At 37.9% G+C, this 144,179-nt stretch overlaps 1 non-coding gene across 1 annotated transcript; it reads left to right on the top strand.

The window, feature by feature from the left end:
* The first annotated feature begins 130,760 nt into the window (after positions 1-130,760).
* Gm25207 lies at positions 130,761-130,867 on the top strand. The gene has a single exon (XR_003953248.1). It is a non-coding gene; the product is annotated as a U6 spliceosomal RNA (small nuclear RNA).
* The last annotated feature ends 13,312 nt before the right edge of the window (positions 130,868-144,179 follow it).

The following is a 144,179-nucleotide window of genomic DNA, read 5'->3' as shown; positions in this document are numbered from 1 at the left end:
TATAATAATGGGTGCTTCACAGGGCTTGTCAAGGTTAAATTTATTGATGTTTATTTTCTAACTTGCAATATACCTTTGATACTTATTATAAATTATTTTGTAATATCTAAAGAAATTTCCACCTATGTTGGTGTCTATATATCTTTCAAAGTTGAAATTCCAATTCATTTGTAGGCTGTCGTTGTTCTGAAACATCTCTTTCCAGGTTTCATTAGGAAAAGAAACTCGAAGCCTAATGTGGCAACTCACACCTCTGATCCTAACCTGAGACACTTACATGGGAGGTTTGGTTTGAGTTTAAGGCAAGCTTTACAGTAAGTTCAAGGGAAGCTTGGGCTCATTAGCCAATTGTTATCTTGTGTGTGTATGTGTGTGTGTATGTGTGCATGTGTGTTTCTATTTTGTTGCAGTTTTGACAAGTAGAAGGTCCACCGTAAGGTGCTAAGTGGACTTTCTTGTTCAGTCATCTTGTGGAAAGCAACAGGGACAAGAATTACTTAATATTTTTCAAGAATACTTTTGCAGAAAAAAATTCAGGTTTCTCAAGGTAATTTATTATTTTGTTTTGGATTTTGCCTTTACACCTCCAAAGATTTTTATTTTTTTAAAAATCCCTAAACATTTAGCTGATAAAAATGTTATCAATTTTTTTTCTTTTTTATACATAGATGTTACAACTTTCTGTCATTTTCTATAAGCAATGATTAATAAAATAGTGGCATAATTTAATTTGGGATAATCTAAGTGTTTAAACCATTGATGGTGTAAATATATAGAAATATAGAGGTAAGACAAACATTTATCCCTATTTCTTAATTATGATTTTTTCAAATCTATAGAATTGTAACACTTTAATTTTTAATTTAATTTAATGCATATGAGTGTTATCTCTACATGTACATCTGTGTACCATGTGTATGCATGTATGCCTGGTGCCAGGATAGGGCACTAGATCTATAGACAGTCTGAGCCACTTGATGTGAGTAATGAGAATAGAACCCAAGTCCTTTGCCAGAGCAGCTGGTGCTCTTAACTACTGAGCCATCTCTCCAGCTCCCAAATCTATCTTTTATAAATAGATCAAATGTCCATTTTGAGTTTCCTGTGAAAGTATATCATGCTTCTCTACACAAAGTAAGGTATATTTCTGCACATGTGCCCAACAGACCTCTTGGGTAAGGGAATCTGTACAGTATATTTGATTTCTAGCATGGAATAATCACTCAAATCACTCAGTCAATGTTTTCTCTAGTTGACATCCTCTGATGCAACAGGTAGAAACTTCTACTAACAGAATGTTTTATTTAGCAATGATCTTCTTTCTTCCCTTTCCTTTCTTCCCCTGCACACCCCCACCACCACCAAGATACCCCACAGTGTAAAAGAGACTTCCTTTGGGACTCTCATACTAAACTTAAGTTGTGTGGCTGGTCTCATCTTTCTCATATTTCTTTATTCAGATTAAAATCCCCTTAGTGAATTCACTTTCAAATGGCACTTGAAATGTGCAGCTCAGAGTGCCTTGCCTTTGGAGTTTAAAATTCATCACCAGAGATGTGGATGTGTATTTGTTGACCATCTGTGGCAAAAGCCTCTGTCTCTCATTATTTCAAAGGCAGGGTATCCTTTGTGTTGTGTGGTTAGCAGGTGAAACACTGAGATTTTGAAGACCTTCATTTGAGGGTTTTCTTTTCTATGTGACCTAGGTGAAGTACCTGCAAGCTGGGGGTACCAACTTTCTCATCTTGTTACGAGTAAAATGCAGCTGATTTCCATAGCTCTCCCATGGCTTCCTTCTATTCTAACAGATAATTTGAATTTCCTGTCATCCCAGACTCCTTACTTTTAACCCTTAGAAGCATCCCTTTTGTTTTGTTTTCTATGTGGCAGGATTCTACAACAATTAAGTCTATGTACCTGTGGGGGAAGCTACTTGGATTTTAATCCTAGCTTTATCAATGTCTAGTTCTGCATCCTTGGGTATTGCCATCATCTGGATATCTGCATAACACACCCCTCCCCAATTCATATTGAGACTTAATTTCTAATCCTGGGTATTAAGAGCTGAGAGTCTAAGTAATTCAATGAGAAGGGGTACTGTCTTCATGGATGGTTGAAAGAAATTATCTAGGTAGTTTAGCCCTTTAGCTTCCTGCCATATGAGGACACAGCCACTAGGTGTCATCTTACAAACATGGAGCAATCCTCACCTGACACCACAACTTCGAGCACTCTGTTAGACTACCCAGCCATCCAAACTGTGAAATCTTTGTTTTAAAATTATCTGAACCAAGAGAAGAAAATCGTGGGTATGGAGTTCAGGGGGAACAGTGAAGTGAATTTTTGAGGGTAAAAAGTGTATTAGGAAAGTCTACCATGGGCAGACAGCAGTATAGCAGGCCTCTGAAGGAAACCCAGGCCCACCAGGCAGTAATGGGGCTTCTTTCTCATAGATCTCTGAAAAAGGGAGCAGGGTTTGTAATAGGAATCTGCAGCTAAGGCCTGGGATCCCCCAGAAGGTGGCAGGTGAGAAAGTAGAGAGTTTGTAGTGAGTCTTAGCTCACTTCACCCAGTGATAAATCAGGCCCCCATGAGTTGGTTACCCAGAGGACCAACAAGAGTGCCATGCAATTATCTGTGAAGCAGGGGAATGGGAGGGAAAACAGCAGGTTTTGTAGCCTGAGCAATAGTCTGGTCTGGGTTTTAAGAAAGATATTTTGTAACAGTAGCAAGATTTAGATGAAGACATGCATTAATTCTCAGTTCCTTAGTTTTCACATCTTGAAACTTGGAAAGCAATACTTGTCGTATAAGGATGACATGAATACTAAAGTTCATGACTCATGAACAGGACTTTATACAGATGCTCAGTAAGGAGCCTCTATCTTGAAAATAACTGCTGTGTTTTGAATATTCCCTCAATAGATCACTTAGAAATTTAACTTGAATTTTAATAATATTAAGAGACAGGATTTGAATTATAAATGAAGAAAATATCTAATAAAAATTGAAAAAAAAAAGAGACAGGATAAATCTACACATGGTGGAGCTTAACCTATAATCCCAAAACCCAAGAGGTGAGGCAGAAGAACCATGAATTTAAGGCAAACTTGGCCTATAGAACCAGTATGAAGCCAACCTGGACATTCAGTGAAATCATCTTCCTTCCTTCCTTCCTTCCTTCCTTCCTTCCTTCCTTCCTTCCTTCCTTCCTTTCTTTCCTTTTCTTTCTCTTTCTCTTTCTTTTTTCTTTCCTCCCTTCCTCCCTCCCTCCCTCCCTCCCTCCCTCCCTCCCTCCCTTCCTTCCTTTCTTTTTTTCTTTCTTTCCTTCTTTCTCTCTTTTTTTTTATTTAGGTATTTTCTTCATTTGCATTTCAAATGCTATCCCAAAAGTCCCCCATACCTCCCCCCCCATACCTCTCCCCCATACACTCCCACTTCTTGGCCCTGGCGTTCCTCTGTACTGAGGCATATAAAATTTGCAAGACCAAGGGGTCTCTCTTCCCAATGATGGCCGACTAGGCCATCTTCTGCTACATATGCAGCTAGAGACATGATCTCTGGGGGGTACTGGTTAGTTCATATTGTTGTTACACGTATAGGGTTGCAGACCTCTTTAGCTTTTTGGGTACTTTCTCTAGCACCTGGGGGAGCCATCTTGGTTCCCAGATCCCTCTTTTTCTCTCCTGATGGCCTCAGTAATCTTCCATGCAAGTGTAGAAGTGGTCCCTCCCAAACAAACAAACAAACAAACAAACAAACAAACAGGATAATGGTGGCAGAGCTTCTGGAACTAATGTTACAGATGGCTGTTGTCTGTCATGTGGGGGCGGGGAAATGAGCCAGCATTCGTGGGAAGAGTGATCAACAGCCGTTACATCATCCATCCACCCCTATAATATTAAACTCAGCCAAATTCTACAGTAATATTTTGTTATAGAACTTGGGCTTCAACACTTGTACCCTAAGTCAAGTCATATTTAGGTTTGATAAAACTCTTTTCCCAATTTGTTCATTGCCTTTTTGTCTTATTGATAGTGTTATTTGCATTACAGAAGCTTTGCAATTTTATGAGGTCCCATTTGTTGATTCTTGATTTTACAGCACAAGCAGTTGCTGTTCTCTTCATGAATTTTTCACCTCTTCCCATAAATTCAAGGCTCTTCCCCACTTTCTCCTCTTTAAGTTCCAGGGTCTCTGGTTTTATGTGGATTCTGTGATCCACTTAGACATGAGCTTTGCACAAGGAGCTAGGAATGGATAAATTCGCATTCTTCTAATTGCCAGTTGGGTCAGCACCATTTGTTGAGAATGCTTTTTTTTCAACTGGATGTTTCTAGCTCCTTTGTCGAAGATCAAATGAACATAAATGTGTGTGTTCATTTCTGGGTCTTCAATTCTATTCCATTGATCAACCTGTCTGTCACTGTACCAGTACCATGCAGTTTTTATCACAATTGCTCTGTAGTACAGCTTGAAGTCAGGGATGGTAAATCCACAAGAGATTCCTTTATTGCTGAGAATAATTTTTGCTATCCTAGTGCTTTTGTCATTCCGATGAATTTGCAAATTGCCCTTTCTGATTCTGTAAAGAATTGAATTGGAATTTTGATGGGATTGCATTGAATCTGTAGATTGCTTTCGGCAAGATAGCCATTTTTGCTATTTGATTCCTGCCAATCCAAGAACATGGGAGATCTTTCCATCTTCTGAGATCTTCTTCAATTTTTTTTCTTCAGAGATTTGAAGTACTTATCCTAAAGTTCTTTCACTTGTTTAGTTAGAGTCACACCAAGGTGTTTCATATTCAACTATTGTGAAGGGGGTTGTTTCCCTGAATTCTTTCTCAATCGCTTTATCCTTTGTGTAGAGAAAGGGCACTGCTTTGTTTGAATTTTATTTTACATCCAGCTACTCAATGAATTTGTTTATCAGGTTTAGGAGTTCTTTGGTGGAATTTTTGGGGTCACTTAAGTATACTATCATATCATTTACAAATAGTGATATTTTTTTTTTTTTTTTTTTTTTTTTTTTTTTTGGGACTGGTGTGGGATTTTATTTTATTTTATTTTATTTTTCCATTTTTTATTAGGTATTTAGCTCATTTACATTTCCAATGCTATACCAAAAGTCCCCCTTACCCACCCACCCCCACTCCCCTACCCACCCACTCCCCCCCTTTGGCCCTGGCGTTCCCCTGTACCGGGGCACACAAAGTCTGCGTGTCCAATGGGCCTCTCTTTCCAGTGATGGCCGACTAGGCCGACTTCATTCTTTCCAATTTGTATTCTTTTGACCTTCTTTTGTTTTCTATTTTCTCTGGCTAGAACTTGAAATACCAGATTGAATAGGTATGGAGAAAGTAGCAGCCTTGTCTAGTCCCTGATTTTAATGGGATTGCTTCAAGTTTCTCTCCATTTAGTTTGATATTGGCTATTGGTTTACTGTATGTTGCTTTTATTATGTTTAGGTATGGGCATTGTGTTTCTGATCTTTCCAAGACTTTTATTGTGAAGGGTTGTTGAATTTTGTCAAATGCTTTCTCACTATCTAGTGAGCTTATAATATGGTTTTTGTCTTTGAGTTTGTTTATATAGTGGATTACATTGATGGATTACTGTATATTGAACCATCCCAGGGATGAAGCATACTTGATTATGATGGATGATCATTTTGATGTCTTCTTGGATTCTTTTTGCCAGAATTTTTTTGAGTAGTTTTGCATCGATATTCATAAGGAAAATTGTTCTGAAGTGCTCTTTCTTTGGTGGGTCTTTGTGTGGGTTAGGTAACAGAGTAATTGTGGCTTCATAGAATGAATTTGGTAGAGTACCTTCTGTTTCTATTTTGTGGAATAGTTTGAGGGGTATTGGAATTAGGTCTTCTTTGAAGGACTGACAGAACTCTGCACTAAACCCATCTCATCCTGAGGTGTTTGTTTGTTTGTTTGTTTTTGTTTTTTGTTTGAGAGACTATTAATGAATGCTTCTATTTCTTTAAGGGATATGAGACTGTTTATATCAGTAATCTGATCCTGATTTAACTTTGGTACCTGGTATCTCTCTAGAAAATTGTCCATTTCATCCAAGTTTTCCAGTTTTCTTGAGTGTAGCCTTTTGTAGTAGGATCTGATGATTTTTTTTGGATTTCCTCAGATTCTGTTGTTATGTCTCCCTTTTCATTCTAATTTGTTAATTCGGATACTTTCCCTGTGCCCTTTTGTTAGTCTGCCTAAGGGTTTCTGTATCTTTTTTATTTTCTCAAAGAACAAGCTCCTGGTTTCATTGACTCTTTGTATAGTACTTTTGATTTCTACTTGGTTGATTTCAGCCCTGATTTTGATTATCTCCTGCTATCTACTCCTCTTGGGTGAATTTCCTTCCTTTTGTTCTCAGTCTTTTAGATGTGCTGTCAAGCTGCTAGTATATGCTCTCAGTTTCTTTTTGAAGGTACTCAGAGCTATGAGTTTTTCTCTTAGGAGTGCTTTCATTGTGTCCCATAAGTTTGGGTATGTTGTGGCTTCATTGTCATTAAACTCTAAAACGTCTTCAATTTCTTTATTTCTTTCTTGACCAATGATAATTGAGTTGAGTGTTGCTCACCTTCTACTTCAATGTTGGCTTTCTTTTTTTATTACATCAGTTTATTTTTATTTTTTTTCAATTTTTATTAGCTATTTTCTTCATTTACATTTCAAATGCTATCCCTAAAGTCCCCCATACCCTCCCCCTGCCGTGCTCCCCTACCCACCCACTCCCACTTCTTGGCCTTGGCGTTCCCCTGTACTGGGGCATATAAAGTTTGCAAGACCAAGGGGCCTCTCTTACCAATGATGGCAGAATAGGCCATCTTCTGCTACATATGCAGCTAGAGACACGAGCTCTGGGGGTACTGGTTAGTTCATATTTTTTGTTTCACCTATAGGGTTGCAGACACTTTCAGCTTCTTGGATACTTTCTCTAGCTCCTCCATTGGGGTCCCTGTGTTCCATCCAAAAGATGACGGTGAGCATCCACTTCTGTATTTTCCAGGCACTGGCATAGCCTCACAGGAGATAGCTATATCAGGGTCCCTTCAGCAAAATCTTGCTGGCATGTGCATAAGTGTCAGTGTGTGGTGGCTTATTATGGGATGGATCCTCAGGTGGAGTAGTCTCTGGATGGTCCATCCTTTCATCTTAGCTCCAAACTTTGACTCTATAACTCCTTCCATGGGTATTTTGTTTACTAGACTAAGGAGAATGAAGTATCCACATGTTGGTCTTCCTTCTTCTTGATTTTCTTGTGTTTTGCAAATTGTATTTTGGGTATTCTTAGTTTCTGGGCTAATATCCACTTATGCTGGCTTTCTATTATTTATGTTTTTATTGAAGATCAGCCTTAGTCCATGGTGATCTGATAGGATGCTTATGATTATTTCAATCTGCTTATATATGTAGAGGCATGTTTTATGACTAATTATATGGTCAGTTTTGGAGAAGGTACCATGAGGTGCTGAAGTGAAGGCACATCCTTTCATTTTAGGATAAAATATTCTACAGATATCTATTAAATCCATTTGTTTCATAACTTTTGTTAGTTTCACTGTGTCTCTTTTTAGTTTCTATTTCCAGGATCTGTCCATTGATGAGACTAGTGTGTTGAAGTCTCCCACTATTATTGTGTGAGATGCAATGTGTGCTTTGAGCTTTACTAAAGTTTCTTTAATGAATATGGCTGCCCTTGCATTTGGAGCATGGATTTTCAGAATTGAGGGTTCATCCTGGTAGAGGTTATCTTCGATGAGTATGATGTATCCCTCCTTGTCTTTTTTAATAACTTTAGTTTGAAAGTAGATTTTATTTGATTTTAGCGTGACTACTTGAGCTTGTTTTTTGGGACCATTTGCTTGGAAAGTTTTTTTTCAGTCTTTTACTCTGAGGAAGTGTCTGTCTTTGTCCCTGAGCTGGGTTTCCTGTATGGAGCAAAATGTTGGATCCTTTTTACATAGCCAGTCTGTCAGTCTAGGTGTTTTATTGGGGAATTGAATCCACTGATATTAAGAGATATTAAGGAAATCTAATTTTTGCTTCCTGATATTTTTCTTGTTAGAGTTGGGATTCTATTCATGTGACTATCTTCTTTTAGGTTTGTTAAAAATGTATTTTCTTGCTTTCTCTAGGGCATAGTTTCCTTCCTTGTGCTGGAGTTTTCTCTTTATTACCCTTTGAAGGGCAGGAATTGTAGAAAGCTATTGTGTAAATTTTATTTTGTCTTGGAATACTTTTGTTTCATTGAGAGTTTTGATGGGTATAGTAGCCTGGGCTGGCATTTGTATTCTCTTAGGGTCTGTATGACATCTCTCCAGGATCTTTTGGGTTTCATAGTCTCTGGTGCGAAGGCTTCTGTAATTCTAATAGGCCTGCCTTTATATGTTACTTGACCTTTTTCCCTTACTGCTTTTAATATTCTATCTTTATTTAGTGCATGTGGTGCTCTGATTATTACGTGAAAGGAACAATTTCTTTTCTGGTCCAGTCTATTTAGAGTTCTGTAGGCTTCTTATATGTTCATGGGCATCTCTTTCTTTAGGTTAGGGAAGTTTTCTTCTATAATTTTGTTGAAGGTATTTACTGGCCCTTTAAGTTGAAAAATCTTCATTCTCATCTACTCCTATTATCCATAGTTTTGGTCTTCTCGTTGTGTCCTGGATTTTCTGGATGTTTTGAGTTAGGATCTTTTTGCATTTTGCATTTTCATTGATTGTTGTGTCCATGTTTTCTTTGAAATCTTCTGCATGTGATATTCTCTCTTCCATCTCTTGTATTCTGTTGCCTATGCTCATATCTATTGTTCCTGATTTCTTTCCTAGGGTTTCTATCTCCAGAGTTATCTCCCTTTGTGATCTCTTTATTGTTTCTACTTCCATTTTTATATCCTGGATGTTTTTCTCTAATTCCTTCACCTGTTTGGTTGTGTTTTCCTGTAATTCTTTAAGGAACTTTTGTGTTTCCTCTAAGGGCTTCTACCTATTTAGTTGTGTTCTCCTATATATCTTTAGGGTATTTTTTAATGTCCTTCTTAAAATCCTCTACTAGTATCATGAGATATTATTTTAAATCTGAATCTTACTTTTTCCATTTGTCACTGTGGTGGGAATACTGGGTTCTTGTGATGCCAAGTAGTCTTGGTTTCTGTTGGTAAGATTCTTGTGTTTGCTTTTTACCATCTGGTAATCTCTGGTGTTAGATGTTCTTGCTCTCTCTGACAGGAGCTTGTTACTCCTGAGAATCTGTAAGCCTGTATCAGCACTCTTGTGATACCAGCTCTTTCCTGTCAAGACCAGTGCACAGGTCCCTTCCGGCCGGGCCAATGCAGCACCTGCACCGTGGTCCCTGGCCCTGGGGAGTCTGCAGACACCTGCAAGGACACACACAGGATCCGCCACGGGATCCTAAGACCTCTGGTGAGTGGAACACAGCGCCTACTACAATCCAATCGTGCAGGTCCTGAGATTCCATTAATTAAGGAAGCAGGAAACCTGGCCTGATACAGGGCTCAAGTCCCTTCCGGCCTGCCCACTGCAGCACAGGGGTTCCTGGCCCAGGGGAGTCTACGGACACCCAAAAGGACCCACCCAGGATCTGCCATGGGATCCAAAGTCCTCTGGTGAGTGGAACACAACTTCTGTCAGGAGACAGGTTCAAACACCAGATATCTGGGCACCATCCCTGCAAGAGGAGAGCTTGCATGCAGAGAGTACTTTGACCACTGAAAGTAAGGATAGAGCTAGTCTCCCAGGTCTGCTGATAGAGGCTAACATAATCACCTGAGGAACAAGCTCTAACCAGAGACAACTATAACAACTAGCTCCAGAGAATACAAGATGGCAAAAGGCAAATGTAAGAATCCTACTAAGAGAAATCAAGACCGCTCACCATCATCAGAACACAGCACTCCCACGCCACCTAGTCCTGGGCACCCCAACACAACCGAAAAGCTAGACCCGGATTTAAAAGCATATCTCATGATGATGGTAGAGGACATCAAGGAGAACATTAATAACTCACTTAAAGAAATACAGGAGAATACTGCTAAAGAGTTACAAGTCCTTAAAGAAAAAGAGGAAAACACAACGAAACAGGTAGAAGTCCTTAAAGAAAAACAGGAAAACACACCCAAACAGGTGATGGAAATGGACAAAACAATACTAGACCTAAAAAGGGAAGTAGACACAATAAAGAAAACCCAAAGCGAGGCAATGCTGGAGATAGAAACCCTAGGAAAGAAATTGGAACCATAGATGCGAGCATCAGCAACAGAATACAAGAGATGGAAGAGAGAATCTCAGGTGCAGAAGATTCCATAGAAAACATCGGCACAACAATCAAAGATAATACAAAACACAAAAAGATCCTAACTCAAAACATCCAGGAAATCCAGGACAAAATGAGAAGACCAAACCTATGGATAATAGGAGTTGATGAGAATAAAGATTTTCAACTTAAAGGGCCAGCAAATATATTCAACAAAATTATAGAAGAAAACTTCCCAAACCTAAAGAATGACATGCCCATGAACATTCAAGAAGCCTACAGAACTCCAATTAGACTGGACCAGAAAAGAAATTCCTCCCGACACATAATAATCAGAACAACAAATGCACTAAATAAAGAGAGAATATTAAAAGCAGTAAGGGAGAAAGGTCAAGTAACATATAAAGGCAGACCTATCAGAATTACACCAGAATTTTCATCAGAGACTATGAAAACCAGAAGAGCCTGGACAGATGTTATACAGACACTAAGAGAACCATAGCTGGAGAAACCAAAGTATTCCAAGACAAAACAAATTCACACATTATCTTTCCAGGAATCCAACCCATCAAAGGATAATAACAGAAAAGAAGCAATATAAGGACGGAAATCACACCCTAGAACAAGCAAGAAAGTAATCCCTCAACAAACTAAAAAGAAGACAGCCACAAGAACAGAATGCCAACTGTAACAACAAAAATAAAAGGAAGCAACAATTAATTTTCCTTAATATCTCTTAATATCAATGGACTCAATTCCCTAATAAAAAGACATAGACTAACAGACTGGGTACACAAACAGAACCCAACATTCTGCTGCTTACAGGAAACCCATCTCAGGAAAAAAGACAGACACTACCTCAGAGTGAAAGGCTGGAAAACAATTTTCCAAGCAAATGGTCTGAAGAAACAAGCTGGAATAGCCATTCTAATATCAGATAAAATCGACTTCCAACCCAAAGTTATCAAAAAAGACAAGGAGGGACACTTCCTACTCATCAAAGTTAAAACCCTCCAAGAGGAACTCTCAATTCTGAATATTTAGCTCCAAATGCACGGACAGCCACATTCATTAAAGACACTTTAGGAAAGTTCAAAGCACACATTGTAACTCACACAATAATAGTGGGAGACTTCAATACTCCACTTTCATCAATGGACAGATCGTGGAAACAGAAACTAAACAGGGACACAGTGAACTAACAGAATTTATGAAACAAATGAATCTGACAGATATCTACAGAACATTTTATCCTAAAACAAAAGTATATACCTTCTTCTCAGCACCTCACGGGACCTTCTCCAAAATTGACCATATAATTGGTCAGAAAACAGGCCTCAACAGATACAAAAATATTGAAATTGTCCCATGTATCCTATCAGACCACCATGGCCTAAGGCTGATCTTCAGTAACAACATAAATAATGGAAATCCAACATTCATGTGGAAACTGAACAACACTCTTCTCAATGATAACTTGGTCAAGGAAGGAAGAAAGAAAGAAATTAAAGACTTTTTAGAGTTTAATGAAAATGAAGCCACAACACACCCAAAACTATGGGACACAAGGAAAGCATTTCTAAGAGGGAAACTCATAGCTCTGAGTGCCTCCAAGAAGAAACAGGAGAGAGCACATACTAGCTGCTTGACAACACATCTAAAAGCTCTAGAAAAAAGGAAGCAAATTCACCCAAGATGAGTAGATGGCAGGAAATAATCAAACTCAGGGGTGATATCAACCAAGTGGAAACAAGAAGAACTATTCAAAGAATTAACCAAAGAAGGAGTTGGTTCTTTCAGAAAATCAACAAGATAGATAAACCCTTAGCTAGAATCACTATAGGGCACAGAAACAACATCCTAATTAACAAAATCAGAAATGAAAAGGGAGACATAACAACAAATTCTGAAGAAATCCAAAACACCATCAGATCCTTCTACAAAGGCTATACTCAACAAAATTGGAAAACCTGGATGAAATGGACAAACTTCTAGACAGATACCAGGTACCAAAGTTAAATCAGGATCAAGTTAACGATCTAAACAGTCCCATATCCCCTAAGGAAATAGAAGCAGTCATTAATAGTCTCCCAGCCCAAAAAAGCCCAGGACTAGATGAGTTTAATGCAGAGTTCTACCAGACCTTCAAAGAAGATCTAATCCCAGTTCTGTACAAACTATTCCACAAAATAGAAGTAGAGGGAACTCTACCCAACTCATTCTATGAAGCCACAATTACTCTGATACCTAAACCACAGAAAGATCCAACAAAGATAGAAAACTTATGAATATCGATGCAAAAATACTCAATAAAATTCTCACTAACCGAATCCAAGAACACATTAAAGCAATCATCCATCCTGACCAAGTAGGTTTTATTCCAGGGATGCAGGGACGGTTTAATATAGAAAATCCATCAATGTAATCCATTATATAAACAAAGTCAAAGACAAAAACCTATGATCACCTCGTTAGATGCGGAAAAAGTATTCAACAAGATCCAACACCCATTCATGATAAAAGTCTTGGAAAGATCAGGAATTCAAGGCCCATACCTAAACATGATAAAAGCTATCTACAGCAAACCAGTAGCCAACATCAAAGTAAATGGTGAGAAGCTTGAAGCAATCCCACTAAAATCAGGGACTAGACAAGGCTGCCCACTTTCTCCCTACCTCTTCAACATAGTACTTGAAGTCCTAGCTAGAGCAATTCGACAACAAAAGGAGATCAAGTGGATACAATTTGGAAAGGATGAAGTCAAAATATTACTTTTTGCACATGATATGATAGTATATATAAGTGACCCTAAAAATTCCACCAGAGAACTCCTAAACCTGATAAACAGCTTCGGTGAAGTAGCTGGATATAAAATTAACTCAAACAAGTCAATTGCCTTTCTCTACACAAAGAATAAACAGGCTGAGAAAGAAATTAAGGAAACAACACCCTTCTCAATAGTCACAAATAATATAAAATACCTTGGCGTGACTCTAGGATAGCAAAAGCTCTTCTCAAGGATAAACGTACCTCTGGTGGAATCACCATGCCTGACCTAAAGCTTTACTACAGAGCAATTGTTATAAAAACTGCATTGTACTGGTATAGTGACAGACAAGTAGACCAATGGAATAGAATTGAAGACCCAGAAATGAACCCACACACCTATGGTCACTTGATCTTCGACAAGGTTGCTAAAACCATCCAGTGGAAGAAAGACAGCATTTTCAACAATTGGTGCTGGCACTACTGGTTGTTATCATGTAGAAGAATGCGAATCGACCCATTCCTCTCTCCTTGTACTAAGGTCAAATCTAAGTGGATCAAGGAACTTCACATAAAACCAGAGACACTGAAACTTATAAAGGAGAAAGTGGGGAAAAGTCTCGAAGACATGGGCACAGGGAAAAAATTCCTGAATAGAACAGCAATGGCTTGTGCTGTAAGATCGTGGATTGACAAATGGGACCTCATGAAACTGCAAAGCTTCTGCAAGGCAAAAGACACTGTCAATAAGACAAAAAGGCCACCAACAGATTGGGAAAGGATCTTTACCTATCTTAGATCAGATAGGGGACTAATATCCAATATATATAAAGAATTCAAGAGGGTTGACTCCAGAAAATCAAATAACCCCCTTAAAAGATGGGGCTCAGAGCTGAACACAGAATTCTCACCGGAGGAATACCGAAAGGCTGAGAAGCACCTGAAAAAATGTTCAACATCCTTAATCATCAGGGAAATGCAAATTAGAACAACCCTGAGATTCCACCTCACACCAGTCAGAATGGCTAAGATCAAAAATTCAGGCAGATGCTGGTGAGGATGTGGAGAAAGAGGAACACTCCTCCATTGTTGGTGGGATTGCAAGCTTGTACAACCACTCTGGAAATCAGTCTGGCGGTTCCTCAGAAAATTGGACATAGTACTACCGGAGGATCATGCAATACCTCTCCTGGGCATATATCCAGAAGATGCCCCAACTGGTAAGAAGGACACATGCTCCACTATGTTCATAGCAGCCTTATTTATAATAGCCAGAAGCTGGAAAGAACCCAGATGCCCCTCAACAGAGGAATGGATACAAAAAAATGTCGTACATTTACACAATGGAGTACTACTCAGCTATTAAAAAGAATGAATTTACGAAATTCTTAGGCAAATGGTTGGACCTAGAGGGCATCATCCTCAGTGAGGTAACCCAATCACAAAAGAACTCAAATGAAATGTACTCACTGATAAGTGGATATTAACCCAGAAACTTAGTATAGCGAGATATAAGGTACAATATGCAAAACATATGAAACTGAAGAAGAACGAAGACCAAAGTGTGGACACTTTGCTCCTTCTTAGAATTGGAAACAATCACCCAAGGAAAGAGTTACAGAGACAAAGTTTGGAGCTGAGACAAAAGGATGGACCATCTAGAGACTGCCATATCCAGGGATCCATCCCATAATTAGCCTCCAGACGATGACACCATTGCATACACTAGCAAGCCTTTGTTGCAAGGACGGTGATATAGCTGTCCCTTGTGAGACTAGGCCGGGGCCTAGCAAACACAGAAGTGGATGCTCACAGTCAGCTATTGCGTGGATCACAGGGCCCCCAATGGAGGAGCTAGAGAAAGTATCCAAGGAGCTAAAGAGATCTGCAACCCTATCGGTTGAACAACATTATGAACTAACCAGTACCCCAGAGCTCTTGACTCTAGCTGCATATGTATCAAAAGATGGCCTAGTCGGCCATCACTGGAAAGAGAGGCCCATTGATCAGGCAAACTTTATATGCCCCAGTACAGGGGAATGCGAGGGCCAAAAAATGGGACTGGGTGGGTAGGGGAGTGGGGGTGGGTGGGGGACTTTTGGGATAGCATTGGAAATGTAATTGAAGAAAATTCGTAATTAAAAAAAAAAAAAAAAACAGTGCACAACAGGTTGCGGAACAACCCCCCTCCTGTCTGCTGATATAGTCTTTAGGACCCTGTCCCAGAAGATCTGTTGCTTCTGTGGACTATCCTTTCCTGAGTGGACCTGTCTTATAGAGACACCAGAGAGAAAATGGTGAGATCACCTGAGTTCTGGGCTCAGAGACAATGTTTAATTTCATAAAAAAAAAAATCAGAATGAAATTTCCACATATACTCTAGTTTCGTTATTCCTCAGCACTAGGGTAATTGTCTAAATAATTTTAAGCAAGAAAGAGACACAGTAATCTTGGAGGTTGTTGCTTTCAACGGCGTGATTTTTACCAAAACCAAACACAGGGCAACACAGTTGAGTCAAATTGCTGTTTCTAGTGTTGACACCTGGACTACTCTAACTTTTACTTGTCATTCCTTTTACTCTACTGTTCCTCATATATTTAGTGAATTTCTGTCTTGTTTCAGGGATGTTTCAGCCAGGAGCCATAGAATGATAATCTTTCTTCTCTGATGACTATTAACATTATCTTGGAAGACAGATAAAAATACATCATCCACCTACAGATATTTATAATATGTTTAGTTATGAGAAATGCTATGGGAAAAAAGCAAATTATTGATAATTAGGGCTGAGGGGGTTAATTTTACATGAAGCAGTTAGGAATACTCACAATAATAATAAGACATTTAAACTGAATCTTAAAGGGAAAGATTCGTGTGACTGTATATTAGCAAGAGCAGGTGAAAATGTGGATGTGGGAGTATACTTTTCCTGGATTAATTGAATCAGTGTGGTTGTAGCTCAGCAAGCAAGCCAAGCATAAGAGGAAATAAGGTTAGACCAGTAAACAGGATTCGGATCAGAAATAAAAAAAGGTCTAGTTGAATGTGTAGCTTTCTGTGAGAAGGCCTGACTCAGACTGCAGTAAAATGGCCTAAGGCTGAAAGACACAAGGTCTTGAAGCAGACCTTGTTAAGTAAACTGTTTAATAAATGAATAGTTTCACAGGAAAGCAGAATGTTGTTTAGATAAATTGACTCAAAGGTATTTCCTGAAGCAAATTCTGAAGCTATTGACCAGTTCTGTTTTGTAGGCCAATGTTTCCCTATTACAAATTACCAAGGCATGTTCACACATCCCATCTTACTTCTTCATTCTAAATGCAGTACCATGCTGATATAGGTGGGCATGTTTCTTCCAATGTACAAAACATGTTGCATCATGTTAAATAAAAATTGTTGTCATAATCCAATGATGCTATTATAACACAATACCCCTGACTGCTTAGTTTGTTAAGAAGAAAAATATCTTCACTCACAAGGCTAAAGACTAGGAAGTTGAACACAAAAGAGCCAGCATCTAATTAATGTCTTTTTGCTGAAACATCACATACCACAGCCAAAGGCCAAGCTAGGGCTCAAGCTTTCATAGAAGGCTTTAGTTGTCTCAAAGCCAAATCATCCTGTTAAAGATCCTGTTCTGTGCATAGTGTGTGTGTGTGTGTGTGTGTGTGTGTGTATGTGTGTGTGTTCATGCACATGTATGCATGTATGCACATATCTATAAACATAAAATAAAAAGAACCAAATCTTTTAAAAAAATAAGATTTACATAAGGTTAAATGTCAACTTTACCAGTTATTAACTCTGGAAACTTGTAAAAGTCAGTTTGCTGTTTTTAGCCTCAGTTTTTCATTTAGAAAAACAAAGATTTTAAAAGACTGTATTAGTATACCCATTATTTGTTGATAGAATCTAGTCGCTATATCATCCAGCTTTCCATATAACAGACACACATACAATTCAATATGTGATTTGTGTTGCCGACTCTGGCTATTTCATGCCCCATACATCATTTATTATTCACATTCAAAAGCTGAGATGTCCTGTTCAATACAAGCTGCTTCCTGCTTCCATTGCTTGCTTACTGATTTCCTTTGTCTGGAACACAAATTGAAATATCCTTGCTTTTGAAGACTTCCACTGAAGCTCCCCCTGACAGAAAACTTCCCTGAAAGCCACTGTAAGAAAAATTGAGACAGAGAAGCCAACAGACTCTTATCTCAACAGGCTGCAACTGCTTTATTGTCACATCAAGGGGCCTCAACCTTTCTTCTGGATGAAGGTTGAGTACACTAAGAAGGTAGCTACTAGAAAGTTACAGCTAGTTTTTGTGGTTTGGCTTGAAGCAGGGTTTTCAATACCTGGGCATATTATTCCTTCAGGTAGAGTGAATGGTCATGCTGAGCTAAGCCATCCTTTATGGCTAGGGGCTATTGCCACATAAAGTCTGAATCAAGTCCTCATGACCTGATGCTATTACCTAAGAACCAACAATAGTAAACAGTGTGGTCACATAGTGCCCTTGAAGTGTATATCCTCCCTATGACTTAATATATCTGATGCAAATGATGTAAGTTCTGTCTCCTACATGACAAAAGCTCATTAAGTGGAGGTTGAAATGAGTAAAGGGAATTCTTATTTATTTTTAGTACTCTGTGAAGTACCTGAATTACAGCTGCTTTACAAAGTGAACCAAAATGGGAGGTATCCTTTATATTTGATTGTTTTTATATACATGCTGCTTGTATAGGTTTGTTGCTGCAAAACAAAAACAAAAAGCAAAAACAAAGAAAAGAAAACAACAACAACAAGAACCCCACATCTCTCATCTTAAAAGGGATGAGATAGTTTATTCTGAAGTCATTTTGAATGGCCATGGCCCAGGAACACATACTCAGGTTATCTCAAATTCCATATTCAATAATAGAAGTAGTTTTCTGAAGTTTTATAGTTTCATATGACAAAGAAAGCCATAGATCAAGGAATATTTAAATACATTGGTGTCTACATCAGAGAGGTGGTTAAGGTCAGATGGGGGAAGCTTTCAGATAGGTCTCAGATGCTATCTGATGACATGCTTGGCTTTTGGTTTACTAGAAGATAGTGGTTAGCTAAGTTAGTAGATTTCAAAGACTTTCATTTTTAGTCAGAGAATGTTAGTTCTGACACAGAGGTGAGCAAGAAATGTCTATTCCAAAGACTAAAGCTAGCCCAAGATAAGGTAATTAGCTTCCGGACCTGCATCATTCCAATGTCCCATTGCAGTTTTAATCAGTGAGTTTGAGAACTCCCTTGGCCTGAGAGGACATTCCCCACCCTGGAGTAGTGTTTCTGTGCTCTCCTACAGCCCAGCACCCACCCCAGTGGCTGAATGCCCTGAGGCAGAGTGGACATGGGACTACAACCCTCCAGAAAGGTATGCTGTGATAGGAGGGGATGCCTCAGCAAACCCATTCTGAGGCATCCCTTGCCCCAAGGTAACAGCAATAGGACAGGTCTAATATGCAAGAGAGTTTATTGGGGGCATGGGAAGGGGAGTAGAGAAAGTAGTAGAGGGGGAGAAAAAGAGTGGACAGAGAAGGAGAGGGAGAGAGTACAGGCTGGCCAGGAATACATGGAGAGGCAGGGAGGGGCCAGGAGAGAGAGGGAGGAAGGGGTCAGAGACTGAAGAGAGTCAGGGAGAGGGGGAGAGGCTAAAAAGTACCATTTATAGCAAACCAGGGGCTTTGCTTGTTTGGGGACCTGACCACAAAAAAATTATCTGCCTTCCCTTCATCAAAGAACCTACCATATTTTAATATGCAGATGTTACTTTTAAACTGTCCCTGAGATAAGTTGTTAAATGGATGGAATCCTGTCCTGTTTACTCCTAAAGCACAACACATAAAAGTCATGCTCAGTAGTTCTTTTGATGAAATTAATTTAAAGTAACTAAAATAGAAATAGAAAAATTGTTCACTTTATAAGTTGGCACATGATTATTTTATGTAAGTACAAAGATTTAGAGATAATAAGAAACACTGGCCTGAACAATTTGGGTCACACCTAGGTTTCCAAGCAGTTGGATATGGTTTGAGAAAACTAGAATAAAGACTTTCAATAGTCTATAAACTATGTCTGAGTGGTCATCACTAGTGGAATATCAATAACACTGCTATATCCCAAACCTAACCCTTGGCACACTAAAACATCACATATATATTATTGTGATTTTTGTGAGTCAGTAGTCCAAGCCTGAATAAATTGGATTCTTCTCAAAAAATGTGCACAAAGCTACTATGCGGAGATTGATTGTAGCAAGCACACAAAGTCATCTATATTTTATTACTTTTGTCCTTATAGGGTTGGCTAAAAGCAAGCCCTTGTCCCAGCTTCACTTCAGAGAAGAAATACCAGGAAGTACATATAATTGAAGGCACTTTGAACTTTGTCCATCATTCTATAAAATGCTTTTTGTGTTAGTCAGCTGTCCATTGCTGTCACAGAATACCTCAAACAATCAACTTAAAAGATAAAAAGTTAATTTTGGGGTCCGCAGACAGCCGGCCACCGTCCGGACCAGAGGACAGGTGTTCGCCTGGCTTGGGAGGCTGCCTCAGTCTCAGCAGCAGCGGTCGCCATCTTGGTTCCGGGACTCAGCAGAACTTAGGAAATTAGTCTGAACAGGTCAGAGGGTGCGCCAGAGAACCGGACAGCTTCTGCGGCAGGCAGAAGCACAGAGCAGCTGAGGCAGCACCCTTGGCGGGCCGCAGACAGCCGGCCACCATCTGGACCAGAGTACAGGTGTCCGCCTGGCTTGGGAGGCAGCCTCAGCCTCAGCAGCAGCGGTCGCCATCTTGGTTCCGGGACTCAGCAGAACTTAGGAAATTAGTCTGAACAGGTTAGAGGGTGCGCCAGAGAATCGGACAGCTTCTGGGACAGGCGGAAGCACAGAGCCGCTGAGGCAGCACCCTTGGCGGGCCGCAGACAGCCGGCCACCGTCTGGACCAGAGGACAGGTGTCCACCAGGCTTGGGAGGCGGCCTCAGCCTCAGCAGCAGCGGTCGCCATCTGGGTTCCGGGACTCCGCGGGACCTAGGAAATTAGTCTGCACAGGTGAGAGTCTGCACCACAGAAGCTGACAGCTTCTGGGAACTGCCAAAGCAACACAGCCTCTGAGAAAGTCCCTGTTTTGGGCCTTCCTCTTCCACCAGGAGGAGGTCCAAAAACAAGATATCTGCGCACCTTCCCTGTAAGAGAGCTTGCCAGCAGAGAGTGCTCTGAGCACTGAAACTCAGAGGAGAGAATCTGTCTCCCAGGTCTGCTGAGAGATGGTAACAGAATCACCAGAAGTACAATCTCTAAACAGAGTCAACTATAACTACTAACTCCAGAGATTACCAGATGGTGAAAGGTAAACGTAGGAATCCTACTAACAGGAACCAAGACCACTCACCATCATCAGAACCCAGCACTCCCACTTCGCCCAGTCCAGGGCACCCCAACACACCCGAAAACCTAGACCTAGATTTAAAAGCATACCTCATGATGATGGTAGAGGACATCAAGAAGGACTTTAATAAATCACTTAAAGAAATACAGGAGAACACTGCTAAAGAGTTACAAGTCCTTAAAGAAAAACAGGAAAACAAAATCAAACAGGTAGAAGTCCTTACAGAAAAAGAGGAAAAAACATACAAACAGGTGATGGAAATGAACAAAACCATACTAGACCTAAAAAGGGAAGTAGACACAATAAAGAAAACTCAAAGAGAGGCAACACTGGAGATAGAAACCCTAGGAAAGAAATCTGGAACCATAGATTTGAGCATCAGCAACAGAATACAAGAGATGGAAGAGAGAATCTCAGGTGCAGAAGATTCCATAGAGAACATAGGCACAACAATCAAAGAAAATGGAAAATGCAAAAAGATCCTAACTCAAAATATCCAGGAAATCCAGGACACAATGAGAAGACCAAACCTATGGATAATAGGTGTGAATGAGAATGAAGATTTTCAACTCAAAGGACCAGCAAACATCTTCAACAAAATTATTGAAGAAAACTTCCCAAATATAAAGAAAGAGATACCTATGAACATACAAGAAGCCTACAGAACTCCAATTAGACTGGACCAGAAAAGAAATTCCTCCCGACACATAATAATCAGAACAACAAATGCACTAAATAAAGATAGAATACTAAAAGCAGTAAGGGAAAAAGGTCAAGTAACATACAAAGGCAAGCCTATCAGAATTACACCAGATTTTTCACCAGAGACTATGAAAGCCAGAAGAGCCTGGACAGATGTTATACAGACACTAAGACAACACAAATTCCAGCCCAGGCTACTATACCCAGCCAAACTCTCAATTACCATAGATGGAGAAACCAAAGTATTCCACGACAAAACCAAATTCACACATTATCTCTCCACGAATCCAGCCCTTCAAAGGTTAATAACAGAAAAAAACCAATACAAGAACGGGAACAATGCCCTAGAAAAAACAAGAAGGTAATCCCTCAACAAACCTAAAAGAAGACAGCCACAAGAACAGAATGCCAACTTTAACAACAAAAATAACAGGAAGCAACAATTACTTTTCCTTAATATCTCTTAACATCAATGGTCTCAACTCCCCAATAAAAAGACATAGACTAACAAACTGGCTACACAAACAAGACCCAACATTTTGCTGTTTACAGGAGACACATCTCAGAGAAAAAGATAGACACTACCTCAGAATAAAAGGCTGGAAAACAATTTTCCAAGCAAATGGTATGAAGAAACAAGCTGGAGTAGCCATCCTAATATCTGATAAGATTGACTTCCAACCCAAAGTCATCAAAAAAGACAAGGAGGGGCACTTCGTTCTCATCAAAGTTAAAATCCTCCAAGAGGAACTCTCAATTCTGAATATCTATGTTCCAAATACAAGGGCAGCCACATTCATTAAAGAAACTTTAGTAAAGCTCAAAGCACACATTGCACCTCACACAATAATAGTGGGAGACTTCAACACACCACTTTCACCAATGGACAGATCATGGAAACAGAAACTAAACAGGGACACACTGAAACTAACAGAAGTGATGAAACAAATGGATCTGACAGATATCTACAGAACATTTTATCCTAAAACAAAAGGATATACCTTCTTCTCAGCACCTCATGGTACCTTCTCCAAAATTGACCACATAATAGGTCACAAAACAGGCCTCAACAGATTCAAAAATATTGAAATTGTCCCATGTATCCTATCAGATCACCATGCACTAAGGCTGATCTTCAATAACAAAAAAAAATAACAGAAAGCCAACACTCACGTGGAAACTGAACAACACTCTTCTCAATGATACCTTGGTCAAGGAAGGAATAAAGAAAGAAATTAAAGACTTTTTAGAGTTTAATGAAAATGAAGCCACAACGTACCCAAACCTTTGGGACACAATGAAAGCATTTCTAAGAGGGAAACTCATAGCTCTGAGTGCCCCCAAAAAGAAACGGGAGAGAGCACATACTAGCAGCTTGACAACACATCTAAAAGCTCTAGAAAAAAAGGAAGCAAATTCACCCAAGAGGAGTAGACGGCAGGAAATAATCAAACTCAGGGGTGAAATCAACCAAGTGGAAACAAGAAGAACTATTCAAAGAATTAACCAAACGAGGAGTTGGTTCTTTGAGAAAATCAACAAGATAGATAAACCCTTAATTCGACTCACTAGAGGGCACAGAGAAAAAATCCTAATTAACAAAATCAGAACTGAAAAGGGAGACATAACAACAGATCCTGAAGAAATCCAAAACACCATCAGATCCTTCTACAAAAGGCTATACTCAACAAAACTGGAAAACCTGGATGAAATGGACAAATTTCTGGACAGATACCAGGTACCAAAGTTGAATCAGGATCAAGTTGACCTTCTAAACAGTCCCATGTCCCCTAAAGAAATAGAAGCAGTTATAAATAGTCTCCCAGCCCAAAAAAGCCCAGGACCAGACGGGTTTAGTGCAGAGTTCTATCAGACCTACAAAGAAGATCTAATTCCAGTTCTGCACAAACTTTTTCACAAGATAGAAGTAGAAGGTACTCTACCCAACTCATTTTATGAAGCCACTATTACTCTGATACCTAAACCACAGAAAGATCCAACAAAGATAGAGAACTTCAGACCAATTTCTCTTATGAATATTGATGCAAAAATCCTCAATAAAATTCTGGCTAACTGAATCCAAGAACACATTAAAGCAATCATCCATCCTGACCTAGTAGGTTTTATTCCAGGGATGCAGGGATGGTTTAATATATGAAAATCCATCAATGTAATCCACTATATAAACAAACTCAAAGACAAAAACCACATGATCATCTCGTTAGATGCAGAAAAAGCATTTGACAAGATCCAACACCCATTCATGATAAAAGTTCTGGAAAGATCAGGAATTCAAGGCCCATACCTAAACATGATAAAAGCAATCGACAGCAAACCAGTAGCCAACATCAAAGTAAATGGAGAGAAGCTGGAAGCAATCCCACTAAAATCAGCGACTAGACAAGGCTGCCCACTTTCTCCCTACCTTTTCAACATAGTACTTGAAGTATTAGCCAGAGCAATTCGACAACAAAAGGAGATCAAGGGGATACAAATTGGAAAGGAGGAAGGCAAAATATCACTTTTTGCAGATGATATGATAGTATATATAAGTGATCCTAAAAATTCGACTAGAGAACTCCTAAACCTGATAAACAGCTTCGGTGAAGTAGCTTGATATAAAATTAACTCAAACAAGTCAATGGCCTTTCTCTACACAAAGAATAAACAGGCTGAGAAAGAAATTAGGGAAACAACACCCTTCTCAATAGTCACAAATAATATAAAATATCTCGGCGTGACTCTAACTAAGGAAGTGAAAGATCTGTATGATAAAAACTTCAAGTCTCTGAAGAAAGAAATTAAAGAAGATCTGAGAAGATGGAAAGATCTCCCATGCTCATGGATTGGCAGGATCAACATTGTAAAAATGGCTATCTTGCCAAAAGCAATCTACAGATTCAATGCAATCCCCATCAAAATTCCAACTGAATTCTTCAACGAATTAGAAGGAGCAATTTGCAAATTCATCTGGAATAACAAAAAACCTAGGATAGCAAAAACTCTTCTCAAGGATAAAAGAACCTCTGGTGGAATCACCATGCCTGACCTAAAGCTTTACTACAGAGCAATTGTGGTAAAAACTGCATGGTACTGGTATAGAGACAGACAAGTAGACCAATGGAATAGAATTGAAGACCCAGAAATGAACCCACACACCTATGGTCACTTGATCTTCGACAAGGGAGCTAAAACCATCCAGTGGAAGAAAAACAGCATTTTCAACAATTGGTGCTGGCACTACTGGTTGTTATCATGTAGAAGAATGGGAATCGATCCATGCTTATCTCCTTGTACTAAGGTCAAATATAAATGGATCAAAGAACTCCACATAAAACCAGAGACACTGAAACTTATAGAGGAGAAAGTGGGGAAAAGCCTTGAAGATATGGGCACAGGGGAAAAATTCCTGAATAGAACAGCAATGGCTTGTGCTGTAAGATCGAGAATTGACAAATGGGACCTAATGAAACTCCAAAGTTTCTGCAAGGCAAAAGACACCGTCAATAAGACAAAGAGACCACCAACTGATTGGGAAAGGATCTTTACCTATCCTAAATCAGATAGGGGACTAATATCCAACATATATAAAGAACTCAAGAAGGTGAACTTCAGTAAATCAAATAACCCCATTAAAAAATGGGGCTCAGAACTGAACAAAGAATTCTCACCTGAGGAATACCGAATGGCAGAGAAGCACCTGAAAAAATGTTCAACATCCTTAATCATCAGGGAAATGCAAATCAAAACAACCCTGAGATTCCACCTCACACCAATTAGAATGGCTAAGATCAAAAATTCAGGTGACAGCAGATGCTGGCGAGGATGTGGAGAAAGAGGAACACTCCTCCATTGTTGGTGGGATTGCAGGCTTGTACAACCACTCTGGAAATCCGTCTGGCGGTTCCTCAGAAAATTGGACATAGTACTACGGGAGGATCCAGCAATACCTCTCCTGGGCATGTATCCAGAAGATGCCCCAACTGGTAAGAAGGACACATGTTCCACTATGTTCATAGCAGCCTTATTTATAATAGCCAGAAGCTGGAAAGAACCCAGATGCCCCTCAACAGAGGAATGGATACAGAAAATGTGGTACATCTACACAATGGAGTACTACTCAGCTATTAAAAAGAATGAATTTATGAAATTCCTAGCCAAATGGATGGACCTGGAGGGCATCATCCTGAGTGAGGTAACACATTCACAAAGGAACTCACACAATATGTACTCACTGATAAGTGGATATTAGCCCAAAACCTAGGATACCCAAGATATAAGATACAATTTCCTAAACACATGATACTCAAGAAAAATGAAGACTGAAGTGTGGACACTATGCCCCTCCTTAGAAGTGGGAACAAAACACCCTTGGAAGGAGTTACAGAGACAAAGTTTGGAGCTGAGATGAAAGGATGGCCCATGTAGAGACTGCCATATCCAGGGATCCACCCCATAATCAGCATCCAAACGCTGACACCATTGCATACACTAGCAAGATTTTATCGAAAGGACCCAGATGTAGCTGTCTCTTGTGAGACTATGCCGGGGCCTAGCAAACACAGAAGTGGATGCTCACAGTCAGCTAATGGATGGATCACAGGGCTCCCAATGGAGGAGCTAGAGAAAGTACCCAAGGAACTAAAGGGATCTGCAACCCTATAGGTGGATCAACATTATGAACTAACCAGTACCCCGGAGCTCTTGACTCTAGCTGCATATGTATCAAACGATGGCCTAGTCGGCCATCACTGTAAAGAGAGGCCCATTGGACACGCAAACTTTATATGCCCCAGAACAGGGGAACGCCAGGGCCAAAAAGGGGGAGTGGGCGGGTAGGGGAGTGGGAGTGGGTGGGTATGGGGGACTTTTGGTATAGCATTGGAAATGTAAATGAGCTAAATACCTAATAAAAAATGGAAAGAAAAAAAAAGTTCATTTTGGCTCATGGGTTTAGAGTCTCTGGTCCATGGTTTCTTGACTATTATTTCTGTACTGTGATAAGGTGCAATACCATGGTGGTAAGAAAACAGTAAATCAAGAGACAAAGGAACCAAAGGAAGATATGCCCTTCAAAGAAATGGCCCTGTGACCTACTCCTTCCAACTAGACCAACTACTAAATGTTTTACCTGCTACCTGATAGAATCCACTGACTTGTGTGTTAGTCCATGAGTAAATCAAATTGTGAGAGCAATGCCCTCATGAACCAGTCACCTCTTAACATCTGAAGATTACTATATTGAAGACTAGGCTTTTGGGGGATGTTTCAGATTCAGATTATAACCCATACCATCCTTTTATTGAGCACCAACATGTATGTATGGATGTGTGACAGTGTGTGGTGTGTGTTTGTGTGTGTGTGTGTGTGGTATGTGAATGGATATATGTATTTAGTGGGGTGTTATACTTTTGAGCTAGGAGGGTTTTATCATTCTTATTCATAATTGAATCTTCAGTGTCTGTAATAGAACTTAGCACAAAGGAGATGTTTAACAGATATTTATCAAGGAATGAGTGAGTGAAGAAATGGACATCCACTTTTGCACAAAACACATATGCTTCTAACTATGTCAGTATTTGCTAGACATATACTACAACATCTTTACATAGAAATAGTATTAAACATCACAATTTTAGTGATAATAAATACTAAACTTTTGAATTAAAGCCTTTATCAAGAGTTATGGGATATTTTTGAACTCAATAAAGACATCTCTTACATTTCTTAAGCCCAATGATTTTTTTTTTCTTGTTTGGTTTTTCAAGACAGGGATTCTCTGGATATCCTGGAACTAACTTTGTAGACCAGGCTGGCCTCAAACTCAGAAATCCACCTGCCTCTGTCTCCTGAGTGCTGGGATTAAAGGTGTGCGCCACCATGCCCAGCATGATGTTTTATGATATAAAATTTATGACTAAATAACCTTTCTAAAACTATGATAAAATAGAATGTAGAATAAGAAGATGAAGATGAAGAAGGAGGAGGAGGAGGCAAAGAAGAAGAAGAAGAAGAAGAAGAAGAAGAAGAAGAAGAAGAAGAAGAAGAAGAAGAAGAAGAAGAAGAACAAGAACAAGAACAAGAACAAGAACAAGAACAAGAACAAGAAGAGCAAGAGCAAGAACAAGAACAAGAACAAGAACAAGAACAAGAACAAGAACAAGAATAGAAAGAAGAATAATTTGAAAACAATTTTAAAACTTCTTTTCCATCAAATTGTTTTTTGTTTCTTGCATGGGAAAACTCATTTTAGCCTCTGAAGAGTTATGTATGCCATGCAGTCACTTCTAATGACTGACATCTGTTAAATAGAAATTATCAAGATTATAGAATTGTGGAATTGTTTTGGTTTTCAGGTTTCTTGGTCCTGAGTATGACTTTAGCAGATGTTTGTCTTGTTTATGGTCAAATTCTAGCATCAAGGATCAAATATTTGCTCTGCTCTCACAAAAAAAAAAAAAAAAAAAAATCTACTTTCCATACAGTGGATTACAAAAAACAGAAACAAAATAGGAAACAACATCAGAATGTTTGGGATGCCAAATAGCCTATGGAGAGCTCTATTTGCCAGGATGTCTGGGAACATCAGAGACAGGATGCCTTCTCACAGCTGCTGGAGCCCCTCTGATGAGAAGTCTTTATGGAAAAAAAATAGGCAATCAGCATTCTGCAAATGATGACATTTTCTATTAAATTATCTTTTCTTTTTATATAACACAGCTGCAACCACTTTATGTGGATTTTCCTAATGGTCCCTCGTCATACAAGCATGCAAAGTAAGGGCAGCTTCTCATCCATTCCCAGTTCCCAGGGTTCCAGACTAATGGCTTTTTGCTCCACTTGAAAGACCCCAGCTCTTCCTGACAGTCACATAAAACTGAAACAAAATGAACCATTAAAATTGGCCACTCAACTTGAAGGGCAGACTGTGTGGCTGTATTTTGTTTTTTGTTTTTTGTTTTTTTCACTAACCTAATACACACATTTGTGACTCTTCAAGAAAGCTGGGATGCAGATTGACCATTGAAGGTTTGGAGTATTGAATTATTGATCAATTAACTTCCCTTGGTTTTGTTTTAGTGAAAAGATGGTAGTTTTGTAGTTTCTGTGTCTTTGCATTTATAAATCAGTTATTTTATAAAAGTGATGTCATTCTGTAAATGGTTTGTTGGCAGACATGTACAGAACCTTGTAATATGCATGCCATAGAAAAATGGCAAGATCTTTTGAAGAAATGTCTCAGATTAATTTAGTTTGAGAACTTTTGGCTGTGGAAATGGTTAAAGTGCTACCTGAGGAGCTGGGGCACATAGCTCAGTAGGAGTGTTAGTCTAGTATACAGGGGCCCTGGGTTCCATTGCTAGCAACAAAAAAATGACAATAAAATAAAACATGATAAAGTTTTGGAATGAAGACTACGTATCAAACTAGGTAGGTTCTCTCTCTTATTTTTCATTTTCTGCCCTCTCCCTTCCTTTCTTTCTTCTTATCTTGTGTTGGAGCCTGAGGTAAGGACTTGTGCACAGAAGACAAATGCCACATAGCTGGACTCACAGCCCAACAACTCTTACATTTAAACTTCAGTGTACCAAAACAATTCTGTAAGTATGTAGAAGCATGTTGAATAAAAGGTGTAATTTAAACCATACATTTATTATTGTAGCTAAAAAATAAACTTGCAATCCATCTATTTTTATTATTTTTATGGTCATGTATTGCTTCTCATTGACTATGTTAGATAACATACTGCATAAAGAGATATAATCATTGTGATGAGGCATTTTTCATATGAAAATGTTAAAAAATAAAGTAACATCATTAATATACTGATAATCTGAGGGTTATGCAGCCCCTCTGTATCTGTGCATCTTTGTTGCTGTCAGATCTGCTGCATCTGCTACAGGCTCTCCAATTACTCTGCTTTTCTGACATGGTACTGATTTGCCACAGACTTTGCTTACATATTTATATAATTTATTGATCAATTAAAATAAAGCTGTATATAAACACGAACTGTACCCATGATTCTTATTATGTAGTGAAATTTCTAGTACATCTAGATCATCTAAAAATATTTCTTGGATGAATAAAAGAATAGAGTCTTGCTGGAAGAAGTTCAGCTATCTAATTTTACTTTAAAAATCTTTGGAGAAATCACCCATGTTTTGTATATACTCTAGTTTTCTATCTTATTTCATTTTTAAAGTTTTGCCATTTCTTTAAATTATTGTTATGATGTGTGTGTGTGTGTGTGTGTGTGTGTGTGTGTTGCTGAGATAGAATCACATAGCCTTACATATGATGGGCAAGTGTTATATCTTTAAGTAACATTGTACTCTTTTGACTTTTTAAATAGGTTTAATGTTGTTAATATTTGAAATATGTTACTATATTTGTGTGCTGGTTACTTTTTTGCCAACTTAACACAAACTACAGTCACCTGAGGAAAAAAAGAGCTACAATTTAGGAATTGTCTTTCTCAGATTTACCTGAGGGCAAGTTTGATGGATTTTTTCTTCATTAATGATTGAAATGGTGGCAGGGGTAGGGGTTATGCACCAATTGTAGGGGTGCTACCCAAGCCTTAAGCAGATGGAACTGAGTTGTATAAGATAGCAAACCAGTAAACAGCTTTGCCCATGGTCTCTGCTTTGGTCCCTGCCTTGGGCCTCTGTCTTGGTCTTCTGTTCATAATGTATTATATCCTGTAACCTAAAATAAACCCTTTTCCCCCAAAGTTGTTTTGGTCAGAGTTTTATTACAACCACAGAGAAACAAGGAAAGGCAATGTCATATATATGTTACACATTTTAAACTGATATGAAAAATATGAAAAAAACTGAAATGCCCTATACTATTCTAAACATCAGAAGAAAAAACATATTATTCTTAGATTTGCTGATATATTAGTTCAGTGGATATGAGACTAGAGTTCTGAATGCTGATGAGGCATTTTATTTATTAATGATTTGATGTCAAGGTCCCCAAATTAAAATACTCATAATGTTTGCATTCTCTTAATTTGTTCTTATTCAGATTTAAAATATTTAATGGGGGTATAAATTAACAAAAGGTATTTTCTCCACTGCACTCATAAGATATACACACTTCCATTTGCCAACTTAGTGAAACTTCACCTTTTATGGCTTGTGGAGGTGCTAATACAGCAAACATGCTGTGAGAAATAGCATCATTTTGCATTTGTTGTAGAAATGAAAGCCATAGTGCAGATGCATCCTGATTCCAGCCTAGGCAGAAGTGGTCTCCACTTAAAGCCACTATATCATAAGCCTGTATCTAACTGACAAAAGTATTTCTTACCATGTTGGGGAATGAATGCCATGGGTAACTGAACACAAAATGTATTAGTGGATTTTAAATCAAATACGATAGCCCCACTTTCTTCACACTTTCCCTATGTGTTTGGAGTTACCTATATTCAAGTAAAATCTGTAAATTTGAAGGGAAAGTTTCCAGAAACAAACAAGACAAACTTCATTTACATCTGGTTTATTAAAATATATTGTTAGAATAATTACTTTATCATGTGTGGTGTCCTTCACCTTTACTCCCAGAATTCAAGAGGCAGAAGCAGGCAAATGCTTCTAAATTCTAGGTCAGCCACAGCTACAAAGTAAGACCTTGTCTCAACAAACAAACTAACAAAATGAAACACAAAAAATTGTTCTATTAATTTTTAGTTATAATAGTTTAATATTAGTTATATTTTTACTAGATTCTTAGTATGCCTAATTTCCAAAGCAAATTTTATTCTTGGTATGTTCATATAGGTATGTTCATTTTAAATATATGGCATATCTAATATTAAGCATTCATCAAGTTTCAAAAATCCACTGGGGTTCTTAGAATGTTTCCTCAGTGCAGAAAGAAGAACTACTTACCAGTTTACAAACAAGTAGAATTTGATTCAGTTTTTGGTGTGAACTAGTCTTCCTTCAAATGGTAAAATACAATGATAATTAAGGGGAGGATAGATCAATTTAATGCCAACTCCAAGGTTAAAATGAAAAACAGATATCTTGTTTTTTTTTCCAAACTGGATCACAAGAGCACACTGGGAGCAAATATGCCTGCTTTATGAGACATAAGGAAGTATAACTGAATGAGAACTCACTGTCCTGTGTCCAAAGAAACCAATATGCAAACACCATCTTTTTACAAAAAGAAATAGTTCATTGGACCATCTATTGGCTAGGGGGTAAAGAGCTCAGGCATGCCTTCTCAATCATAGTAGCAGAATTGATAGGAAGAGAGAAGAAATCAGGTCACATGCTTTTAAAATATTTTATATGATTTGTCTACATGCATGTATGTGTATCACATTGTGTCTGAGGCCCACCTAGGCTTGATGACTGCCATAAAGGGGGTGCTGAAATTGAACCTGGGTGCTGCAAGAATAATACATGTATTTTTATTGATATTTTTATTAGGTATTTATTTTATTTATATTTCCAATGCTATACCAAAAGTCCCCCACACACTCCCTCCCCCACTCCCCCCCCCCCACTCCCACGTCTTGACCCTGGCTTTCCTCTGTACTGAGGCAGATAAAGTTACACGACCAATGGGCCCCTCTTTCCACTGATGGCCAACTAGGACATCTTCTGATACATATGCAGCTGGAAAGCACTAGCTCTGGGGGGTACTGGGTAATTCATATTGTTGTTCCACCTATAGGGTTGCAAATGCCCCCAGCTCCTTAGGTACTTTTTCTAGCTCATCAATTGTGGTCCCTGTGATCCATCCAATAGCTGACTGTGAGCATCCACTTCTGTGTTTGCTAGGCCCCAGCATAGTCTCACAATAGACAGCTATATCTGGGTCCTTTCAGCAAAATCTTGCTAGTGTATACAATGGTGTCAGCATTTGGAAGCTGATTATGGGATGGATTCCCGGATATAGCAGTCTCTAGATGGTCCATCCTTTTGTCTCAGCTCCAAACTGTGTCTCTGTAACTCCTTCCATGGGTGTTTTGTTCCCAATTCTAAGAATGAGCAAAGTGTCCACACTTTGGTCTTCCTTCTTCTTGAGTTTCATGTATTTTGCAAATTGTATCTTATATCTTGGGTATTCTAAGTTTCTGGGCTAATATCCACTTATCAGTGAGTACATATTGTGTGAGTTCTTTTGTGATTGGGTTACCTCACTCAAGATGATGCCCTCCAAGTCCATCCATTTGCATAGGAATTTCATAAATTCATTCTTTTTAATAGCTGAGTCGTATTCCATTGTGTAAATGTACCACATTTTCTGTATCCATTCCTCTGTTGAGGGGCATCTGGGTTCTTTACAGCTTCTGGCTATTATAAATAAGGTTGCTATGAACATAGCTGAGCATGTGTCCTTCTTACTGGTTGGAACATCTTCTGGATATATGCCCAGGAGAGGTATTGCTGGATCCTCCGGTAGTACTATGTCGTATTTTCTGAGGAACTACCAAACTGATTTTCAGATTGGTTGTACAAGCTTGCAATCCCTCCAACAATGGAAGAGTGCTCCTTTTTATTCACATCCTCGCCAGCATCTGCTGTCACCTGAATTTTTGATCTTAGCCATTCTGACTGGTGTGAGTTTGAATCTCATGGTTGTTATCATCTGCATTTCCCTGATGATTAAGGATGTTGAACATTTATTCAAGAGCTTCTCAGCCATTCATATTCCTCAGTTAAGAATTCTTTTTTTAACTGTGAGCCCCATTTTTTAATGGGGTTAATTGATTTTCTGGAGTCCACCTTCTTGAGTTCTTTATATATATTGGATAATAGCCCCCTATCTGATTTAGGATAGGTAAAGATGCTTTCCCAATCTGTTGGTGGTCTTTTTGTCTTATTGATGGTGTCTTTTGCCTTGCAGAAGCTTTGCAATTTTATGAGGTCCCATTTGTCGATTCTTCATCCTACAGTACAAGCCATTGTTATTGTATTCAGGAATTTTTCCCCTGTACCCATATCTTCGAGGCTTTTCCCTACTTTCTCCTCTGTAAGTTTCAGTGTCTCTGGTTTTATGTGGATTTCCTTAATCCAATTAGATTTGACCTTAGTACAAGGAGATAGGAATGGATCAATTCACATTCTTCTACATGATAACTGCCAGTTGTGCCAACACCAATTGTTGAAAATGCTGTCTTTTTTTCACTGGATGGTTTTTGCTCCCTTGTCAAACATCAATTGACCATAGGTGTGTGGGTTCATTTCTGGGTCTTTAATTCTATTCCATCGGTCTACTTGTCTGTCACTATACTAGTACCATGCAGCTTTTATCACAATTGCTCTGTAGTACAGCTTTAGGTTAGGCATGGTGATTCCACTAGAGAATCTTTTATTCTTGAGAAGAGGTTTTGCTATCCTAGGTTTTATGTTATTCCAGATGAATTTGCAGATTGCTCCTTCTAATTCGTTGAAGAATTGAGTTGGAATTTTGATGGGGATTGCATTGAATCTGTAGATTGCTTTTGGCAAGATAGCCATTTTTACAATGTTGATCCTGCCAATCCATGAGCATGGGAGATCTTTCTGTCTTCTGAGATCTTCTTTAATTTCTTTCTTCAGAGACTTATAGTTCTTATCATACAGATATTTCACTTCCGTAGTTAGAGTATTGCCAAAATATTTTATATTATTTGTGACTATTAAGAAAGGTGTTGTTTCCCTAATTTCTTCTCAGCCTGTTTATCCTTTGTGTAGAGAAAGGCCATTGACTTGTTTGAGTTAATTTTATATTCAGCTACTTCATTGAAGCTGTTTATCAGGTTTAGAAGTTCTCTGGTGGAATTTTTAGGGTCACTTATATATACTATCATATCATCTGCAAAAAGTGATATTTTGACTTCCTCTTTTCCAATTTGTATCCCCTTGATCTCCTTTTGTTGTTGAATTGCTCTGACTAGGACTTCAAGTACAATGTTGAATAGGTAGGAAGAAAGTGGGCAGCCTTTTCTAGTCCCTGATTTTAGTGGGATTGCTTCCAGCTTCTCACCATTTACTTTGATGTTGGTACTGGTTTGCTGTAGATTGCTTTTATCATGTTTAGCTATGGGCCTTGAATTCCTGATCTTTCCAAGACTTTTATGACGAATGGGTGTTGGATTTTTTCAAATGCTTTCTCTGCATCTAACGAGATGATCATGTGGTTTTTGTCTTTGAGTTTGTTTATATAATGGATTATGTTGATGGATTTCCATATATTGAACCATCCCTGCATCCCTGGGATGAAACCTACTTGGTCAGGATGGATGATTGTTTTGATGTGTTCTTGGATTCGGTTAGTGAGAACTTCATTGATGATTTTTGCATCAATATTTATAAAGGAAATTGGTCTGAGGTTCTCTATCTTTGTTGAGTCTTTTTGAATTTTAGGTATCAGAGTAATTGTGGCTTCAAAGAATGAACTGGGTAGAGTACCTTCTGTTTCTATTTTGTGGAACAGTTTGTGAAGAACTGATATTAGATCTTCTTTGAAGGTCTCATAGAACTAACTCTGCACTAAACTCATCTGTCCCTAGGCATTTTTTGGTTGGGAGACTATTAATGACTGCTTCTATTTCTTTAGGGGATATAGGACTATTTAGATCATTAACCTGATCTTGATTTAACTTTTGTGCATTGTATCTGTCTAGAAACTTCTCTATTTCATCCAAATTCTCCAGTTTTGTTGAGTATAGCCTTTTGTAGAAGGATCTGACGGTGTTTTGGATTTCTTCTGTATATGTTGTTATGTCTCCCTTTTCATTTCTGATTTTGTTAATTTGGATACTTTCCCTGTGCCCTCTAGTGAGTCTGGCTAAGTGTTTATCTATTTGTTGATTTCCCCCCCCCCCAAAAAAAAGAACAAAAAAACCCAAAAACAAACAAACAAACAAACACAGCTCCTCATTTGGTTGATTCTTTGAATAGTTCTTCTTGTTTCCACTTGGTTGATTTCACCCCTGAGTGTAATTATTTCCTGCTGTCTACTCCTCTTGAGTTAATTTGCTTCCTTTTTTCTAGAGCTTTTAGGTGTGTTTTCAAGCTGCAAGTGTGTGCTCTCTCTACTTTCTTTTTGGAGGCACTCAGAGCTATGAGTTTTCCTCTTATAAATGCTTTCATTGTGTCCGAAATATTTGGGTATGTTGTGGCTTCATGTTCATAAAACTCTATAAAGTCCTTAATTTCTTTCTTTATTCCTTCCTTGACCAAGGTATCATTGAGAAGAGTGTTGTTCAGTTTCCACGTGAATGTTGGATTTCTATTATTTATTTTGTTATTGAAGATCAGCTTTAGTTCATGGTGATCTGATAGGATTCATGGGACAATTTCAATATTTTTGTATCTGATTAGGCTTCTTTTTTGACCAGTTATGTGGTCAGTTGTAGAGAAGGTACCATGAGGTGCTGAGAAGAAGGTATATCCTTTTGTTTTCGGATAAAATGTTCTGTAGATATCTGTTAGATCCATTTGTTTCATAACTTCTGTTAGTTTCACTGTGTCCATGTTTAGTTTTTGTTTCCATGATCTGTCCATTGGTGAAAGTGGTGTGTTGAAGTCTCCCACTATTATTCTGTGAGGTGCTATGTGTGCTTTGAGCTTTAGTAAAGTTTCTTTAATGAATGTGGCTGCTCTTGTATTTGGAGCATAGATATTCAGAATTGAGAGTTCCTCTTCGATGATTTTACCTTTGATGAGTATGAAGTCCCCCTCCTTGTCTTTTTTGATGAGTTTGGGTTGGAAGTCGATTTTATTAGATATTAGAATGGCTACTCCAGCTTGTTTCTTCAGACCATTTGCTTGGAAAATTGTATTCCAGACTTTCATTCTGAGGTTGTGTCTGTCTTTTTCCCTGAGATAGGTTTCCTGTAAGCAACAAAAGGTTGGGTCCCGTTTGTGTAGTCCTTCTGTCAGTCTATGTCTTCTTATTGGGGATTTGAGTCCATGGATATTAAGGAAAAGTAATTGTTGCTTCCTATTATTTTTGTTGTTAGAGTTGACAATCTGTTCTTGTGGCTGTCTTCTTTTAGGTTTGTTGCAGGATTACTTTATTGCTTTTTCTAGAACGTCGTTTCTGTCCTTGTATTGTTTTTTGTTTTGTTTTGTTTTGTTTTGTTTTGTTTTGTTTTTTCTGTTATTATCCTTTGAAGGGCTGGATTCGTGGAAAGATAATGTGTGAATTTGGTTCAGTCATGGAATACTTTGGTTTCTCCATTTACAGTAATTGAAAGTTTGGCTGGGTATAGTAGCATGGGCTGGCATTTGTGTTCTCTTAGTGTCTGTATAACATCTGTCCAGGATCTTCTGGCTTTCATAGTCTCTGGTGAGAAGGTTGCTGTAATTCTAATTGGCCTGCCTTTATATGTTATGTGACCTTTTTCCCTTACTGCTTTTAATATTCTATCTTTATTTAGTGCATTTGTTGTTCTGATTATTATGTTTTGGGAGGAATTTCTTTTCTGGTCCAGTCTATTTGGAGTTCTGTAGGCTTCTTGTATGTACATGGCCATCTCTTTCTTTAGGTTTGGGAAGTTTTCTTCTATAAATTTTTTGAAGATATTTGCTGTCCCTTTGAGTCTAAAATCTTCATTCTCATCTACTCCTATTATCTGTAGATTTGGTCTTCTCATTGTGTCCTGGATTTCCTGGATGTTTTATATTAGGATCTTTTTGCATTTTGTATTTTCTTTGATTGTTGTGCCGGTGTTCTCTATGGAAACTTCTGCACCTGAGATTCTCTCTTTCATCTCTTGTATTCTGTTGCTGATGCTCGCATCTATGGTTCCAGGTTTCTTTCCTAGGGTTTCTATCTCCAGTGTTGCCTCACTTTGGGTTTTCTTAATTGCATCTACTTCCCTTTTTACTTCTAGTATGGTTTTGTTCATTTCCATGATCTGTTTTGTTGTGTTTTCCTGTGTTTCCATAAGGACTTGCAACTCTTTACCAGTGTTCTCCTGTTTTTCTTTAAGTGAGTTATTAAAGACCTTCTTGATGTCTTCTACCATCATCATTAGATATGCCTTTAAATCTGGGTCTAGGTTTTCGGGTGTGTTTGGGTGCCCTGGACTGACTGAGGTGGGAGTACTGGGTTCTGATGATAGTGAGTTGTCTTGGTTTTTGTTAGTAGATTCTTACGTCTGCCTTTCGCCATCTGGTAAACTCTGGATTCAGTTTTTATAGTTGTCTCTTGTTAAAGCTTGTTCCTCTCGTGATTCTGTTATTCTCTACCAGCACACTGGGGAGACTAGCTCTCTCCTGAGTTTCAGTGGTCAGAGCACTCTCTTCAGGCAGGCTCTCCTCTTTTAGGGAAGGTGCACAAATATCTGGCGTTCAGACATTCCTCCTAGCAGAAGATTAAGGCCAGAAACAGGACCTGTCCCAGAAGCTGTTAGCTTCTATAGTCCACACTCTCACCTGTGCAGACTAGTCTTGGTGGAGTCAGGGAACCAAGATGTCTCCTGCAGATGGTCAGGCAAAGTCCTCCTGGGCCGGGTGGACACCTATCCTCTGGCAGGGAAGGTGCCCGGATGTCTGGAGCCCAAAAAGGGGGCTGCCCCAAAAGCTATGTGGCTCCTGCCTGTCCCAGAAGCTGTTAGCTTCTGTAGTCCACACTCTCACCTGTGCACAGTAGTCTCGGTGAAATCCAGGATCAAAGATGTCTCCAGCAGATGCTCAGGCAAAGCCCCCCTATCCTCTGACAGGGAAGGTGCCTGGATGTCTGGAGCCCGAAAAGAATGCTGCCTTAGAAGCTTTTTGGCTCCTGCCTGTGCCAGAAGCTGTTAGCTTCTGTAGTCTACACTCTCACCTCTGTAGAGTAGTCTCAGTGGAGTCCAGGATCCACGACATCTCCCGCAGATGCTCAGGTAAAGCCCTCCCTAGCCGGAAGGACACCTATCCTCTATACATGTTCTTAATATGGGAGTTTTCGCTCTATCCCCATATGCTTGCTTTTGATTGAGAGTTATCTATATTCCTATCAGGAGATTCTTGAGCTTGTGACATCATTGGCAAGAATAACTGGCTTCTTATATTCAGACTCACTCTAAAATTCTGTTTCCAACCCATAAAAACCATTAGTAAAAGAACTGGATATTTCATGAAATACAACTTAACAATATGTTTTTTCAAGAAATTTATCCCTTCCTGTGTGCAGACCTTCTGTTATGTCAGTAGAACAATAGTTATAGCAGAGCATGTGATCATTGTGGTCAAGCCTGATTGAGCCATGGAAAATGAAGCTTGTTAAGACTGTTCAGGGATGGCCCTGGACATACCCAGGCCAGTAGTCTTAGAATTGAGATGTGAATGGAATTCAAATGGGAAAACAAAAATTTCGTTATAATTTGTAAGTCTGATTGTTCAGAACATTCTAGAATCATGTAAAGTTGCTTTGATTTTCCCATGTCCCAGTCACTAGCTATATAAATTAATCTTGGTAGCTACATACTAGCTCATCTCTATTATTTTACTTCAACTGGGAAATAGGAGAGTGAGAGAACATTCCTTGGATACTGTTCTAAGCAGATTACAATGATAATGATTTTAAGGTACCTCTCTTAGGGCCCCTATAGCCCCAACAAATGAATGATATGGCCCTTTAGGGCAAAGGAGGTAGGTTGATGAATTACAAATAGCCTACATAATATTTTTTATAATATTTTGTTCAGATAGAAAATGATGAAATTTGGTCTAATGATCAGAAAAATGTCATTTAACTCATTTTAGCATATGCCTCATTTACTTCCCTAACCCAAATACCCAACTTACTCAACCTTCCAGTAAACTAGAATGCCAATTGTGAGTTTACAGCATTCTGAGTTTTCCTACCTGGCTGTTTTTGTTCTACTGTATTTATCTACCTCGCAAGATTGTCTCTCATAGAGACTTCTGCTGTAAGGTTGGTCTCAAAATTCTGAGTCTCTCTCTCTCTCTCTCTCTCTCTCTCTCTCTCTCTCTCTCCTGCATGTGTATGAGAGAGAGACATTGACATAGAGACACACAAAGTGAGCTTTGAGAACCTTGAATCCATTTTCTATCATTCAATGTGCCAACATAGTATAGAACAATGATCAATTTGAATGAATATATTTTTCAAGTAAAATAACATGACTCTTACCAGTGTCTTGACAGCTTCATGTTCCTCCTACCTACACACCATGAACCTTTAATTGGATAACATTAACCTTTGTCTTCTCCTTTCCAAAAATTGTTCCTTAATTATTTCTGTGCCAAGTATGATCTAATCCAGGCCAGTAATGAACTTTTGGCATCTGTTAGCTTTTGCTATGTTTTTATAGAAGGAAATGAACCATGCTTTCCCAATCTTATTATCTGTAAATCTTTGTACTTACATAAAATACTCATGTGACAACTTATAAAGTGAACATTTTTTCTATTTCTATTTTAGTTACTTTAAATTAATTTCATGAAAAGAACTACTGAGCATGACTTTTATGTGTTGTGGTTTAGAATTAAATAAGACAGGATTCCATCAATTTAACAACCTATCTCAGGGATAGTTTTAAAGTAATATCTGTATATTAAAAGATGGTAGGTTCTTTTATAAAGAGAAGGGAAATATTTTTTTGTGGTCAGGGTCAGGTCCCCAAACAAGCAAAGGCCCCTGGGTTTCAGTAGTGAAGAATGGGAGGTACTACCTTTACTTAATGGAAGAGCAATAAGACTCAAAGCTATAATGACATGCATTTTGTTCAATCAAAAAACTTGAGCATGGAATCTGTCCTGTCAAACTATGTGGATAGATGGATATATGGAGATAAGGTTGAATGATAAACTGAAAAATTGGTATAGAGCCCCTTTATAGTAAATAATTATTTAATTCTGCCAAAATCATTTGTTAATTCTGCACAGAAGCTGGTAGTACTCATCATTATAATGGATGTCTTTGGTTCATCCTATCCAGCTGGTACCTCCAAGTCTTTTTAAAATTTTCTAGTCAGCAAAGAATCCTATGATACCAGAAACCATATAGGGTATGCATATTTGTTCAAGAGCATACCATTTCATCATAGTTATGTGTAAAAGAATGTTTTCTTTTAGAGCAAATAACAGATACTCAGACTTTTGCAAAAAAGTATACAAATGTACCCATTCTTGAGCTTCCCTCGATAAAGAATAGTATAGTGGATCTGGAAATAGATGTTACATTAGCTTTATCAAGAATATATACACAGACTTAGAATACAACTAAGTGCTTAGGCACATTTCTAGCATCTTTAGGGGTCTGGGTTCGATTACCAGCAGTGCACACACAAAGTATATTTAATTAAGGTAAATAAGAGCAAAATAGGATTTTGAAATTAATACGTTGACAAAATTGTTGTTATCATTTTATTAATCTGCATATGTGAATGTGAATACACACAGACACACATATTATATATAGAGATTATAAATTAGGATAAGCACCATTCTAATCAGAATACAGAGAAATTCCAATATCACAAAAGGTGTTCTTAATACTGTCACCTTGACTTTGTATCCATGGCCCCTCTGAGCCTGTAGGTGTGTTATTTCAAGGAAGTCATGCAAATAGAGTTGTGAAAATATGACCTTTGAGACATTCTTCAGTAAGTATGATGTCAATGCAATCCAGTTGGGATTCATACACAGTAAGTTTATCCCTTTGTATTGCTTTGTGTCTTGATGTTTGTATTTACTAAAACCTTTAAACTCTTCACCCATAAAAGGACATTAGTGCTTTTCTCTACACTTTTGTTCCTATAACTTACATTGCTATGTATTTTCGGGGAATTGTATGTTTTCTCTTAGCAAAGTGATTGTTAGATCACCTAAGTGCATTCTTACTTTTGAACAAAATTCTGGGACAGTTTATTAAAGTATACCATGTGTAGTTCATATTTATAATGCATAGGAAGTACATTTTCTTCACATCATGTGCAGCATTTAATATTATCACTGGTTCTATCTTGGCTTTCTAAGGAGTGGGTGGGAATATTTCATTAAAGATTTAATTTGAACTTATCTCTTGGGTTATGGTTTAAGTCATTTTCATGTAATTAATTCTGTTTATTACTTTATAATACATGAAAATCAATCTGATAGTTTTGAGAGTTCTTTATATGTTTTAGAAATGAGAGCTTGTTGGACATACTTTTAAAATATTTTTCTCAGTATAAAGGTTCTTATTTTAGCCTCATATAACAAGGTCTTTTGTAGTGTTAAAGTCATTATCTTGATGAAGTTCAGTTTATATGTTTGAATGGAAAATATTTATAGTGTAATATTTAAGAACTAAGCCTTTTTCTATCATTAGCTCCTGAAGATATTCTCTAATATTAAGAGTACCATAGTTTTATATTATATACTGGACACTTAAATTCATTTGAACTTTTGTAAATAGTGGAGTATGTTGTATATCATATTCAGTCCAGTTTGTTAAGAATAATTTTTTCATTTGCCTAAGAATTTCATGAATTCATTGTTTTTAATTGCTGAGTAGTACTCCGTTGTGTAAATGTACCACATTTTCTGTATCCATTCCTCTGTTGAGGGACATATGGGTTCTTTCCAGCTTCTGGGTATTATGAATAGGCTGCTATGAACATAGTGGAACATGTGTCCTCATTACAAGTTGGAACATCTTCTGGGTATATGCCTAGGAGAGGAATTGCTGGATCTTCCAGTAGTATTATGTCTATAATGAAGGAGCTAGAGAAAGTACCCAAGGAGCTAAAGGGGTCTGCAACCCTACAAGAGGAACAACAATATGAACTAACCAGTACCCCCCAGACCTTTGTCTCTATTTGCATATGTAGCAGAGAATGGCCTAGTTGGCCATCAATGGAAGGAGAGGCCCTCGGTCTTGTGAAGGTGATATCCCCTTGTACAGAGGAATGCCAGGGCCAGGATGCGGAAGTGGGTGGTTTGGGGAACAGGGTGGGGGAAGGTGTGGGGGGCTTTGGGGATAGCATTTTAAATGTTAATGAAGAAACTGATATAAAATAAAAATAAATAAAAAAGAATTTTTTCATTGATAGATAGATTGATTGATAGATAAGAGTACTAACCACTCTTGCAGACTACCTGGTTCAATTGCCAGCACTCACATGAGGGTTCAAGAATCAGGTGTAACTCTATCCCAGGGCATCTAATTCTATCTTCTGACCTCTGTTGGTACAGCACATGGTACACTGATATACACACAGGCAGGCAAATCTCTCATATACATACAGCAATAAAGTAATTTAAAAATATTTGTCCATTAAATTTCCTTTGTAACTTTGTTAAAATCCGCTGAGTGTATTTGTGTTGCTCTATTTTTGCATTCTGCTGTATTGATCTATGTATTGATCACACAATTTCTAATAATACACTGTTATGATTAGTTTAACTACAGAGTTAGTTATGAACTTATATTTTTGTCTTTTAAGCCTTCTTTGAAAGAAATGTTTTAACCATTTGAGCTCATTTACCTTTCCATATAAATTTTAGAATATGCTTATCTACATTAACATGAAGCTTTCTAGAATCTAAATAAATTATGTTAAACAGGTAGATCAGTATGTAGAAATCTAGCATCCTTAATAAGTTGAGTCTTCTCATCCACATTAAATGTGTCCCTCTATTCATTCAGGCCCTTGTTGCATTTTGGACTTGTTTTTTCTTTTCTTTTTAATTAGATATTTTATTTATTTGCATTTCAAATGTTATCCCCTTTCCTAGTTTTCCCTCCAAAAATCCCCTATCACCTCCCCCTTCCCCCAGTTCCCCAACCCACCTACTCCCATTCCTGTTCCTGGCATTCCCCAATATTGGGGCATAGAGCATTCACAGGACCAAGGGCCTCTCTCCTCCCATTGATGACTGACTGGGCCATCATCTGCTACATATAAAGCTAGAGCCACAAGTTCCACCATGTGTTTTCTTTGATTTGTGATATAGTTCCAAGGATCATTGCGGGGTACTGGTTAGTTCATATTCATGCTCCTCCTATGGGGCTTCAGACCCCTTCAGCTCCCTGGGTACTTTCTCTTGCTCCTTCATCCACTTCTGTATTTGCTAGGCACAGGCAGAGCCTCATAGGAGACAGCTATATCAGGATCCTATTAACAGACTCTTTTTGGCATCCACCTAGTGTCTGGGTTTAGTGGTTGCTTTGTAATGGATCCCCAAGTGGAGTAGTCTCTGGATGGTAGTTCCTTAAGGCTCTGCTCTGAACTTTGTAACTCCTTCTAAGGGTATTTTGTTCTCCATTCTAAGAAAGAATGAAGTATCCACAAGTTGGTCTTCCTTCTTCTGGAGTTTCATGTGTTTTGCAAATTGTGAGTTGGGTATTCTAAGCTTCTGGGTTAATAACCACTTATGAGTAAGTGCATATCAGGAGTGTTCTTATGTGATTGGGTTACCTAACTCAGGATGATATCCTCCAGATCCATCCATTTGTCTAAGAATATCATAAATTCATTGTTTTTAATAGCTGAGTAGTACTCCATTATGTAAATTACCACATTTTCTATATCCATTCCTCTGTTGAGGGACATCTGAGCCCTTTCCAGTTTCTGGCTATTATAAATAAGGCTTCTATGAACATAGTGGAGCATGTGTTCTTATTACAAGTTTTAACATCTTCTGGGTATATGCCTAGGAGAAGTATTGCTGGATCTTCTGGTAGTACTATGTCCAATTTTCTGTGGAACCTCCAGACTGATTTCCATAGTGTTTGTAACCATGTGCAATCCTTCCAGCAATGGAGGAGTGGTTCTCTCTCCACATCCATGCCAGCATCTGCAGTCACCTGAATTTTTGATTTTAGCCATTCTGAATGGTGTGAAGTGTAATCTCAACATTGTTTTGATTTGCATTTCCCTGATGATTAAGAATGTTGAACATTTTTTCATGTGCAAAAAGAGCCATTCGCTATTTCTCAGTTGAGAATTCTTTGTTTAGCTCTGTATCCCAATTTTTAAATAAGGTTAATTGATTTTCTGGGGTCCAGCTTCTTGAGTTCTTCATATATATTGGTTATTAGTCCCCTTTTGGATTTAGGATTGGTAAAGATACTTTTCCAATTTGTTGGTAACCTTTTTGTGTTATTGACAGTGTCTTTTGCCTTAAAGAAGCTTTGGGAGTTTATGAGGTCCCATTTGTCAATTCTAGATCTTAGAGCACAAGCCATTGGTGTTCTGTTCAGCATTTTTTTCCCCTGTGCCTTATCTTTGAGGCTTTCCTTCACTTTTTCTATAAATTTTACTGTCTATGGTTTTATGTGGAGTTCCTTGATCCACTTAGACTTGAGCTTAGTACAAGGAGATAAGAATGGATCAATTCATATTCTTGGGTGAATTTGCTTTCTTTTCTTCTTGAGCTTTCAGGTGTGCTGTCAAGCTGCTAGTGTATTCTCTCTCTAGTTTCTTTTTTGGTGGCACACAGAGCTATCAATTTTTCTCTTAGGACTGCTTTCATTGTGTCCCATATGTTTGGGTAAGTTGTGTCTTCATTGCCATTAAACTCTAAAAAGTCTTTAATTTATTTCTTTATTTCTTTCTTGACCAAGATATCATTGAGTTGAGTGTTGTTCACCTTCCATGTCAATGTTGGCTTTCTATTATTTATGTTGAAATTGAAGATCAGCCTTAGTCCATGGTGATGTGATAGGATGCATGGTATAATTTCAATATTTTTGTATCTGTTGAGGCATGTTTTGTGACCAATTATATGGTTAATTTTGGAGAAGGTACCATAAGGTGCTGAGAAGAAGGTATCTCCTTTTGTTTTAGGGTAAAATATTCTAGAAATATCTGTTAAACACATTTGTTTCATAACTTCTGTTAGTTTCACCACGTCTTTGTTTAGTTTCCGTTTCCAGGATCTGTCCATTGATGAGAGTGGCATTTTAAACTATCCCACTAGTATTGTGTCCATTTACAATGTGTGCTTTGAGCTTTACTAAAGTTTCTTTAATAAATGTGGATGTTCTTACATTTGGAGCATAGGTATTCAGAATTGAGTGTTCATATTGGATGATTTTAGACTTGATGAGAATGAAGTGCCCCTTCTTGTCTTTTTTAATAGCTTCGTGTTGGAAGTCAATTTTATTCGATGTTAGAATGACTACTCCAGCTTGTTTCTTAGGACAATTTGCTTGGAAAATTTTTTTCCAGCCTTTTATTCTGAGGTAATATCTCTTTGTCCCTGAGGTGGGTTTCCTGTAAGCAGCAAAATGTTGTGTCTTGTTTATGTAGCCAATATTTTAGTCTATGTCTTTTTATTGGGGAATTGAGTCCATTCATATTAAGAGATATTACGGAAAAGTAATTGTTTCTTCCTGTTATTTATGTTGTTAGAGTTGGGATTTTGTCCTTGTGGCTATCTTCTTTTCGGTTTGTTGAAGAATTATTTATTGCTTCTTCTTAGGGCATAATTTCCATCCTTGTGTTGGAGTTTTCCCTTTATTATCCTTTGAAGGGCTGGATTCATGGAAAGATATTGTGTGCATTTGGTTTTGTCATAGAATACTTTGGTTTCTCCATCTATGGTAATTAAGTGTTTCACCTGGTATATTAGCCTGGGCTAGCACTTGTGTTCTCTTAAGTTCTGTATAACATCTGTCCCGAATCTCTTGGCTTTCATAATCTCTGGTGGGATTTCTCATGTAATTCTAATAGGTCTGTCTTTGAATGTTACTTGACGTTTTTCCCTTAATGCCTTTAATATTCTATCCTTTTTTACTGCATTTGTTGTTCTGATTATTATGTTTCAGGAAGAATTTCTCTTCTGGTCCAGTCTATTTGGAGTTCCCTAGGCTTCTTTTTGTTCATGGCCATCTCTCTCTTTAGGTTAGGGACATATTCTTCTATAATTTTGTTGAAGATATTTACTGGCCCTTTAAATTAAAATTCTTCATTCTCATCTATACCTATTATCCTTAGGTTTGATCTTCTCATTGTGTCCTGGATTTCCTGGATGTTTTGAGTTAGGATCTTTTTGCATTTTGCATTTTCTTTGATTGTTGTTTCCATGTTTTCTATGGAATCTTCTGCACTTGAGATTTTTTCTTCCATCTCTTGTATTCTGTTGCTGATGCTTGCATCTAGATTTCCTGATTTCTTTCATAGTATTTCTATCTCCAGAGTTGTCTCCCATTGTGATTATGTTATTGTTTCTACTTCCATTTTTCTATCCTGGATGGTTTCTTTAAATTATTTCACCTGTTTTGTAGTGTTTTCCTATAACTCTTTCAGAGATTTTTGTGTATCCTCTTTAAGGGCTTCTAGCTGTTTAAATGTGTTCTCCTATATTTCTTTAAGGGAGTTATTTATTTTCTTCTTAAAGTCCTCCATCATCATCATGCAAAGTGACTTTAGATCCATGTCTTGCTTTTCTGGTGTGATGGTGTATCCAGGACTTACTATGGTGGGAGAGTTTGGTTCTGATGATGCCAAGTAAAATTTTTGTTGTTGTTGCTTCTGTTCTTATGCTTGTCTCCTGTCATCTGATTATCTCAAGTGCTTGCTGCCCTCAATATATCCTATTGGAGCCTGTCCTTCCTGTAATCCCAATTGTTTCAGGCCTCCTTAGAGTCCAGCTTTCTCTGTCACCCTGTGATTCCTGAATCCTGTGAACCTGAGATTTTGGGTGTGTCAGAGTTCTTGGCAGTCAAGCTTCCTCTGAGACCCTGATATCCTGGTATGACCAAGCTCCTGGCATCCTGATATACTGGAATCCTAAGATCCTGGGCGTGTTACATCACCTGGAGGTGATTTCTCCTCTGGGAACTGTGGGGCTCTCTGGTGTGTTTGAAACCAATTTATACCAGCACTGATCATGAGGAACCCAAGCTGCTGGCCAGGTAGGGCTCCTGAGTGCTTGCTCCTGCTGTTGCAGTCCTGTCACAATTGGTTTGGAACAGATGCTGTGTTTAACTCACCAGTGATCCTAAGATCCTGGGCGTGCTAGGGCACCTGTGGTGTGAAGAGTCCTCTGGGGACCGTGGGACTGTCTGCTGAATTCATGCCCAAGGTGGCCCAGAGCTGGTTCTGACCAGAAGGGTGCATTTTGGACTTTTTAATATAGTATTCTTATATGAGTTTTTCTTTTTTTAAAAAAATATTCTTTATTTTTTTTTACAGTCCAGATTTTATTCCCCTCCTAGTCCATGCTCTGACTGCTCCTTATCCCACATCTCCCCCCATGTCTCCAAGAAAATGTCTCCACTCACCCCCAACTCACCAGACCTCCCCACTCCCTTGGGACCCCATGTCTCTCAAGAGTTAGGTGTATCTTCTCTGACTGAGTCCATAACTGGCAGTCCTCTTCTATATATGTGTTGGGGGCCTCATATCAGCTTGTGTATGTTGTCTGGTTGGTAGCTCAGTGTATGAGAGATCCCGGGACAGGGTGTCCAGGTTAGTTGAGACTGCTGGTCTTCCTTTGGGGTTGCCTTCCTCTTCATCTTCTTTCAGCTTTTTCCTAATTCAAATACAGGGGTCATCAGCTTATTTCCATTGGTTATGATTTTTTTCTTTTATCCAATTAAAAAGTCCTGTTTTGAGGTATTTTAATTAATTCCATAAGTATTGCACACAATATATTTTTATCATACTTACCCCAACTCCCTCCAGATATACTCTTACGTTCACACCCGCCAACTTTTTGTGTCCTTTTTTCCTTTTTAGAACACATCATTCCAATTTGTGTTACACAAATTCTCTGGGTATGAGGTCTTTTCTGAAGAGTGGTCTGTGCTTTACTTTTGAATTCCATATTTCTGCTGTTAGTGTGTAATCATACATTCAATTCTGTGTAATAGCCTATATCCTATGAGCTTGTGAAACTGATTAATTTCACTTTTTATGTGAATTATTTTATGATTGAGCTTTCTATATAGAATCATTTGAAAATAGGGACAGTTACATTTCCTTAAAGTCTGAAGTCCATCATTTCCTCTTATTTTGCTGGCAGTGCTTATTTCTCAAGATCTTTTGTGCTATATGGAAGAATTGTGACAATAAAAATCTTTGTTTTGTTTCTAATATTAGTGGAAGAATATTGTTTCTCCTGTGAGTATATTATATAATGAGTTACTTTGGGGTGTTGTTATACTTTGAGTTTGTAATATGTCCTATAGTGTCATTTATCTGAAGCTGTTTGAGGGAGCTTGCATAACCTTATTAGGTGAGGTTTAATTGCTGAAAGTAAGCTGCCAGGGACTGGTTTTGAGTTAGAAACTAACCTTAATTACAGTTCAAATTCTCTGGTTACTACCTTCAAACATAGTAAAAGCAGGTACTCTGTGTTCCTGCTGCTATAGCTATAAATTGCTCTTGCCAACATGCCTTTCCTGTCACCATAGACTGTACCTTCTAAACTCTAAGCCAAAACATAACTATTCCCCCTTAACCTGGTTACATAAAAAAAATTATAATGTATATAACTCCTACTCACTCTCCAAAACTGCCACCACAATTCGAAAGATAATAGATTTAGTTTCCACCTCTCAACCTCTTATATTTCATAATTTACTGTTCCCTATGGATTGAAATACTCTAAGGAAGGAACTACAGATCTGAAAATCTCGAAAGCAAGTCTCTATTGCTGAAGATATCATGTACTTCAGAAACAGGACCCAGAGAATACTGAAACTTGAAAACTTTCTTCCTGCTGAGTAATTTCCATGACACCAGAAGGCACCATACAAGCTTCTACAAGGCAAAGGCAAACAACAGTCCTACCCACCTATGATGTCTATGAACCACATTGGTGACCAATATGGAACAATAATCCTGAGAGTGAAGTAGTGACACACATATTCATATATTGGTGGTAACCAATAGCTCCCTAAGACTTAAGACTGACTCAACAAGATGGAAACCATACCTGGTACTGGAAACCTAACTAACTACTCAGTACAAATCAAGTCATAATTATTAGAGGACAATATACAACCACTAATTCAATGAACCAGCAGTTGGATGAATCTCAGAAGAGCCCTTGAACTTTGGACTTTTAACATTGTTGAGACTGCTATAGACTATGAGGACTTTGAAAGTTGTACTGAATGCATTTGCATTATGCTATGTTTAAGTATGTCTCCCCTAGACTCATTTTTTTGAACAAGTCTATGAGGGCCAGGGAGTGGAATGTGATGGTTTGTATATTCTTGAACCAGGGAGTGGCTCCATTTGAAGGTGTGGCCTTGTTGGAATAGGTGTGACCTGGTTAGAGTAGGTGTGTCACTGTGGGTGTGGGCTTAAGACTCTCACCCTAGTTGCCTGAAAGTCAGTCTTCCACTAGCAGCGTTTGGGTGAAGATGTAGAACTCTCAGCTCTGCCTGCACCATGCCTGCCTGGATACTGCCATGCTCCCACCTTGGTGATGATGGACTGAACCTCTGAACCTGTAAGCCAGCCCCAATTAAATGTTGTTTTTATTAAAAAAAATATTTCCTAACAACAGTCTATAAACATTTGTTCTTATGCTCATAGACATGTAGTACATGTGTAGTCCTCACCTCTCACCAAGGGGGAAAATTTGCAACAGGCAGAGATCATTACAGAAAACCACAAACAAATAAAGAACAGAGTTGTGGAGCTCCGCCCCAATGGCTAAAAATACAAAACACTTCCACATCTAAGGTTTAGTGAACATTGCCGAAGATGTAGTGGAAAGATTGTAAGAGCCAAGAGTTTGCTGTAATATTGTGTCTTTTAGCATATCAGAAGCTACAGACATGAAGTCTTATCAACATAACTAAATGTGAGCTGAACTAGGGAGAAACTAATAGAAATGCTAATGAAAAGCTCATGAGTCCTCAACCTTACACAAAGTACTATATAGGCATCTGAGGCAAGTTAGGAATGGAAGAGTTGGCCCTTTCTGGGAAGGAGCACACCAATTGTTTGTGTAGTGCCAAATTGTCAGCCATGGAAACATACATACAGGCAGCATTACAAGGCAGCATTATAAGGATGGAACAGTTTAGATTTAGGAGAATGTATTTATTTATGTATGTATACATATACACACACCTATATATGCAATAATGATTAATGAAAAACATAGGTCATGAATTAGACATAGAGTGGGTAGGGATAAATAGGAGAGTTTGAAAGGAAGAAAGAGAGGAGATATATTACAATTAAATTGTAATCTGAAAAATAAACAAAGTAAAGCAAAAGTAAAGGGATTTGAAATAAACCTAGCAATGAAGTATGATTACTTAGAGATAAAATTATTTTTGGTGTTCTCTGATTTATTTTGTGTCTTTACTGATAGGAATAGTATCACATCTATCACATGAAATTGGTTAAATTCTCCAACAGCTATTGACTCAGTCTGGTCCATTTTTCTTAGCATTATGATTTTAACATAAAGGCAATTACCTCCTTTCCACTTCTTCACACAGACTTTCAGATAGCTAGGAATATATGCTGTGATAAAAATGCTGTTTTCTAAGGTTTTTCATTTTTGTTTTTAAGATTCTGTTTATTTATATATATCAAACACTAATCTGTGAAGCTTTGTTTTCATTTTGAATGAGTCTAACAATACCTTCTCAGATTATAATGAAATGCTGCAAGAATAAATAGAATCATAGACCCTCAAGATGTTGAAATATGGGGTAGAACACTCTGACTATGTGAATTTTCAGATTCAATGTAGTTGAGTATCTTGTTCAAGATTAAATTTGGAAAATTTTCAACCTAATTCTAAATTTCACTAGCAGATTGAAATCACAATTATGAAGGATGTTGAAGATACACAACTTCTATAAGGATGATTGTGCTTCAAAGTTATCAGCTTTGAAATTATTCTTAGTTATAATTCCTCTTAATGTTCGGGATGACATTTTGTACCTAAAGATGTACCCACTTAATGAAAGTTGCTGAAGAAGTAGTCCAAAGTGAAACTATCTATTTGACTACAAAATGATACACCAGAATAAAATGAATGCAATTTGCTATTTTCTAGCAAATTCACCACTGGATATTTTTAATTTTTTTGAAAATGTATATGTAGGATATCATAGATTAGTAAGTAATCTGGATTTCTCTTATTTTGTAGTACAATGGATAGAACCTAGGACTTGAAACATTTTAAACTCAAGTTTTCCCATTAAGCTATATTTCACTAGTGAGTCCTTGCTAAAGTTATTTTATCTTGCCATGTCCAAGATTCTAAATCTTCAGAATGAAAGTAATATTTTTTTTTACTTAAGGACTGTTAAAATGATTATATAGCACTTATAAACCATTTATGAATGGCTGATATAGTGTGTATCCATGCTTAGAAAATGTAAAAGAGATTACCTAAAATCAAATCATGTCATTTTTTTAAACAGATACTATGTTCCAAGTATTATGTGCATTGGGAGTTAAGACTCTCAAGTTCTAGAATCTTTGGGGGTCTCAGTTGATTTTTTTTTTTTTAATGACAACCCTAGGCCAGAGAAATAGCCAACAGTTCTATATTTAAATTCTTAGATCTAGGCAACTTAATAGTTGTGGTTCAATGTGTCTTATTTTGTTTCCTTTGGCAAGTTAAATTTCTTTATGATAGCCCTTTACTGGAACATGCTGGAATACTGAACCATGTGGGACCATAAAATCTAGCATGGTCCCAGGTTGAGCTAAGGTTAAAAGCCCTAGAGACCCTGAGCTTTACCTGTTCCTGAGTAGCAGGTCCTTGTCATTAGCTGCAGCTCCCCACACCCCATAGATTTGTGACTATCAGTCATGTAAGTGCAATACCCAAAACACCTCCACATGAAGAGGATATGACCTGTGGTCAGGTAGGTTCAAGGCAGATCTCCATTTTAATAAGGGACCTAAAGGCCTGGAGGGCTTAATCAAGAAGCTTTTCTTCCCAGGTATTCCTCCATGCAAAAGGTATTTAACCTCAGGCCCACCCTGAGAAGTCGGGTATGGTTTTACTCATCTACTTTCTGCCATGACAATAAATGCCCTAAAACCAGGAACTGCCTCTTTTCATTGAAAGCCATGGAGGTAGTCTTTGCCTACAGAGATTCTGTCTAATTTCCCATATAAGGCTTCTCTATGCTCCCAGATGCCACCAAGCCAAGCTCAAGCCCACCAACATCAAGCCAAGGACTCTTCTTGAGGGACCAGTTTAAGCTTTCCTCTTCCTCATCCCCACCTCCCAACCACAGGCTAGATCCAGTTTTGTGGACTCCCACTCCATTCTCAGTTCTTCTGTGGCTTCCAGTGGCACCTGGATGACCAAGAGCCTGAGAACCAGATGGCCTCAGCCTTATCACAGGCCTGCAGACCCTGGAGCCAGCTCCAGCTGTCCCTCACCTCAGACTGTGCTTCCCCACCACTTGAGCAGTGTCCTGGGGCTTCCTTACAGCTGAACACCTGCCATGAGGTAAACACAGTCAACTCCAGCATCCTGCCTCTGCGTGCCCTGTAGCAGAGTGGACACAAGACCAATAATTCTACAGAGACAAACAGATTTGGAACCATCATTGTTGTGTTTATAAAAATAATTAGAGAAAGAATATGTTTGGTGGATGTGCAGTCAGGTTTTTTGGAAGGGGGTGCCTCTGTGGGCCCATGCTGAGGCATCCCTTCTCCCTGAGGGACCAGCCACATGATGGTATAGTATAGTATAGAGTTGATTCAGGGCATGCAGAAGGGAGTTGAGAGGGTAGTAGAGACAGAGAAAGGCAGAGAGTTGAGGAGTAAAGAGGCTGGCCATGAGCACAAGGAAAGTGGGGTAAAGGAAAGAGAGGTGTAAGGGGCAAGAGGACAGAGCAAGAAGAAGAAAGCAAGAGAGAGAGGAGAGGGCAAGAAGCCCCCTTTATACCTGGCTGTTGCTAGGTAAGTGTGGGGCTGAGCCTAGACAAAATGTCAAGAATGGTAATAATGGGAATGCACAAAATAAAATATGTTCCCTTTTCTAAAAGAGTTTTAAAATTCAGTACACTAGATACATGCAAACCATTGGGATATTGCTTGTGCTTCACTGGAAGTGTTGCCAAACTCTATGGTAGCATATAAATGGAATAGGGGTATGGGAATTGGCATAACACAACAACTATTTGAGTATTTATTTAGTTTTGAGTATCAAATGACTGTGGGGCATTGGGCTATACACAGATATTCTGGTCACCAGTTGAGCTCAGTTGTTGAACCCTGTGACCTGGTGGTGATAATTCACCTACATGGTATTGAAGGAGTTCTCTCATGCCTCCTGGACCCTGGCTCCTGTCGAAGTTACTGCCCCCTCATCCCCCACAGGAGACACATGGTTAGTAGTCACTTAGGCAATGTCCCAAGCTTCTGACCTTCAGGCTAAACTCCTCCCCAGTTCCCTAGCAACAGAAAAGATAGCAGCTTATTTTAAGAAGGGCTGTTGGAGCCTCCTGGCTCTCTCACTCTCCTGCTCTCTTTGTCTTCTACTCTCCCATCTCCTCTCTCCCTCTTTCTCCCTCTTATTATCTAGCCTTTCTTCTATCTCCTTTTCTCCCTTCTCTCCTCTTGGGCATTCTCTCTCTCTCTCTCTCTCTCTCTCTCTCTCTCTCTCTCTCTCTCTCTCCCTCACCTTCTCTCTTTCCCTCTGCCTTTCTACAATAAAGCTCTAAAACCATAGAAAGTCTCTGCTCATCAAGGCCCACTGCGTAGACTCTCGCCTATGTGTGAATCTCTTTCTCTAAGCCCTCTCTCCCATAACCCCGGAGTGACAGGGTGTTGCTCCAGGGGCTGCCTCTTGTGCACCCCCCCCATCTAGTGGGGTCAATGGCTTAGATGCCCACCCGGGGCTGAGTAGAAAGCGTCAGGCAGCTCTCCCGAATCTGCCTGCCCAGAGCATAGGAGGAACTCTGGCCAGGCACTGGCTATTCTCCCTTCCCCCTCCTTCTCCTGCTCCCTTTTATTTCCCACAAATGACCAAGTGAAGAACAAAAGGAAAGTAGAAGAAGGAGTACAGTCAAAACCATTCCAAGTCATTCAGGGAAATTCAGAGAATTTTATGTTGTTGGTAATGATTATAAAAATTAGAGTAGGCCTATATTGGTAGTACACATGATACTGATGAGTGTGGCAGTTATGGACACACAAATATGGATTGCTCTCCAATAACAATTGTGGTGTGAGAACTATGGGCCAGTAGTCTTTTGTTGAGACCTACCACAGCTTACTCTTGAAGCTACACTTTTTTCAAGATGTACTAACCAATGATCATGTAAACACTAATCTGGAACTGGGATGCTTCAGCCTAATATGAGATATAACTAATATGCATCCTTTGCTCTGCACCCGCTATTGGATTTACTGAGACATTTTCAGAGCCATACAATCATATGGGTTCCGTGTCTCTCTCTCTCTCTCTCTCTCTCTCTCTCTCTCTCTCTCTCTCTCTGTGTGTGTGTGTGTGTGTGTGTGTGTGTGTGTGTTTCTCTTCTTTCCCTCTCTTTCCCTCACATTTCCTTCTTTCCACCTTGTATATGTGTTGAACCTGTATCTAGAGAGATACAAACACCTATTCAAAACCATTTATTCTTTCTCTGTATTTTTGCAGGAATACCTTCTATTTATCATTTCATTGTTACATTTACTTTCTAGAGGACCATAACTCATACAACAATAAAACAAAAAGATTCTCTTGGTGAGACTTATGAGTACAAAACTTCCTATGTAGGAAAGAAGGAATCATGAAAGATATAGTATAAAGTATAAATTATGCTCTTTTTCATACATGGAAATTAGCCTAATGATAATTAGCAAAAACATTGGGTACTCAGGTATTGAATATCTGGGAGATGACTAGAGTGGAGAAAATCCACTATGATTTTATATCTATTAGTTTCAAGGCCCTTGAAAAGTGACATCCATGCTCAATAGACAGAGCTGTTTGTTTCATTCTTGAGAATGATAAAGGGTCTCGGCCTCCACAGTATTGGCCAGGTGCCTGATGAATGTGATCGTACTATTCTCTTCTTGCTTTCCTGTCACAGTGGAGTGCTGTGATTGATGTACAAATACAAACAATCACTGCTAGTAGATATCGACTTTCTTTCAAGGCAAAGGTCATAGACATTTATGAAGCGGGTTACATAAAGCAGGAAATAACCCAGCATGCTCTCAGCTAGAGGTCAAACATTGCAGGACTCCATTTTGCCTGCCAGCCTGGAAACTGGATCTGCTATAGCCAGCTTAACCCATGCAATTCATATTCATACTGACTTCGAGTGAACCCTTTGAAATTCTGGGGAAGTCTATTAGATTCCCTAATCAATTCATTTTCCCATTATCTTAAATGATTATTCACATAACTATCTTGTTGTTGACACACTACTAGCTCCTGCCTTCTTTTTCATTCTCAGTGAATCTACTTGTTTCTTAATTGATGAGAAAATAGAAGCATCAAAAGATTTTTTTGTTTATTTTTCAGATTTGTAATTTTAATTACATTCACCCCTTCATTTTCCTCCCTCAAAAATCCTCTATCTACCCCTACATGCTCTCCTTCAAATGCATGGCTTTTTTATCATATATATATATATATATATATATATATATATATATATATATGTATAAATTTTCCATTAGTTTAGGATCATGTTTTGGTCAAATTCACCCCAGGACCATCCTCTAGATCTCAGTTTTATTTCTGAAGGCAATTCATTCCATTATTATGTTTAAAAACCCTAAAGTCATACGATAATTTTGATAGCTTTTTTTTTTTTGGCTTAACATATTCATAAAACTCCCATTGTAGAAATTCAACTTTAAGGTAAAAACTTCCTATAGTCTAAAACATTTTTGAAAGATTCTTGTGTCAACCAAAGACATGGTATATATGATTTTATACTATAATCTTTATATTAATTGATATGCTGAGGGCAGGCATGGAAGGGGACAACATTTGAAACATAAATAATTAAAACATTTTTTAAAGTAGAAAAGAAGTAGAAATCTCAGCTTGGTTTTGTCTGCTTGTTGTTGTTGGAGAGAGAGAGAGAGAGAGAGAGAGAGAGAGAGAGAGAGAGAGAGGAAGAGAAGGGTGAGGAGGAAATGGAGGAAGAGGAAGAAGAAAAAGAAGAAGAAGAAGAAGAAGAAGAAGAAGAAGAAGAAGAAGAAGAAGAAGAAGAAGAAGAGGAGAGGAGGAGGAGGAGGAGAAGGAGGAGTAGGAGGAAAAGGAAGAGGAAGAAGAGGAGGAGGAGGAGGAGGAGGAGGAGGAAGAGGAAGAACAAGAAGAGGAGGAGGAGGAGGAAGAGGAGGAGGAAGAAGAAGAGGAGGAGGAAGAAGAAGAGGAGGAGGAAGAAGAGGAAGAAGAGGAGGAGGAGGAAGAGGACGAACAAGAAGAGGAGGAGGAAGAGGAAGAAGAAGGAGAAGAAGAAGAGGACGGTTTGGTGTGCATTGATGATCTTGGAGGTTCTGGGAGCCGGAATTGGGGGAAACATGATTTAAACATATTGTATGAAATTATTTTCAATAAATGTTTTTTTTTCAAAAAAAAAAACAAAACAAAATTCAAGTGGTCTTATTTTCCTTTCTACGAGGGTATTTCTTCAGCTTGTCATTTTTCAGTATTCTTGTGACATTTTATGATTGGTTAGATCTGCTTCAATCTAGTCTATGGAATTAATTTACCATCATCTGTTCCTTAGACATTATTGTTCCTCTCTGATTTTCTTCATTCCTCAAACTGTCTTAAGGTACATATGTTAGAGTGAAAGATCACTGTTGGGGCCAGGAAGCTCCTGGCATCTCAGTCTCCTTCTTGTCCCTGAGCCATCATCAAACACTGTTTTGCTTCTTCCACTATATTGCTTCTGTTTCATAACTGACTCAACATTTTACAATGAGGGCACTCCTTTCCAGAACTTTTACAATGAAGGCATTCCTTTCTTGACATTTTACAGTGGGGGAATTCCTTTGACATCAATGTGTTACTTACTACCCTTTTGGCCTGTGTACCTGAGCAAATACTGTCTGTGGTTTTCAGCTTTATAAACCCTCCATTTCCCAAGAGTTAAAGAGACTTGAACAGAATTTTTGTCTCGTCTCCTTCCTTTATGTCTTTTGATCCCAAATTATCATTGTAACTCCCTCCATTCGAGAACCCCATTGTTTAAGTCTTGCAAGTCAAGGCAGATCAAAAGTGGAAAAAGAGGTTTTCCAATATTAATAGTACAAGCAATTTATAAATTTGAACACTTTTTATGTCCCAAGCTTGGGCCATTTCAGATGTTTTCTTGTTCTAACTTGACAAAACCTTGTGGGCGTGAATCTCAAAATCTGTTTCACAGAGTAGAAGCATCGGCAACAGTATGAAGCAGCAGCAAGAGCAGCTGCAACAATGACTTATTTGAGGGACTGTTAGGTTAGAAATGCAAAGATCATCTGGCAATAGTCCATGATAGCTAGAGTTTAGTAGTTCTTGCCCTGTGTTGGCACAGGCATTACTGTCAAGAGATTGACTAGGCCATAGAGTTAGTAGACTATAAATTCAGGTTGCAAGTCTATACACGCTGATTCAAGAAACACCAACTTCAGCAGCATTTTTAAACTATCTACTTAATGTCCATTTCTCATTTACTATATCCTACAAAGATAGAATTAGATGGCAATATTTTGCTTTGACACCAAACAATAGAACCAATATGCATCAATTAAGGTCATGTCATGGAAATAGACTTTTAAGTGGAAGAAACTAGTCTACAAAAAATGTCCAAGGAGAGTGTCCTTGGTTCTAATACCATAGGTGAATGTGTGAGAGAAGTTACCCAAAGAAAGTATCCCCAGATGTTGGTGATCTGACCATGTCAGTGTAACTGCATGGAATTACAAATTTCTGGGAGTAGATTTTAGCATACACTCACCAACAGCAAATACTCAGAGCAGTTAGAAAGGATGAGTGTCTCAATCCCAAAGGAGAGAGATTGGGGGAATTCCAGGGTCACAGCTCCTCTCTCAGTGTTATTCTTATCTTTTAACTAACTTGTTTGTACAAGTTCCTCATAGGGACCTAATGTGATTACGGAATTTTGGTAGGTTGGCCACAATCAGACTATTTGCAACACTGTCAGAAGAACAGAAATTTAGCAAAGTAAGCACAGGTGAGAGCTGATGCCACAAAAGTGATTTGGAAGATAATGATAACAAAGGGGGAAATTGAGCAGCCAAAGGTAAAAACAAATACTGAATGAGAGAGAAACAGACATCACGTAGGATCACAGAGTGTCTGAAAGTAAGCGTCTCAATGTCAAATGCTTCTCCGTAGTATCCAACATTGATAATATTATTATTATCACATGGGAAATCATCTGGGGCCATTGGGGTGGAAGTCCCATGCCAGAAAGCTGGTGTCAGTTGAAAAACTCATTGAAAAGAAATGAACAAACAAACAAACCAATGATTGTCTCCCAGTCTAAAGGAGCAGCTACAATTCACAGAGAGTCCTCATGTGAAAATGACCTAATATTTTCACTAGAAAGTTCCTATCCCTTCTTGTGTCCATCTGTGTCCAGAACTAACTCTGTCCCAGAGCTCTTCATACCCAAATACCCCCAGGAGAGAGCTGGTCTCACAGGAGTGCTGAAACACCTGTGAGCACAGATAAGACAGACACTTCTGCTTAAATTCCTGGACCAAAAGGGACCAACTCAGAGCCATCAGGTTACTGAACCAAGGAAGAGCCAAGGAGAGGACACTTCCAGTTTCTGTCTGCACCCCAAAGCTGACTCTGTGCTACAGCTCTCCACGCCCAAATTCCTCCTGGAAAGAACTGGTCACCCAGGAGTGCTGACAAACAGGCTTACAGGAGGAACAATCCACAGTCAGAGACAGCAAGTCCAGCTAACACCAAAGATGACCAAATGGTAAAAGGCAAGGGCAAGAACATAAGCAACAGGAACCAAGGTTACTTGGCATCATCAGAAACTAGTTCTTCCACCACAATGAGCCCTGGATTCCCCAATACACCAGAAAAGCAAGACTGGTTTAAAATTACATATCATGATGAAGATAAAGGACATTAAGAATAATGTAAATAATTCCCTTAAAGAAATACAGGAGAACACAGGTAAACAGCTAGAAACCCTAAAGAAGAAACACAAAAATCCTTTTAAAAATTAAATAAAACACAACTAAACAGGTGAAGGAATTGAACAAAACCATCCAGGATCTAAAAGTGGAAACAGAAACAGTAAAGAAATCACAAAGGAAGACAACCCTGGAGATGTATAACATAGAAAAGAGATAAGGAGTCATAGATACAAATATCACCAACAGAATACAAGAGATAGAAGAGAGAATCTTAGGTGAGGAAGATACCATAGAAAACATTGACACAACCAAATAAAATGCACAATGCAAAAAGCTCCTATCTCAATACATCCAGGAAATCCAGGATGCAATAAGAAGACCAAACCTAAGGATAATAGGTATAGAAGAGATCAAAAATTCCCAAATTAAAGGACCAGTAAATATCTTCAACAAAATTATAGATGAAAACTTCTCCAACCTAAAGAAGGAGATGCCCATGTACATAAAAGAAGCCTACAGAACTCAAAATAAACTGTACTATAAAAGAAATTTCTCCTGTAACATAATAATCAAAACACCAAATGCACAAAACAAAGAAAGAATATTAAAAGCAGTAAGGGAAAAAAGTTAAATAACATATAAAGGCAGACCTATCAGAATAACACCAGGCTTCCCACCAGAGACTATGAAAGCTAGAAGATTCTGAGCAGATGTTATATAGACCATAAGAGAACACAAATGCTAGCCCAGTCTATTATACCCAGAAAAACTCTCAATTACTACAAATGGAGAAACCAAGATATCCCATGAAGACAAAATAAAACAAAACAAAACAAAACAAAACAAAACAAAAAACAAATTTACACAACATTTTTCCACAAATCCAGCCCTACAAAGGATAATAGATGGAAAATTCCAACACATGGAGAGAAACTACACCACAGAAAATGCAAGAAAGTAATCTTTCAACAAACCCAAAAGAAGTTAGACACATATATGTACAAATAACATCAAAAATAAAAATAACTATAAATCTTAAAGTATTTACTTTTATTGAGAGTTCATCTCTTTTGTTCCTACTATTCAAATGCAGGATATAAGACCTTCCCTACTCATATGATAATATTTTTTTCCAGGTAAAATCCTTGCAAACCTTATTCCTGTAGTACCATTCATATTTCCAAAACCATTAATCTCTGCATTCTTAATACCTTGCACAACAGAAGCTACTATAATACTCAGTGTCAAGGATACTGTTTCTTTAAAAATTTTAGTAACTCACAACCTTTACATCACCCACCCATGTAGTGCTGTATAACTGAATATAGAATGTATGTTCTGGCTGAGTAGCTTGGTGTTCTTGTGTAAAAATCTAATGGTGTAAAACCTAATAATGAGTGCAAGGATTTTCCAAGACACGTTTGCCTATTCATGAGACCATTTTTCTCTTACTGAGTTGCTTTGCCTAGCCTTCATGTGATGGTCTTATTATAACTTGTTGGGTTGGATTGTTGGACTGATGTCCCTGGGAGTCCAGCTCTTTTCAGAGGGAGGCAGTGGGGTGTGAATCTGGGGAAGAACAGGGGTGGTCATGACGGAGGAACTGTGGTCTGGATGTAGTATGAAAGAAGAATTTTTAAAAATCACTAATACTACTGCATCAGCAAAAACTGCATGTGGTTGTACACATTACCAATATGTTCATTACTACAATTATATAAAAAAGTAAAAAAAATCTGAACTTAAATACATGAATCAATTCTAGATCTTAAGTTGTTTAATGTAAAGGTAAAGCCATTGTCATCACAGTGAGAACTGGTAAACTTTCTGTCACAATATTGTTGTGTCCAAATATCATCATCATTGATATGTTACTAACATTGTTACATCATATATTTCATAGTTTAGCCAGGAATTTTCACATGTGTCTTTTCATTAAACTGGTAATTCCCTATTTTGCCAGATATGGAGGCCTGCTCCTATTAGAGAGAAAACACATTCTCTTTGAGTTCCTGTCCTTGGATCCTCAAAGATGAAATACCTTCCATTATATTCCAAGGCATAGGCTGCTCCCCAACAAATCTGAGTCCTGTAAGGCCAGTATAATGGTAGTTTCTTCTTTTTACTGTAGCACCCTAGAAGCTCAGTGTCCTGAAAAGACCAGGAACCTTTGGATAGAGGATGGTATAAGCACCTGTAAAGCTTGCATGTGCCAAAAGAAAAGAAACAGATTCTGAGGTCTGCAGGCAGTGGTGTAGGTATCTCAGAGGTCTGCCTCTTAGACAGGAATTAAAGGAACCCAATTCTCACTCATATTCTCAATGATCTGTGTCAGGTAGGCCAGTAGATCAGTAGACTACTATTAATGTGCATCTGTAGTCCAGGCCAGGACTGCCTTTCAAGTTCACCAACACTAAAGATGGAATTATCTAACTGTGGCCATAAATTTCAGAAGTGTCCATATTTTGAATGAGGAATAATGAATAAACTAACCACAAATTAAATTGTCATTTTATTTACTATTTTTTGTTTCAAATAAATGAGTCATTCACTGTTTCCTTAGTTGCTTGCAGGCATAGTGATGATAAATCAGTGAATGATCATGTAATAAGCATTTCAAAATATATGATTTTATATAAGTGAAAAAATAAGAGCAAGTATCAATATAGACTCAACTCTTTTGCCTGAATCCTGATGCCCTCTATCTGAAGGGAACCAGCTCAGTGTCCTACCCACAGCCAACAATTGCAGCTCCTGCTATAACCTCTAACAATAAAAATCAAAAAGTTGGGGACACAATCAGACCCTGATGCAGGGAAACATCTAACTATCTGCTCTCTTGTACATGGATTAGCTCTAGCCTGGAGATACTGAGAATCCTGTATTGTTACCTCATTGGGTTTATAGGTGCCAAAGCCCAGAGCAGAAATGAAGTGGCCATCATTTAGTTTGACAAACTGATATTTGAAGCTCATTGTCTCTCACTTTTCTGGCTAAGCACGTCCTGAGTCTTCTGTTGCCTTGAAGGGGAAGTGGGTAAACATATATCAATTTCCTGTCTAATGGTTAACAAGAGACACTCCCTTTCTGAGAGTTAGCCATGCCTACTCACTGACTAATGGTTAACTATCTTTGTTCCCCAGCTAATGATTAATCAGTGCTACTGTCTGGTTAATAGTTAACAGTACTCTTGTGTGCCTACTTTTTAAATGCTACTATTGTCTGTCTAGTGGACAACTAACAGAAGGGAGGAGTCAAAAATTTAAAGCAGTATTACACATATAAGAAGAGAAACCACTCATTTTCTTATGAAGGATGAATTTCAAATAAAGTACTATATAATGATAAGAAAAAGAAAACTATCAAAAAGGTATAATTAGCCAGTATAAAAAAGATATTATGACAATATTTATTTATGCAGATCAGGGCTTTAAACATGCTAAGCATATACTTTTTTTTTTGCTTTTTTTAATTATTATTTTTATTAGGTATTTTCTTCATTTACATTTCCAATGCTATCCCAAAAGTCCCCCAGCCCCCCTCCCCACTCCCCTACCTACCTACTCCCACTTCTTGGCCCTGGAGTTCCCCTGTACTGAGGCATATAAAGTTTGCAAGACCAATGGGCCCGTGCCCTAGCAAACACAGAAGTGGAGACTCACAGTCAGCTATTGGATGGAACACAGAGCCCCCAATGGAGGAGCTAGAGAAAGTACCCAAGGAGCTAAAGTGATCTGTAACCCTATAGGTGGAACAACAATATGAACTAACCAGTAGCCCCTGGAGCTCATGTCTCTAGCTGCGTATGTATCAGAAGACGGCCTAGTAGGCCATCAGTGGAAAAATAAATTCTTGAGAGAAGCTGAACTAAGAAAGGATTTTCAGAAGGTTTACCAGTTGGTAAAATCTGCCTTTGCTGTCTCTCAAAGAAAAAAAAAATGTGGAATTTTACAGATCTCTTTTTCCTAGCTATAGCACCCGAAAGTCCACAGCTAAACTATTTCAGAGATGCTGGGACAATTTTGCATTTGTGTTCCTATTTGAAATGATTTGATTTTGATATGCAAAAGTGAACAATCAAATGTGAGGGAAGATTATATTGTCACAATGCCTTCACCTCCTGCCTACTCTAATTATGTGGTCTATTAGAGAAGGAGATTAAAACAATGCCATCAAAACCTAGAAAATGTATTTCACAAGTGCAAAACGAAACCCGGCATTTCTCTAGCTCTGGTGGAGTCACCACAAGTTATTAAACAGACTTGTGAAGGAATCTAAAATATTCCTGAATATAGCCAATGGTGACATTTATAGTCTTTACTATAAAGTCAGTTTGTACTCACGGATCAGAAAATTGTCCAAATCACCGTGTAAATGTAGGGTAGGCCCTGTGAATAAAGCCTACATCTCACCAGCGTGGTTATGCTTCTATACAAGGATGATGTTTATGAAAATATGGACAGGTTGCATATCGCTCTCTCATATGGAAGTGTTTATCTATAGGTAGATGCTCCACAAGCAGAAGCACTTTCCAGCTGATAAGTCCAGAATGTTGCTTGTCACAGAGAAAGCACTGAAAAGAATAGATATTTTTGTTTGTTTGTTTGTGCAGGGCGAAAATTGATTGGAAGGAAATTAAGAGAAATCAAAGATTTTAATTTGAAAACGAACAGCTTATTTACATTGAATGTCAGGTGCAAATAAAAAATGAAATTGAAATTTCTAAGGATAGTGACAAAGAGAGAGGGGGGAGGGAGGGAGGGAGAGAGAGAGAGAGAGAGAGAGAGAGAGAGAGAGAGAGAGAGAGAACCATAAACTGAGTCATCATGACAGGGACTATTCTGAAAGTTCTGTGCTCTATTAAGAACCTGCTTTTAATATGCTTCTCTCAAATAGCAAGGACCGTGGACACATAGACACATAGTGGCTATCCATTAAACAACTTGCTCAATATATTGTCATAGCTGAGACCATTCTTTTGTTCTGCTTTTTACCAGTCGAATTCTCCTTACTATATTTAAAAGTTGTCAAAAAACCTACCCTCTTTTTTTTTTTATTATTTTTTTTCCATTTTTTATTAGGTATTTAACTCATTTACATTTCCAATGCTATACCAAAAGTCCCCCATATCCACCCACCCCCACTCCCCTGCCCACCCACTCCCCCTTTTTGGCCCTGGTGTTCCCCTGTACTGGGGCATATAAAGTTTGCAAGTCCAATGGGCCTCTCTTTCCAGTGATGGCCGACTAGGCCATCTTTTGATATATATGCAGCTAGAGTCAAGAGCTCCGGGGTACTGGTTAGTTCATAATGTTGTTCCACCTATAGGGTTGCAGATCCCTTTAGCTCCTTGGCTACTTTCTCTAGCTCCTCCATTGGGAGCCCTATGATCCATCCATTAGCTGACTGTGAGCATCCACTTCTGTGTTTGCTAGGCCCCGGCATAGTCTCACAAGAGACAGCTACATCTGGGTCCTTTCAATAAAATCTTGCTAGTGTATGCAATGGTGTCAGCGTTTGGATGCTGATTATGGGGTGGATCCCTGGATATGGCAGTCTCTACATGCTAAGCATATACTTTACTCTGAGCTACAAACCTGACAATCATGCCTCACTCTTCAGTTTTTCCAGGCCATTTGAAGTAAATTACTCTGATTTACTATCTGATTTTTGTTTTCTTCCTCTTGTTCTTCCTTGTCAGTTAGTACTAGAGATATAAACCCAGGAAAAGAGTATGAAATAGCATCTTGTCTTTTACACTTCAAACTCCTAAATGTGAATTTAGAGAGTGCATTGGCTACCAAAATATTTATATACATTTTTAAAATATTAAAAATTGTTTGTGAGACATGATAATCTAGTAAACCAAACACAAATATTAATTACCATTTTCTAGTCAAAGGCACTAAACTGTCAGTGAAAAGGATTATTATGCTAAAATTGAAGCATAAGGAGGGGAATGAGAGTAGAAATGTACAAACCAGGATTGGTAAGAGAGATCCCCAAGGGTTGTTTGCCACTAAATGCGATGGCCTAAATTCAATTCTCTGAATATACAAGGTATAAAAAAGGAGCAAACTCCCACAAGTTGTTCTGACCTCCACATTCATTCCTTGGCATGTGTGAATGCACATTCAAATAAATGAATGAATAAATAAATAAACACAAAAATAAATATATGCAATTGAAATGCACAAATTGGCAAAAAAAAAAAAATGTGAAAAGGGAAGCTGTCGACATGGACCAGACCAGAGAAAACTGATGCTCAAGCCCATCGTGTGGAAAGCACAGACACACATATTCTGTCAGTTACATTTCTCATTGCTGTGACAAAATGTCTGACAAATGTAATGTAAGGAAGTGAGAGTTTATTTTGCCTCATAGGTTGAGGGGATAGTCCACTTCTGATGGAGAAGGTATGGCAGCAGGAGTATGAGGTAGCTGATCACATTGTGTGTATAGTTAAATAGCAGAATCCACAATAGGTGGATTTTAGCTTAACATCTCCTTTTTATTCACCCATGGAACAATGCTACGCACATTTGGACTGGCTCTTCTCCTTCAATTATACACACACACACACACACACACACACACACACACACACACACACACACAAGTTCACACATGCTCTCTCACAAACAATCTTACCAAAGAAGCCTCAAAAGATTCAGCAATAGAAATGGGATTTGCCTGGGGTGCAAAGTTGGTCTTCAATGAAGAGATATGGTTTATATTTACAATAATAATACATCTTCCCTGTGAGAAATCACTCAACACACTTAGAAACTGATGACACTTTTACAGCATCCTTGAGCTGCCCCTTTAGAGACCTGTTCTTACATATGAGTCAGGAGGGTAGGCCAGAACCAACCCCAAATCAGGGTTGTCTTATTCTGTTATGTAAATGGAGCCTAACTGGTGGTAAATATAAGTCACCAAACATTAGCAGAAACTTGTATCAACCCTCAACTTTAATTATGATTTTACTTCTCACAGTTTCTAACAAGTCTTGCTAGTATAATCGGTATCCCCTGGTTGTATTAGAGCTAACTGTCCTTGAGCTAAATTTGACATTGTATAACTTATTATTCCCTAAGCAAGTTTATTAGCAAATCCTTTATAGCAACAATTTTACTACTTCACATTTCTCCCGCATCAACAATGAGTATATACTCTCATATGAGCAGAACTAAGATTCATATCACATTTATCAGGGATAGTGGGATGACTCAGTAGTTAACAGTACTTGCTTTGTGAGCCTGACAATATTAACTTAACCCCCCATTCCACAGTAAAGGGAGACAACTTACTTCTGAAAAACGTCCTGTTCCTTCCATATATGTTGAATAGCATGTGCTCACTTTCACTCAAAAATACTTATCATTCATATATTTGTAACAACAATAAAAATAAATAAACAAAATCTAAAGCAAAGTCCTTACCTTGGTCTCTGACAAAGCCTAGAAATTTTACCCTTCTATGTGTGTGGATATGGTTTGAATGTATCTCCCAAGGTTCACATTAAAGTTTAGTCTTAATTTTTGAAGTATTAGATGGGTGGAAACATCTGACAGTAATGTCTAGAGGTGTGGCCTTTGAGGGGGGGATGATTGACATGAGATAAATGTGTTGTGGTGAATTCCCTATTAGTAAATTCTAGTTTTCTTATAAGAAGACAGAAAGATATAAGAAATGATGCACACTCCCGCCCTTTCTCTTTACATGTAAAGCCTTGAGTCTTCTCAGGACTCTGCCAACCAAAGGGTGATAACTATGTATTTGTATGGTGTTGTACCTCCAAGACCATAACCCTGAATAAGCCTCTTTTAGTAAATTTGGTCAATAATATGGTGTTTTGGCAACAGTAAAGAAACTAATGTATAATCTGTAGTAAACTTAAACTTGAGAGACCATGATGTAAAACATTTTGCTAACAAAATCTAAACATCAAAACCATCACACCCTCCCACCTTCATTTTCCCTTTAAACCTAAAACAGCTTGCACAGAATAGCCAAGGAAATTTTTGAGAGAATCTTTAAATCCACAGGAAAAAATAATTAGGCTTTTAAGAAACTAAATTAAACATAGCAACTGCACAGTTCGCATTGTTATGTAAAATGTGTAATATTAAAGAAAGCTGACCTTTCTAAAAAGTAACATGGAGAAGTAGCAGATAGAAAGTGTGAGGTTTATACTTGCCCTGTTGCTTGAGTATAGAGGGAAGATAATCCCCCATCCCAAACTAGAATCCATCTCCCAAAAATGAAGGATGGCTTAGCTGAGGTCAATTAAGAAGCAGCTTTCTACAGAAGAGCTCTCTCACCCACAGCCACCCCCAAAAAATCAGGACTCGAATTTTCAAATACCATAAGTATCCTACCCAACTCTTTAACAAGAGAAAAAGTTAACCTGCTGAAGACCACTTTTGACCTTTCTTGTCCTGGTACCAGACAAAAAAATGAACAAACTTTACTAACTGGATTCTACCTGCAGATTGTTGGTTTTGCCCCTAGCTGATGTCCCTAAAGTTTCAAGATCTTCTAACCATGTTTTGCAATTTTTTTTCAAGAATTTACAAGTCTTCCTTGGATATGTGCTAATGAGATTGTGATACACTTATCTTTTTTATTAGATATTAACTTTATTTACATTTCAAATGTCCCCTTTCCTGGTTTCCCACCCAAAAAAAAAAAAAAAAAAAAAAAAAAAAAACCTATCCCCTCCCTCCTTCCTCTGCTCACCAATTAACCCACTTCTGTTGCCTGGCCCTGGCATTCTCCTACACTAGGGCATAGAGCCTTCATAGGACCAAGGGCCTCTTCTCCCATTGATGACCAACTAGGCCATCCTCTGCTACATATGCACCTGTAGCCATGAGTCCCACCATTTGTATTTTTTGGTTGGTGGTTTAGTCTTTGGGAGCTCTGGGAATACTGGTTGGTTCATCTTGTTGTTCCTCCTATGGAGCTGAAAAACCCTTCAGCTCATTGGATCCTTTTTCTAGATCCTCCATTGGAGACCCTGTGCTCAGTCTAGTGGTTGGCTATGAGCATCCACCTCTATATCTGTCAGACAGTGGTAGAGATTCTCAGGAGACAGTTATAACAGGCTTCTGTCAGGAAGCAATTGTTGGCATCCACAATACTGTCTGAGTTTGGTGACTGTATATGGGATGGATCCCCAGGTGGTGCAGTCTATGGATAGTCATACCTTCAGTATCTGTCCCATACTTTGTCTCTGTAACTCCTTCCATGGGTAATTTGTTCCCCTTCTAAGAAAGTCCGAAGTATCCATACTTTGGTCTTCCTTCTTCTTGAGTTTTATGTTGTTTGTAAATTGTATCTTGGGTATTCTGAGCTATTATCTACTTAGAGTGAGTGCATACCATGTGTGTTCTTCTGTGATTGGGTTACCTCATTCAGGATAATAGTTTCTAGTTCCATGCATTTGCCTATGAAATTCACGTATTCATTGTTTTAATAGCTGAGTAGAACTCCTTTGCATAAATGTATCCATTCCTCTGTTGAGGGACATCTTAGTTCTTTCCAGCTTCTGGCTATTATAAATAAGGATGATATGAACATAGTGGAGCACGTGTCCTTATTATATATTGCAGTATCTTCTGGGTACATTCCCAGGAGTGGTATAGGTGAGTCCTCAGGTAGTACTATGTCCAATTTTCTGAGAGACTCAAACTGATTTCCTGAGTAGTTGTTCTCTTTTTTTTGTTGGGTCTAGGTATCAGAGTAATTGTGTCTTCATAGAACAAATTGGGAAGAGTACCTTCTGTTTCTATTTTGTGTAATAGTTTGAGGAGTATTGTATTAGGTCTTCTTCAAAGGTCTAATAGAACTCTGTACTAAACCCATCTGGTCCTTGGCTTTTTTTGGTTGGGAGACTACTAATGACTGTTTTTATTTTGCTAGGGGATATGGCGCTGTTTAGATCATTAATCTGACCCTGATTTAACTTTGGTACCTGGTATCTGTCTAGTAAATTATCCATTTTCCAGTTTTGTTGAGTATAGTTTTTTGTAGTAGGATGTGATGACTTTTTTGGATTTCCTTGGTTTCTGTTGTTATGTCTCCCTTTTCTTTTCTGATTTTCTTTTTTTTTTCCATTTTTTATTAGGTATTTAGCTCATTTACATTTCCAATGCTATACCAAAAGTCCCCCATACCCACCCACCCCCACTCCCCTACCCACCCACTCCCCCTTTTTGGCCCTGGTGTTCCCCTGTACTGGGGCATATAAAGTTGCGTGTCCAATGGGCCTCTCTTTCCAGTGATGGCCGACTAGGCCATCTTTTGATACATATGCAGCTAGAGTCAAGAGCTCTGGGGTACTGGTTAGTTCATAATGTTGTTCCACCTATAGGGTTGCAGATCCCTTTAGCTCCTTGGGTACTTTCTCTAGCTCCTCCATTGGGAGCCCAGTGATCCATCCATTAGCTGACTGTGAGCATCCACTTCTGTGTTTGCTAGGCCCCGGCATAGTCTCACAAGAGACAGCTACATCTGGGTCCTTTCGATAAAATCTTGCTAGTATATGCAATGGTGTCAGCGTTTGGATGCTGATTATGGGTTGGATCCCTGGATATGGCAGTCTCTACATGGTCCATCCTTTCATCTCAGCTCCAAAATTTGTCTTTGTAACTCCTTCCATGAGTGTTTTGTTCCCAATTCTAAGGAGAGGCAAAGTGTCCACACTTCAGTCTTCATTCTTCTTGAGTTTCATGTGTTTGGCAAATTGTATCTTATATCTTGGGTATCCTAGGTTTGGGGCTAATATCCACTTATCAGTGAGTACATATTGTGTGAGTTCCTTTGTGAATGTGATACCTCACTCAGGATGATGCCCTCCAGGTCCATCCATTTGCCTAGGAATTTCATAAATTCATTTTTTTAATAGCTGAGTAGTACTCCATTGTGTAGATGTACCACATTTTCTGTATCCATTCCTCTGTTGAGGGGCATCTGGGTTCTTTCCAGCTTCTGGCTATTATAAATAAGGCTGCTATGAACATAGTGGAGCATGTGTCCTTCTTACCAGTTGGGGCTTCTTCTGGATATATGCCCAGGAGAGGTATTGCTGGATCCTCCGGTAGTACTATGTCCAATTTTCTGAGGAACAGCCAGACTGATTTCCAGAGTGGTTGTACAAGCCTGCAATCCCACCAACAATGGAGGAGTGTTCCTCTTTCTCCACATCCTCGCCAGCATCTGCTGTCACCTGAATTTTTGATCTTAGCCATTCTCACTGGTGTGAGGTGGAATCTCAGGGTTGTTTTGATTTGCATTTCCCTGATGATTAAGGATGTTGAACATTTTTTCAGGTGCTTCTCTGCCATTCGGTATTCCTCAGGTGAGAATTCTTTGTTCAGTTCTGAGCCCCATTTTTTAAGGGGGTTATTTGATTTTCTGAGGTCCACCTTCTTGAGTTCTTTATATATGTTGGATATCAGTCCCCTATCTGATTTAGGATAGGTAAAGATCCTTTCCCAGTCTGTTGGTGGTCTTTTTGTCTTATAGACAGTGTCTTTTGCCTTGCAGAAACTTTGGAGTTTCATTAGGTCCCATTTGTCAATTCTCGATCTTACAGCACAAGCCATTGCTGTTCTGTTCAGGAATTTTTCCCCTGTGCCCATATCTTCAAGGCTTTTCCCCACTTTCTCCTCTATAAGTTTCAGTGTCTCTGGTTTTATGTGAAGTTCCTTGATCCACTTAGATTTGACCTTAGTACAAGGAGATAAGTATGGATCGATTCGCATTCTTCTACATGATAACAACCAGTTGTGCCAGCACCAATTGTTGAAAATGCTGTCTTTCTTCCACTGGATGGTTTTGGCTCCCTTGTCGAAGATCAAGTGACCATAGATGTGTGGGTTCATTTCTGGGTCTTCAATTCTATTCCATTGGTCCACTTGTCTGTCTCTATACCAGTACCATGCAGTTTTTATCACAATTGCTCTGTAGTAAAGCTTTAGGTCAGGCATGGTGATTCCACCAGAGGTTCTTTTATCCTTTAGAAGAGTTTTTGCTATCCTCGGTTTTTTGTTATTCCAGATGAATTTGCAAATTGCTCCTTCTAATTCGTTGAAGAATTGAGTTGGAATTTTAATGGGGATTGCATTGAATCTGTAGATTGCTTTTGGCAAGATAGCCATTTTTACAATGTTGGTCCTGCCAATCCATGAGCATGGGAGATCTTTCCATCTTCTGAGATCTTCTTTAATTTCTTTCTTCAGGGACTTGAAGTTTTTATCATACAGATCTTTCACTTCCTTCGTTAGAGTCACGCCGAGATATTTTATATTATTTGTGACTATTGAGAAGGGTGTTGTTTCCCTAATTTCTTTCTCAGCCTGTTTATTCTTTGTGTAGAGAAAGGCCATTGACTTGTTTGAGTTAATTTTATATCCAGCTACTTCACCGAAGCTGTTTATCAGGTTTAGGAGTTCTCTGTTGGAATTTTTAGGGTCACTTATATATACTATCATATCATCTGCAAAAAGTGATATTTTGACTTCCTCTTTTCCAATTTGTATCCCCTTGATCTCCTTTTGTTGTCGAATTGCTCTGGCTAATACTTCAAGTACTATGTTAAAAAGGTAGGGAGAAAGTGGGCAGCCTTGTCTAGTCCCTGATTTTAGTGGGATTGCTTCCAGCTTCTCACCATTTACTTTGATGTTGGCTACTGGTTTGCTGTATATTGCTTTTATCATGTTTAGACATGGGCCTTGAATTCCTGATCTTTCCAAAACTTTTATCATGAATGGGTGTTGGATCTTGTCAAATGCTTTTTCTGCATCTAACGAGATGATCATGTGGTTTTTGTCTTTGAATTTGTTTATATAATGGATTACATTGATGGATTTTCGTATATTAAACCATCCCTGCATCCCTGGAATAAAACCTACTTGGTCAGGATGGATGATTGCTTTAATGTGTTCTTGGATTCGGTTAGCGAGAATTTTATTGAGGATTTTTGCATCGATATTCATAAGAGAAATTGGTCTGAAGTTCTCTATCTTTGTTGGGTCTTTCTGTGGTTTAGGTATCAGAGTAATAGTGGCTTCATAAAATGAGTTGGGTAGAGTACCTTCTACTTCTATTTTGTGAAATAGTTTGTGCAGAACTGGAATTAGATCTTCTTTGAAGGTCTGATAGAACTCTGCACTAAACCCGTCTGGTCCTGGGCTTTTATTGGTTGGGAGACTATTAATAACTGCTTCTATTTCTTTAGAGGATATGGGACTGTTTAGATGGTCAACTTGATCCTGATTCAACTTTGGTACCTGGTATCTGTCCAGAAATTTGTCCATTTCGTCCAGGTTTTCCAGTTTTGTTGAGTATAGCCTTTTGTAGAAGGATCTGATGGTGTTTTGGATTTCTTCAGGATCTGTTGTTATGTCTCCCTTTTCATTTCTGATTTTGTTAATTAGGATTTTGTCCCTGTGCCCTCTAGTGAGTCTAGCTAAGGGTTTATCTATCTTGTTGATTTTCTCAAAGAACCAACTCCTCGTTTGGTTAATTCTTTGAATAGTTCTTCTTGTTTCCACTTGGTTGATTTCACCCCTGAGTTTGATTATTTCCTGCTGTCTACTCCTCTTGGGTGAATTTGCTTCCTTTTTTTCTAGGGCTTTTAGATGTGTTGTCAAGCTGCTAGTATGTGTTCTCTCCCATTTCTTCTTGGAGGCACTCAGAGCTATGAGTTTCCCTCTTAGAAATGCTTTCATTGTGTCCCATAGGTTTCGGTACATTGTGGCTTCATTTTCATTAAACTCTAAAAAGTCTTTAATTTCTTTCTTTCTTCCTTCCTTGACCAAGGTATCATTGAGAAGAGTGTTGTTCAGTTTCCACATGAATGTTGGCTTTCCATTATTTATGTTGTTACTGAAGATTAGCCTTAGGCCATGGTGGTCTGATAGGATACATGGGACAATTTCAATATTTTTGTATCTGTTGAGGCCTGTTTTGTGACCAATTATATGGTCAATTTTGGAGAAGGTACCATGAGGTGCTGAGAAGAAGGTATATCCTTTTGTTTTAGGATAATATGTTCTGTAGATATCTGTCAGGTCCATTTGTTTCATAACTTCTGTTAGTTTCACTGTGTCCCTGTTTAGTTTCTGTTTCCACGATCTGTCCATTGAAAAAAGTGGTGTGTTGAAGTCTCCCACTATTATTGTGTGAGGTGCAATGTGTGCTTTGAGCTTTACTTAAGTGTCTTTAATGAATGTGGCTGCCCTTGCATTTGGTGAGTAGATATTCAGAATTGAGAGTTCCTCTTGGAGGATTTTACCTTTGATGAGTATGAAGTGTCCCTCCTTGTCTTTTTTGATAAGTTTGGGTTGGAAGTCGATTTTATCCGATATTAAAATGGCTACTCCAGCTTGTTTCTTCAGTCCATTTGCTTGGAAAATTGTTTTCCAGCCTTTCACTCTGAGGTAGTGTCTGTCTTTTTCCCTGAGATGGGTTTCCTGTAAGCAGCAGAATGTTGGGTCCTGTTTGTGTAGCCAGTCTGTTAGTCTATGTCTTTTTATTGGGGAATTGAGTCCATTGATATTAAGAGATATTAAGGAAAAGTAATTGTTGCTTCCTTTTATTTTTGTTGTTAGAGTTGGCATTCTGTTCTTGTGGCTGTCTTCTTTTTGGTTTGTTGAGTGATTACTTTCTTGGTTGTTCTAGGGCGTGATTTCCATCCTTGTATTGCTTCTTTTCTGTTATTATCCTTTGAAGGGCTGGATTCGTGGAAATATATTGTGTGAATTTGGTTTTGTCGTGGAATGCTTTGGTTTCTGCATCTATGGTAATTGAGAGTTTGGCTGGGTATAGTAGCCTGGGCTGGCATTTGTGTTCTCTTAGTGTCTGTATAACATCTGTCCAGGCTCTTCTGGCTTTCATAGTCTCTGGTGAAAAGTCTGGTGTAATTCTGATAGGCCTTCCTTTATATGTTACTTGACCTTTCTCCCTTACTGCTTTTAATATTCTATCTTTATTTAGTGCATTTGTTGTTCTGATTATTATGTGTCGGGAGGAATTTCTTTTCTGGTCCAGTCTATCTGGAGTTCTGTAGGCTTCTTGTATGATCATGGGCATCTCTTTCTTTATGTTTGGGAAGTTTTCTTCTATTATTTTGTTGAAGATATTAGCTGGACCTTTAAGTTGAAAATCTTCATTCTCATCAATTCCTATTATCCGTAGGTTTGGTCTTCTCATTGTGTCCTGGATTACCTGGATGTTTTGAGTTAGGATCCTTTTGCATTCTGTATTTTCTTTGACTGTTGTGTCGATGTTCTCTATGGAATCTTCTGCACCTGAGATTCTCTCTTCCATTTCTTGTATTCTGTTGCTGATGCTCGCATCTATGGTTCCAGATCTCTTTCCTAGGGTTTCTATCTCCAGCGTTGCCTCGCTTTGGTTTTCTTTATTGTGTCTACTTCCCTTTTTAGTTCTAGTATGGTTTTGTTCATTTCCATTACCTTTCTGGATGTGTTTTCCTGTTTTTCTTTAATGATTTCTACCTGTTTGGCTGTGTTTTCCTGCTTTTCTTTAAGGGCCTGTAACTCTTTAGCAGTGCTCTCCTGTAATTCTTAAATGACTTATGAAAGTCCTTCTTGATGTCCTCTATCATCATCATGAGAAATATTTTTAAATCTGTGTCTAGATTTTCCGTTGTATTGGGGTGCCCAGGACTAGGTGGGGTGGGAGTACTGCGTTCTGATGATGGTGAGTGATCTTGATTTCTGTTAGTAGGATTCTTACGTTTGCCTTTCGCCATCTGGTAATCTCTGAGGCTAGCTGTTTTAGTTGTCACTGTTAAGAGCTTGTTCTTCAGGTGACTCTGTTAGCCTCTATAAGCAGACCTGGAGGGTAGCACTCTCCTTAGTTTCAGTGTGCAGAGTATTCTCTGCAGGCAAACTCTCTTCTTGCAGGGAAGGTACCCAGATATCTGGTGTTCGAACCAGACTCCTGGCAGAAGTTGTGTTCCACTCACTAGAGGTCTTAGGATCCCGTGGGGAATCCTGTGTGGGCCCTTGCAGGTGTCAGGCGACTCCGCTGGCAAGATAGCCCAGGGCTTGAGTGGAGCGGAAGGGGCTTGTGCCCTAGATCAGGCCCGGGTAGCCTGCTTCCCTATGTACCGCAGTCTCAGGTTCCGTGCGATTGGATTGGGGCAGGCGCTGTGTTCCACTCACCAGAGGTCTTATGATCCCGTGGGGAGTCCTGTGTGGGCCCTTGCAGGTGTTGGGCAAGACTCTGCTGGCAAGGTAGCCCGGGGCTCGAGTGGAGCGGAAGGGGCTTGTTTTTCTGATTTTCTTAATTAGGATACTGTCTCTGTGTTCTCCAGTTAGTCTGGCTATGGGTTTATCTATTTTGTTGATTTTCTCAAAGAACCAGCTCTTGGTTTGGTTGATTCTTTGTATAGTTTGTTTGTTTGTTTGTTTGTTTTGGTTTTGGTTTTTTGTTTTTGCTTTTGTTTTGTTTTTTGTTTGTTTGTTTTTGTTTTTTTTCCACTTGGTTAATTTTAGCCCTGAGTTTGATTATTTCATGCCATCTAATCCTCTTGGGTGAATTTGCTTCCTTTTGTTCTTGAGCTTTCAGGTGTGCTGTCAAGCTGCTAATATATGCTCTCTGCAGTTTCTTTTTGGAGGCACACAGAGCTAGAATTTTTTCTCTTAACACTGCTTTCCCCCACCCCCACTGGGGAGGCTGTGTAATAGGCTCAAGGCAGGACAAATAGAAAACTTTCCAAGGACTGACCATGGGAAAAGACCACACAGACAACAGGGGCTGGTGGGGGGACTGCTCAGTTGCCGGGGGGAGGGGGAGGCATGTTCCCAGGGCCATCTGAGGGGAGTGGGGGCCTCAGCATGGTGGGCTTAGGAGCAGGGTGCACCCCAGGATTTGAAGGATGAACACCAAAAGCTGAGGGTGAATGCCCTGAACTGGAGCAGGATGGACTCCAGGAGGCAGCTGATTTCTTCCTTGACCAAGTTATCATTGAGTATAGTGTTGTTTAGTTTCCACATGTATGTGAGCTTTCTATTGTTTTGTTTTTATTGTATACTAGCCTAAGACCTTGGTGATGTGATAGGGTTCATGGTATTATTTCAATCTGCTTGTATCTGTTGAGGCCTGTTTTGTGACCAATTATATGGTAAATTTTGGAGAAGGTACTATGAGGTGCTGATAAGAAGGTATATTCTTTTGTTTTAGGATAAAATGTTCTATAGATATCTTCTAAATCCATTTGGTTCATAACTTCTGTTAGTTTCACAGTGCCTTTGTTTTGTTTCTGTTTCCATGATCTGTCCATTGCTGAGAGTGGGGTTTTGAAGTCTCCCAAAATTATTGTGTATGGTGTAATGTGTGCTTTGAGCTTTATTAAAGTTCTTTTTTAATGAATGTGGGTGCCCTCACATCAGGGACATTGATGTTCCGAATAGAGAATTCTTCTTGGTAGATTGTTCCTCTAATGAGTATGAAGTGTACTTCCTTATCTTTTTTGATAACTTTATGTTGGGAGTTGATTTTATTCAATATTAGAATGGCTGCTCCAGCTTGTTTCTTGGGACCATTTGCTTGGAAAATTGTTTTCCAGCCTTTTACTCTGAGGTAGTGTCTGTCTCTGTCACTGAGGTGGGTTTCCTGTATGCTAAAAAATGTTGTGTCCTGTTTAAGTATCCTGTTTATTAGTCTATGTCTTTTTATTGGAGAACTGAGTCCATTGTTATTAAGAGATATCAAGAAAAAAAGATTGTTGTTTTCTGTTGCTTTTGTTGTTAGAGATGGAATTATTATTTTTTGTGGTTATCTTTTTGATTTAACAGATTTTTTTTTTTTTTTTTTTTTTTTTTTTTTTTTTTTTGCTTTTACTAGGGTGTAGTTTCCCTCCATGTGTTGGAGTTTTCCACTTATTATCCTTTGAAGTATTGGATTGGTGGAGATATATTGTGTAAATTTGTTCTTGTAATGGAATATCTTGGTTTTTCCATCTATGGTTATTGAGAGTATTGCTGGTTATAGTAGCCTGGACTGGGATTTTTGTTCTTTTAGGGTTTGTATGACATCTGCCCAGGATCTTCTGGCTTTCACAGTTTCTGGTTAGAAGTCTGGTGTAATTCTAATAAGTCTGCCTTTTTATGTTACTTGACCTTTTTTGTTACTGATTTTAATATTTTTCTTTGTTTTGTACATTTGGTGTTTGGATTATTATGTGACAAGAGAAATTTCTGTTCTGATTCAATCTATTTCTTGTCCTGTAGGTTCTTATATGTTCATGGGCATCTCTTTCTTTAGGTTAAGGAAGTTTTCTTCTATAATTTTGTTAAAGATATTTACTGGCCCTTTATCTTGGGAATCTTCACTCTCTTCTTTACATATTATCCTTAGGATTGGTCTTCACACTGTGTCCTGGATGTCCTGGATGTTTTGAGTTACGATCTTTTTGCATTTTGTATTTTCTTTGATTGTTGTGTCAATGTTTTCTATAGTATGTTCTGTGCCTGAGATTCTCTCTTCCATTTCTTGAATTCTGTTGTTGATGGCTCCCGTTTTCTTTCCTAGGTTTTCTATCTCCAGAGTTTCTGTCTCCCTTTGTGATTTCTTTAATGTTTCTACTTCTATTTTTAGATTCTGGATGGTGTTTTGCACTTCCTTCACCTGTTTGGATGTGTTTTCCTGTAATTTTGTAAGGGATTTTAGTTTTTCCTATCTAAGGGTTTCTACTTGTTTACCTATATTCTCCTGTATTTATTTAATGGAGTTATTTGCATCCTTCTTAACATCCCCTATCAGCATCATGGGATATGATTTTAAATCTATGTCTTGTGCTTCCATTGTGTTGGGGAATTTAAGACTTGCTGTGGTGGGAGAACTGGGTTCTGATGGTGTCAAGCAATCTTGGTTTCTGTTGGTAAGATTCTTGCATTTGCCTTTCACCATGTGGTTATCGCTGGTGTTAGATGTTCTTGCTGTCTCTGGCTGGAGCTTGTTCCTCCTGTGGGTTTGTAAGCCTGTGTCAACACTCCATGGAGATCAGCTCTCTCCTGGCAGAGCTTGTGTACAGAGGGCTCTGGAACAGCCCAAGCTTGCCAGTACAAATGTAGAACCAAAAGAATTCTGTCCCAGCTGCTCCACTGTTCTTGCATCCCACCCTGTGTACTCCTGGCAAGCCTCACTCTACACAGTTATTGAAGAAAAAGTAGGTGTCTCACTTCTGAGCCCAGTCCCCTTTTCTCTTGTCAAAATAACTTTGATGTCATGAGTCTATTTCAAATAAAAGACTAAATCACCAACAAAAGAGTACACATGGAGGGACCCATGGCTCCAGTCACATATGTGGCAGAGGATGGCCACATCAGTGGAAGGAGCTGACCTTGGACCTAAGGGTGAATGATGCCCAGTGTATTGGAATGCCCGGGGTACAAAGATGGGAGTTGGGGTTGTGGGGAAGTACCCTCATAGAGGCAGGGGTAGGGGGTAATGGGATAAGGAGTTTCTGAAGGGGAGATATAGAAGTGGGAAAACATTTGAAATGTAAATAATGAAAATATACAAAAAATTAAAAAATGAAAAATGATCATTCTCCTATATGTGGAAAGGAGTGTCTAAGAGAGCAGAGTCTTCATCTTCCATAGTAGAAAGCCAGTAGGTATTATTGAAAAGAAAACAAACAAGGAGATAACACTTGAAATGTGGTAAGTGTGGATGGAAAGCTGCAATGTAGCTACTTCCGAAGGCTAAAAGATCAGCTGTTTAAAACTCTGGACATGTCAAATTTCATAGAGATGCTTCTGGTAATGTTCTACACACACAAAAAAAATAATTTTAAATTTCCACTCATGGCCTTTTCCATGGGTTAAAAAAATGGATGGCTACATCTATAATTTTTCTTTGTAATAAATGAAATAATCTTTACACACGGCAAGAGTACCATACATTACTTACCTGCATGAGTGTGTTGTGCCAAGTTTATGAAAATGAGGGCAGAAAACTAGTGTTTTAAATTACAGAGTCTTTGGGTGAGTATGGTTAGGAAAATAAACCCACTTATGGGGATGATAGCTAGGCAGTCCATTTTTCATCCATATATCGAGTACAGTCTGACAGCATTGTCAGTATGTGGCACACAACTGTGTTTGATTAACTTCACAGATATAATGGCACAATTTCTCTTTGTCCTTAATAAATGACTCAAGTAAAGCAGGTTGATACAGTAATGCACATGAAGCTGTGAATTTGTGCTTGCCTATTGTGTAGTCAATCATACTGCATACAGTTTGATTCACATTTTACCTCAGTTTTAATGTTCATTCACTGTTGATATTAAGCTGTTAGTATATTCAATATAAAAGAAATACCTTAAAATACTTTATTAATTATTTGAGAATAAAATACATTGCATGTTTATCATATTTGCCCCTTTCTCACATTAGCCCAGATTTTCACCCAGTTCCATACAGACCCAACTTTATGCCTTCTCTTTTGGTTTTGTTTTGTTTTGTTTTGTTTTGTTTTGTTTTGTTTTGTTTTGTTTGTTTGTTTTGTTTTACCCATGACCCTACCCTAGAGTCCAAATTTTGTTGCTCAATACTCTTCAGTATAAGCCTGTTATGGGGTGAAGTTACCAGGGGCCAATTCCTTCCCCACTAGTTACCAAATATCACTAGCTCCTTGGCTAAAGGTGGGGCTTCATGCCCACCTCCCCAATACTTGCTGAGATTTTGTTTGGCTTTAGCCTGTGCATGGCTCATGCACTGTCAAAATCATCATGAGTGCAGTATGGTACTATTGAGGCTGGAATATAGTTTTCATGGGACCATTCACCTCTAGTTCTTACCCTCTCTTGTTTTCCTTTTCACAAAGATTCCTGAATCTTGGGGAGATTGTTGTGATATGGACATGGGATCTAGGGGTCTTAACAGTATATTACTTCCCCTTGCCCCCTTCTCAGCATCTTTTTCTAGATCATCATCATTGCCTATGCCAGGGAAGAGCTGTAGGTTGACTGCCTAGAATTTTTGAGCTTCTGTTTCCATTCATCCCACATATTGCTTTACATTAACATGAAGCTCTGCTATAGAAGTCCAATCCCAAGGAAGCCATCTCCTAATGCTTTTCCTTTGCCAGTTGAGTATATTCAAAAGTCAAAAATCGATTTTCCTGGAAATCTCCCTACTTCATTGTGTAGTCTCCTAATTTTAATGACCTATATTTCACAGTTTGAATATGGTTAACTTAAAGTATCAAAGATTATTTAAATCTTCAAAATGCATATCAAGTCATATCAATATTCAGTATAAAGTATACTTTGAGAGAATCTATGTAAATTATTTAATTGAATTTTACATCTTCAAAATACTACTTCTTTTTCATTAGTAGTAATATATTATGCAGAATAGTGCTTTTTCTCAACAAGTTATTAATATATTTTTTATTTATTAACAATAATGAAGACTGTATAAGTCAGTGAAGGGATTACATTGTAAATAGTTCTCAAATTCTTTCTGACATAAATTTTTCTATGGGTGTCACACATATATAATGCCATATGAATTAAATCTTATCATCCTCATGGGCCTATAGTGTGATGTAGAAAGTCAGTGTGTGAGATACATTTATGCTTAACTATAACAAAAATTTTTGTGGGCCTCAGAAGAGGTAAGTTCAAGATTTAGAAAGTGATATTTGAGTTAGATCTTAAGGGAAGATCTTTCATCTGAACCCATCTCTACACTGATAATAAAGATCTTGATAACAGTGACTGTAACTATAGTTTATTGAGGCATGATTTTTTTTTTTTATTGAATAAAACAAATGATAGTGCCCAGGCAGTAACAACATAATCTGACCAATAGCCTGGGGTCTTACACTCCAGCATTGGCTTCTGGGCTTTCAAGACTGAGACTTAGTGTTGACTTTTACATTCATTCTAGTAATTGTGGTCTTACCTGAAGACTTGAGCCATGGACATGAGGAATGCTTTCCCTCTTATCCACAAAGGCCTCTTTTCCAGTTGTTAATTTAGCCCACCTTTGATACAGATTTACTGTACTAATCTTCTGCTGCTATTGGCTGTCTGTCTTCTGACTTTTCAATTGATAATTCACTGCCACAAGCATCTGCTCCAACTATTTCCTGTGATTTAACCACACAAATGATACTTGATCCTTCCATCTTCTCTTCATATGATTTTTTTTTTAATTCTCAAGCCTTGACTTCTTGTCCTTAACCTACTTTAAAGTATGTTCTTATTAGTTAGAAGCAGTTATTTAAGATCTGATTCTAGTGGACAAGAGATGAATTAGAACTAATGGCACATTAAAGAAAAGGGGCCATTTTAATGGACTACAGATATGTTTTAATGGTTAAGAGTATGTGTTCTTGCAGAGGATCCAGGTTCAGTTTCCAGAATCCATATGGTGGTTTCTGCCTATTCATAGCTTTAATTTCAGGCAATTTGATGCTATCTTCTGGTTCCTATGGGCATCTGGCACACACATGGTATACACACACACACACAGACACACACACATACACACACATACAGATAAAACACTCAGAATCATAACAATAAAATAAGCAAATCTTAATTTTTTAAAAAGCTATAATCAATCCTATGATTTTGTATTCTAACTTAAAAAACATTTTAAAGAAGAAGCATCATCTATGATGAAATCGTAAGCTTATCACGCTTTGTTAACTGCATTGTAGATTTCATATATTTTCTTATCCCATAATGGCATAAATCAATTTCTTATAATCAATTTCTTTACTTCCAGATGTTTCTCAGACTCATAGGAGGCGTGACCAATTACAGAAGCCCATTCCCTCACCAAATAAAGAAAAACTACCAGGCATTCAGATTATTTATTAGAAATAGTATAGAATTTGTGTATTTTCTATAATTAAAAAAATCATCATTATCACTTCTTGGCCTGTTGGCTAAGATCAAGTGTAAAAACTCCTTTCTAGATTGCTTATAATATGTAATATAATATAAATGGCATACAAATAGTAGTCATATTACATTGTTTGTAAAATAATGTAAAGAAAAATAACTACATATTTTTTTTCCATTTTTTATTAGGTATTTAGCTCATTTACATTTCCAATGCTATACCAAAAGTCCCCCATAGCCACCCACCCCCACTCCCCTACCAACCCACTCCCCTTTTTTGGCCCTGGCATTCCCCTGTACTGGGGCATATAAAGTTTGCGTGTCCAATGGGCCTCTCTTTCCAGTGATGGCCGCCTAGGCCATCTTTTGATACATATGCAGCTAGAGTCAAGAGCTCCGGGGTACTGGTTAGTTCAAAATGTTGTTCCACCTATAGGGTTGCAGATCCCTTTAGCTTCTTGGGTACTTTCTCTAGCTCCTTCATTGGGGACCATGTGATCCATCCAATAGCCGACTGTGAGCATCCACTTCTATGTTTGCTAGGCCCAGGCATATTCTGACAAGAGACAGCTATATCAGGGTCCTTTCAGCATAATCTTGCTAGTGTATGCAATGGTGTCAGCATTTAGAAGCTGATTATGGGATGGATCCCCGGATATGGCAGTCTCTACATGGTCCATCTTTTTATCTCAGCTCCAAACTTTGTCTCTGTACCTCCTTCCAAGGGTGTTTTGTTCCCACTTCTAAGGAGGGGCATAGTGTCCACACTTCAGTCTTCATTTTTCTTGAGTTTCATGTGTTTAGGAAATTGTATCTTATATCTTGGATATCCTAGGTTTTGGGCTAATATCCACTTATCAGTGAGTACATATTGTGTGAGTTCCTTTGTGAATGTGTTACCTCACTCAGGATGATGCCCTCCAGGTCCATCCATTTGCCTAGGAATTTCATAAATTCATTCTTTTTAATAGCTGAGTAGTACTCCATTGTGTAGATGTACCACATTTTCTGTATCCATTCCTCTGTTGAGGGGCATCTGGGTTGCTTCCAGCTTCTGGTTATTATAAATAAGGCTGCTATGAACATAGTGGAGCATGTGTCCTTCTTACCAGTTGGGGCATCTTCTGGATATATGCCCAGGAGAGGTATTGCTGGATCCTCCGGTAGTACTATATCCAGTTTTCTGAGGAACCGCCAGACTGATTTCCAGAGTGGTTGTACAAGCCTGCAATCCCACCAACAATGGAGGAGTGTTCCTCTTTCTCCACATCCACGCCAGCATCTGCTGTCACCTGAATTTTTGATCTTAGCCATTCTGACTGGTGTGAGGTGGAATCTCAGGGTTGTTTTGATTTGCATTTCCCTGATGATTAAGGATGTTGAACATTTTTTCAGGTGCTTCTCTGCCATTCGGTATTCCTCAGGTGAGAATTCTTTGTTCAGTTCTGAGCCCCATTTTTTAATGGGGTTATTCGATTTTCTGAAGTCCACCTTCTTGAGTTCTTTATATATGTTGGATATTAGTCCCCTATCTGATTTAGGATAGGTAAAGATCCTTTCCCAATCTGTTGTTGGTCTTTTTGTCTTATTGACGGTGTCTTTTGCCTTGCAGAAACTTTGGAGTTTCATTAGGTCCCATTTGTCAATTCTCGATCTTACAGCACAAGCCATTGCTGTTCTGTTCAGGAATTTTTCCCCTGTGCCCATATCTTCAAGGCTTTTCCCCACTTTCTCCTCTATAAGTTTCAGTGTCTCTGGTTTTATGTGAAGTTCCTTGATCCACTTAGATTTGACCTTAGTACAAGGAGATAAGTATGGATCAATTCGCATTCTTCTACACGAAAACCACCAGTTGTGCCAGCACCAATTGTTGAAAATGCTGTCTTTCTTCCACTGGATGGTTTTAGCTCCCTTGTCGAAGATCAAGTGACCATAGGTGTGTGGGTTCATTTCTGGGTCTTCAATTCTATTCCATTGGTCTACTTGTCTGTCTCTATACCAGTGCCATGCAGTTTTTATCACAATTGCTCTGTAGTAAAGCTTTAGGTCAGGCATGGTGATTCCACCAGAGGTTCTTTTATCCTTGAGAAGAGTTTTTGCTATCCTAGGTTTTTTGTTATTCCAGATGAATTTGCAAATTGCTCCTTCTAATTCGTTGAAGAATTGTGTTGGAATTTTGATGGGGATTGCATTGAATCTGTAGATTGCTTTTGGCAAGATAGCCATTTTTACAATGTTGATCCTGCCAATCCATGAGCATGGGAGATCTTTCCATCTTCTGAGATCTTCTTTAATTTCTTTCTTCAGAGACTTGAAGTTTTTATCATACAGATCTTTCACTTTCTTAGTTAGAGTCACGCCGAGATATTTTATATTATTTGTGACTATTGAAAAGGGTGTTGTTTCCCTAAATTCTTTCTCAGCCTGTTTATTCTTTGTGTAGAGAAAGGCCATTGACTTGTTTGAGTTAATTTTATATCCAGCTACTTCACTGAAGCTGTTTATCAGGTTTAGAAGTTCTCTGGTGGAATTTTTAGGGTCACTTATATATACTATCATATCATCTGCAAAAAGTGATATTTTGAGTTCCTCTGAAAAATAACTACATATTTTCAATACATACCTCAAAGTCATTTTGTCCTAGGAGTCAGGACACTGGGATATTATACATCAATTCTCAGTGACATCAGTCATCCACTAGTAACTTCTCCCAGTGAATGCTAGTTTCCTGGGACTTTCATCCTTCTGACCATGCAGAGACAGAGGGCTTCAGAAGCCACAGAGCCTGCTCAAACTTTGCAGAGTCTTACACGCGTTCTCGTGACCAGCCAGGAAAGATCGCAACAAACCAGAATCTTCTGCGGCAAAAGCTTTATTGCTTACATCTTCAGCAGCAAAAGAGCAAGAGAGCAAGAGCTCTATTGCTTACATCTTTAGGAGCCAGAGCGCAAGAGAGCAAGAGTGCAAGAGAGCAAGAGAGCAAGAGCAAGAAGAAGAACAAGAGCAAGAAAGAGAAAAAGAAGAAGAAAGCAAGAAAAGGAACAAGAACAAGAAAGCAAGAGAGAGAATGGCAAAACCCCGTCTCTTTTAAGGAGAATTATCCTCCGCCTAGGACGTATTACTCCCTGATTGGCTGCAGCCCATCGGCCCAGTTGTCATCACAAGAAAGGCAGAACACATGGCGGGAAAACTGCCCCTGCACATATGCAGATTATGTTTACTACTTAGAACACAGCTGTCAGCGCCATCTTGTAATGGCAAATGTGAGGGCGGCTCCCAACAGCAGAGTGCAGCATGTCCAAGAAGGACATTTGAAGCAGTAATATAAAGGTGATAAAGGGAGGTGCCAACACTTCCAATTTTCAATGCCCTACCCCCTGATCCTTTTTAACATGCCCTATAGTTTTCACCTCTTCTCCCAATATGACACATGTTCAAATGATGACATCTCTAAATTTTTTTCAGAGGATGGGACCTATCATCCTCACAGATTATTGGTGTCTGGAGTGAGCAACATAGAGGTAATTTTCAATATTTCACATTGATGTGAACCGAGAATGCTAGTCCTAATGACAAATGAAGAATGGAGCAGATTGGGCCATATTCAATTACTTAGTGTCATCCTATCTATGAAGAGGTAACTAGAGCAATGCCATCTCTTGCTTGTTACTGAGTTCTAAAATCTTCCTCAAAAGATTTGAAGGTGTAGTAATTAAAAATATGGCCTCTGAATCCAGACTGCATATCTTCAAACCCTAGCTAGACCACTGTCCAGTGTTTTGATCTTGGCCAAGCAGATTGTCAACTTTGGGTGTTAGAGTGTTTGTTTGTTTTGGTTTTCTGTGCAGTGGCTACTGTGAAAGTTAAAATGATTAATATTTCCAAGTGCTTGCAAGGATAAATGGCTTGGAGTACAGCATATAAATATGTTGCTAAGAGAATTATTGTTGCTATTATTATTATTATTATTACTGACTTATGGCCTTCCAAGTAAAGATCAAGCTGGCTTGAGGGGCTAAAATTAAAATTAATATAAAATTAAAATTAAATAAAATTAAAGAGTAGTAAGTAAAATCACATTAAAATGGTTAAAAAGTCATGAATACTGCAATTTTGTTTTTGTTTTTTGTTTTGTTTTATTTTATTTTTATGAGGCAGAGTTCCTCTGTATAGCCCTGGCTGTCCTGAAACTCACTCTGTAGACCAGGCTGGACTTGAACTAAGAAATCTGCCTGCCTCTGCCTCCCAAGTGCTGGGATTAAAGGCATGCGCCACCACTGCCCAGAAAATACTGCACTTTTTAAGGCTTGTTAGAATTAAACATATATTCCTTTTCTTTTTTCCATTTCTTTATCAAATTATCAAAATAGATAGCAATTTCTGGGTAGGTGATTGTGATGACTAAGGAAAGAAGCATCAAGTTCACTCACAATGAAAGTTTACAGAGATGCCTTCACTACTAAGTTTTGTAGCTACAACAGTTATGCAGCTTATTTCTAAGGTCCAGAAATGACTCAGCTATAGAGGCTGAGCTCTTGAGCAGTCTGCTTAGGAATAACTATCAGTTCTACCCCTACTATATGAAATATTGACTGAGTTGATTAGAATCTCCTTATGTTTCACTCTCATCTGTTGGAGGAAGATACTAACAATTTACCATCATGAGTTGCATAAGCCACCAAATTATGATATGTGGCTCAAAATTATCCTGTTACTCATTGTTGTAAATAAAGTCTTATTAGAACACAGTCACATTCACTCATGTACATATTAGCATTCACAGCTCAGTAGTAAAACCAAATGATTATAACTTCCAAGACTAAAAATAATCTACCATTTGGCCAATTACAGAAAAAATTTTAACAACTTGAATGAATCAATAAGACAAATTATGTAAGTGTGTAATATCGTTTCAGACACATCATAAGTATTTTTTCAATTACCAAAAGTATAAGAGGCATTGTCTAAGGCTTAAAATCAGAGTTAATATCCATAACGAATTGTACCACAATAGACTTTTGAAATACTTGGAAAGTCAGTTGATAGCCTAGTATGTGTATTTGTATGTATGTATATATGTATGTAAATATTTATGTGTGTGTGTGTGTATATTTCATAAAATCAGTCTTTGACTTGTCATCTCCCAGTTATGTTCTTGTATCTAGTATCTGTTAGTGAGACAGTAATCTGTTGGCATCTGCATAATTGATATTCATAAGATCCTTTAGATATTTCGCATATGAAGAGACAGGGATGCTTAGACCACTATCAAGAAACACATTGTGATGCTTATATACTGTACCTGAGTCATTTTGAGAGAAGAAGTGATTTTGAATTAGACTTTTTGAGAGGGGCAATATACTTGCATCTATTCTCATACTCCAGGGAAAAAATAGAAAATCAAATGAAGAGAAAGGAAGCAGACATCCCTCCTGTGGTCAGTATATAGCATATCATTGCTGCTATTCCTTCCATATATGATAGTCTTGCAAGAATTAGGAGATGATGGGTCAATACCACGTTTCATCACCCAGGGAGGCTTCGAGTTTAGGGTGGAGAGTTAAATAATTGAGTGCTCACCAAAAGACATTGAAGTGACATTCTAGAATGGAAACCTCCTAGAATAAAAGATTCAATTATACCAACTGTGTGGTTTCACATCAATAGTTGGTGAAGTTTTAAGGAGAGTCTTATGCATGTATTTGAAATAGGAATAGGAAATGTTCTAAAATCATGTTTTCATGCATGCATCATTATAACCTAGAACTCCATTATCTACTCATAACTCAAATATGGCAGTTCAAAGGGAATAAAGATACTACTGTGCTCCCTACCCCGAACCAGAAAAAGTATTTTACTTTGATGTACTCTTTGGTGATCTTATTTCTTGAAAAATTTAAAAGAACATTTAGTGATTTCTGTTTAATCTCCTTGTTTCACAAATAGAAAAACTGAGGCTTAAGGGAAGTGATATGCTAAGGCCCACAAGTAAAATAGTGGGAGGCCCAGGACAAGATTCATTTTTTAAAAGTCTTATTTTTATATAAAAGAACTGGTCTCGGAGTTGGTCAAATGAACTCTTCTGCCACGAAGAACTAGTATCAAGCAAGCCTGCTCTAAATGTTGTAAGATCTGGGTCAGGAGAGTAAATGAAGGCCCACAGGTTGCTTACCCAAGTGTGTAACTAGAATAGGTCAAGTTAACAAACTAGTCACTATATATGCATTATTCATCTCTATTGACAAATATGCATTACTCATAGTGTGGAAATCTTGATTCTAATCAGAATTCAGTCTCTCTCTCTCTCTCTCTCTCTCTCTCTCTCTCTCTCTCTCTCTCTCTCTCTTTCTCTCTCTCACTCACTCTCTCTCTCTCTCTCTGAAAAACATCCTACCATAGTGACAGTCTTGGAACTCTCTATATAGATCAGATTGATCTCAAACACACAGAGATCTGAATCCCTCTGCTTGGGGTTAAGGGCTTGCACCATCACTCTAGGCACTTGCAGACTAATTAATGCCACAGTCTCTCCCCATGTGTAGCTGAATGCCCAGGCTGGCACTCTTTATAACTAGAATTCTAATTCTGGAGTTTCTCTCACCAGAATCTAAACACAATATTAGCATCTGTATTTGTGAACATAATTCATTACTAGAAGTGAGAAGCACATAAAACATTTTCAAAAATGCCTGTTCATGAGCTATGGCCCAATGTTTCCTAAATCCACCTTGGTTACCCAATCCTCCTCCATCCTTATCCAGCTGTGCCCAAATAGAAGCAGCAATGACCCAGAATGACAGGTAGGAGATAATCTTAGGGAACATCTATTTTTAGGGAAGCAGAGATTTTTGGAACCATGGTGGGATTAATAATATGGGGTCCTGTAGGCTGAATCCAATTAAGTTGGACTCCAGGTTGAGATTTCTCTAGCTGTCATCTCTACATAATATTCTCAATTGCAAGGCTCTCAGGGACACCTGAGCCTCTTCACTCTCATTCAAATGTAGAAAAGAGAATGAAAACCCTCCATTATATTTGTACTAGGTGACAGCAAAGAGCTTTTTTTTTTCCTGTCCTATTTTATAGGCCTTTAGTTCATCCGCAGAATGCTTCTTTAGGCAGTTCAGTACTTTCCTTTACTTAACACTATGCTTCTCTCTATGCTTTTAGCTATAGTAGCAGTGAGCCAGTTAATCATGCAAACACATCTTTTGTCCTCATTACCTCACTACTTCTAGCACACTTTCTTCCAGGCAGCATTTAGAGTGCCTGCACGCCTTAGTGCTATATGCAAAGAGTGACAGTGTTCAATTTTCTTATCACTTCAAAGTGATTTTGGTTAAAATGGGGGAGACAATTGCATTCATAGAAGAAGAACATTATGGGCATAAGTACTTCTCACTTTCAATTATATATCATGAAGACTGTTTGTATTGATCAACTTAAGAACTAGGATCTTCAATACTTAAGGTAGTTCAGCAATATATGATACTTTATCATGAATATATATATATATATATATCATAAAGTCTAAAAATTTAATTGGGCACTGCAGTGTGTTTGTTATCTAGATGAAATGAGTTAAGAAAAAAGAATGGCAGATGCAGAGTAATTTAGGAATGTAAACAGTGAAATTGTATAAACCATCTGGGCAGTGGTGGCACAAGCCTTTAATCCCAGCACTTGGGAGGCAGAGGCAGGTATATTTCTGAGTTTGAGGTTAGCCTGGTCTAGAGAGTGAGTTCCAGCACAACCAGGGCTATAGAGAGAAACTCTGTCTCAAAAAGCAAAAACAACAAAAAAATGTATAAAGCAGTTTATTATGACTTCATGGTGTTTTGTACTTCATCGAAATCTACAAATGTTTCTTGAGGACTCCTTAAGCACTTCATATAGATCAATAATATCTTGCTTGACAGCAACTAATCAATACAAAATTGGCAAACAGCTTGAGAGGAAAATGGATTTCTGTTGCTAATGTGGCCAAATTTCTTAACTGCTGGTTACAAGTTATACATTTGCCTGAATGTGATTTACTAAACTGCTTACCAATTATAGATCATGTTTAGAATATCATTGCCACATTTAAAAATATCTTCTGGGGGCTAGTTGACTCAGTGCCTGAGAGTGCTTAGTGCTCTTTCCGAAGACCTGAATTCAGTTCCCAGCACTAATACTGGGGTGCTCACAACCACCTGTAATTTAAGATCCCAAGGACCTAATGCCCTCTTCTGTCCTGTATATACATACCCATCCCCCCACATTATAGACACTTAGACACAAATAAATCTTTTTTAAAAATAATGTCTGATGGTAGAGAGTAACATGATCCCCATTATATGATTTGTCTTTAACAAAAAAAATATGAAATATCCTACATTCAGGGCAAGTTAAATATAAATGAAAGATAAAATAAGCCTACTCACTTAAAAGAAGGAATCTAAGAAGAGAGCAGCTTGAATATAAGTTTTTGTTTTTAATTCTATCTTTCTAATGGAATGGATTACCAGCAACTCAAAGTGTATGTGTTTATGCCTCTGTGTGTGTGTGTGTGTGTGTGTGTGTGTGTGTGTGTGTGTGTGTGTTCATTTGATTTGGAAAGGTTTAGCAGTGGTTGGTTTGATTTGGAAAGGTTTAGCAGTGGTGTAACAATTACCCTGACGGTCATGTTTCATTTTAGCCTAAGTGGTAGCTCATACAACTGAGAACTTCAGATTTTCCAGGTGAATTTTTAGAAACCAGGTTCCAAAGAGAAAATGATCTCTGTAGCATGATTCCAATCACCAGAAAGAAAGGGACTGAAGCAGTGAGTTTCCATTCTGACCTCTGTGAGAACAGAGTGAGAAGGTTGTAGGTAGGGATCACCGCAGCTTCTGGAAAAGAGCCTTTTCTGTCTTTTTGCCATGGAGTCCCTGAGATACTGTGTTGGTCCCATGGATTCTTGACATCAGGGAAATTAACTAATGTTATTATTTCTCCCTTTCAAAGAGCCAGAATGTGAAAAGCCACTCAAAGTTCACACCTAGAGAACACAGACAGGCTTGAGTCCTCAGAACCAATCAATCCAGCTGTGTCATCGATCGTCATATATGAAACATGTTCTTTTTCACTCTTCTGAAAAGCCATCACACCCAGTCACCAAAAACTTTACCCAGAAAAGCCCTGAAAGTTTTTTTTTCCCCTAAACTTGTAAAAGTTACTGGACAGAGAATACAGAACTCAAATGAGAGAACTTAGTTGTTCACTGAAAGAAGATGTAACATTATAAGAAACTTTTAAATTTTCTCATATTCACACACACACAATTGTGCAGAGTATATATTAAGAGTCATATATCCTGCACAAGCTGATGTGGTTCTTCAGATAACAAAAATTAAATTAGAAAATATTTCTAAAATATCAAGATGGGGCCAGGCATGATGTTGCACACATTGAATCACAGTATTCAGGCTAAAGATGCAAATAGATCTTTGTAAGTTTGAGGCCAGTCTGGTCTACATAGAAAATAGTCTGAGTTCTATGGTGAGACCCTATCTCAAGAAAATAACAGGTCAAGATGGAGTTCTTAAGTAATGATGATAAATAATGTTACTATCCCCTGCAGAGTTAACTCCATTTTCTTTGCTGTCACACTAATACAGGTTGTCTGTTTCATTTGTCTGTTTCAGTAACTTCCTGTGTGTTCATGATATACCTTTAATTTTTTCAAAACACTACTTTAGTCATGTCACCTCCAAACTCCTAAAGCAGTAGCTTCTCATTGTTCTTACCTTAAAAAGATAAATCTTAACTTTTCTTTAAGAAGGCTTTAATCTGGTCAGGTTCTACTTACCTACCTTTACTATGGACAAATTACGCCTTGATTTAATATCATGTACCATCTACTGTGGTAATTTTCCTCTAAAACCTATTTTAGGAAAGCAGTCTCCTTTCCCTCCTGCAATGGTTAACCTCTAATCCATTCATTTTGAAGAGAGGTACTATATAAATGCTACTCTCTGGAAGGAAAAAAAATCAAGACTCAACTCAGAAGGGGTCAAACTAAACAACTGTATCTTTCTTGATTTCTTTTTCTTAGAATTGAATAAAGGAAGTAAATTTCTGGATGAATACAAAGATGATTAACAGAAGGAGAAAGCAACAACGATAACATTGGTACAAGCATAGTAGAGTATTCCTGTGATAACCTGACCATGTTTTGGGAAGGACTGTGGAAAGACTTTGGAACTTTGGGCTAGAAGATTCATTCGGTGTTAAGAGCTCTGTGATATGTTGTGTAGGAGCTTGGAAGATAATGTTGAGAACAGTGCAGAAGATGGAGGCCTGGCTTGTGAAATTTCAGAGGGAAGATTAAAAACTTTTATCAGGGCCATTGTTATTTTGATTGTGAAGATTCTGTAGTTCTAGTTAGCTGGGGCTGAAGAATCAGCTGTGATTAACAAGATACCAGAACTACTAAAGCGAAAACTTTGCATTACTGGGACTATTGATGTTGATTAGCTGGAGCTAAGAAATTGGTGGTGATTAAGAAGAGACCAACATCATTGAGATGATATCTTCTGGGAAGTGTTTTCTGAGAGCACAGAGGCTGTGTTTCAGAGATAACCAAAGTTGTACCTCATGCAGCAGCAGGACTTGGTAATGTGTAAGAGTCACCCAGGTGGTACTGGTTTTGAAGGCATGAAGAGTCATGCAGAGCAGCTGAGGCTGGGCACTATGAGAGGCCATGGAAGGCCATTGGTGAAGGTGCACTCTCAGTTGCAATTGATGACCGACGACTGAAGGGGTCATGCAAAGGAGTTGAGACTTGGCACCATGAAGAGAACCCATGAGAGGTTATTGTTGAAGCCAAGTTACAGTGGATAACAGCAGCATTTTGGAGATGCCAGTACCTTGAGATGACCAGAAAGAACAGCAGCAGCAGTGGAGTACAGGCAGCTGGAGCCTAGAAGACAAGGTGTGTGCTATAAAGGGCATGGCTGGAGAAGTGACCCCAAGCCCTTGGAGGAGCCAGAAGATCGTGAGTTGGATCCCAGACATTGGAGAGATGGAGATTGATATTTGATTTTCACTGTGACTATGCCTTGATATATTTTCCCTCTTGATGAAAGAAGATATTATATTGGAGTCCACAGATGAGAGACTTTGAAGTTGAAAAAGACTTTGCATTTTAAAAGATATTGGATCTTTTAAAGGGATTGAACTTTTAAAATATACTTCTTTTTAATTAGGTATTTACTTCATTTACATTTCCAATGCTATCTCAAAAGTCCCCATACCCCCCCCCACTCCTCTACCCACCCACTCCCACTTTTTGGCCCTGGCATTCCCCTGCACTGAGGCATATAAAGTTTGCAAGACCAAGTGGGCCTCTCTTTCCACTGATGGCCAACTAGGCCATCTTCTGATACATATGCAGCTAGACACACCAGCTCCGGGGGGTACTGGTTAGTTCATATTGTTGTCCTACCTATAGGGTTGCAGATCCCTTTAGCTCCTTAGGTATTTTCTCTAGCTCCTCCATTGGGGGCCTTGTAATCCATTCAATAGCTGACTATGAGCATCAACTTCTGGGTTTGCTAGGCCTCAGCATAGCCTCAAAAGAGACAGCATTATCAGGGTCCTTTCAGCAAAATCTTGCTAGTGTATGCAATGGTGTCAGCGTTTGGAGGCTGATTATGGGATGGATCCCCGGGTATGGCAGTCTCTAGATGGTCCATACTTTCATCTCAGCTCCAAACTTTGTCTGTGTAACTCCTTCCATGAGTGTTTTGTTTCCAATTTTAAGAAGGGGCAAAGTGTCCACACTTTGGTCTTCTTTCTTCTTGAGTTTCATGTGTTTTGCAAATTGTATCTTGATCTTGGGTATTCTAAGTTTCTGGGCTAATATCCACTTATCAGTGAGTCCATATCATGTGAGTTCTTTTGTGATTGGATTACCTCACTCAAGGTGATACCTTCCAGGTCCATCCATTTGCCTAGGAATTTCATGAATTCATTCTTTATAATAGCTGAGTAGTACTCCATTGTGTAAATGTACACATTTTCTGTATCCATTCCTCTGTTGAGGTGCATCTGGGTTCTTTCAAGCTTCTGGCTATTATAAATAAGGCAGCTATGAACATAGTGGAGCATGTGTCCTTCTTACTGGTTGGAACATCATCTGGATATATGCCCAGGAGAGGTATTGCAGGATCCTCTGGTAGTACTATGTCCAATTTTCTGAGGAACCGCAAAAATGATTTCTACAGTGGTTGTACAAGCTTGCAATCTCACCAACAATGGAGGAGTGTTCCTCTTTCTCCACATCCTCACCAGCATCTGCTGTAACCTGAATTTTTGATCTTGGCCATTCAGACTGGTGTGAGGTGGAATCTCAGGGTTGTTTTGATTTGCATTCCCCTGATGATTAAGGATGTTGAACATTTTTTCAGGTGCTTCTCAGCCATTCGGTATTTCTCAGATGAGAATTCTTTGTTTAGCTTTGAGGCCCATTTTTTTAATGGGGTTATTTGGTTTTCTGGAGTCCACCTTCTTGAGTTCTTTATATATATTGGATATTAGTCCCGTATCTGATTTAGGATAGGTAAAGATCCTTTCCCAAACTGTTGTTGCCCGTTTTGTCTTATTGACGGCGTCTTTTGCCTTACAGAAGCTTTGCAATTTTATGAGGTCCCATTTGTCAATTCTCGATCTTATAGCACAAGCCATTGCTGTTCTATTCAGGAATTTTTCTCCTGTGCCAATATCTTTGAGGCCTTTCCCCACTTTGTCCTCTATAAGTTTCAGTGTCTCTGGTTTTATGTGGCATTCCTTGATCCACTTAGATTTTACCTTAGTACAAGGAGATAGGAATGGATCAATTCACATTTTTCTATATGATAAATGCCAGTTGTGCCAGCACCAATTGTTGAAAATTCTGTCTTTTTTCCACTGGATGGTTTTAGCTCCCTTGTCAAAGATCAAGTAACCATAGGTGTGTGCATTCATTTCTGGGTCTTCAATTCTATACCATTTGGTCTACTTGTCTGTCGCTATACCAGTACCATGCAGTTTTTATCACAATTGCTCTGCAGTACAGGTTGAATACAGGGATGATGATTCCCCAAGAAGTTCTTTTGTTGTTGAGAAGAGTTTTTGCTATCCTAGTTTTTTATTATTCCAGATGAATTTGCAGATTTCCCTTTGTAATTTGTTGAAGAATTGAGTTGGAATTTTGATGGGGATTGCATTGAATCTGTAGATTGCTTTTGGCAAGATAGCCTTTTTTACTATATTGATCCTGCCAATCCATGAGCATGGGCGATCTTTCCATCTTCTGAGATCTTCTTTGATTTCTTTCTTCAGAGACTTGAAGTTCTTATCATGCAGATCTTTCACTTCCTTAGTTAGAGTCACGCCAAGGTATTTTATATTTGTTACTATTGAGTAGGGTGTTGTTTCCTGAATATCTTTCTCAGCCTGTTTATTCTTTGTGTAGAGAAACGCCATTGTCTTGTTTGAGTTAATTTTCTATCCAGCTACTTCACTGAAGCTGTTTATCAGGTTCTGTGCCACTTACCTATATCACAGAACACATCATTAAGCCAAAGTCTAAAACAGCATTTAAGTTCATATAAGTGTATTTATATTTGTACAGTGATAAAAATAATTGAATGACTGAATGATGTACATGCACTTCACAGACAATATTCCCAGCACTGAGTGAGTGAAGTGATGATATACATACAGAGGAGTGGAAGACAAAAAACATGTCTGGGGTCTAAGAGTAGAACAACTTAACAGGGCTTAAATAAGATAGGCTAAAAGGTAGACTCAAAACAAAATACCAAGTTACTACACCTATGGAGCTCAGGGTAAGTAGAAATAGGACTTGTGCTTGCTAAAAATGTTTCAGCCTGCAAAATGGTTGAACAAATTAAGCCCAGTTGCAGGAAATGCATGGCAGAGATATGCTAAGAATAGGACGGTTGTTGCTAAAAGAGGGCTAAGCCTACAAGGGGTTTAATGAATCAATTGCAGTTTCAAGAAATGTGGGCTAGGGAAATCCTGGCAAGAAATTTGGTTGTGAGAGTTGCATTTCTAGTCTTTGATATGAATTCACAGACACTGTCTGTGAATTGGATGTTAGTATTATAGCAATGTTGGCTTCTTGGTTAGGAAGGATATAATCTGATTATATATGAGAATGTTATTGTTTGAGAAAAATGTCTTCTAAAGCATCTTGAGATTATGAAATATTTTTCAGAGGTGGGTGTCCAAAGGTTTAGACAATGAAGGGCAACTAAGTGTCCAAAGGTTGAGACAACTAAGGACCAGAGAGATGACTCTGATTAAGTGTAGAAGACTAGGATTTAGCACCAAGCACTCACATGATGGTCCATAACTACTTGCAACTCTAATTCTAAGGGATCTGTTGACCTCCTTTGGTTACTGCATGCATGAGATGCACATGAGTTCATGGATACTCTCTAACATACAAACACATGAAAATAAATACATATATAAAGAAAGAAAGCATAATGGTAATGGTGGGTGATGTCTGAACCGTACCAGGGTGAAAAAGGCAGAGAGACAGGATAGAGAAGGGGGAGGGCACACTGATTCTGAACAAAAGTAGCAAATGAAGTTACATATTGCCAATTATAGTTCTGAGTAAGTATACACATAATTTAAATTTGTTGTAATTTTAATTTATTTGAAAGCAAAATAAAAACAATAATAACAAAATCCCACTGCTTTTACAGATTTGATTAATAGCCTCATTTTACAAGTAAGAAAAAGAAGACCCACAGCAGTTATGGAACTTGGACCAATTCACAAGATTCGTAATGGATGAGCTTCTGCCAGACATCTGAGTAGGCATGGAAAGAGGAAGAGGTAGTCATGTCACTCTTGTATTAAATTTGCATCTTTCAAACTATGCAGAAATGGGCTCAACTGAAAGATAGTGTCCACAGAAATGGAACTAATTCCACACAGCATGCTTTGCCATGGTTCTAACCTTTTCCCACTATTATGCAAACCCAAGCTATGGTAGAATGCTGTAAAAACTGACATTGTGCACCGTGAATCTGAAGAAAGCAGGGGACTAAAGAAGAAAATGAGATGTTGGAAAGGAGGCTTGCCTGGCTTTCTGACAACTTATTTGTTACAGTGGCTATGTGTACAAAAGCACAGAAGACACTGAAATAACTCTGAACTGATCTAATGAGATTTTTCTTGTTTCATGGGGAAAACAGAAATGAATAGCTAAAATGACAGAAGTGCAGAACAGAAGAAGCAATGAACTTAATAATGGATAGGTTATCATTTAAGAGGTAGAAGATAAACATTTTATAGTAAAAATGAACATGATAATTCATTAAATACCATTTATGTTTTCTTTGTAGAAAATTGTGTGACAAAACAGAAAATTGAAAACATGTTTTCTCTCCTGTAAGTAAACCCTTGAGCCTAAGCCATATCAAGTAGCAGGTCCTGGGCTCCAGATATTTTGTTATAAAACTCATATAAAACTCCAACACAAGGAGGGAAACTACACCCTAGAAAAAGCAAGAAAATAATCTCTTAACAAACCAAAAAGAAGATAGCCACAAATAATATAATTCAATCTCTAACAACAAAAATAACAAGAAGCAACAATCTTTTTTCCTCAATATCTCTTAATATCAATGGACTCAATTCACAAATAAAAAGACATAGACAAACAGACTGGGTAGGTAAACAAGAACCAACATGTTTCTGCATACAGGAAAACCACCTCAGTGACAAAGACAAATACTACCTCAGAGTAAAAGGTGTGAAAACAAATTTCCAAGCAAATGGTCCCACAAAACAAGTTGGAGTAGCTGTTATAATATTGAATAAAATTGACTTTCAACCTAAGGATATCAAAAAAGATAAGAAAGGACACTTTACACTCACCAAGGAAAAATCTAGCAAGAAGAACTCTATTCTGAATATCTATGCTCCTAATTAAAGGACAAACACATTCATAAAGGAAACTTTGCTAAAGCTTAAAGCATACATTGCACCATACACAATAATAGTGGGAGATTTCAACACCCCACTCTCAGCAATGGACAGATCATGGAAACAGAAATAAGCAGAGAAACTAACAGAAGTTATGAACCAAAGGGATTTAACATATATCTATACGACATTTTATCTTAAAACAAAACAATATGCCTTCTTCTCAGCACCACATGGTACCTTCTGCAAAATTGACCATTTAATTGGTCACAAAACAGGCCTCAACAGATACAAGAAGTTTGAAATAATCCCTTTTAGCCTATCAGATCACCATGGATTAGGGCTGATTTTCACTAACAACAAAAACAATAAAAAGCTCACATATATGTGGAAGCTGAATGACACTCTACTCAATGATAAAGTGGTCAAGGAAGAAATAAAAAAAAATTAAAGACTTTTTAAAGTTTAATGAAAATGAAGCCACAACATACCCAAACTTATGGGACACAAGGAAAGTCGTGTTAAAAGAAAAACTTATAGCTCTGATCACCTCCAAAAAGAAACTGGAGAGAGCATACACTAGCAGCTTGACAGCATATTTGAAAGCTCTAAAACAAAAAGAAGCAAATTCACTCAAGAGGAGTAGATGGCATGAAATAATCAATCTCAGGGCTGAAATCAACCAAGTGGAAACAAAAAGAAACTATACAAAGAATCAATAAAACCAGGAGGTGGTTCTTTGAGAAAATCAACAAAATAGATAAAGCCTTAGCCAGACTAACTAGAGGGTACAGAGACAGTATCCAAATAACAAAAATCAGGAAAGAAAAGGGAACAACAGAAACCAAGAAAATCCAAAAAATCTTTAGATCCTATACTAAAAAGCCTATACTCAACAAAACTGGAAAATCTGGATGAAATGGACAATTTGCTAGACAGACACCATGTGCCCAAGTTAAATCAGGATCAGATAAACAATCAAAAGAGGCTCATATACCGTACAGAAATAGTAATAGTCATTAATAGTCTCCCAATTAAAAAAAGTCCAGGATGGGTTTAGTGCAGAGTTCTATCAGGGCTTAAAGGAAGATCTAATACCTATACTCCTCAAACTATTGCACAAAATAGAAACAGATGGTACTCTATCAAATTTGTTTTATGAAGCCAATTACTCTGATACCTAAACCACACAAAGACCCAAAAAAGAGAACTTGAGATCAATTTCCCTTATGAATATAGATGCAAAAATATTCAATAAAATTCTCAAAAACTGAATCAAGAACACATAAATATGATAATCCAACATGATCAAGTAGGCTTCATCCCAGGGATGCAGAGACAGTTCAATATATGGAAATCTATCAAAGTAATCCATATAAACAACTCAAAGGAAAAAAAAACATATGATAATTTCATTAGAAGCGGAAAAAGAATTTGACAAAATCCAACACCGTTTCATTACAAAAGTCTTGGAAAAATCAGGAGAAAAAAAGAAAAAATCTTGGAAAAAAAGGCCCGTACCTAAACATAGTAAAAGCAATATACAGCAAACCAGTAGTCAACATCAAGCTAAATGGAGAGAAACTTGAAGCAATCCCACTAAAATAAGGACTACACAAGGTTAACCACTCTCCCACTACCTATTAAATACAGTACTTGAAATCCTAGCCAGAGCAAATAGACAACAAAATGAGATCAAGGGGATACAAATTGAAAAGGAAGAAGCCAAAATATCACAATTTGCAGATGATATTATAGTATAATTAAGTGACCCCAAAATTCCACCTGGGAACTCCTAAAGCTGATAAACAACTTCAGCAAATTAGCTGACTATAAAATTAACTCAAACAAATCAGCGGCATTCCTCTACTCAAAGGATAAACATTCTGAGAAAGAAATTAAGGAAACAACACCCTTCACTATAGTCACAATATAAAATACCTTAGTGTGACTTTAACTAAGCAAGTGAAAGATCTGTATGACAACAAGTTCAAGTCTCTGAAGAAAGAAATCGAATATCTCAGATTATGGAAAGATCTCCAAGGCTCATGGATTGGCACGATTAATATAGTATAAATGGACATATTTCCAAAAGCAATCTACAGATTCAATGCAATCCCCATCAAAGTTCCATCTTAATTATTCACAGAAATAGAAAGAGTAATTTGCAAATTCATCTGAAATAACAAAAAGCCTATGATAGCAAAAACTATTCTCAACAACAAAAGAACTTCTTGGGGAATCATCATCCCTGAACTCAACCTGTACTGCAGAGCAATTGTGATAAAAACTACATGGTATTGGAACAGTGACAGGAAGATAGATCAATGGAATAGAATTGAAGACCCAGAAATGAACCCACACAACTATGGTCACTTGATCTTTGACAAAGGAGCTAAAAACATCCAGGGGGAAAAAAGACAGCACTTTTTACAAATAGTGCTGACTCAACTGGCAGGCAGCATGTAAAAGAATGCGAATTGATCCACTCACACATCTCCTTGTACAAAGCTAAAGTTCAAGTGAATACAGGAACTCCAAATAAAGTCATATACACCTAAGATACAACTTCTTCCAAAACACAAGAAAATCAAGAAGGAAGACCAACGTGTGGATACTTCATTCCTCCCTAGAATAGGAAATAAAATATCTATGGAAGGAGTTGCAGAGACAAAGTTTGGAGCTGAGATGAAAGGATGGACCATCCAGAGACTGTCCTACCCGGGAGTCCATCCCATAATCAGCCACCAAACATAGACACTATTGCATATGCCAGCAAGATTTTGCTGAAAGGACCCTGATATAGCTGTCTCCTGTGAGGATTTGCCAGTGCCTGGCAAATACAGAAGTGGATGCTCACAGCCATCTATAGGATGGAACACAGGGCCCCCAATGGAAGAGCTAGAGAAAGTACCCAAGAACTAAAGGGGTCTGCAACCCCATAGGTGGAACAACAATATAAACTAATCAGTACCCCCAGAGCTCTTGTCTCTAGCTGCATATGTAGCAGAAGATGGCCTAGTTGGCCATCATTGGGAAGAGAGGCCCCTTGGTTTTGCAAACTTGGTGTGCCCCAGTATAGGGGACTGCCAGGGCCAAGAAGTGAGAGTGAGTGTGTAGGGCAGCAGGGTGGGGGGAAGGTATAGGGGACTTTAAGAATAGCATTTAAAATGTAAATGAAGAAAATATCTAATTATAAAAATTAAAAATAAATAAATAAAAATAAATAAATATTTCTCTATAACTGAAAAAAAAACCCACCACCAACAACAAAAAACAGGGTTCAGATTTTCTATCCAGGGTCTCTCTGTGGCTGGTCTGCATAGGAGAGTTCATGGGCTACAGAAGCATCAGAGCTTCTTGGACAGGGTCCCTTCAAGTCTTTATCCTTAGCCAGGAGGCAGAGCTAATCCTCAGACCTCTGTGCACCTTCCCCATCAGAGGAGAGCTTACCTATAGGGAGTGGTTTGAGCCCAGGACTCAGATGAGATTACCATTTTCTAACCAAGGTCTCTCTGAGGCCCCACAAGAGAGCATGTGAGTCTCAGATGCAACAGAGCTTCTTGGACAGGGTCACTTCAGGCCTTCATCCTCAGTCAGGAGGCAGAGCTGATCCTCAGACCTCTGTGCACCTTTCCAACCAGAGGGGAGCTTGCCTACAGACCCCTGGGACTCTGGAGAGAACTGGTCTCCTAGAAGTCCTGACAGAGGTTAACATACTCACAGGAGGAACAATCTCCAGCCAGAAACAGCTAGAATGTCTAACACCAGATGGTGAAAGGCAAAAGTAAAAATCTTACTAACAGAAACCAAGACCGCTTGGCATTATCAGAACCCAATACTCCCATTGCAGCGAGTCCTGGATACCCAAACACACTGGAAAAGCAAGATTCAGATTTAAAATAATATATCATGAGCTGGTAGAGGATTTTAGGAAGGACATTAATTACTCCTTTAAAGAAATACAGCAGAACACAGCTAAACAGGTAGAATACCTTAAAGAGGAAACACAAAAATCACTTAAAAAATTACAGGAAAACACAACCACACAGGTGAAGGAATAGAAGAAAACCATCCAAGATCTAAAATTAGAAGTAGAAACAATAAAGAAAACCCAAAGTGAGACAACTCTGGAGATAGAAATCCTAGGAAAGAAATCAGTAACAATAGATATGAGCATCAGCAACAGAATACAAGAGATGGAAGAGAGAATCTCAGGTGCAGAAGAGTTCATAGAAAACATTGACACAACAATCAAAGAAAATGCAAAATGCAAAATGATCCTAACTCAAAACATCCAGGAAATCCACGACAAAATGAAAAGACCAAACCTAAGGCTAATAGGTGTAGATGAGTAAGAAGATTTTCAAGTTAAAGGGCCAGTAAATATCTTCAATAAAATCATAGAATAAAACTTCCCTAACCTAAAGAAAGAGATGCCCCTGAACATACAAGAAGCCTAAAGAACTCCAAATAGACTGGACCAGAAAAGAAATTCCTCCCGACACATAATAATCAGAACAACAAGTGCACAAAACGAAGAAAGAATATTAAAAGCAGTAAGGGAAAAAGGTCAAGTAACATATGAAGGCAGACCTATTAGAATTACAACAGACCTCTCGACAAAGGCTATGAAAGCCAGAATTTCCTGGACAGGTGTTATGACAGAACCTAAGAGAACACAAATGCTAACCCTGGGTACTATACCCAGCAAAACTCTCAATTACCACAGATGGAGAAATCAAAGTATTCCATGACAAAACCAAATTCATACAATATCTTTCCAAGAATCCAAACCTTCAAAGGATAATAAGGGGAAAACTCCAGAACAAGGAGGGGAACAATGTCATAGAAAAGGCAAGAAAGTAATCCTTCAACAAACCTAAAAGAAGATATCTAAAAGAAGAGCATTCCAACTCGAACAACAAAAATAAAAGGTAGCAACAATTACTTTTCTTTAATATCTCTTAATATCAATGGTATCAATTCCCCAATGAAAAGGCATAGAATATCAGACTGGCTACATATACAGGACACAAGATTTTGCTGTGTACAGGAAACCCACCTCAGGGAAAAGACAGACACTGCCTCAGAGTAAAAGGCTGGAAAACAATTTTCTAAGCAAATGATCCCAAGAACCAAGCTAGAGTAGCCATTCTAATATTGAAAAATTGACTTTCAACACAGAAGTATCAAAAAAAGCCCAGGAGGCGCAATTCATACGCATCAACAGTAAAATCTACCAAGATGAAATCTCAATTCTGAATATCTATGCTCCAAATGAAAGGGCATTCACATTCATTAAAGAAACTTTAGTAAAGTTCAAAGCACATTTTGCACCTCAAACAATAATAGTGGTAGACTTCAAAACTCTGCTCTCATCAATGGTCAGAACCTGGAAACAGAAATTAACAGCAACACAGTGAAACTAACAGAAGTTATGAACCAAATGGATTTAAGAGATATGTAGAGAATATTGTATCCTAAAGAGAAGAATATGCATTCTTCTCCACCACCTCATGGTAACTTCTCCAAAATTGACCATATAATTGATCACAAAACAGACTTCAACAGATACATAAATGCTGAAATAATCCCATGAATTGTATCAAATCACCAACGGCTAAGGTTGATCTTCAATATCAACATAAATAATAGAAAAAACACACACACACATGGAAACCTAACAACAATCTACTCAATTATAACTTTGTCAAAGAAGAAATAAAGAAGAAATTAAAGACTTTTCTAGAATTTAATGAAAATGCAGCTACAACATACCCAAACTTATGGGACACAATGAAAGCAGTCCTAAGGAAAACACATAGCTAAGAGTGCAACCAAAAAGAAACTGGAGAAAGCATACATGAGCAGCTTGACAGCACACCTAGAAGCTCTAGAACAAAAGGAAGCAAATTTACCCAAGAGGAATAGATAGCAGGAATCAATCAATCTCAGAGCTGAAATCAACCAAGTGGAAACAAAAAGAACTATACAAAGAACCAACCAAACCAGGAGCTGATTTTTTGATAAAATCAACAATATAGATAAACCCTTAGCCAGACTAACCAGAGGGCACAGGGACAGTATCCTAACTAACAAAATCATAAATGAAAAGGGAGAGATAGCAACAGAATCTGAAATAAATCCAAAGCATCATCAGATCCTACTACAAAAGCCTATACTCAATGAAACTGGAAAACCTGGATGAATGGACAATTTTCTAGATAGATAACAGGTACCAAATTTAAACCAGGATCAGATTAATGATCTAAAGAGTCCCATATCCCCTAAAGAAATAGAAGTATTCATCAATAGTCTCCTGACAAAACAAACAAACAAACAAACAAAAATACAGGACCAGATGGGTTTAGTGCAGAGTTCTGTCAGACCTTCAAAGAAGACCTAATTCAAATTCTCCTCAAATTATTTCACAAAATAGAAGGTACTCTACCCAATTCATTCTATGAAGCCACAATTACTCTAGTACCTAAATCACACAGAGACCCAACAAAGAAAGAGAAATTCAGACCAATTTCCCTTATGAATATAGATGCAAAAATAATCAATGACATTCTCATAAATGGAGTAAAAGAAAAAATAAAAATGATCATCCATAATGGCCAAGTAGGCTTCATCCCAGGGATGAACGGATGATTTAATATAAGGAAATCCATCAACATAATCCACTATATAAACAAACTCAAAGACAAAAAGCACATGAACATCTCATTAGATGCTGAGAAAGCATTTCACAAAATCCAACACCCATTCATGATAAAAGTCTTGGAAAGATCAGAAATTCAAGGCCCATACCTAAACATAATAAAAGCAATATACAGCAAACCAGTAGACATTAGCAAACTAAATGGAGAGAAACTTGAAGCAATCCCACTAAAATCAGAGACTAGACAAACTGTCCACTCCCTCCCTTCCTATTCAATATAGTACTTGAAGTCCTAGCCAAGAATTAGCCAACAAAAGAGATCAAGGGGATACAAGTTGGAAAGGAAGAAGTAAAAATATCACTATTTGCATATGATATGATAGTATATATCAATGAACCTAAAAATTCTACCAGAGAACTCCTAAACCTGATAAACAACTTCAATGCAGTAGCTGGATATAAAATGAAGTCAAACAAATCAGTGGCCTTTCTCTACATAAAGGATAAACAGTCTGAAAAAGAAATTAGGGAAGTAACACCATTTACAATTGTTGCAAATCATATAAACTATCTTGGTTTGAGTCTAACTAAGGATGTAAAAGATCCGTTTGAGAATTTCAAGTCTCTGAAAAAAGAAATCAAAGATCTTTGGAGTTGGAAAGATCTCCAATGCTCTTGGATTGGCAGGATTAATATAGTAATATTGCTACCTTGCTGAAAGCAATCTAAAGTTTAAATGCAATTTCCATCAAAATTCCAACTCAATTCTTCACAGAGTCAGAAAGGGCAATTTGCAAATTCATCTGGAATAACAAAAAAAACTTAGGATAGCAAAAACTAATGTCAACAATAAAAGAACCTCTTGTGGAATCGCCATCTCTGACTTCAAGCTGTTCTACACAGCAATTGTGATAAAAAACTGCATGGTACTGGTACAGTGACAGACATGTAGATCAGTGGAATCGAATTGAAGGCCAAGAAATGAACCCACACACCTATGATCACTTGATCTTTGACAAAGGAGCTAATACCATCCAGTTTGGAAAAAAAAAAAAGACAGCATTTTTGACAAATAGAGCTGGCTCAACTGGCGATGATCATATAGAAGAATATGAATTGATCCATTCTCATCTCCTTGTACAAAGCTCAATTCTAAGTGGATCAAGGAACTCCTCATAAGAGCATAGCCATTGAAACTTTTTAAGGATGGAGTGGGGAAGAGCCTCAAAGATATGGGCACAGGGGAAAATTTTCTGAACAGAACAACAATGGCTTGTGCTGTAAGATGAAGAATCAACAAATGGGACTTTATAAAATTGCAAAGATTCTGTAAGGCAAAGGACACTGTTTACAAGAAAAAAAGGCCACCAACAGATTGGGAAAAGATCTTTACCAATCCTAAATCCAATATGGGACTAATATCCAATACATGTAAAGAAATCAAGAAGATGGATTCCAGAAAACCACATAACCGTATTAAAAAATGGGGTACAGAGCTAAACAATGAATTTTCAACTGAGGAATATCAAATGGAAGAGAAGCACTTGAAAAAAATGTTCAACATCCTCAATAATCATGGAAATGCAAATCAAAACTAACCTGAGATTCTACCTTACACCAGTCAGAATTGCTAAAATCAAAAACTGACGTGACTGCAGATGCTGGCAAGGATGTGGAGAAAGAGGAACACTCTGCCATTGTTGGTGGGATTTCAAGCTGGCACAACCACTTTGGAAATCAGTCTGGTGGTTTCTCAGAAAATTGGACATAGTACTACCAGAAGATCCAGCAATACCTCTCCTGAGCATATAACCAGAAGATTTCCCAAATTGTAATGAGGACACATGCTCCACTACATTCATAGAAGCCTTATTTATAATAGCCAGAAGCTGGAAAGAACCCAGATTTTCCTCAACAGAGGAATGGATACAGAAAATGTGGTACATTTGCATAATGGAGTACTACTCAGCTATTAAAAACAATGAATTTATGAAATTCTTAGGCAAATGGGTGGATCTGGATAATATCATCCTTTGAGGTAACCCAATCACAAAGGAATTCACTTGATATGCACTCACTGATAAGTGGATATCATCCCAGAAACTTAGAATACGCAAGACACAATTTGCAAAACTCATGAAACTCATGTAGAAGTAAGACCAAAGTGTTGATACTTTGTTCCTTCTTCCAAGGGGGAACAAAATACCCACAAATGGAGTTACAGAGACAAAGTTTGGAGCTGAGGCTGAAGGAAGGACCTTCCAGAGACTGGCCAACTCGGGGTCTATCTGATGAACAGTCACCAAACCCAGACACTGTTGTATATACCAACAAGATTTTGCTGACAGTACCCTGATATAGCTGTCTTCTGTGAGGCTATGCCAGTGCCTGGTAAATACAGAAGTGGATGCTCACAGTCATCTACTGGATGGAACACAGTGTCCCCAATTAAGAAGCTAGAAGAAGAGAAGGAGCAGAAGGGTTCTGCAGCCCTATAGGAGGAACAATAATATGAACTAACCAGTACCCCCAGAGCTCATGTCTTTAGCTGCATATGAAGTAGAGGATGACCTAGTTAGCCATCAATTGGAGGAAAGGCCCTTTGTCTTGCAAAGATTCTATGCCTCAGTATAGGGGAATGCCTGGTCCAGGAAGTGGGAGTGGGTGGGTTAGGGAGCCGGGGAATGGGGAGGGTATAAAGGATTTTCAGAGAGGAAACTAGGAAAGGGGATAATATTTGAATTGTAAATGAAGTATGCCTTTAATAATAAAAAAATTGTTGGCCCGCGACATGACAGATGTTTGAAGATTGGGCTACTGAGCTCTATCATATGAGCACTAACAGAGAGATAACCAACTTTGCCCAGTTGATTATCCTTTTCAAGAGTAACTCCCAATGACCTGAACATCTTTCTTTAGCCTCTACCTCTTAAAGATCGCTTCACTTTCAGAAAATACATTTTGAGGACCAAGCCTTGAAAATGGGACTTTTAGAGACATGTAAACTACATTAGAAGTGTGGAGGCTAATAGAATGTTCTAAAAGTTTAGTCAATAAATTTTTCCCAAAAACAAAAGAAACAAACAAACAAAAAAAGGACACATGCTCCACTATGTTCATAGCAGCAGACTTATTTATAATAGCCAGAAGCCAGAAAGAATCCAGATATCCCTCAACAGAGGAATGGATACAAAAAGTGTGGTATATTTACACAATATAGTACTACTCAACTATTAAAAACAATGAATTCATGAAATTCTTAGACAAATGGATGGATCTGGAGGATATCATCCTGTCTTAGTCAGGGTTTCTATTCCTGGACAAAACATCATGACCAAGAAGCAAGTTGGGGAGGAAAGGGTTTATTCAGCTTACACTTCCACATTGCTGTTCATCACCAAGGAAGTCAGGACTGGAACTCAAGCAGGTCAAAAAGCAGGAGCTTATGCAGAGGCCATGTAGGGATGTTCCTTACTGGCTTGCTTCCACTGGCTTGCTCAGCTTGTTTTCTTATAGAACCCAAGACTACTATCCCAGAGATGGTCCCACCCACAAGCCCACAAGTGGCCCTCCCCCCTTGATAACTAATTGAGAAAATGCCTTACAGCTGGATCTCATGGAGGCATTTCCTCAACTGAAGCTCCTTTCTCTGTGATAACTCCAGCTTGTGTTAAGTTGACACAAAACTAGCCAATACACATTCTAACCTAGTTAACCCAATCACAAAAGAACACACTTGATATGTACTCACCGATCAGTGGATATTAGCCCAGAAGCACAGAATACTCAAGATACAATTAACAAATCACATGAAACTCAAAAGGAGGGAAGACCAATGTGTGGATACTTCAGTCCTTCTTAAAAGTTGGAACAAATTACCCATGGAAGGAGTTCAGACAAAGTGTGGGGCAGAGACTGAAGGAATGACCATCTAGAGACTGTCCCATCTGGGGATCCACTCCATATAGTCACCAAACCCAGACACTGCTGTGGATGCCAACAATTGCTTGCTGACAAAAGCCTGTTATAGCTGTCTCCTGAGAATTTCTACTAGTGTCTGACACATACAGAGGTGGATGCTCACAGCCAACCATTGGACTGAGCACAGGATCTCCAATGGAGGAGCAGGAGAAAGGACTCAAGGAACTGAAGGGGTTTGCAACCCCATAGGAGGAACAACAATATGAACTAACCAGTACCCCCAGAGCTCCCAGGGATTAAACCACCAAGCAAAGTGTACACATGGTAGGACTCATGGCTCCAGCGGCATATGTAGCAGGGAATGCCCTCGTAGGTCTTCAGTGGGAGGAGAGTCCCTTGGTCCTGTGAAGGCTCTATTCCCCAGTGCATGGGAATGCCAGGGCCAGGAAGCAGGAGTGGGTGAGTTGGTGAGCAGGGGGAGGGGGCAGGAATAGGGGATTTTCAGAGGGGAAACCAGGAAAAGGGACAAGATTTGAAATGTAAATAATGAAAATATCTAATAAAAATAATGAGAAAAAATAGCTTAGTGTTTCTTACAATGCACACATTAAAATCATCATGTTTGATTTTTTTACAAGTGCCACTCAGAGAGAAAGAGTATAAAAAATTTTATGAAAAACAATTGGCTCATCTAATAAAAGATATATGGTAGAATTTCAATTTTTGTTTGAAAACTAATATACTGATTGTTCCTAAGTGCTCCAAGTGTCACATTACCCACAAAGGAACCGATAACTATCATTTCCTGTTCTATCAATACTGAATTGCTGCTGTGGTCATTGTTTGATGTATGCCATGTGCACTAAGTTTGTGTTATTAACTGAATCTACATTAATCATGAGACTCAAAACAGAAATCACGTAATTATCCAAGAAGCACCTATGTTGTGAGTGGCTCTGTGAGCTAGGCTATTTAACCTTGTCTCGGGACTTGCAGACTTCTACACAACTTGAAGAGATAATTCAATCCTAAGGATGCAGACAAATCTTGGTACCATGGTATGATCAGATTCAGCTCTAGATGTTCATATATGATAGCATACAACATCATGGTCAAAGATTCTTCTAAACAAGAGCTCCAAAAATATTTCTGATGTTTTTAGAATGAACATGCTGTATGCATATGTCTTCCAATAACCTGAAACACCTATTTCTACTAGTGTTACTTTAAAAAAGACTCAACTATGAGCTATCTTCTCCAGCCTTAGCATATATAATTTTAAAAGATTCATTATATATGTATACATATTTAATTTTAGAATTACTTTTTATTTTATTTTATGCATATGAGTGTATTGCTTGCATGTATGTCTGCACTATGTGTGTGCCTGGGTCTGTGGAGACCAGTAGAAAAATGATAAAATCATACCTCCTGAGACTATTGAAGACAATTGTGAGTCACCATGTGGGTGCTGGGAATCAAACTTGGATCCTCTAAAAGATCAGCAATTGTTCTTAACTGCTAAGTCATCTCTCCAGCCCCTACTTATATTTTTATATTACTTAAATGTTTTATTGCTACTCCCATTTGTTTGTTTTATGTTTTGTTTTTGAGGTATAGATGTTTTTCATTGTTATTCTACTCCTTTTAAAACAATTGATAACGTTTAAAAGAATAATTAATGTAGCAGCACTTACACTTAGTTTTCTACCCATTGACATGAAGTGACTATTCTGAGAGTTAGATTACATTATTTGAATTGTCTAGAAGAGGGTCTAATTTCAGTTCCAAGCACCCACATTAAGTGACTCAAAAACACTGCTAACTCCCACGTACTGGGATTGTAGACGTGCAGCATCACACCAGGATTGAAACAGAAATTTCAACCCAACTTGATTGAAGGAATGTATGTGGTTGGTTGACTGTGCCTAAATGCTGAAACCTGTGTACCCATCTATCATACATTTCCTTGCTTCTTGTAGCACCACTTTTCAAGGCTGAGGAGGATCCACTGCTTTAGAGTCTTTGAAACAAACAAACAAAAATCAATCAAACAAAACAAAACAACAACAACAAAAAGTCTCAACTGGACATCCTAGTCAGTTAGGTTTTGTGGTGTATCTCACCTTCAGGAGTCCCCTGGGTATATAATTTAATATTCCCCTTCTAATTATTTTTGTGTTAAAATTTCTTATTGCTGGCAGAAAGCCAGTACCAAAAATTGCATTTTCTAAAAGAAGTCAATTGTATTAATAGAACACTTGAAGAAAGAATTAATTAGATCTGTTATTAATTTTTTATGAAACAGGAAAAGACAATGTTGACTATTTAAAAGGAGGAAAAATTTAATAATATGCCTTTTAAAAATAAATAAAACTGTTATACAACACCTTTTTATAAATAAGTCTAGCATTGTTAAGATGTCTGTCCTTGAGCAGAATTCTTAAAACCTGGATAATTACAAAGCTGTCATTTCCTTTTTGAGAGCTTTCAGGGTATTTTCAGCCATACAATGACATTAAGAACTATGTCTCAAGGTTGATGTGAAGTGGTTCATGTGAATCTTTAAGATTTTCCTTAAAATTCATTTTAGATTTACATATTTTATTCCATGTGTATCAGTGTTTTGTCTGCATGTGTTTCTGTGTACTATGCCAGGTGTCTGTGGAGGTCTTAAAACGGTGTCAGGTCACCTGGAACTGATGTTGTTGATTCTTATGGGACAATGTATGGATGCTGATGGGTAAACCTGGGAGCTTTGAAAGAACAACATGTGCAGTTAACCATTGAATTGAGAGGCCAAACCAATTCTATCTTGAGACTGGCCTCCATCCAATAAATAATAATAATTTAAAAAAAAGAACCCTGACCTACAGCAGAACCCAAGTTGTACCCAAGTACCAGAAAGGACCTTGACCCATACTCCAGAATTAGTCCCTACCTACTTCCTAGTAACAGTTAATCAAAGTTTAGTCTGAATGCTTCAGACTTATTTTGAGACCATTCAAGATTGTATATGGTCTTGCTTCAGAGTCCTGATCCACATGTCAACTTATAGTTATTCTATTAGATACTTGATAGATTGGACACCCCCTCCTTCACTCCCTCCTACTTTTCTATAAAAAACTTGTCTTGCTGAGAATTTGAAGATGCTCTCTTTCCTTTACTGTCCTGCTGTGTCAGGGTTAGGTTGGTGGAGAGTCCAAACCCTATCTTGAAATAAGGAGACCCTAATGGGTTCTTGGTGGTCTTTTGGGGTTCGTGAACACTTTCTGGCAGATGTAATAATCTCTACAGGCCTAAATTTATTTTAATAGTAATAACAAACATAATTTTGTCTTTCTAATATGCCTCACTTGACTTGAGTAGATATCCACTGAGATGGCATTTTATTTATTAGAATCATATTACATTATATAGGTGAAGAAATTGCTATTATTCTGTGCATTAGCAAATAGTCTGCTAATCTCTTTTGATTAGGTCATGTGCCCTATTATTTCATAGTGTGTATATCAAATGGAACACATTAAACTTGTGAAAAAAGAACTTAGCTATACAATCTGCCTGGAGAAAATAGTGAGCAGATAATAGAACAGAGACTCAGACATAAATGCAAGAAGTACAGTTCACTCCTAATACTATTATTTAATGTTGTTTAATGCCTAAATGTGTCTCCACTTCTCCATATGTTAGAGGTGTATAAGCAAAATTAACACATATAAAAATCTGCCTCTTCAATCTACTTCTTTGTCATAATTTAATAAGCCTATTCCACTTAGCAGTTACCTATGGAACTATATTAACTCTATAATTTTTGTCTTTAAAATGTTCCCTGGTTTACATCCAATGTAGGTGACAATAATATTTATTGTTAACTAGCCATGGCAAAGTAGAATATCTAGGTCAATAGTGCATTTTGTTAAGATCTAAGACTTGATATTGGTTTTGTGAGAAATACAACGTTTTATATTTTGCCAAACTCACAGCTCTCAAATTTGTCATGACAATAATGATTTGAAACATGTGTTTCACACACACACACACACACACACACACACACACACACACACACATTTGGTCTTTCAAGACAGGGTTTCTTTGTGCAGTTCTGACTGTCCCAGTACTCATTCTGTAGACCAAGCTGGTCTCGAACTCAGAAATCTGCGTGCCTCTGCCTCCCATGTGCTGGGATTAAAGGCATGCACCACCATTGCCTGGCTTCACATATTCTTAACTTGAAACAACAGTTGATTTTTTTTTTTTTTTTTTTGCTGCTAATGTCTCCATTTGTTTTTTTGTTTTTGTTTTTGTTTTTTTTACATTCCATATTTTATTTCCACCCTGTCTGCTCCACATCCCACACCTCCTCCCCACCCTACCCTGTCTCCACATGGATACCCCCACCACCACCGCACCTGACCTCTAAACTCCTCGGGGCCTCCAGTCTCTTGAGGGTTAGGCACACCATCTCTGAATGAACACATACCCTGCAGTCCTCTTCTCTATGTGTGTTGGGGGCCTCATATCAGCTGGGGTATGCTGTCTGTTTGGTGGTCCATTGTCTGAGAGGTCTGAGGGGTCCAATTAATTGAGACTGCTGGTCCTTCTACAGGATCACCCTTCTCCTCAGCTTCTTTCAGCCTTTCCTAATTCAACCAAAGGGTCAGCTGCTTTTGTCTATTGGTTGTGTGCAAATATCTGCATCTCACTCTTTCAGCTGTTTGTTGGGTCTTCCAGAGTGTGGCCATGCTAGGTCCCTTTTTGTGAGTGCTTCATAGCCTAAGTAATAGTGTCAGGCATTGGGACCTCCCCTTGAGCTGGATCCCACTTTGGGCCTGTCGCTGGATCTTCTTTTCCGCAGGCTCCTCTCCATTTCCATCCCTGTAATTCTTTCATACAGGAACAATTATGGGTCAGAGTTGTGACTGTGGGATGGCCCTCCTCTCGCTCATTTGATGCTCTGTCTTCTTGCTAGAGGTGGGATCTATAAGTTCCTTCTCCCTACTGTTGGGCATTTCATCTAAGGTTTCTCCCTTTGAGTCCTGAGAGTCTCTCACCTCCCAGGACTCTGGTGCTTTCTGGAGGGTCCCCCCAACCTCCTATCTCATGAGATTGCCTATTAGATTCTTTCTGCTGTTCCTCAGGTCTTCAGTCCTTTTCCCTCACCCAATACCAGATCAGGTTCTCCACTCTATCCACGTTCCCTCCCAAGTCACTCCCTCCCTCCCCACTTATGATTGCTTTCTTCTCTCTCCCAGATGGGACTGAGGAGTCCTCACATGGGCACTTCAGCTTGTTGAGCCTTTTGAATTCTGTGTACTGTATCTTGTGTTTTCTCTGTGTTTTGTTTTGCTAACATTCACTTAATAGTGAGTACATCCCATGCATGTCCTTTGGGGTCGGAGTTACCTCACTTAGGATGTTATTTTCTAGTTCAATCCACTTGCCTGCAAAACTCAGGAAGTCCTTGTTCTTAATAGCTGAGTAGTAGTGCACTGTGTAAATGAACCACATTTTTCTGTATCCATTCTACTGTTGTGGGACCCCTGGGTAGTTTATAGCTTCTGGCTATCACAAATAAGTGCTATGAACATAGTGGAACATGTGCCCTTATGGCATGGTGGGACATCTTTTGGCTATATTCCCAAGAGTGGTATTGCTGGGTCTTCATGTAGATCTATTCCCAGTTTTCTCAGGAGCCTCCAGATTAATTTCCAGAGTGATTGTCCCAGCTTGCAAGCCCACCAGCAATGAAGGAGTGTTCCTCTTTCTCCATATCCTCTCTAACATGTGTTGTCTGTCACCTGTGGTTTTGATCTTAGCCATTCTGACTGGTGTAAGATTGAATCTCAGAGTCATTTTGATTTGCATTTCTCTGATCACTAAGGACTTTGAACATTTCTTTAGGTGCTTCTCACCCATTTGAGATTCCTCAGTTGTGAAATCTCAGAAGACTTTTAAAATGACTATTTAAAATTTAATTACCTGTAGAATGCTTGGACACTAAGAGTGGGAAGTGTCAGCGGAGGCCAGAAGAAGGTTCTATATACCTTGGGACTGGAGTTACAGATGGTTGTGAGCTGCCAAGAAGGTTCTAGGTATCAGACTTGGGAATGCTGAAAAAGTAGCCAGGGCTTGTAACCACTGATCAATGTCTATAACAGTGTTTATAACAATGCTTTAAAGAGCATGTGTCCTAATTCTTCTATTAAATTTTATTTAATGTGCACATTTTAGTACCTGCTAGATGCCACATTATAGGATACACATCTTTTGTAAATAAATATGCCAAGGCTAAGGCTAATGATAATCTGTTTAACAGATATGCACAGATAGCTTTCAGTGCTGCAGTCATGAACAAGACAGAGTTATTTCTTGTGCTAATAATGCTTCTACAATGATTAGGTCATATGCCATACCCATCCTTCTGATATTCTGCCTCTCCTCAGTGATTATTCACTTTTGTCTTCCATACTTGAGTGCCTTTTTCCCTGTTGTGGACTTAGAGATTACTGTTTGTTTCTACAGCCTCAGAGTTTAGTTATAAATTCTCATCTCATATATTATTGAAATATAATGCCAAATCTTCTTCTTTTGGCTGATCTACAGTATTTTAAAGTTTTTATAAAGTGTCGATTTATTTCTCCATTTTGCTCCTCAGTTTTGTACCATAGAAACATTAAAAAAGATGCCTCTCCTGCAATGAAGTGAGAAGGAGAGTTAAAGGGAAGTCTGGAGGGAATGAAAATGATTTTATTATTCTCTCTTTCCTACTCAAAAAGGCATTATTAATAAGCTCTTTCTGTATATATTCACTTTATTTTTGTTTCTGCTCTTATCTTTGATAAAACCGAGTATATTTTCCATTTGTCCCATGATTAGATCTATTTATGTGCAGAAAGATTGATACCATACTGAGATTAATCTGTTTTGATGGGCACTGTGACCCAGTGACTCTTTCTGCCTCATAGCTGGCTGTTAAAGGAAATTGCCATTGTTTTCTTTTTGAATGAACCTATAAAGAAATGCCTGTGTATTTCTGTCAGTAGACTACAAGATAACAATGGATGTGCAAAAGATTTGTCCAAGAAGTACATCTGAGGTTAAGAATTGAGAGAAACAAGGCACGGGTTGTGAAGGAACAAGTCACAGCACAAATGGAAAATTTTGGGCAAAATCCTATGAAAGAACAGTTAATTGCAAAGAGGAGCCTCTGGCAAGTATGCTATTCCTCAAAGGCTGTCTAGGAGCAAGAAGTCTAGGTTTTGAATTCTGTTGTCATTGCTTATTTTTATTTTTTGTGTGTTTGCATTTTGTTGTTGTTGCTGCTGCTGCTGCTGCTGTTGCTGTTTTCAAATTAGTAATTATGTAAGGGCATCCTGGAGAAGAAAATGTCCAGATGAGAGAATGATTTCCAGGAAAAAATGATATCAGAGCCCAAGAAACCTTTGTAGTCATCAGAAATGAAAAGATCCTGAACCTGAGGGAGGGCTACCTTGAATGATAAAACAGATCCAAGAGAAGTGAAGAGGACTACAGGGCACTTTAGAAGGCAATGAAAAGAAATGAACATTCTTCAAACTCAGGCATAAAGACTGCCTACTATCCTGTCTGGTGTTCTCTCTGTCAGTCAGCTTGTTCAAGTAAGTTTATTTATCTGAAACCTGAAACCAAGGTTAACATCTAGAGCTATCTCTATATGATTGGTGGGTTTCAGAGTCATGTGAAATTTGAAAGATTTGGACCTCCAAACAGTCAATAGTAACTAATATTGAAAAAACAAATTAACTATAGGTAAATCTCTGAGAGCAAGCTGAATGCTTGAGCTCCCTTAATGGCATAACACAAACACAGTGAAAAATGTAGAACCAACGGCAGACTATCATATCATAATACATGACTTTTAAAAATACAGTAAAACTTTTAATAGCATTTATGATTTACTAAGTTTTGTGGTATTGTTATTCATAACTGATATTCGTTTGATAATTTTTATGGGACTAGTCATATTCTTGCTTCTGAAAATAATATGGAAATTTTCCTTCCTCTTAAATGAGTGTCTTATTAGAACTAGACAATCTGTAAAGATGATGTGAAACTGCTCTGTGAATCCCTCTGAGCTAGATGCTTTTTTTAAATTAATTAATTAATTTATTTATTTATTTTTCTGCATTATTTAATTGTTCTTTTTTTCTATTTTATTTTTATTAGATATTTTCTTTATTTACATTTCAAATGTTATCCCCTTTCCTATTTTCCCCTCCGAAAACCCACTATCCCATTCTACCTCCCCCCTGCTCACCAACCCACTTCAGTCCTTTTGAAATCTTGAATGGACATGTGAATATCACATATTTGTGATACAAAGTGTGATCATTCAATATGTGCTTGCATTGTATGATGATAACAAGTTTAGGGCAATAGTTTTAATTTGTATGTGTTGGCATGAACATGCATGCTCATGTGCTTTCAGATGTGTGGGATCCTTCCAAATGCTTGCTTCTGTTTCCTTGTAAAGCATATGATGTGCTGTAAAATGTTTTCACCCCACTGTGTTATAAAACACAGAAGCTTACTCTCTTCTCTAGCTGTGTAGTTGTTATTTAAATTTTTTTCTATAACCCTGCCCTATTTTGTAGCTTCTAGTGACTGCTCTTCCTTCTATGAAAGAATCGTTTTGTAGCTCCCACATGTGAGTAAGAATATTCAGTATTCAAATTTATGCGTGTGACTAATTTCACTTAATATATCCTGTTCCACAGCTTTCTTTTGTAATGGCTGTATAAAGTTCTGGTATATGCGTTCATTGCTGCAATACTTATGGGAATGCAAATATAACTACAATATATTGATTTCATTTGTCTAGGGTATGCACACAGTAATATTTCTTTATTTTGCTTTCTTTGGGTTTTCTCAATTCTTCCTTCTATCTTTCTTTCTTTCTTTCTTTCTTTCTTTCTTTCTTTCTTTCTTTCTTTCTTTCTTTCTTTCTTATGTTCTTTTAGCAGCTAGAAATGTAATTCATTATTTTCTTTCCTTTATTTTTATTGATGTAGATGTTTGTGCCTATAAATTTTATTCTAATGAATCTCATGAGTTTTCATAAGTAGTGTTTTCACTAATACTCTTTTTCAGAAATAGAATTTTTGTGGGTTTAATTCTTTTAACCTAGATTTGCTTACTGGGAGAGTTTTTAATTTCTATGTAAAAGTGGAAGAGTTGTTTTGTATAGGATTTGTCTTTTAATTTCTATTAATATTGTACTGTTATCAAATGTTGTTTGTACATTATAAAAACAACTGGTTAAAACACAGTTCCTCGTGTGTGAAACAGAAAATTGTATTGCCTATTACTAGAGTCCAGTGTTTAGTAAAGTTGTTCCTTGCTTGGCTCATTTGCTTATTTTTGAATGTGTGTATCTCAAATTACTCATATTTTCCTGGCATTCATGTGTTATAGGCTTTTAAAAATTAAACATAAGTATTCATTTTCTTTCTTTCATTCTATACTTCACATTCTACAAATATGGTTTTAACTATTTGGTATTTGATATTAACAATTATTTTATCTTCAGTTTGGAGTAGTGTCTTTTCTTTTTCAATCACTGATGCCTGGATTCTAATTCGGTAGCAGAATTGTAACTCTTATTTCTGAATGTTTTTCAGTTCAACAGTAATTTTAAAAAATATGAGTAAAACTTGGTTTTTCAACAGGAATAAATATTTAAGATTTTAACAGCAATGAATATAATAATGTAAATCAGCTATAAAAGTATCAAAACAATTTAAGAATTCACTTTTGATACTGATAATTATACCTGCTTTTTGAAAGGTAGGCACTATGCTGTTTCATTCTATATTAAACTGGTATGTTAAATATGTTAAATAAATACGCTAAATTGATTGAGTTAGTTATTGTTGGGATCTCATAGTTGCAACTTCCCTTTCATGTCTAGAAGATATTCATTAACAGCAGGTGATAGGGTCCTCCTACACATATAATCTTTCCTCCCCATTTCTGTGATGTTCCCTGAACTCTATATGCAGGGCTGCCTAGTAGATGTATCTGCTGAGATAAACACCCCACAATCCGTTGTCTTCTGTATTTTGACTAATTGTAGGTTTCTGAAATGTTCTCCTTTTGCTGAACAAAGAAGCTTCTTTAATGAGGGGTGAGAGTTATACTTATTGTTGGGAATGAGGAGATGTGTTCAGCATACAGTTAGAAATAAAACTAGTTTAAGATGGCAGTGACAGGTTCTCCTTTAAGAACTGTGACCTCATCTGCCACAGGTAGTTGTGTGGTATTGTGTCAGGTAGGATTTCCCTCCCAATGTACAGATCTTAATGCCCAATTAGACAGCTATTTGTTACTCCCAAGATAAAAATACTGTTATTACACTCTTGGGAATATCTTGTCATGCTGTTGTGGTGGTTCATGTACCTTACAGCTGGATATGACTAGGGATTGCATCTGGGTAGTGGTGTTACCAGCATGGTCTACAGAGTGAGGTCCGGACAGCCTGTTCAGGACAGGTCCAGAGAAACCCTGTGGAGAAAAACAAAGAAATGAATGAATGAATGAATGAATGAGTGAATGACTAATTCTTACTCTTCCTTGGAAGTTTGCATAGCACTTTTGGCTACAATAGGAGCTAGTCTTCAGCAGGGAGAATTCCAGGTTAGTTCCAGCTGGATTCCTCAAAGTCCTGTGCCAGAAGTGTATGTTTTCTTTAGCAATACAGTGTATGTTGTATTAACACCTTCCAAAAGTGTCAGATTTCCTGAAACAAGAGCAGAGGCAGTTGCAAGATGCCTAATAATGGGCAATGGGCACTGAACTTGTATGAGTGACAAGTGCTTTTAACCACTGAGCAATCCTTATGATGTAATTTTTATTCTTGTTATATTTATTTTTATTGTCACCCTATTTTTTGAACATCAAAATTTTATTCCTAAAGTATGAACAATGTAAAGCCAAAACTTACAAGAACATTCAGATTTGGAAGAAAGGTGCAAAGTATAGCACTGATTTAACAAGAGGAGATTGGGCTTTTGTTTATTTTCTAGCACCATGCCATGGGTTTGTTAAAATAACCAACTAAACAAATGAAATGCATAGCTATTTTTTTTTTTTGGTGATTTTCACAAGGGATCCTTTGACATTGAGTTTGTCCACAAAAATATTTGGTCTTCTTCCACTCTCAATGGCTGAATTTCAATGAATTTTCCCTCCTTTTGAGTTCCTGTCACCCTGGATGCTCATGGCCCATGCTTCACATTCCAGTGTTTCCTAATCATCCAATAAGCTTGTACTTCATTAACTTTTAATCTTGGGACTAATATTTCATTTTCTCTGCTCTTCACATTTGTCCCATTTTTTTTTATGAGATGAATGTGCCTTGTGTATTTCAAAATTACATTATTCCCTATTCAGTGTCAAGCATTGGTCATTCCCTATACTTGATCATCATCTCTATTATATTGACAGGTTAGAACCGCCATATTAGCTTTTAATAAAAGTGAAGGTAAAATGCTTTTAACAATTTTTTAATTTAAATTTGAGTTCGACTGGAATACTATTGCAGGATAATAGATAGGTGGCCATATATATATAAAAGAATATTTTCCAAATTAAATTATCTCATTTCTTTTTCGTGTACCTCTGTCATCACAATTTTTGATGTTGTTGAATGGAATTCATTGCAGAAATTATTTCTTGGCAGGTTTAAACAGCAAATCAAAGAGAAAATATGAAGAAACCATGTAACTAGTTCAGGCAAAAACAAATCTATAGCTTACAGATCTGATAGGAAATACTTCTTGCCTATATGCGACATAACTTGGTAAATATATTTCCCTGTGACAGTAACTTCAAATTCCCTGGTGCCTTGTCCAGTAGCGATTTAAAACAACAGCCAAGTCTGAAACACAGAGGTTTGAAATTCTAGGAGCTACCATTTCTGATAAAGGCACTCAAAATTCTTTCATAACCAAAAAGATAAAAGATTTTTATTTAGAAACTCTTCCTTTGCTCTGATGGGATAGAGACAATGCATTTTTTTGTTACTGATGCAAGAGGAATTTCATCCTCAACTTCTTAGTATTTGATAAATGAAGAAAGAATATTAGTACTCTTGTTTAACTTGAACACTGAAGTGCATGTAGTAGGTTTCTTGGCACATAGGCGACATGTGGGCAGAGGCCTTTCTATATATAGAACACTATTTGTTCTTATGGGAAAATAAAGGAATATCAGTGTTGCTAGTAAGTATGTAGGAATTACACTTGTGTGCAAGTGTGTGTGAGAGATTGTACAATACCATGTAGATTATATTTTTCTTCATTTTTCATCATTTATTTTTATTAGATATTTTCTTTATTTACATTTCAAATGTTATCTCCATTCTTTGTTTTCCCTCTGAAAATCACCTAACCCCTTCCCCTCCCCCTGCTCCCCAACCCACCCACTCCCATTCTTAGTCCTGGCATTCCCCTACACTGGGGCATAGAGCCTTCACAGGACCAAGGGCCTCTCCTCACATTGATGACAGACTAGGACATCTTCTACTACAAATAATAGCTAGAGCCACAAGTTTCAACATGTGTTTTCTCTGATTGGTAGAATAGTTCCAAGGAGCTCTAAGGGTACTGGTTAGTCCATATTGATGTTCCTTCTATGGGGCTTCAGTCCCCTTCAGCCCCCTGGGTATTTCTCTGGCTCCTTCATTGGGAACCTGGTGCTCCATCCAGTGGATGACTGTGAGCATCGACTTCTGTATTTGGCTAGCACTGGCAGAGCCTCCCAGGAGAGAGCTATATCAGGCTCCTGCCTGCAGTCTCTTTTTGGCATTTACCTAGTATTTCAGTTTGGTGGTTGTTTATGGGGTAGATCCTCAACTGGGGCAGTCTCTGGATGGTCAGTTCTTCAGGCTCTACTCCTAACTTTGTCTCTGTAACTCCTTCTAAGGATATTTTGTTCTGCATTCTAAGAAGGAACAGGTATCTACTCTTTGGTCTTCCTTCTTCTTGAGTATCATGTGTTTGGCAAATTGTATCTTGGGTATTCTAAGTTTCTGGTCTAATATCCACTTATCAGTGAGTGCATATCATGTGTGTTTTTTAGTTATTGGGTTACCTCACTCAGAATGACATCCTCCAGATGCATCCATTTACCTAAGAATTTCATAAATTCATTGTTTTTAATAGCTGAGTAGTACTCCATTGTGTAAATGTACCACATTTTCTGTATCCATTCTTCTGTTGAGGGACATCTGGGTTCTTTCCAGCTTCTGGCTATTATAAATAAGGTTGCTATGAACATAGAGGAGCATGTATCCTTATTACAAGTTGGAACATCTTCAGGGTAAATGCCCAGGAAACGTATTGCTTGATCTTCTGGTAGTATTATGTCCAGTTGTCAGAGGAACCAGCAAACTGATTTCCATAGTGTTTATACCAGCTTGCAATCCCAACCGCAATGGAGGAGTATTCCTCTTTCTCTGCATCCTCACCAGGATCTGCTGTCACAAGAATTTTGATCTTAGCCATTCTGAATGGTATAAGGAGGAATCTCAGGGTTGTCTTTATTTGCATTTCCCTGATGATTAAGGATGCTGAACATTTTTTCAGGTGCTTCTGAGCCATTCAGTATTCCTCAGTTGAGAATTCTTTGTTTAGCTCTGTACCCCATTTTTAATAGGTTTGATTTTCTGGACTTCAGTTTCTTGAGTGCTTTGTATATATTGGGTATTATTCCCCTACCAGATTTAGGATTGGTAAAGATCCTTTCCCAATCTGTTGGTGGCTGTTTTGTCATCTTGACAGTGTCTTTTGCTTTACAGAAGCTTTGCAATTTTATAAGGTCCCATTTGACGATTCACGATCTTACATCACAAGACATTGCTGTTCTGTTCAGGAATTTTCACCCTTGCCTATATCTTCGAGGCTCTTCCCTTCTTTCTCCTCTATAAGTTTCAGAGTCTCTGGATTTATGTGAAGTTCCTTGATCCACTTAGACTTGAACTTTGTACAAGGAGATAAGAATGGATCAATTGGCATTCTATTACATAATAACTGTCAGTTGTGAAAGCACTATTTGTTAAAAATGCTGTTTTTTTCCCCTCCCACTGGATAATTTTAGCTGCTTTGTCAAAGATCAAGTGAACATAGGTGTATGGGGATTCATTTCTGGATCTTCAATTCTATTTCATGGATCTAGCTGTCTGTCGCTGTACCAGTACCATGCAGTTTTTATGAAAATTGCTCTGTAGTACAGCTTCAGGTCAGGCATGGTGATTCTGCCAGAAATTCTTTTGTTGTTGAGAATAGATTTTGCTATCTTAGATTTTTTTGTTATTCCAGATGAATTTGCAAATTGCCCTTTGTAACTCAGTGAAGAATTGAGTTGGAATTTTCATGGGGATTACATTGATTCTGTAGATTGATTTTTGCAAGATAAGCATTTTTACTATATTAATCCTGCCAATCCATGAGCATGGGAGATCTTTCCATCTTCTGAGATCTTCTTTGATTTCTTTCTTCAGAAACGTGAAGTTCTTGTCATACAGATCTTTCACTTCCTTAGTCAAAGTCACAACAAAGTATTTTATATTATCTGTATGAAGATCTGATGATGCTTTGGATTTCCTCAGGGTTTTTTATGTATTCTTTTTCCTTTCTGATTTTGTTAATTAGGATACTGTCCCTGTGCTCTCTATTGAGTCTGACTAAGGGTTTATCTATCTTATTGTTTTTTATCAAAAAACTAGCTACTGGTTTGGTTGATTCTCTGTATAGTTCTTTTTGTTTCTATTTGGTTGATTTCATCCCCAAGTTTGATTAATTCCTGCTGTCTCTTCTTCTTGCGTGAATTTGCTTCCTTTTTTCCTAGAGCTTTTAGGTGTGCCATCAATCTGCTCATGTATGCTCTCTCTAGTTTATTTTTTTAGTTGTACTCAGAGCTATGAGTTTTCCTCTTAGGAAAGCTACATCATGTCCCATAAGTTTGGGTATGTTGTGGTTTCGTTTTTATTAAAATCTAAAAAGTCTTTAATCTCTTTCTTTATTTCTTCCTTGACCAAGTTATCATTGAGTAGAGTGTTGTTCATCTTCCACGTTAATGTTGGCTTTCTATTATTTATGTTGTTATTGAACATCAGCCTTATTGCTTGGTGATCTGATAGGATGCATGGGATAATTTCACCATTTTTGTATCTGTTGAGGCCTGATTTCTGACAAGTTATATGGTCAGTTTTGGAGAAGGCACCATGAGGTACAGAGAATGAGATATATTCTTTTGTTTTAGGATAAAATGTTTTGTAGATATCTGTTAAATCCATTTCATAACTTCTGTTAGCTTCACTGTGTCTCTATTTAGTTTCTGTTTCCATGCTCTTTCCATTGATGAGAGTGGTCTGTTGAAGTTTCCCACTACTATTGATACAATGTGTGCTTTGAGCTTCAGTAAAGTTTCTTTTATGAATGTGAATACCCTTGCATTAGAAGCCTAGATGTTCAGAATTGAGAGTTCTTTGAAGATTTTACCTTTGATGAATATGAAGTTTCCTTCATTATCTTCTTTGTTAACTTTAGGTTGAAAGTCAAATTTATTCGATATTAGAATGGCTACTCCAACTTGTTTCTTGGGACCATTTGCTTGGAAAATTGTTTTCCAGCCTTTTACTCTGAGGCAGTGCCTGTCTTTGTCACTGAGGTGGGTTTCCTCTGTGCAGCAAAATGCTTTTTCCTAGTTACATAACCAGTCTGTTAATGTATGTCTTTTAATTAGAGAATTGTCTCCATTGATATTTAAAGATATTAAGGAAAAGTAGTTGTTGCTTCCTCTTATTTTTCTTGTTAGAGTTGTAATTCTGTTCATGTGGCTATCTTCTTTTAGGTTTCTTGAAATATTACTTTCTTGCTTTTTCTATGGTGTAGATTCGGTCCTTGTGTTTTCTGTTTGTTATCCTTTGAAGGGCTGGATTTGTGGAAAGATATTTTGTAAATTTGGTTTTTCCTTCGAATACATTGGTTTCTCCATTTATGGTAATTAAGAATTTTGCTGGGTATAGTATCCTGGGCTACAATTTGTGTTCTCTTAGGGTCTATAGGCCATCTGCCCAGGATCTGACTTTCATAGTCTTTGGTGAGAAGTCTGGTATAATTCTGATAGGTGTGCCTTTGTTACTTGATCTTTTTTCTTAATTTCTTTTAATATTCTGTCTTTGTTTTGTGGGTTTTGTGTTTTATTATGTGACAGGAGGAATTTCGTTTCTGGTCCAATCTATATAAAGTTCTGTATGCTTCTTGTATGTTCATGTGCATCTCTTTCTTAGGTTAGGGAAGTTGTCTTCTATAATTTTGTAGAAATTTTATACTGACCCTTTAAGTTGGGAACCTTTACTCTCTCCTATACCTATTATTCTTAGGTTTGGTCTTCTCATTGTGTTCTAGATTTCCTGGATATTTTGGGTTAGGAGGTTTTTGCATTTTGCATTTTCTCCATAACTAATACATGCATCGTTGTGGTCAGGTCGTGACTTAAGATTTTACCATTTAGAAAATTTTCTCATTGCATTAAAATGATAAAGTTTATTTTGCGTTTATATGTTTTAGTACAGTAATGTACATTGAGACCTGAGGCATTGACTGAATATTTAACTAGCTCATCAAAATTCTGGACATCTCTGGAGTCCCTTGTTCTAAAGTTACATTTTGGGGGGTTTATATTATGTATCATCCTTAAGCATAGCCCGGGCAATTTAAAAACAAACAAACAAACAAACAAACAATTTCTTTTTGTAGTGTTATAGAAAAGAAACTCCAAGACTGAAGTGCCAGCATATTAACTATCTGGCCAGAGCTCACTTCCTGTATTGCATTAAGTTAATTTCTACTTGGATTTTCCTAAAGTATGGCAACAGAGATAAATCTCTCCTCTCCCCAACTCATGTGTGTATCTGTCTCTGTCTGTGTGGTTCTATGACTGTATACTTGTCTCCTTCACTCAACCCATCTATTTCCCCCTCCTTTCTTTCTATTAGGGCACCAATTTCACTGGGAGACCCTCATTCTCATGGTTTCTTCTTACCCTATTTACTTCACAGAACTTCTACCTCTAAATATCACCACACCAAAAGCTATGATTTGAATACATTAATTTTGTGGAAACACAAACAGAACAATGTCTGATACAGATGAAGGCATTTTTACAAAACATTTCCTGTGGCTCTTAGATTTCTGTGAAGAGATGAAAGGCCCCATAACTGTAATTATGAGGTTTCAGGACAATTGGATTTGGAAAGTAGTTCTTTTTTCTTTCCTTTTGTAAAGGTAGAATGCAAATTATACCACAGCAGGGAAGTGTTACATTTCAGAGCTGAACAAAGCAGACACATGACAGTATCTCTACTCAGAAAGATAATCCATACTTGTAAACAGATTCTAAATATAACATGTGATCTTACCCATCCCAGGAAAGGAGTCTGAATAAGACATTTTATTCTATTAATTTGAATCTATAGAAAATGACTGGGTCCTGGAAAGCTCTTTGAATAAACTTCTAAGTACTATAGAAGAAATGATTACCAGCATGCTAAATCATACAGTTTGGGGCAGATTTGTCCTTAGAATAGGAAGCACCATTTGATACCTAAGAATATGGTTTGTCTACTTGTAATCAGGACAGAATCACTGGAATTATACTTACTTCACCTCCTGAAAATTCAAAACCCAGATAAAATAAAATGACTGCCTTATTCAAAACACTGGATGACAGACAATGAAGAAGACTTCTTTTTGATATATGGGGAAGAATTTAAATGAGCACTAATATTTTTCTACCATATTGCCCTTAAGGTGAGTTCCCAATTATGGCAATGAGTGGAATCAGGGTGAGAGCCTGATTAACCTTGAGTTTTACAAATCAACCCAAGTGACTAGAGATCCACCAGCAGGTAAAGTTTGCAAGCCAAAATATCAAAGGAGAGAAATGGACACATTTGGGAATTCAGAGCATTGCCCAATAATTCAGCATAATCCTAATAAGCACCTGAATGAGAGGATATTTACCGAGGACTAGAGAATTTCTTTCCAAAAGAATTGAAGAGAACACTACCTGATGTTCACAGAGAGCCAAGAATAGGACCTGCTACCATCAGCCAGACTGGAACACTTATAATTCATGGAACATTAGGTAAATTACTTAGGATGATCTCAACATCATAATGAGGAATTTAGATTGATCACTGCTTTGGAGTTAGATTATAAATCATAAACTAAGACCCAAAAGATGAAAACTATTTCCAAGTAATACTCATTCAAGTTCACATACAACATTGCCATAATGCTTCCCCAATATATGGAAAAGGTCTCAAAAATTTTCAAACTTTAAATTCAGATAAAGTGTATCCTATAACCACATAGAATTTAATGAAAAATTAATATTAGTGAAATGTGAGGAATAAGCTGCAATTGAGGGGATTGTTTGTTTTGTTTGTTTTGTTTTTGAGACATGTTCTCTCTGTGTAACCCTGAATTTTCTGGAACTTGCTATGCATGTATTCCAGTCTGGCCCAGAGATCTTCCTCTCTGCCTCTCTGCCTCTCTGCCTTTCTACCTCTGCATCTTCAGTCATCAGGGAAATGCAAATCAGAACAACCCTCAGATTATTCCACCTCACACCAGTCAAAATGGCTAAGATCAAAAAAATCAGGTGACAGCAGATGCTGGTGAGGATGTGGATGAAAGAGGAACACTCCTCCATTGCTGGTGGGATTGCAAGCTGGTACACTCTGCAAATCAGTCTGGCAGTTCCTCAGAAAATTGAACATAGTACTACCGGAAGATCCAGCAATACCACTCCTGGGCATACACCCAGAAGATGCCCCAACATATAACAAGGACACATGCTCCACTATGCTCATAGCAGCCACATTTATAATAACCAGGAGTAGGAAACAACCCAGGTGTCCTTCAACAGAACAATGGATACAGAAAATGTGGTACATTTACACAATGGAGTACCACTCAGCTATTAAAAATAATGACTTCATGAAATTCACAATCAAATTGATGTGACTAGAAGATATCATTCTAAGGGGAATAATCAAATAACAAAGAACAAACATGGTAAGCATTTATTGATAAATGAGTACTAGCCCAAAAGCCCGGAATACCCAAGATAAAACTCATAGGACCATATGAAGTTCAAGAAGGAAGATCAAAATATGGATACTTCTTTTACTTTTTTTTTTCAGCATTTTGAGACATGGTTTCTCTGTATATCCCTGGCTGTCCTGGAACTCACTCTGTAGATCAAGCTGGCCTTGAACTCAGAAATCCACCTGTCTCTGACTCCCAAGTGCTGGGATTAAAGGTATGCACCACCACTGCCCAGCTAGTTTCATTCCTTCTTAGAATAGGGAACAAAGTACTCATGAGAGGTAGAGGTTAGTAGGGATTTGGGTAGGTGGAAGAGTGGGGTGGGACAAAAAAGAAGTGGCAGGATCAGGTATAGGAAGAGACAGGGTCGGGAATTTGAACAGGTGTGTGTAGCAATGGGGGATGGAGAACTGAGGGTAGCTACCAGAAAGTCCTAGATGCCACTAAGGCAAAAGGATCATAGGACCCAATAGGGATAAGATTAGCTGAAATGCTCAACAAAGGGGAGGAAGACCATATCCAGAGGTTAGGCAAGACCAACGATTGTGGAATGGGGCCACCCACTCATCTCCAAATTTTTAACCCAAAATGGCTCCTGTCTAAAGGAAATATGAGGACAAAGTGTGGAGCAGAAACTGATGGAAAGGCCATCCAGAGATTGTCCCGCTTGGGGATCCATCCCATATACACACACCAAACCCAGACACTATTGTGGATGCCAAGAAGTGTATGCTAACAGGAGCCTGATATAGCTGTCTCCTGAGAGCCTCTGCCAGAGACTGACAAATACAGATATGGATGCTCGTAGCCATCCATTGGACGGAGCACTTGGTCCCCAATAGAAGAGTTAGAGAAAGGACTGAAGGAGCTGATGGGGTTTTCATCCCCATAGAAAGAACAACAATATTAACCAACCAGACCCCTCGAGAGGTCCCAGGGACTAAACCACCAACCAAAGTATAAACATGGAGGGACCCATGGCTCCAGCTGCAAAAGTAGCAGAGAATGTCATTGTCTGGCATCAATGAGAGAGGAGGCCCTTTGTCCTGTGAAGGCTTGATTCCCCAGTATAGAGGAATGTCAGGGCAGAGAGATGGGAGTGGATGGGTGGGTGGGGTCACACCTTCATAGAAGCAGTGGGAGGATGATGGGATAGGAGGTTATGGAAGTGAAATCAGGAAAGGGGATAACATTTGACATATAAATACATAAAATATCCAATAAAAAGTAAATAAAAACAAAAACAACAACAACAAAAAGAATAAAGCCAATGATATACAGATTTACTCAGTACATTTGAAAGGACGACACACTTTCTAACTCATATAATCCCAGTCTTACCAAATATTAAAGACAGACTGACAGTTCTGCAAAAATAAAAACAATAACCAACAAAAGCAGAATAATATTCCTCATGAACATAACTATTAAATTTTTAAGGAAATATAATTTAAAAACTATTAAAATTAAACCATAATATGAACAAATGAAGTATATCTCAAGAATTTGATATTAATTTAATATTTTAAATAAAAATCAGACCACCAAATTAACAAGCTAATGAATTAAAGATATATAAATATACACTGTAAAAGACATTTGAGAAAATATAATGCACCTTCTTTGATGATTTTTTAAAGAATTATTTATTTTATGTGTGTGTGTGTGTGAATATTTTTTCTTGAATGTACGTCTGTTAACTGCTCACATGCCTCACACCCAAGGAGCTCAGATACTTTGGAACTTGAGTTATGGATATTTGTGAAGCAATATATGGCTGTTAGGGAGGGAAATGTGGTCCTCTACAAGCACAGTGAGTGCTCTTAACTGAGCTATCTCATCAGCTTCTACAAAGCAAATTCTTATAATGAGAGTAGAATGTACTGAGAAAGGGCCTTCCACCTTAAAGGGGCATCTAGGAAACTCAGTAGCTTCAAATCACACTTAATTGTGAAATGCATCCTTTCTTATATCTATCACGAAAAGCATATGTCTTGTTTTACTACATATATTTAAATAGCCATAAAAAACATAATAATACACTTGAATAATGCAGTGCAATCTACTAAAAACTATTATGGGGAGTTAGTGAATTTCACAAGCTTGAAGAATACAATATCAATCAATAAATATATATGTATGTATATATATATATTTATATACCACTAATGTTGGAATGTGGAATTTAAAATGATATTATATATAATAGAGCATTATGTCAAATATTCAGGAATAAAACTGACAAAAATGTGTGTAAGACATGAAAATATACAAAATATTACTGAAATTAATGACCTAAGCAAAATATATAGGTTGTTAAATGTAGAATTTCATTTTTATTAGTATTTCAATTTTCCATTGGTTTAATGATTTGATGGGATGCATGTAATAAATTAAAATCTATATAGTCTGTGCATAGGAACTGACAAATCCTGAAATCCATGCAGTCACACAAATAACATGTAGTAGACAACACAGCTTAAAAGAAGATTGGAAAGCAAAGAGTACTGCATTTTAAGAGTTGTTTTAAAGCTCGGATAGTTATGAGAGTATTGTTTTAGTATGAAGATAAACAACTAGATCAGTGGAATAAAAGAGTCAATTGAAGTGTAGATACACCCATATACAAGTAGTTCATTAAACACAAAAAAATCACAACAGTAATCTAGTGAAGAGAAGTGTGCTTTCTTTTGCAGAGAGTGCAAGAATAAGGTATGTTATGTAATAACTTCCATCCATGTCTAATGCCACAGTCAAAAACTTATTTCTGGTGATCCACAAACATTAATGGAAAACCTAAAAGCATATGAGTTCTAGAAGAAAACATTGGCTAAGGTAAATGTGATACTTTGTTAAGCAAAGATTTCTAAATTATGACAACTATATAATTAAACTAGAAATAATAGGAAGAACTTCATTAAAGTTAAATTCTGCTTTTAAAATGACACTGTTAGTGCTCCCTTCAGCAGCACACAAACTAAAATTGGAATGATACAGAGAAGATTAGCATGGTCCTTGCACAAGGATGACACACAAATTCATGAAGCATTCAATATTTTTATTCAGCTGGAATGACAAAAAAACCTAAGATAGCAAAAAATATTCTTAACAATAAAAGAACCTCTGGGGGAATCACCATGCATGACCTCAAGCTGTACTACAGAGCAATTGTTAAAAAAAAAAAAATGCTGTGCATGGTACTAGTAGAGTGACAGACAGGGAGATAAATGGACAGGGAGATAAATGGACAGGGAGATAAATGGACCAGAATTGAAGATCCAGAAATGAACCAACACACCTTTGGTCATTTGATCTTTGACTAAGAAACTAAAACCATCCAGTGTGGAAAAAAAAACAAAAACAAAATAAAACAGCATTTTCAACAAATGGTGCTGGCTTATCTGGCAGTTATCATGCAGAAGAATGCAAACTGGTACATTCTTAACTCCTTGTACTAAGGTCAAGTCTAAGTGGATCAAGGAATTCCACATAAAACCAGAGACACTAAAACTTTTAGAGGAGAAAGTGTGGAAAAGCCTCAAAGATATGGACACAGGGGAAAAATTCCTGAAGAGAACAGCAATGGCTTGTGATGTAAGATTGAGAATCGTCAAATGGAACCTTATAATATTGCAAATTTCTGTAAGGCAAAAGACACTGTCAATAAGACAAAAAGGCCACCAACAGATTTGGAAATGATCTTTATCAACCCTAAAACCCATAGGAGACTAATATGCAATATATACAAAGAACTCAAGACGGTGAACTCCAGAAAATCAAATAACCCCATTAAAAAATGGAGATACAGAGCTAAACAAAAAATTCTCAATTGAGGAATACCTAATGGCTAAGAAGCACCTGAAAAAATGTTCAACATCCTTAATCATCAGGGAAATGCAAATCAAAACAACCCTGAGATTCCACCTCACACCAGTCAGAATGGCTAAGATCAAAAATTCAGGTGACAGCAGATGCTGGCTAGGATGTGGAGAATTAGGAACATTCCTCCATTGCTGGTGGGATTGCAAGCTTGTACAACCACTCTGGAAGTCAGTCTGGCTGTTCCTCAGAAAACTGGACATAGTACTACCAGATGATTCAGCAATACCTCTCCTGGGCATAAATCCAGAAGATGTTCCAACTGGTAATAAGAATACATGCTCCACTATGTTCATAGCAGCCTTATTTATAATAGCCAGAAGCTGGAAAGATCCCAGATGTCCCCCAACAGAGGAATAGATACAGAAAATGTGGTAAATTTACACAATGGAATACTACTCAGCTATTAAAAAGAATGAATTCGTGAAAGTGTTAGGCAAATGGATGGATGTGGAGGATATCATCCTGAGTGAGGTAACCCAATCACAAAAGAACTCACATGATATGCACTCACTGATAAGTGGATATTAGCCCAGAAACTTAGAATACCCAAGATACAATTTGCAAAACGCATGAAACTCAAGAAGAAGGAAGTCCAAAGTGTGGATACTTTGTCCTTCCTTAGAACGGGGAACAAAATAAACATGGAAGGAGTTACAGAGACAACCTTTGGAGATGAGACAGAAGGAAGGATCATACAGAGACTGCCCCGTCCAGGGGCACCACCAAATGCAGGCACAACTGTATATGTCAGCAAATTGTTGCTGACAGGACCCAGATAGAGCTGTCTCTTGTGAGACTATGCTGGGGCCTAGCAAACACAGAAGTGAATGCTCACAGTCACCTATTGGATGGAACACAGTGCCCCCAATGGAGGAGCTAGAGAAAGTACCCAAGGAGCTGAAGGGGTCTGTAACCCCATAGAAGGAAGAGCACTCTGAACTAACCAGTACCGCCTGAGCTGCTTTCTCTAGCTTCATATGTAGCAGAAGATTGTCCAGTTGGACATCATTGGGAGGAGAGGCCCTTGGTCTTGCAAGATTATATGTCCCAATGCAGGGGGATACTAGGTCCAGGAAGCGGGAGTGGGTGGGTTGGAGAGCAGGGGGGTGGGGTATAAGGGACTTTTGGGATAGCATTTGAATTGTAAATGAAGAAAATATCTAATAAAAATTTTTAAAAATTACACTGTTAGGTAAATAAAAAGGCAGTTAATAGACGGCAAGAAAATATATGCAAGGCATATATCTAGCAAAGGACTTATCTCCAATATATAGGATCACACTTCCCCAATAAAAAGAGAGCAAACAAGGCCAATGAAAGAATAAGCACAAGGGGATTTTGGGGAGGATGTAACTGCTCTTTGTGATGCAGTGGTGGTCAATACAGCACAAAAAGTGGAACATCAATATTTGTGAATATGTGTCTATTAACTAGAGTGTGTTATGAGTTTTACTGAAAAGACTTAAAGCAGCAAAAACTTTGTATAAATACAGTGGTAAATCATGCTTCAAACAGGCTTAATCTGCTTAAAGCTATGTGCAATGCACACAGGGATTAAACAAGTAAGTGCATATAGTCCAGGTAATGGGAGTTAAGATTCTCAATGTCAGAGAAGTTCCAAATAGGTAAAAAGGGAACAATAGAATAAACCTAGGCTTAAGCTAGTGAGCAAACCTTTGAAGTGAAATAAGATATTCAAGTAGCTTCACATTTCACCCATAATATGTATGCCAAAGTAATCATATTAATTTATATATTATTAAATAGTATGTATTTATATGAAAATGATATACAATTAGTTATATTTATTAAGTACTGTGGTTGTTCAGAACATATGGCTATACTTTATTATCTATTCCTCCCTTTATGACATCAGATGTATTGTAAAATTAGACTAGATAGAGTGACTTGCTTTTAATGGTTTAAATAAGATAAAGAATTAACATTAAAGGAATGACTGCAGGTTTTTTTTTTTTTATTAACCAAGTGGCTTATTTAATATTACCAACAAGGAGTCATACTGACAACATGTACTCTTGGTATAATGTTAGGAAAACATCATTTCACACTTCTGTCTAGTTTTCCTCAAGCCCCAAATCTCAATTTCATCATGACAGAGTATCAGACAAACTCAGGTCAAGACACACCAACACACACACACACACACACACACACACACACACACACACACCAGTTTAGAAATACACACACACACAGAGACAGAGAGAAAAGACAGAGATAGAGACAGAGACAGAGATGAGTGATTGCTAGCAAAACATATTATTGATACTTATTATTTAGTAGTTTCTCATTACAAATGTTGGTATTATTGTAATCAGGTAAATTATTTAATTTGTACAATGGCACTATATCACAAGAATTACCACCATTTGAGGTAGCACTTTACATTAAGAGGAATCTACTTGCTAAGGACACACAAAAAGCTGTCTATGACCATAGAACTTGGAGGAATACACCTGTTTTGTTTTGATTGCAGAAGCAAAACATGGGCCGGCCTGGTCAGAACTTGCATAGAATAAGCCATACAGAAATTTTTATAAGATTATAAAATTAGTAAATATGTCCAGGATTCAAACCTCCAGGCATCTGACTCAAAAAACCTAAAGTTTAAATCAATGGGTCTCAAAGTTAGCATCACCTGTGAATTTGTTTGAAATACAAGTGGTCAGGTACACTATATATCTAATGAATCAGAAAGTATAGTAATAGAATATCATGTTCCAAAAATATGTTTTAAAAAGCCCTCAAGGAAATTTAATCTTAATAATTCTTTAACTATATTTAATTATATGTACTTAAATGTGCTAATTACCTAAAATTCACACTTATTAATCAAGTACCTTTAAAATATGAAATAAGAATATTTGTGTATATTTCAACATAATTATTTTGCTAAAACTGGCATGTAATGAACTGGAAATATTTAAAGAATATAATTTTTTAAATATATTAAATAAAAGTACTACCACAATTAAGATAATGAATATTGCTGTCACCTTCAGAGCATCCTTATATCCTTGGGAGTTCTTCTGATAACCACCAACATCACTCTTCCCAAGGTAAATACTGATGTACTGTGTTAGTGTACACTAATTTTCACTTACTTCAGTACTATATGAATGGACTCATACAACAAGCACCATTTTTCTTACTCAGCATCACTAACATGAGGCTCACATATCTTATTTGTATCTGTATTTTGTTCCTCTTTATTTCAGGGTAATATTTAATTAACTTAACATCTCACAACTTATTTATTCATACATTTGGGCACATTTCTGTTGTCTTTAGTCTTTGCCCATCACAACTGATGCTATTGTGAACATTTGTGAATCATTTTATGTATAAATGTATGCTGTGTTTTTTCTTGCCTGGATGATACTGTAGGTGTGAGGATCAATTACTGCTTTAGTTGCTTGTTTGTTTCCCTTGAAATGTTAGAGTACTAAGTGGGGATTCCACCACTGAGATCTGTTTCCAGCCCAGCCCGGTGGGCATAGTTTATCTTTCTAAGAAACTGTCATACCATTTTGCAAAATGATACTATCATTTTCCCATTCCTATCAAAATTATGCAATTCTAGTTGCACTGTACTCTAATTAACACTCAATAATGCTCAGAATGTTTTGTTTTGGATTTGTGTCTATTTTTTGGCCCTTACACTATGTTTGTGTTGCTGTCTCATAGTGGCTTTGATTTGTGCTTCCTTAAAGAGTAATGATAACTTTTTGCTGGCCTCTTTGCTATCTATTTCTCTTCATTCATAAGATGCAAGTTAAAACTTGACTCACTTCTCTAAAAAAGTGTTTTAATTGGAAATAATTTTAGATTTGCAGAGGAATTCTGAAGCTAGTACCAAACATTCCAAAATGTATTCAATTTTCTCTAATGTTAGCATCTTACATAAATAAGCCCTTTCATAACTAAGAGATTGTTAATGCTGAAACTAGTACACAACTCCACGTAGTTATTCAAACTATTTCCTGGCTTTATTAAGATTTTACCAGTTCTTCTGCTTAATAGAATTTTACTTTTCTAGATTCCATCCAGAATTATTATTTCTCAGTCTTTTATTTTATGTGCATGAATGTTTTGTCTGTCTGTGTACTGTTTACACACCTAGTACTCAGGGACGTCAAAAGATGGCATTAAATCCCCCTTAAATGGAGTTATACATTATTATGAGTCACTATGTGGGCACAGGGATCCAAACCCAGATCTTCTGCAAGACCAATAAGTGCTCTTAAATGCAGAGCCATTTTTTTTCAGCCTCAAGTCCAAAGCACCACTATTAACTACTATAGATATATTTTCTGCTTTGGTTACTGCTTACACAAAAATATGTGTTCTCATGAACAACTCTCTTTTTCCCTCATGTTCTCTCTGCTTCAAAAGATTGTCAGCAATCTATAAGCTTCTGTTTACACAGTTAATGGGCAAATGATCTTCAGTCTTCTCAAAGTCCATAATTTTGAATTTATCTATTCACTAAAATGTATTTATAACCCATCAAACAATACTTATGTCACTTTCAGTGACATTCAAAAACATGGAATTGTGAACAATTTGGGATGCCAAAGTCACATTCTAGTCGATATTCGACAGGGGACCTGCTTTTCTGTTTCAGCTTTTAGTGTAAAACAGTCACCTTTTTGTGGTTTATTTAATGGCATGATTTTTGATTTTTTGTGCTTTTCACAGGTGATTTTTCAATTCAAAGTGGCCTCACAGCAGTGAAGTGTCATCTAGTATTTCTAAATGTATGAAGTCTGTTGTGCTTACAGAGAAAATTTGTCATAAGCAACCTTCTATCAAGCTTGATGTATAATGGTGCTGATCATGTGTTCAATGTTAAGGAGCCATCAAACCAAGCATAAATAATGCAAGGATATATACTAATACTGTGACTAGAGACCTGATGGAAGCTACTCCTATATTTATCTTTGAAGTAGTGGTTCAGTATTCATTAATTCAGAATTCATGGTATAGACCATTATTACCCTGAATAATGGGAATCAATTATATATAGAAATATATAACTTGAGCCCAGAATTAAGACTAAAATAAGGATCTGGCAAGCACTCAACACTGAGAAACATTACAATTAGCATCTTGCAAAGGGGTCAATCTGCTCTCCAGAAACCTTGGGGAGAGCAAAGGATATCCATTTTGTTGACAAATATTTGAGTCTAAGTAAAGCTCTTGTCCTCATATTTATTTTATGCCTTCTTCTACAAAGGTAAGTCAGTATGGATGACAGAACCATTTGTTCTTCCACTTGTCTCTACTGAGGCAAAAATAGAGACTGCTACATTTGTCTTAGTCAGGGTTTCTATTCCTGCACAAACATCATGACCAAGAAGCAAGTTGGGTAGGAAAGGGTTTATTCAGCATACACTTCCATACTGCTGTTCATCACCTAGGAGTCAGGACTGGAACTCAAGCAGGTCAGGAAGCAGGAGCTGATGCAGAGGCCATGGAGGTATGTTCTTTACTGGCTTGCTTCCACTGGCTTGCTCAGCTTGCTTTCTTATAGAACCAAGACTACCAGCCCAGAGATGGTCCCACCCACAAGGGACCTTTCCTCCTTGATCACTGAGAAAATGCCTTACAGTTGTATCTCATGGAGACATTCCCTCAACTGAAGCTCCTTTCTCTGTGATAACTCCAGCTGTGTCAAGTTGACACAAAACTAGCCAGTACAACATTTATGTACAGTTCTGTTGGTGAAAGTCAGGCACTGTGCATGTATGTCACAGGAGACAGAAGAGGAGAGCAGAAGATATTCAGATAATTCTCCTAAATGTTGTGCTTGTAAGATAGCGATGAGATTTGGTAATACAGCTTCTGCTAACATTTTCTTTTAACATTATATAGAACTTAGCCATAGTGATATATATTCTTACCTCAGTCTTTTGATTTCTCATTTGCAAACCTGGCTATAGGAAGGAGGTTGTTTTAATCTGTTTCCTGCTGTTAGAACATAGTAATTGTTTTTTTTTTGTGACTGAGGGAAAATGCAGATTTATTTTACCTATTGGTTCTAGAGGCTGGAAGTCTAATGTTGGATGGCAACATCAGACTAAGCCATTATGCTACATTGTAACATAACAGAGAAGTAATGTGAAATCAGGTGCATATAAAAGAGAGAAAAGAAAAGAGAGATCCTTGTTTTGAAACAACTTGCTCTTATACTAACTACTCCAGTCTCAAGATAACTCTGTTCCATGAGAAACACATTTTATCAATCATCTGTACCATGGTGACTTCAAATTAGAATATAGATGTTGGAGGGGATTAACCATAGAAAAGGTCATATTAAAATACCTAGCACAAAGCAAGAGAAATTAAAGTCAAGAAGTCATGCTTAAAGAATGGAAAGAGAAGAAAGTGTTTCAGAGAAAATCGCAGAAATAGTCTAGATGCTTTTAATATTCAGCACTAAGTCCTGACTTTCAGAATTGTCATGAACACTGTGAGTAATTTTTAAAAGCATAGAAAAGTGTTTGACATTTCAGGCTGTATCTAAATAGCACACAACCTTTCACGATATTCGCTTAAAGAAATATAATGATGCAAACTTGAGCTTTAAACTTGCCTAATGGTGCAGTTTGTCTGGACCATGACTTTAGGAGAGTTAAAAGGTCTGCAGAGGTTTTGGAGAATGTTGAGTTGCCCACATCAGAAAGTTGCCCTTACCAAGTCAAGTAATAGGTGATATTTTGACAGTCTTGGACCTTAGATGGAAGACAGATAAGAAGGTCAGCAAAAGTTGCCCTTATACTTTAGATAACTAAAGTACTTGAGCAAGGCAGTTGATTGCTTTGAAGCACAGAATACACTGTGTACTTAGGTTGCATGCCTAGGTTCTGGAAAAGAAATCAGCAGTTGCTGAAGCATAATATCATAGCCTAGACTTTCTAACTTGTCTGAGAAGATTTCTGCATTGCTAGGAGGAATGAGATATTCATGAATTTGGATAAAGTAAGTGCTCAATTAAAGTGGTTATAAGATGAATAGTAATATGTGTGTTCATCTCTCTGTGTGTGTGTTTGTGTGTGTGTTTGTGTGTGTGTGTGTGTGTGTGTGCTGATTCTGGGAGCATAGAACATTGAAGTGATCAGCGGCACTAGTTCCTTGATGCACCATGAGATCCTTGAAGCCCTGTGGAACCAGAAAGACATGATAAATAATATCATCATATAGGTGAGTAGTAATGGACTAATACTTACAGACCTCTGTGGATTCACCTTGATGAAAAGAGAGAAATTGGGAAAAGGTTGACTAGATATTCAAGCAAGTCTTCCCAGACATTTTCTGATCCAGTGAATATTTTCATTATCCTCACTCTTCCAATGCATAGCTCCCCAGATACGCATATTGTGCATATTGCCCCTTGAAGAAACATGAGTTACTCAAACAAAAGATTGCCAAAATGGCTAAGACTTAACAGTGGAAAATTAAACATATAAGTATATGTGGGAAGTGATACATTTCTATGGTTTTGGTGGTAGTAAATGCTTTTTATTTTCCTTCACTGCTGGCAAAATAACCCATAGTATTGTGCTTTACTTGGCAAGCATTCTATCATTGAACCACACTGCCAGTTCCAACATAAAATGTAAAATATAAAATAATTTTAAATACAAAGAAAGACATCTTGTATCCATCTGCTCCCAGAGCTGACCTTGTGCCACAGCTCTTCACACTCAAGTCCTACTGGGAGAGCTGGTGTCCCAGGAGTGCTGAACCACCTGTGAGCACAGGTAGGACCACCAATTCTGCCCCCAAGACATGCAAACTGAAGAGCAGTCTGGAACAGGATTCTTCCAGTTTCTATATGTGCCTGGAGCAGGCCATGTGAAACAGATCTGGGTACCCAGATTCTGCCAAGAGAGTGCAGGTCTCCCAGGAGTGCTAATATACCCGAAAGCACAGGTAAAACCACAACTTCTTCTCAAATACCTGGCCCAAGGGGGACCTGCTATGAGCCCTCAGGACACAGGAACTACAGGGTATCCTGGGACAAATTCCTTCTGGTTTCCATCTGTGCCTAGACCAGACACTGTGCCACAGCTCTCCATGCCCAGATCCTTCAGGGAGAGAACAGATCTCTCAGGAGTGCTGTCACACCTGAGAGAAAAGCTCTCCATACCCAGAGCCCACCTGGAGGGAGCTGGTGTCCCAAGAATATTGACACAACTGAGAGCACAGGGGAGACAACCATCTCTGCTCAAATTCTTGGATGAAGAAGGACCTGCCCAAAGCCATCAGGACACTGGAACCAAGGAACAGCCAAGGACAGGGTCCTTCTAGTTTTCATCTACACCCCAGAACTGAGACTGTGCCACAGCTCTCCATAACCAAATTACTAATGAAGAGAACCAATCTCCCAGGAGTGCTGATACACAGGCTTGCATGAGGGACAACGCACAGTCAGAGACAAGAAGAACAGCTAACACCAAAGATAACCAGATGGCAAGAGGCAAGGGCAAGAACATAAGCAAAAGTAACCAAGGTTATTTTGCATCATAAGAACCCAGTTCTCCCACCACAGTGAGCCCTGGCTACCCCAAAACACCAAAAAAGCAAGACTCTCATTTAAAATCACATCTCAAGATGATGATAGAGGACTTTAAGAAGGACATAAATAACTCCCTTAAAGAAATACAGGAGAACACAGGTAAACAGGTAAAAGTACTAAAAGAGGACACACAACAATCCCTTAAAGAATAACAGGAAAACACACACACAAACAGATGAAGGAATTGAACTAAATCATCAAGAATCTAAAAATGGAAGTAGAAAACATAAAGAAATCACAGAGAGAGACAAACATGGAGATTAAAAATACTAGGAAAGAGATCACGTGTGATAGATACAAGCATCACCAACAGAATATAAGAGCTAGAAGAGAGAATGTCGGGTGCAGAAGATACCACAGAAAGCATTTACACAACACTCAAAGAAAACACAAAATGCAAAAAAAAATCCTAACCCAAAACATCCAGGAAATACAGGACACAATGAGAAGACTAAACCAAAATATAATAGGTATAGAAGAGAGTGAAGATTCACAACTTAAAGGGCCAGTGAATATCTTCGACAAAATTATAGAAGAAAACTTCACTTAACCTAAAGAAAGAGATACCCATGAACATACAAGAAACCTACAGAACTCCAAATAGATTGGACCAGAAAAAAAAAATGTTTCCTATCACATAATAGTCAAAAAACCAAATGAATAAAACAAAGAAAGAATATTAAAAGCAATAAGGGAAAAAGGTCAACTAACACATAAAGGCAGACCTATCTGAATTATACCAGATTTCTCACCAGAGATTAGGAAAGCCAGAAGATCTTGGACAGATGTCATACAGACTATAAGAGAACAAAAATGCCAGTCCAGGCTACTATACCCAGCAAAACTCTCAATTACCATAGATGGAGAAACCAAGATATTCCATGACAAAATCAAATTTACACAAGATTTTCCACATATCCACATCTACAAGGAATAATTAACGTAGAACCCCAACACAAGGAGGAAAACTACATGCTAGAAAAAAGCAAGAAATTAATCTACTTTGAAAAAACACAAAAGCAGATAGCCAAACAAACATAATTCCACCTCTAACAACAAAAATAATAGGAAGCAACAATCACGATTCCTTAACAACTCTTCACATCAATGGACTCAATTCCCCAATAAAAAACAGACTGACACACTGAATATGAAAACAGGACTGGATACAGGGAACTTGTTAAAGTAACAAAGACAGATACTATCTCAGAGTAAAAGGCTAGAAAAAATATTTCCAAAAAAAAAGAAAAAAGAAAAAATATTTCCAAGCAAATGACTGAAAGAAACAACCTGGAGTAGCCATTCTAATATCCATTAAAATTGAATTTCAACCTAATTTTATCAAAAAAGATAAGGAGGGACACTTCATATTCATCGAAGTTAAGATCTACCAAGATTAACTCTTAATTGTGAACATCTATGCTCCAAATGCAAGGGCAGCCACACTCCCAAAAGAAACTTTACTGAACTTCAAAACACACATTGCACCTCACACTATAGTAGTAGGAGACTTCACATGCCACTCTCATCATGGAAATAGAAACTAAAGAGGGAATTAGTGAAACTAACAGAAGTTATGAACCAAATAGATTTAACAGATATCTATAGGACATTTTATCTAAACAAAAGAATATAACTTCTTCTCAGCAACTCATGCTATCTTCTCCAAAACTGACTATATACTCAGTCAAAAAACAGACCTCAACAGATACAAGAAGATTGAAATAATCCCATTAATCCTATCAGATTACCATAGACTCTGGCTGGTCTTCAATAACAGCAAAAACAAGATAAAGCCCACATACACATAGAAGCTGAACAATGCTCTAGTCAATGATAACTTGGTGAAAAAAAAAAGAAATTAAATGAATTTGCAACATACACAAATGTATTGAACAGAATGAAATCAGTGCTAAGAGGAAAACTCATAGCTCTGATTGCCTCCAAAAAGAAACTGAAGTGATCATACATTACCAGCTTTACAGCACACCAGAAAGCTCAAGAAAAAAAGAAGCAAATATACCCAAGAGGAATACTTAGCAGGAAATAATCAAATTCATAGCTGAAATTAACCAAATATAAACAAAATGAACTATCGAAAAACAAAAAAAAAACAAAAACAAAAAACAAAAACAAAAAACAAAACAAAACAAACAAACAGACAAACAACAACAACAAACCCAGCAGCTGGTTCTTTGAGAAAATCAACAACAAAGATATACCCTTTGCCAGACTAACTATGAGGGCACAGAGACAGTATCCAAATTAACAAAATCAGACATGGAAAAGGAGAGATGACAACAGAAACTGAGGAAATAAAAAAATCATCAGATCCTACTACAAAAGCCTGTACTAAACAAAACTGGAAAATCTGGAGAAACAATTTTCAAGACAGAGATCAGATACCAAAATTAAACCAGCATCAGATAAACCATCTAAACTGTCCTAAAACCCTTAAGAAATAAAAAGTCATTAAAAGTATCCCAACCCAAAAGAAGCTCAGGACCAGATGGGTTTAGTGCAGAATTCTATCAGGCCTTCAAAGAAGACCTAATACCAATATATTTCAAACTATTCCACAAAAGAGAAACAGAAGGAATGCTACTCAATTTATGAAGCCACAATTGAGGCTGATACCAAAACCTCAAAAAGATCCAACAAGAAAAGAGAACTTCAGAACAATTTTACTTATGAATATTGATGCGAAAATACTCAATTAAATTCTCACAAACTGAATCCAAGAACACATTAAAAACAATCATCCACCATGATCAAGTAGTCTTCATTCCAAGGATGCAGGGATTGTTAAATATAGGGAAATCTGTAAACAAACTGAAAGAGAGAAACCACATGATCATTTCATTAGATGCTGAAAAAGCACTTGACAGAATTCAACATTCCTTCATGTTTAAAGTCTTGGAAAGATCAGGTATTCAAGGCTCATACCTAAACATAGTAAAAGCAAAATAGAGCAACATAGTAGCTAACATTGAAAGTAAATGAAGAGAAACTTGAAGCAGTACCACTAAAATAAGAGATTAGACAAGACTGCCCACATTCTCTCTATATAGTCAATATAGTACTTGAGGTTCTAGCTGGAGCAATTAGACCACAAAAGGAGGTCAAAGGGATACAAATTCGAAAGGAAGAAATCAAAAAAATCATTATTTACGTGATCTCAAAAATTACACCAGAGAACTCCTACAGCTGATAAACAACTACAACAAAGTGGCTGGATATAAAATTAACTCAAAGAAATCAGTAGTCATGTGCCCTTTCCCAAGCCTTGAGCAGGAGACCTTATGTGTTTGCCACAGTTGGACCTTAATGACTCAGGTGGAGTCTTTTGCCTTGCTGCTCCTGCAATTTTCTGCAGGAGTAGACTTACCACTGAGCATGCTTTACAACATAATCCACCTGAAACAAAGTAACATTATCCAGGTGAAACAGAGGATGGGGTCTATGGGCTCTCTCTGTATAAATAGTGCTGAATAGTAAACTTTGAGCCTTGATCAGAAAATTTGGCTTGGCTTCTTCCTTCTCTCACACACTGTTCCTTTTCCATTCCCAGCCTCCTTTCCAGGTAACCCAGTTCATTCATGGCTGCTGGACAGCTACATTGCCTTACTTAACCCAAAGATAAAGGGCTAAGAAAGAAATTAGAGAAATGACACGCTTCACAATAGTCACAAACAATATAAAATTTTTGATGTGACTCTAACCAAATAAGTGAAAGTTCTGTATGAAAAGAACTTCAAGTCTCTGAAGAAAGAAATCTAAGAAGACCTCGGATTGTGGAAAGATCTCCCATTCTCATGGGTTGGCAGGATTAATATAGTAAAAATGGCCTTGCCGAAAGCAATCTACAGATTCAATTCAATGCCC

The sequence above is a fragment of the Mus musculus genome, chromosome X (genome assembly GCF_000001635.26).
Source record: "Mus musculus strain C57BL/6J chromosome X, GRCm38.p6 C57BL/6J".
In the NCBI taxonomy this organism is placed as follows: Eukaryota; Metazoa; Chordata; class Mammalia; order Rodentia; family Muridae; genus Mus; species Mus musculus.
The sequence above is the reverse complement of the archived record's forward strand: the minus strand, read 5'-3'. Positions and strand labels throughout refer to the sequence as shown.